Below are 142,858 nucleotides of genomic sequence, written 5' to 3'. Positions count from 1 at the left end.
TGTAAGGACTCAATTTGAATTGAGTGTTGGGTTTTCAGTCCAACAAGCCCAAACAATACATTTATAGAGAGTGGGCTGACAGGCTTAGGTGCTGGCCGTTGATCACCATGCCCAAACTTATTTTTTTAAAAATGGCTAAGTGTTTTCTTACAAATGAGGGAATGCTCCTCGGCCTGTGGCCGAGGAGGCCCTTCTTTTCTCCCTCTCCATTTGGCTTTTCTAGCTCTTCTTTTATAGTTTTAATCTTCCTATCTTTTGCTTCCATCTGTTGATTGCCTATTCGCCTTTTTCTCTGGTCGTCCATCCCATCAGAGGCTTTATCGATACTCAAGCGGCTCACTCTGACCAACGTTATCCTGCCAAGGGGTTACCTCTCCATTAATGCGGCCAGGGGGGGTTAGTTGAGTGCATTAAATGCGAGAGTGACAGCTTGCTTTGGGGTTAGCCACTCTCTGAAATCACTCTTGTCAGGCCGAGGACAAGGTGTCCTCGGCGTGGATTCAAGAGAATAGGCTTCCCCCCTTCTCCTCAGAAATAGCTTGCGCTCCTCGGCATGGGCCTTGGGCCTGCTGTATGACGGACTGAGGCTATCAGGCCCACGGACCCCACAATATATATTTGAGAAATGCTATGTCTACAACATTTTTACAACATTTTTACAACAAATCCTAAGTGGCAGGTTGTTACTTGTTATTATTATTGGGGCAAAAAAGTAATCTTACTATTAGTTTCAAATTTGAACCAATAATAACTAACCACCTATGATTTGTTGTAAAAATGTTGTAAAATTGTTGTAGACGTAGCATCTCTCTATATATTTTATTATTTGTTTAGAATTTGTAAAAAATATGCAACTTAATTACATTAGAATTTGTTTAGAAATATCAAATGTAATTTAATCGTATTTTGTTTAGTTCTGGGTTGTTTAATTTATTCAATATAATAGTGAGTTATATATAATTGGTTTTAGCTAATATGCAATAACAAATAAATTAAAAAATATATTATAATGAGAGTTTTTTCAAAAACTTACATGGTCTCATAGGAAAGAGTAATTGACCAAATTAAAAATCAAAGACTTATAAAAAGACAAATTGTATATACTAATAATATACACATTATAACGATGATATGGAAATATTTAGGCTATTTCAAAAACTTACATGGCTACATGAGAAAGAGTCAAATAAAAATAATTATTTTTCATTTTATATGTATTCTATATATATAGGGTAAGGTTTCAAGTTATACTAGCGATCAGTGTAACTCAAAAAATGAACATGTCATCAGAGATTCTAATGCATTATAAAACCAATACTAAAGAAAAGAAATATATTTGGATTCTTGCACACTTTTGCTGCAGCAGTAAAAGTTATTTCAAAGTTCAAATTCTATGCTCAACTCTCATGCATCGAATATTTTTCATTTGACAAAAAAAAAAAAAAAAAAAAATTGTTTAAGCAGTGCTACGTAAAGTTCTACTCAAGTCAATTTTCCTAATATTTGGTGTATGCTGTATGTATGACCCACTCCGACTGCAGACTTAACATTCACAATATGAGAGGATAAATTCTCCCGCGTTGTATTATTTTCTTCTTGCTTGGCTAATATTTTGAGGGACAAAATTTTTCTTCTCAATTAATTTGAAAAAATCTCCTCCACTTTATTACGTGACAACTCATAAAACCGTTTACTTAAGAGTGGCTTGATGCATTTAGGAGTCTTAAGCAAAAACTGATTTGAAGTTTTATATATATATATATATATTTAAATATGAATTTTTTTGGGAAAAAAAAATTAATATTACTTAAATTCTATTATCTTGTTTTAGAAGCAAAATTACTAATTAACAACATAGAATTTAATTTCTTCAGAAAATCTATAGACACAAAAAAAAAAATTGACAACTTTTCATAGCTGTTAATATAACAGATCAGTAATAGTAAGTAAAAAAGTAATGTTAGTGGTAGACTTAGATAAAAACTTATAAAAATTTGCTAACTTAATTGTTGTGAAAAATATGTGAAATTTTTTGTGTATTGCTCTTTTTCTTTGTGAAAAGTGTTATATTCATTATATTTTCATAACAAATTCTAAGTATTAATTTATTATTGGTTCTAACTTGAAACTACTATTGAAATTACTTTTTGGCCCACGAATAATATCCAGTAACCATCTATCACTTAGGATTTGTTGTGAAAAATGTTGTCGACATAGCATTTTTCCCTTTCTTTTTTCTTGTTTTTTATTTGATAAAAAATATTATTTTATTTATTAGCTACTATTTGGATTTAATTAATACTATTATAATAAAAGAAACTACTCTATTGGTTAAAATTTGCAGGTCTTTTTCTACTTGAGGCATTAGGCAACCACCTCATTCGCTTTTATAGTAGAGTTGGCCCCTTCGTTAACTTATATTATTCAAACAAATTGCATGTCTCATAAAAGTACACAACAATAGTTTTATCAATTGCCACACAATGAATTGGAAAAATCTTCCTTCAAATTAGTTTAGAGATAAACATTTTTCTATTTTGAAAATGGGTGTAATAAGAGGCACTATGCACAGTGAGCATGCATGGATGATTTGTCCTATCTACAAATTTGGCAATTTTTTTTGAGTAATGTTAAAGAAATTTTTTTCACAATTTTTAGCAGATGTGCTGACAAGGTTTGTTGTAATAAGAGAAAAACCGCTTTCACTTATGTTCACCATTAACATCACTTTTATTATGCACTAATCACAACATGCCATGTCAAAAATTATGAACAAAAAAATAAGATAAATATTGTGTCAACAAAGTTATCAAATTACTTTTTAATGCTTGTGTCTCCAGCACAGCAAGTATAATACTTTTCTGTTTTTCTTTTCTTTTCTTTTTTACCTTGTGTTATTATTATTATTATTATTATTATTTTCTGTGTTTTACCTTGGGACTTGGGTTATGGAAGATAAATTTTCCTTAATCATTATATAAAGTGTAACGTTACAATCGCAATTTTTTATTTTTTCAAAACTTTGAAATGACAAATTATTATTAATTTTTATATGAACTTATTACTTACGTTATTTTGATTTTTTTTTTTTTATCATAGAGAAAAAAAATTGTGAAAAAAGTTGTCAATAGAGTTTTTGTTATATAATACTAATCACCTTTTTTTTTTTTTTTTTTGTTATTTAATACGATCTCTGGAGACTATCACTTTTTGTTTTGAGAAAAAAAAATAAAAAATACAAATTTACGTTATCTAACAGTTTTACCAAAGGATACAGTTTTAGGGATGATATGTAGAAATTATAAATAGAAATGAAATTGTAGGGGGTTTAGCAACTATTACATCATTTAAAAAGAAAAAAGAAAAAAAAGGTTGGAAGGACCCCCTATAATGTTAAAATCAAATTTATGAAGTCAAAGAAAAGAGGAAAAGGAAAAACTTAAAGCATGCAAACGTTTATAAGGGGTATCTTGATATTGCACCACTTGCCCATGATATGATCCTCACGGCAATCCAATTAGGCCATTGAAGTAGTAGCTGATGCTGTACCTCTCAATAGGCCCATCGTCACAATTTGGAACAAGCACATGCAGAGTATGCAAAATGATATATATCATCCACGACATCATTTTGTACAATTATCCTTGCTCATGACATAACTGTAAAGTAGCAAATGATATGAACTTCATGGCAATCCAATTAGGGCCATTGAAGTTGTTGCTGACGCTGTACCACTCACAAGGCCCATCGTCCCAATTTCAAACAGTCGCATAAATCAGCCCAAACTCTATCAAAAAGAAGAAACTGAAGAAAGTGTTCATTTGTTACCGTATATGATTGTGTGTGTGCATGGTAGGTCTTATGATTATGCAATGGCCTTTTTCCTATTCATTAATTTGTACAAAGTTGACGTGCAAGGTGTGTAAACAACAGGTTTTACAATAACTCCGTATTGAATCTAAAAATCTTGCTCCGAACTCACTCTCTCTCATCCCAATTGTCTATATAAAGCTTACTCCCACGAAAAAAATTCAACACCAGCAAAAAAATCAAAAAAAAAAAAAAAGGCACCCAATTTCACTAGTCTCTCTCTCTCTCTCTCTCTCTCTCCAATTAATTAATGGCTAGTTCAACTTCTATTCTTCCAAATACATCTATACCACTAGATGACCAGTGCTCCAACTACCAGCTGAACCAAAAAGATCAAGCCTCCTCCATAGTCGAATCATCTTTGGTACAACCAAACACACCACCGCTACTACCCCCATCAGACTGGGGCTCGACCCAGTTCATGACAGCTGATTCAGTACATCAGCCACAACAAAACCTTTCAACTCCACCACCACCAAACCATGGGTCATTCCATATCCCCATGGCTGAACCAAATGTGGCACAACCCCAAAACAACGTCCCGGCTGATCAGTACTACATCGTGCATGTTAATGACCCATCTACTTTGTCACACCAAAACTCATCAATCCCACCACCAAACCAAGACTTTAACAGCCAGCAGAGCCAGACTATTTCCATTGTAATACCCCCATCATCTGATCAGCCTAGCCCATCATTCACCATAAACCCCCAGCAGAACCAAAATCCTGCCTCCACAACAGTACCACCAAATTGGCGCTCGACCCAGTACATAAATACTGGACCATATCTGCCGCAACAACCAAATAACCTTGGCTTATGCCAGTACTCCACAGCTGAACTAAATTTGGTACAGCCAAATCCATCTTTGCCCCCCCAAAACCATGCCCCCTGGTCCCGTCCGTGCATCTTGCATATTGATCCATCAAATTTGCCACCAACAAGCCAGCAGGACAGCTCTAACACCCAGCAATCTGTAATAGCTGAAGCATCTGAACCAACATCATACAGCTTAAACCCACCATCTCCTTGCATCTTTATGGTTTCGGCACCCCAACCAACCAATGGCAACACCTACACACCACCATCTTCATTATCCACACCACTTCTAAAACATGGCTCAAATCCCATGAGTGGATCATGTCATAGTGATCAAGCACCACCACAACCATGTCCATCACCTCCACCACCTCCATCATCACCACCACCACCACCACTGGCACAACCAAGCCAGAACTCAAACCCCACCAATATTATTTCACCCCAAGAAACCCAAGCGTTTGATCCACAAAATATATCAAAACCTGCACAAACACTACAACAATTCCCTAGCCCACGCAAAAAAAACGTGGCAAACACAGCAGCCAACTTGGCAAACCTTTTACCAACAGGCACAGTCCTTGTATTTCAAGCACTAACACCTTCTCTTGCAAACAGTGTTGGGAAATGCCAAGGGTTCAACAAGTACCTCATCGGAATGGTCATTGTGTTTTGTGCTGCCACTTGTTTCCTCTCTTCCTTCACTGATAGCTTCGTGGTTGGCGACAAACTATACTATGGTTTTGCCACTTTCAAAAACTTTTGGGTCCTCAACAACGTATACGACTGTAACAACCCAGATGAAAATGTAAAGATCGAGGAATACCGTAAGAAGTATAAAATCCGAGGCGTAGACTATGTTCATGCATTTGGTTCACTGATTGTGTTCTTGATCTTTGCTTTTAGCAGTTCGGACGTGCTTCATTGTTTCTTTCCCCACGGTGGTGAAAATCAGTACTCAATGGTGTTATATTTGCCATTAGTGGCTGGAGTTTTATCGAGCTTCTTGTTCTCCATTTGTCCCACTGAACGTAAAGGGTTTGGCTACGCAGATTCTAACGCCGTACGGCGTTAATAATGGTGCATGTCACATTCTTTTTTCCCACTCAAGGTCTACAATATTGTATTATGAATAAAAATTTTTGCTCTCATGTCTACAATACTGCAATTAATACAACAGAGTCAAACATGAGACAAATAATTTTTATTTATATCAGTATATTTCGTACGTACTCAATTTAGCGGGCTGCATGGTGAATTTTTTTTTTTTTTTTTTTAAATGTTTCAAAATGTTACTATTAGTTTGTACGTTGAATATTGATGTACATAAAATAAGAGTATTGTTGTGAAAATTATAAATACTCTCTGGAGACTAACACATTTGTAGAGGAGAATGAAACATTTCCGGTATGAATAATTATTAATTAGTAAAGATTTACTACACCGGTATATATAATACAGATATATATGATTTTATTTATAAACTTAAAATATATACATATATGTGTGCATTTATGAATTATGTATTCAACAATACTACAAACACAATATATTTCACAATTTTTAAAGTAGCATATTGTAATTATTACAACATAACTGTCATTATGACTATAATTATCTTTGCTTGTATTGTACGAGTCCAAATCTTCTGTCCCACTTTTCCTGCTCCACTCTATACTCCACCAATAAATACTTACCACATGTTCATCTAATTAATTAAATATTATCATTATTGACTTATTAATCCTACAGTTATTAATTAATAGTATTACGTGGCAAATATTTATTGGTGGAGTATAGAGTGGAGCAGGAAAAGTGGGACAGAAGATTTGGACTCGTATTGTACACTAGTTACATTTTGTCTTATCAGCTGTTGCGAAAAATGTTAAAAAAAAAAAAAAAAAAAAAAAAAAAAAAAAAAAAAAAAAAAAAAAAAAAAAAAAAAAAGAGGGCCTAACCTAATATGTTGATCCGATAGAAGGTTTACATTTTATTAATCATAATATGATTGTGATAATTTAATCAGTTGTGATCCAAATATGCAAGCACATGCCAATCCATGTTTAAAATAAATAACAAAGAGGCATATATAGATCAATTTTCAGCTGGACAGAGGGGGGGGTGGGGGGCATTTTTTTTAAACAATAAGTTTCAGGATATAAAAGTTTTACCATTTTTTTTTTCCATAACTGTTTGTTGCACAATGTTGCAATTAATAGATAATGAAAAGGTACTATAAAAAATTTTAAAATTTAAATCAAGTATTTTTTTTTATAAGACATTGAATCATGTATTTTATAAACATAATATGTGTACTACAAAGTATATATTTATAAACTTACAAAAATCAAGAAAATAAAAAAATAAAATTTGTGTAAATATTAAAAAAAAAAAATTCGATATCTATAAGACATCTTAAATCAACGATATTTAAGTACTACACAAATAAAAGATATTAAAAATAAAATTCAAAATTTATGTATCTCTATTTAAATTGCAATTAATAAAGTATAAGGGACTAGCTAAAAAGAAACATTTGTTTATTTTCCTTTCTTACTTGAGATAATTCTTAAGATAACTATGGTAATTAGAGTTTAATGAATTTTCAAAAATTAAATTAAGGAATAGATATATACAATTGAGTAATGTTATAGGCACAAATTATTTTATAACATTTTTACAAACTATTGATATGATAAATTCTTACTAGTTCTAATCTGGACCATCATTAATATTACATTTTTATTTACTAATAATTATTTGATAAATGCTAAGCTATATCAGCAGTTTGTAAAAATATTGTAAAATAATTTGTGTATGTAGCATTACTCTATACAATTTATCACTAATGAGATTTTGACTTTATTCGGATAACTATAAATAGCCTTGTACTTTCTTATAGACTATATACTTAAAAAACAATAAATTGATATTTTATACATATACTTAATATTTTTTTAATTTATAAATAAGTTTTAAAAAATTGGGCCTAATAGAGCTTTGTTACTGGATGGGTTCATATGAAAGTGAAATTACTTTAATCATAACTTAGCAATTTAATAGGTTGTGAAATTAATTATATCTACTAATTTTTTCTCGAAAAAGAAAATGTATCAATAACATTATTCTTTAAATAAATAATTAATTAGTGGGGAACAAAGCTAGTTAATCAAAATCGGAGAGTAACCAAAGAGGAAGAGTTAAAATAATTATACGAACTCATTATGGTTATGTTGAAAAACATTATTCTTATTCTTGATGGAAAAAAAAAGGTAAAAAAGAATTCTTATTCTTATCACCATTAAGAATAAGAATGATGATTTTTGTTTTGGCTAAATCAGAATAATTTAGATTGTCGAGCACTGTGTCTTGCATGTTTAGTTATAATTTAAAGGTAATAACAGACTAATAGGAGCTTATTCTCCACACAAACAAAGAGGTGGTGTCCCATAAAACACCATCTAGAATTCCAGGACAAGGACAGATGGAAGCTTTCTTCTTTGCTGTTTTTTGATAATCACGTTTCATTCTAGCTCAATGGAGATTAATGCAGATTCTACAATTAATCTGCACCATATGCATGCGTGTTTTATGAGAGGTGGATGGAAATTATTGATATAACTTTAAGGTGGCAAATTATATGATCCTCATGTATACCAATCCAATTAGGCCATTGAAGGCGTTGCTGACTCTGTGCCTCTATAAAGGCCCATCGTCACAAATTTTTATTTTTTTGAGAATCACAATTTGAAACAAGCACGAGTATATGCATATATAATTGATCATTCGAAACTCTATCAAAAAGAAGAAGAAGAAAGTGCCCTCTCTCTCTCTCTCTCTCTCTCTCTCTCTCATTGTCGATATAAAGCTTCCTCCCACATCAAAAATTCAACACCAGTCCAAATCTCAAATTTTCTCTATCTAGTCTCTACATTAATGGCTGGTTCAACTTCTGTTCCACCAAATACATCTACACAACTAGATCATGTCCATTGCTCCAACCCGCACCAGCTGAACCAAAAAGACCAAGCCTCCTCCACAGTCGAATCATATTTGGTACAACCAAGCACACCATCACCACCGCCACCATCAAACTCGGCCCCAAACCAGTTACATTTGCCACAACAAAACCTATCAACACTACCACCACCACCACCAAACCTAGGATTTGCTGAGCACATTATACCTCAAGCATCTGAACCAAGCTCACCAATACCATCATCATTAGGCAGAAACCACAACCAGGTCAACCATAATGATCCAACCTCCACAGCACTACAACCAAATTGGGGCTCGACCCAGCCCATAACTGGACCATATCATCTACAACCAAGCCCTGTTTCATTCCAGAACCCCAGGGCTGAACCAAATTTGGCAATCCAAAACCATGTCCCTTGGTCCCTTCAGTGGATCTTGCGGATTGATCCATCAAATTTGTTACCACAAATCCAGGACTTTAACAACCAGCAAAGTCCAGCTGCTATTTCTGCTGTAAAAGTTCAACCATCTGAACCAATAACATACAACTTAAACCCTCCAGCCATCTTCGTGGTTTCATCAAACTCACAACAAAACATATCAGCACCACCACCAAGCCAAAGCTCAAATCCCACCAATGTTCCGAACCAAGAAAACACAGTGTCTGAACCATCAAACACATCAAAACCTGCACTACCACAAGGTCCACAACAACAAACATATGGTAACTCACAGAAAAGAAACATGGCAAACAAAGCAGCCAACTTGGCAAACCTGTTACCTACAGGCACAGTCCTCCTATTTCAAGCACTAACACCCTCTCTTGCAAACAGTACTGGGAAATGCCAATATTTCAACAAGTACCTCATCGGATCCCTTATTATCATTTGTGCTGCCACTTGTTTCCTCTCTTCCTTCACTGATAGCTTCATGGTTGATAACAAACTATTCTTTGGTTTTGCCACATTCAAAGACTTTTGGGTCCTCAACTACGACAGTGTTACCAGTCAAGATGTAGAAACTAAAGTCCGGGAAAACACGAAGAAGCACAAAATCATACCCAAAGACTATGTTCATGCATTTGGTTCACTGCTTGTGTTCTTGATCTTTGCTTTTAGCAGTTCGGACGTGCTACATTGCTTCTTTCCAGACGGTGGTGAAAATCGGTACTCAATGGTGTTATATTTGCCATTAGTGTCTGGAGTTTTGTCCAGCTTCTTGTTTTCCCTTTTCCCAACTCAACGTAAAGGGTTTGGGTACGGAGACACCATTCCCGTGCCCCATTATTAAAAGTCCAGCACCAAAAACTTTTTTACCATTTCTTGTTGCAATTATGATGTGATAATGTGTAATTTGTGAAAAATAAATAGTAAATTCATGTGTAAGTGATGGTTAATCACTTGCAATTTGTCAGTTGTAATAAAAAAATTATAGAATAATTTAAAATCCTAAAACTATCCAATATTAAAATTACATGTATTTTATATATATATATATATGTCATTTTTTTTTCCACTCATGGTGACAATACTTTTATGCACTAAATTTGATATGATGTTAACTTGTGACAAGTTTTGGACACATCCAGCATCCAATCGGGTTGAGTGTGAGCAGGTGTTTTGGACTCAATTAGAGAACTACTTGGTGATGGTTTTTATTTTTTATTTTTTATTTTTTATTTTTTATTTTTTTAATGTTTCAAGATCTAATTATAAGATTGCAAGTTCAATCCATTAGTTAGAACATTCTTGGTTTACATTGTACTAGCAATGTAAAGTTTGTATTGTGTACAATCTTAAACAGTTTTTGTAAATATGTGTACAATATAATACACATTTGTTATATCTATAATGTAAGATTTACATTAATAATATTATATAAAATCATAATTAACCATAATAATTATTATAAATGAAATGAGTGTGTTCAAATTTATAAATACTTCTAGTTTTTTTTTTTTTTAAAGAAACTGTTTTAAGAAAATTTTTATTTATAACTTGATAATTACAAGGAGAATGGATATTTGAACCTTAAAGGTTATATATATACTAGCCTCATTACATGCGCAAATCGAGTGTCATAATTTTATTTTATTTTTTTAAATTTGGATAAGTTTGTTTTAAAGATATGGATTAGTAGAAAAGTGTCCTATTTTGTAGGCATTTTAAGTGGAGTTGGAGATATATTATTACAAAGCCATGGCAATGAGACTTTTTTCTTTTTCTTTTTCTTTTTTTTTTTTTTTTTTTTTTTTTTTTTTTTTTTTTTTTTTATTTGAGTGTTGTAACATTACTTAAAGTTATATATATATATATATATATAGGAAGGTGCTGCAGAAAAATTGATTTTTGAAGCCTAATAATCAAAGTATGTATAGATCTAAATTGTTCAAACAAATCTATGAAGCATATAATGGTAGGCAATCTTCGAATTTCATTTGAGTTACTGAAGTAAAGTGATTTGATTTTTTATTAGTGATTTAAATCTTCACTTATATCTGTACAGGTAAATTGTATTACACATATGAGGTAAAGAACAGAATCCTTATTTCCTAGTAAAAGTAAGCATTGAAATATTTGTAATTTTCACTCAGTTATCCATCATATAAGAGATGCTTAAACTATTAAATGGTCTAAACTGCCCCCCAAAAAAAAAAAATCATAATTTTTATTTAAAAAATGAGTGTGATCCCACCAAGTTTGATGAGGCACTGTACTATCATACATATAGAAGTTTCGTTAGAAAGGTACAAGGAAACAGTTGAAGTTCTGTTGGACTAGGCCAGTGGCATGATGCCTGGGGGGTGTTAATCTAATAAAGGTACCCATAACATCCCCCACAACCCTCTCCAAAAAACCAAAAAAGAAGGGGGAGGAAATGTATTTATAGCATCAGAAGCACTTGTGGCAAGATGAACAGGTAAACGTTAACCCCAAAGCATGTTGACAGAGTTAAAAAGAGCTTACATCTACTCTGTTACAGACTGTGTTGTAATTTGGTACCACCTGTCTAGCTGATTGATGCAACAATGGGCATTATGAGAAAGTTCCTGACAAAGCAACATGAAATAGAAAAAGAAAACAAAAGGATTGAAATGTAAACTTTTAGGAGTATGAGTTTCTGGGTTCAATAGACCCAAGAAAGACCAAATAATGCAGGGTAAGATCTTTAAAATAAAGGTTATGACTACTAGAGCAGTAGTGTTCATTGTACTGTAATGATTGTCCTGTACATGGCACTATGGCTAGACTTTTAAAGAGTACTTTTGTACTTTTCCTTTTATTTCAGCTGAGGTGCACGATTAATTAGATTTAATTAGGGGCTACAGTTTTAAGTTACTGGGGTTCTTGGGTTCAATCCTGTTATAAATAGAGGTTATGATAACTTTAAAAGACATCTTGACTTTTATTTATCAATTAAAATTTAACTATTAGCCCAAAATTTTTTTAAAGGACTTATGGTTCACTTGATTAAGCACTCAAGGAAAGGTTTTCCCTTTATTCCCTCTAAGAAACTTAGGTTTTGATGGACAATTGAAGTATACCCTAGTCTCATAGCATTCTTAGTTGCGTTAGTTGCTATTAGAGCCAAAGACAATCCATCCTTGCATGAAGATCAAAAAAGTTGGAAGAGATTGAACTCCAATTGAAGTGGTTATCTAAGCGGATTGACAAGTTGTAGGCTTAAATGGTGATTTAGGAGGGGACTGCAAACTCTTGCATATACCAAGAGGTGGTCTTGAGGATTACATATATATAGAATATCCGATACAAGGTGAAATGGAGGGTGAAAAACTTCAAAGAATTTGTTCCATTTACTCTAACAATGATAATTTGGTTAAGGTGAGTATTTCCGTTTCATTACATAATAAAGAAATTGTTCAAGAGAGTGACATAAACCTAGTGTTAGATACAGGACCTAAGAGTAGTGTTCGAACAGGGAAGTTTTACACACACATTTTCGTTGGACAACACCAGTGATGTTTGATGGAAGTCAATGATGATGAAATTTAGTAATTTACTAATATAACATTATATGATGCGTCTAGCAATATAAGGAAGAGGTGATATATGATGGTCAAATCTAGAAGAGATAAAGATGGTGCTGGTCCAAATTTTGGAAGAAAGCAACTTGAAATCAAATTAACTGTTTTTTTTTTTTCTTTGGGGCAAGTGCTTGAAATTCAAATTTAGTTTTTCTTTCAGCACAGACTGTCCACAAAGTGAAACTAAAAAGAGAAACAATGTCTTAATTTTTCTGGAAAAGAAGTATGATGTTCTTTTCGCATTATATCAATAAATGTTACTTACTAATCAAAAAATAGGAAAGTCTCAACTAGAAGAATCTTAACAGAGTGTCTCACCACTTAAAACAAAGCATAATATGTTGAATTTTGTTAATCAAATGAAAAATGTTTTGTCCACAACACTTTCACAACAAATCTTAAGTAACAAGTTGTTACTAGTTCTAATTTGAACCCCTTTTAGCCCACCAGTAATAATCGGTCACCTACTATTTATTGTGAATTGTTAAGAAAATATTGTGAACATAGCATTTCTTTATTCAAATATGGGTTTTTTTTGGGTTAAAGTTAGAGAGTTAAATGCTCCAGCTACTTGTGCCTTATGTTTTCTACAGAATACCTTTTCAACACAGGTTTTTAATCTCCCATATTTGGTGAGGTTTGACATGAGAAATGGCTTAGAAATGTGCTAACAGATATTAACTATCATAAGAGAAGTGCTAGTACACAACATATCCATACTATAATGGTTAGTGAAGTCAAGTGTTACTGACATGATAAGGGCAGACAAAGCAAGAGGCTTTGTGGGCAGTTCCTGATGAGACAAGGAGAGAAGCGTGATGGCGACACACATTGTGAAAGGCACGAATGTTTCCCTTTTCATCTCTACAAACCAAAAACTCTACATCACCCAATCTGCCAGTGAAAAAGTCACCTGGGTCCTTTATGTGTTCAATGCATCCTACGGCCTGCCAGCCCCTGTAGAAGACACGCTCCAGTTCGACTTGGAAAAACGAAGGGTCAGTGTACCATGAGCTGGGTGGTGTCACAGCCTTTTCTACTGGAACCTTTGGGTTGAACTCATGGACCAATTTTCCAGCATCAGAGTTGCGGAGGAGATACTGACACACAGTCACAGAGGGAATGGATTTGCGTTTGCGTTTGTGTTTGTTGGAGTGGGTTTTATCATTGGGGGGCTTTGTGGATTGTAGAAGGAAATGGGGGTTCTTGGCTTTCAGGATCATCATCATCGAGTAATCAGCCCCGTTGGAGAAGCCCTGGGAAGAATACAAATCATATATACCATACAACCAGCAGGCGAAAAAAGTTTTCATTTTCAGGCCCGTTTATAGTTTACCCACTATAATACCCCTCAATGGAGTGTTAATTACAATTTACACCCATCAATTTGCACACATGTCCGCAGAAACCCGATAATTTGAACTAAAATCGTCTGTACCTACATGATTTCAAATTTTCAAGACGATTTCAATTCAAATTTACCTAGTGTACAAACATGTGTGGAGATGGCAATGGGGGCGGGGATCTAAGGATGAGGTCATTGCTCTTCCCTGCATGATTTTGTTCTACTCCATCCCACCTGTGACTGCTTGAGGAATTATTTTTAGGGTGGTTACTAAAAAATTTAAATTATTACAATTTTTTTCTTATACTATTTTTTAAACAACATTTTTACAATAAATCTTATGCAAAAAGCTATTATTTGTGGGTAAAAAAATAATATAGTATTTGGCCGAAATTAGAATCAGTAACAGGCTTACTACATTAGATTTGTTGTAAAATTATTGTGAAAATTTGTGAATATAGTAGCGCTACTTTTATTTTTGTTAAACCCAAATTTTTGTAATTCTCAAGTCAGTGCGTTCAAAATTTTTATTAAGATAATCACAATAGGTTAGTTTAGCATATAATACACATACATTATTTTGCAAGTCAGGGTGGTCCTGTGACCACCCTAACTTGCATGTAGAGCTGCCACTAATCCCCACCTCGTATGATGCGAAAAATTTTCTTACCCCATCGCTGCCCGTAGGGCCCTGTGAAGCCCACCGCACCCTGCAAAACTCTACTTCTTATTAATTTGGCCACAACTATTACAATTGTTTTTAATAAAATCTGTTTCGTTAATAAAAATATAGTTGAAATTACAAATAAATTTATCCTATCAAATCAAACTAATTTTTAGCAAAATTGAATAATATTATTAAAGTATTTAACAAGACAATATCACAACAAAGAAAAATTTCATAATACAAAATCAATGATTTAATAGTATATAAATTTGTTTNAAAAAGAAAAATTTCATAATACAAAATCAATGATTTAATAGTATATAAATTTGTTTATAATAAAAACAAAAGAAAATGTTAAAATTGGTACCTTATTTCCAACCTTGCTAGAGAAAAAAAAAAAAAAAAACAAAAAACAAAAAGCCTTGTTGGGTAGAATAAAATAAGCTGATGATATGTTTGTTTAAATAGTAGGATTTTAAGGTATGAAAAATTTACAATTTAACCCTTATCAATGAGGGGTGATGATGGGATGGGTGGGGCGGGACGAGGATGGGATGAGTCTAAAAAGTCTAAACTCATCACTGTCCTGTGGTGCGGAGATAAAATCACGCCCCATTTCTGTCCCACCACCTTTGCGGAGCAAGGAAAACCAATGTGGGGCGAAGCGCCGTGGGACGGGGCAAAATTGGCATCCCTATGCATGTGTGCATACCCATCAATGTAACCATAACATTTTTTTTTTTTTTTACATTTTCTTCTTACTAATTTTTTTTATTATACATTTTTAAGTATGGAATTGCTTTCATTTTGGTCCCTTAAGTTTGATATTTTCATTTTGGTTCAAAAAGTTTGATTTTATATTCAAAATGCCTTTTTGTCTATCTCTAGAGTCAAAGTTGTCACTTAGAGACTGTTTTGGTTTGGGCAAAGAAACGAAAAAATTGCAATATCGATAAATACTAGGGTACCAATTCTTTAGAAACCAATATTTTATTTCAAACCACTCAGTTTCTCTTCTCTCTCTCTCTTCCCACAATAAACACCATCCTCATCACTCTTGCTTGTTGGAATCCTAAACCAAAAGCGTGATAAAAGTTTTTCTCTATATACAAATCCATATATAGATATTCGACTTGGATTAAGTATATCATTCTCTCACAGGAAACGAAAACAACCCAACATTATAAAACTTTAACTAATTTATCCACATGGGTTTCTTTGAAAAACAAAAATCCAACTTAACTAAGCCATATATGGCTTTTTGACTTGGATTAAGCATGTCATTCCCTCACATTAGCTGAAGTGATTTCCAGAAGCCAAACACTACAAGTGCAACTAACAATGGCTGATCAAGGTATGTTATAAACAGGGGTGGATGGAGGGAGGGCTAGGCTGCTAGGGGCATGGCCCCCTTGACTCTCCAAAAATTTCTCTCCCCTCTTCTATTTTTGGTAAAAATAAAATAAAATAAATTTATACATAAATCAATCTATCCATCTATAATCAATACATACATACATACATAATTATATATATATATATATAAGTAAAGACCCCACGTGGGAGAATATGAGATTCTGCCAAGTGACCTATTCTTTGCAAAGAGAATCGAAATATTCTCAAGTGTCATATTAGAGATAAGAACAAATTAAATATTGATTTTTTTTTTTTTTTTTCATTTGGTTCAATGTTTCTAGAATTTTTTTAAAAAAAAAAAAAAAAAAAAAAAAAAAAAACCACATCACAAAAATAAGCTACATCAAATACTGAACAATCTTAATAAGCTGGCATTGTTTTTAATTAATTATTGAATCTATCAAATATGGTGTTTGAATTGAATGGTTGATAAACACTAAGCATTGTTTGGATCTGAGTTCATGATCACTCCATTGTTGTCGCTAGAATCACTTCTTCTTTTTTAATAATTGCTGCTAGAGCCACTTATGTACTAAAAGCAAGATACCACACAAAGAAAAAGGCAATGAAAAAGTATTTGCATTTATAAAATTGCTTACAGCTAATATATGCTTTATTTCCTTGGTACTTTTAATCATATTGTAAGTTCCTCCTACGTCAAGATTATTGGTATATATATTGAAGTACTGTCTTCAAATATAACACTTAATTCAATAAGTTTAATTTTATAAATTTGAGTCCAATTATGTTATATATATTAATCATTTATTTTTATTATTATTATTCAATATGAGATTTTACTCACACATATATACTACTCAATAATAACAAATATGTAAATTGTATCGCTGCAATGTTTTTTTTTTTTTTGGGGGGACGTATATACACATGACTTCCTTTAGCTTATTTGACCTATATACACAAACTAGTAATAGATCCGTACAATTTGCTAGACAATTTAAAATTATATAAAATTAAAAATATTTCCTTAATATCATTAAAATAGATAATACAATTTAAATAAAATAATACTATAAATTATATATATGGTGGAATTGTATAATATCAATTTTTTAACACTTAAAATATGTTAAATGATTTAAATAATCTAAAAAAACTATGAATTGTCTTTTAATTGCATTTTTTTAAATATAATTTTAGAAGCAATATATTAAATTTGTGGGAAATCTGGAAATAGAACAACTCTTGGGGAAAATTATTTTAAATATACTTTGAATATATCAATATTGAGCCACGACAAAAGCATATATCATATGACATGCAACACCCACGGTAGGCTACATATATGATGTATGCATGCATGTAATACTCAACTTTTATTATATTATATTACATAATCATAATTAATTAATGACAAAAACTATAAATGTTGACGAGTATACGAATAGATATTACTATTTCTCATTTTTAGAATTCTCCCTCCCTCATGTCTTCTGTTTATATTATTTCAAAAAATATTCTTTTTTTTTTCCCTTTTTAATTAGACTGATTTTTTATACTTGAAATAGAGTGGTTATAGGATTACAACGTTTTTTTTGCCGCAAATTTGGCATGAAAAATTATAATTAATTGCCAATTATTTTCACATAATCCCCCCTTTTTTTGTTCTCCGTTGCTTGCTGTTTGACACGATATAGTTGTGGCCGAAAGAATTGTCTCCATTTTCTCCTTGAAATATTTGCATAGAAGCTTGTCACCATCTTACGAGCCCAAGGGTTCTTTTTTGGGTGAGCCCAAGAAGATATATTTGGATTCCAAGTTTAGGTCCACATTGTTAAGTTTGTCAAGACAAATGTCCCCAACCCAAAACCAGAAAGAGTAGATAAAACAAGGTGTGTGTAAACCAAGACCATATACATTTGACCATGACTTTAAATAGTAGTGAGGCACTAGAGGCTGGGATGAATGAACAAATTTTCTCCCGAAAGTAGTTTGGTGAAACTTTTCAAACTCTTTACGTATCAATTTTTTTTTTTTTTTTTGTGAATTTTAAAAATTTTACTGTTGGATTTTATGTTTCTTATGTTCTTAATATGTATATTAAATTCATTAAAATAAAATGTTATTTACTATTCGATCAATAAATTTGTTTTTTTTTTTACACAATTTTATATTACAAAAACTTGAAATTTTAATATTTATTTGATGACAAAGCAATTGATCTTCGATTATCTTGAAATTTTGCAATTATGTAGAATATAATAAGAACATGCAATTCAATGATTAATCTTTCAAAATTCACGCTCAATATAAAAATACGTGAGAAGTTTAAAGAGTCTCTTAAAGTGGACCAAGTTTCTTTCCTCAAATTTTAAAAAAAAAAAAAAATGTAGAATAAAAAGTGTCTTTGCTTTTGACAGGTGGCACCACTTTTCACACAACACGTTGTTGATTCTCGTGAGGATAAGATGTGCATTGGTGGTGGCCTAAACCAAATCGGAAAATATATGCAAAATCAACGTGCTCGATCTGCTCCCTTTATTACATTGTTTTTGATATGGTTGCCGATGGAGACTGTTCAACCCAACCTTGAGCACACTTTCATGGAAAAATCATGTGGGCTATTATCTACCACTCCAACCACTAAAGAGTCTCTACAACTTTTTTGTTGCCATGCCATCCCATGATTTTCAAAATCTTGATTTCGTCTCACATGACATAGACAAGCACATATATATTCTGTCGGTACAAGATTCCAACCTCAAATATTGAATCCCATGCATTGAATGGGCTATTATCATTATTGGTACCATTAAGAAATGAAATCTCATTTTAGAAAAAATAATTGACGTCATGTGCTAATTAAATTAATCTAGATATAATAATATTATAAACTGTAAAAGTAATAAGAGCTTGAGTTTCAACCATGTGATGTGTTTCTTGAAAGGGTAGTTATTTTCTTTCTCCTCAAGATTCTATATTAATATTAATTTCACGTAATCAATTATTATTATTATTATTTTACATTTTTTCAGAGCTTTAAAGGAAACTTTCTATTTTTAGAACCTGATAGTTTATAACATGTGTGCATCTAAATTGATGTTCATAATCTAGAAGAGATGCTAGCTAAACTATCATATATTGTGCCGAATCAACAATTTATCTTGATCGAAAAAGAAGGGAAACTATTTATGGAGAATTCAACAATTCTAGAAATGATAGCCATATTTGCATTATATCTCAAACTGATAAATCAAGTTGTAATCAAGATTCCTCTTAATTACTTATAATCTACATAGTAAATACTAGATGTGATGACTCAACACACATCCACACAATAAACATTCATTCAATCCACATAATTTTGGGTATTACAATCAAGAATATAAAAGGAAAAATAGAAGGAAAATTGTGCACTTAAATTAGCCAAAATAATCAATTAATTAATTATGACTTCATGGAAACAATACATTCTTAATATCAATTAAATATCACATTGTTTTTCACAATTTTATGTTTTATGATTTTTTTTTCTCATCTAAATGAAACGAAATATATATAATTGAAACTAGTTCCCAATTTTTTTTTTTTAATATATATACAAGATAGAAATTCTACTGCCCAATTTAAATGTATATATGTGTAAAACTTCCTTTTGGAGGCTCGAACTCCGACTTTTGCCCTCCACACCCCACAAGTACTTATACTTATGGAGTGACTGTCGCAAAAAAGTGTGTGATGACATAAAACACCAATGAGTTTTATACTCTATGTTAAATGTAATGATATTATATACCATAAAATATTTATTGCACACGTGTTACATAAAACACTACCTATAAATTATTTCAAAATAAAATTATAGCCTATATGTTTGTGCATCGTGTAAAACATCAATTGTTAGTCAATAAAATACAGAGTAATGATATAAAACATCAATGAGTTTTCTTCAAAAACTAATTTTTTTATTATGTTCTGGCTCACCAAAATGCAGCCACATCATGTAGTTGTTAATAATTTATAAAGCAAAGAATTTAAACATCAATGAGTATGTTAATATGTCATTGCTCACTGAAATGTAGGCAGGCCCACAAAGTCAAGAAATTATACTGTCTTTTGGTGAACCACGTCATTTGTCTACCATTCTACCAAAAAAACTCTTATTTGTTTAAAATTGCTAAGTCAGTAATCAGTTTCTGTTTAAAAAAAATTTCTAACTCAACGATTTTAAACAAGTATAAGTCTTTTAGTGGAAGAGGACCACGTCACTTGTCCATCATGTAGGCCTTATAATTTCTCCACAAAGTCATATCATGCATATTGGACATATATAATCCATCCTACCTCTCAAAGGTATAATCAAAGAGTATAAATCAATTAAAAAGATGAAATTTCATATCACCCATTGGTCCCTAGCTATCAGGGTTGTCTCCTTAACCTCCTTAATTTGTACGGGTCCTAGTCAATCATACAACAACTATATCTTGATTGATTATTGCTTCCTATTATTGCAAAGTAAAAAGTACCTTATACAACAGTTGTATATAGCACTCTCACTCATTGTGGATTTTACATCCATATAAGAATGAGACAGTATTATCTTTTAATTACATAACAAAATCTTAGTCTCAAAAACTTAGAGTTGGCCACATATTTATTTTTCTCATTCTCTTTTATCTAAAATCATACACTGTGTAGTTAACTTTGTCAAGTGAAAACCTCCGACTATTGACAATTTTAAAACGAATTACGATGGGGCGATTTTGAAGAAACTAAAGAAGCTGGGATTGGGGTGATAGTTCATAATAAAAATGGTGAAGTTCTAGCAGCTTTATCTAAGAGAATTTCCCTACCCTTATTAGTGGAAGTACTAGAAGCTCTAATAGCACAAATGGCTGTTCAGTTTATTGTTGAACTAGGCATCCTCTAATCAGATTTTGCAGGAGACTCAAAGGTGGTATACAAAGCCATCATAGCAGGTGATCCTCCATTGTCAGCCATTGGTCATATCGTTAAAGACATTGTGTCTATTGCGAGTTTTCTAAGAATTCATTCCTTCTCTCACACTAGGAGGCAAGGTAATTCTATAACCTATGCTTTAGCTAAGAGAACTAGATTGTCTTTTCCTTTATTAGTCCGGATGAAATCTATTTCACAAAATATATTATGTTTTGTTGTTTGTAATATTCCAATTACTTGAATAATATTGCTCGTTCTTTTACCTCACTAAAAACAAAAAAAAACTCTAGAAAGGATCTAATACTGTTTTGGTAATATCCTTAACATTTATTAATTAATCTTCAATTACACTAATTGGTAAAATCTCTTATACATGTATAAAGAAAGTAACAAATAAAACCAATATGACCACCGCGCACTCTTGATGAGATGGTCACTCTATTAGTATATAAGTGCTTATAGGGTATGGGGGTAAATGTTAGGATTTAAGTTTTCAAGAGAGAATTTTACACACATATACACTTAGATTATGTTATAGTAGAATTTCTTTCTTGTAAAAAAATAAAAAACAAAAAAAACACACACACACACACCAATATGAAAGCAAATGACAGTAATCATTCCTTTTGTTATAACATCCAATTTTTACAGTTAGCAGGGCATACTTATGACAAGAAACCACCGACGATTATTGGACATCATATCAATCTAATGGCATAATCAACTGAAAGCTATGAACTTTGTCACTTAAGGACCAAACATTGACATACACTGGATGGCTGTCACTATAAAATCACATCAAACTTTAATCAATCGTCCACTATCTAATGCTTATCTAATCCAAATAATTCATCATGAACTTCACAACAGTAGAACTGGGTAGATATGCTCAAATATACACAAAAATCTGACGAGTCATGTGTAAATCAATATACAAAAATTTTAAGTCCATATACAAAGCCGGTACGTAGGAGAGAGTATGTGAATAAGACAAGTCTTGGGGATTAGCAAATTACTTTTCCCCCTCACGTTCTTTAGAGCATACGTGGTTTGTGTAACGGTCATATGCCAATTTTGGTTGATATGTAGTTGTGTGGCTAACATATGAGAGATATTCCCTTTATAGAATAATCCAAGGATATCCTTCGCACTCAACAAAATATCAAAACCAAAGTGGCCCCCACTTCTCAAATTATAAGTCGTAAAATAGTCCATGTGGGTAATTTTTAGGTTTTTCAAGAGTAAAATAAATGATATTTCTTCATTACACATTTATGATGTGAATCACTTATTAAATACATGGTAGAGTCTATCGTAAATATGAAAAAAGTGAGCACTATTTCATTATACTCTAAGAGTACTTAAGAATTTTCCGCCAATGGATCAAAAGGTTTTGTTCTTTGAGGATTCTTTATATTTAAATTCCAATCATTTTAGGAAACCAAGAAGTTTCAAAATATAATTTGTTCATTTTGGATATGGAAATATCTAAATTGATTATTTTAGATTTAATTCTTGTATTTTAAATAGTTTGATGAAGTATGATTTATTGATATGTACTATTTTTTTTTTGAAGAAATTTTTTTTTTTTTTGAGAAGTATTTGAGGAAGTTAATTGATGAAATTAAGGGCTTATAAATATAATTTTGAAATGATTAAATATATAATGTTATTTTAAATTTATAACAAAAAATTTTTTGTTTGAGTAAAACTATAAACCTAAATCTTACACAATCTATTATTGAAATTCATCATATTAAGAAATTTACCCTAATAATTGTTCTTTAATTTCTTTTTTTTAAGCCCTCAAATCCAAATACAGTCTTATGATAAATAAACGTGACAACTACTATATGAACTACTTAATTAAAATAAATAATAAAAAAAATAATTCAAGATTGTCCAGTTACTATAGACCTGGAGTATTTCAAGATTTTCTAAATTCTCATCATTTTAGACTTCAAAGGAAATGAATCTTATCCATTCCAGGATCAAGATTGAGATCTCAAGAATTTAAGGATATACATGCAGAGTATTATATCAATTTTAATTTTAATTGATTCTAAATACTGTGGCAGAGTAAATCTTTAACACTGAATTCAATGAACCCTCCATTTTATAGATAGATACAAATTAGTAGAGCCTTATAGTGAACTTGGTATAAAACATACTACAAATCTAAATGTGTATCCGATAGCCGATATTACATCATTTAAAATTATAAACAGTGTACTACTAACTACATGTGAATTATTTATTCTCGTAAATCAAATTATTCATTTTCTATAAATAAATAAATAAAAATTATAATAAAAAATCAGGCAAGAGTTTCAGCTTGCAAATGATGTCATGCCTAGAATTGAGGACACAGAGAGGATTTCGATCGATGGCTAGACATGCCTGTGTGACACTACTTGCTGCCTGTCTCATATGCTAAGACCATTTAGAAAACTACTTGACATATGGTGGCACACTTGCACACTATAGTCTGTTAAACAGATCAAACACTTGACATATGTATACATATATTTTTTTTTTTTTTGATACTTTCTATTGTTTTCAATGTTGAGGTATAATGCATGATGGTGGCATAGCTAGGTTACACTTTTCGTTATTTTTTTTCTAATGTCTTTTTCCTTTAAGCATCCAAAGCCAATAATCTGACAATAATGATTATAATTTTTTCTTTTGCTAAATAGCCAATCTGACAATAATTCATGCCCTCTTGTTGCCACATTTATCATTATGAGCTATATGGCCTGGACCAGGCGCAACTTGCAAGGTGTTAGATTCCTTTACTTTTTCTTATTATTATTATTATTATTATTATTATTTAATTGTTGAGGGTGTTTTGGTTCGTTGGGAAGCATTGGAGTTTGACCACATATTGTATCAGTAAGGGCATGGTATGTGGTGCAACCGGGAGGTGTTATGGGATCCAAAAAGCTAGTAAAGACAAGATTTCGTGAAGTCTTTTGATAGCTGAAGTTTAGAAGTCTCAAGTACATTGAGTAACTTAGGTTTGGAGGATCTTTGTGTATTCTTATACTTTTAACTTATTTACTAGTGGATCATGTTTAGTTTGGAGGTCACAGAGAGGTTTTTATACAAAGTTTTTTAATTTATCTATTAGATAACACATCGGGAGTTATCTTTGGTTTACATCTTTCTTTCTTTTTTCTTTTTCTTTTTTAACTGATCTTTACATTATTGCATTCAACATTTATGTTTATCCATGCAAATTGAAAATAGTGTGCTTGGTTAATTGTTTAATCACATAAATTTCGCATTAGTTATGATTAGTTTAAAAAATTAACCAAGCCGTAATTAAAATTTAGAAGTCTAAAGTAGCACCTAATAATTAGGCTAGTGCACTTTCAAATGGCGTTCTCATTCTTTTTTGAGGTACTAGTAAGAGTTAGGCTCACTCTACTTTGGTCAACCTATTTCTTAAAAGTTGAAAAATTAATTGTATCAAATGGGCAGCAAAACCCGCTCCTATTTTTTACAAAATCCTATTAGTCAACCTTTATCAAAACGGCCTGATCATTGCCCACAATTTGACTGGCTCTCCAAGATTTCTCTTTAATTTGTTTTTCTTAGATAGTGAAAAGAAGTACTATAAGTTATCAAATAACAATAAGATATAACCCTCATGATGCTATCAAAACCATTTTAACTGTGAAACAAAATTTAGAACTATTATTAACTTAACCATTTTACCTATACGCGTGCATGGCAAACTCCCCATATTAATGCACATCACCAAGCTACACAATTAGCTCCCCAACACACAAATAGAACTATATAGTTATACTAGATAGAGATTACAAAAAAAAAAAAAAAAAAAAAGTAATATTATTAGAATTTGTTTAGTAATTAGTTAATTTAGTTAATTATGTTTAGCCATGAGTGTGGCTCTAAAAAATTAAGAAGAAGAAAAAAATAAAAATAATAATAAAAAAGAGTGGAAGAAAAGGTAGATCCGAGCGATGTCTAAGGCCATCTTTCATGGGACCCGGCACCGTTTCCTCTATCACTCCAGCTCATTTTTCACCACCTTTATGTCTTTGTGGCAATTTCCTTCACCATTCCCATCTCTCTCTTTCTCTCTCTTCCCCCCTATCTTTGGCGTGAGGATGTTATTAATACCCTCATCTCCTTCTCACAACTCTTCTTCAAATAAACACAAACCAAAGAGCAATTCTTTTCCATGACCTTTTTTTTTCTTTCTCTACAACACAACAGAAACACCTCTCCATCTCTTGGTCTTTACAACTATGATGATGAGCCTTTGCAAGAAGAGCGTTCACTCTTTCTTTAACCCCACCACCTCCTTAGACACTACCATGAATGACCCTCACAAACTCTCTTATAATCAATGTCATTCTCAAATTTCTTCTTCTCCTTCTTCTTTTTTATCAGGAGGGTTAGGTTTGATCACTGCAAATGATACCCAACACTCGCCAAACGTTCTTGAATCATCATCAATCAAGGCCTCATCGTCATCACCACCATCATCACCTTGTTCTTCTCCACCTCCTAAGAAAGACCCAAGTGGGAATTCTAGCTTTTTCTTGGATGATATAGGAGATGGCATCGTTGACGGGTTGATGTCTTGCACTGAGAGTCTTGGGTTTGAGAGTTCAGATGAGAGGCGTGTAGAGGTTGATAGGAATGATGATATTAATGGTAATGATGAAGGTGGGGTTTGTAGTAGGAAGATGAGGAGGAGTAGAATGAAGTTTGGTGAAGTTAAGAAGTTTCCTCCACCGCTTTCTTCTTTGAATCACAATGGAACAAGGAGTTTCTTCCTGCGTGCAGTGAGAAAAGATGGCAGGCTTGAGCTCACTGAGGTCAGGCTTGATCGGGCTGAGACTCTCTGTGCTTCTCGCGAAGATGGAAGGTTGAGATTACACCTCATCCAAGATTGCATAGAAGAAGAACAAGAAGAAGAAAATTTAGAACTAGAACAAGAAGAAGAAGAAAAAGAAATGGTAGAAGAAGAAAAAGAAGACGAAGAAGAAGAAGAAAAAATGGTAGAAGGGGTTGAAGAAGATATTGAAGAAGAGAGAGTGGAGGAGTGGAAGTTTCCGGTGAGTGGAGAGGGATTAAGGCGGTGTACTGAGATGGCGAGCCATGATCATCATAATCAATATCATCATCATCACCATCACCATCATCATAGTAATCACCACCACAACTTGAATGTGTGGAGGCAGCATTGTGTGACTACCGGCTGAAGTTAGCATGTTTGTGTGTGTATTGAGGGAGTGTATGTTTGTATTGAGGGAGTGTATGTTTGTGTGTGTCTTTTTTTTTTAGAGCCTGTTGATTTTTTCTGCAATGTGTTACATCTGCCAAATTTAGCAGCTAGAGATGGTTGCATATGATGTGTCCCAGCTCAAATTTTGGTGTGGATACAACAGTAGAGTTTCTGGGGAATGACAGCAAGTGAAAATTAAGCTCTCAATAGCCACCACAAAGGGAAAAAAAAAAAAAAAGAAAGAAGAGAGAGAGAGAGAGAGATTGCCAAATTTAGAAAGTCTCTGTTAGGAGGACATGACACAGTTTCACCTTTTTTTTATCTTTCCAAATCCAAAGCTCATCTTCCTTCAAATAAAGAAAAAATTTGGAACACCCACCATTATCAGAGAATTCACCCAAAATCAATTTCTTTGTAAATTGATTTTTTGTTTAATTGGTATGGGAATAGGATAAGTGCTCTCATAATTTGTGTGCAAGGACTTCCAAGACTGATGCTGAGTAAACAATTAAGTTTGTACTCAAAAAATAAAAGACATATCTTTTGTATTTACATTTTTGTTCATGAATAAATTCCTAGCATGTAAATGGATATGCTTTTGTCTGGTAGTTGAAGTTTTGTTGAATTTGCATCTAAATCCTAATGTATGGCCATGAGATTCATGTGATTTTTGTGGGAAGTTTGGTAGGGTGCATGACTTGGCTTGTGTTGCCCTGATTTTTGTCACAGCAAGTCAGATGAGAGAAGACTTTGAATTTTATCCCAATAATGTGGGTGGACATGTTTTGATAAGATGAGAGCTTGAGTACTTCATGTGATCACTAGTCTACTTAAAAAAGGGACTGAGAGGGACTCTTGAAGTGACATTGAGAAGCTTAATTAGGAGAAGGAAAAGTCTCATGCTAATTTTTAGAGACTTTGGGAGATGAAGTTTTTTACACCATTTAATACTTCAGTACTAATTCCTAATTCCTTCCAAATAATGTTAGGATCATAGATTGTATTGTATTGCTGATGCAAGCTAGAAATTAGTTACTGGTAGTTAGTGCAGTTAGTTGCCAGTTGTAGGTGGTTATGACAGTTAGTTATCAGTTAGAGTAGGATTGATTGAGGAACGTATAAAAAGGGGGCATTGCTGTTGTATTGAGTTAGGCAACAAGAATGAACTCATTCCAGTTTCTCTCTATCTCTCTAATTCTCTAAATCTTCTCTATTTCTTTCTTCTTCTTTGGAGGCCCAACTGACCTCGAATTCAGCTAGAACTCTCTTTGATCTTGACATTTAACATAGAAAGATGGCCATTAAAGTATAAGTTCACTCGCATCAATTAAGGTAAAATGACATAAGGTCAAATTTTTCCAACCAACTTCAAAAATTACCCATATTTTATGTATTTGTTTTGCAAAATGTATTTTTACTACAGTACCTTGAAATGAAGAGAGAAAATTGATAATGATTGTAGTGTGTGAAGAGAGGAAAAAAAATTTAAAATAAAAAAAATTAATATTTTAATGATATAAAAATTAAAATAGATATAATAAGATATGAGTGTTTTGCAAAGTAATTTGGTAAAATGGAATAAAAAATTATTATGCTTAAATAAATAAGGATTTACGATTTGATGTGAATTTTTTCTAAGTAAAGGGGTATTGAAATATCATTACCACCCAGAAGAAAATAAAAAGGAAATTAGAGAGTCTTGGTATACACCTGTTGACTATATATATTGAAAAGTCAGCATAAAGCTCTGACAAAAAATATTTTTTTGGCAAAGTCTAAAAGTGTGTACTTTTGCAGTAGCAGCACTTTTTTAATCTTTTTTTTTTTTTTTTTTTAATTTGAATTCATGGTTTCATACAATAAGCCAAAAAAGAGAATACAGAAGAAAGTCAAGAACCCATTCCATTGATCTCATCCTCTGCAAAAATCTGGAATTGAGGCGATGGCAGTGGAAACTTGAACTCCAAAAAAAAATAATAAAAGACTACCCACGACAAATTGTGACCCTTGGAATTGGCTAAACAAGACACATAGCGGAAATCCTTTCTCCAAAATAAAAATAAATAAATAAAGACACAGGAGAAATCCCAAATAACAAAGAAATCCAAAAACTTTCTAATATGGCAATTATCTCCCAGTAGAACACTGCTTCTATTTACAAAGATAGGCGTTTAAAAAATTGATGTATTAACCTTTAAACACAAATTGGTTCTACCTAAATGCTAATATACTGTTTCTCAAAAAAAAAATGCTAATATATGCTTTTATTTACAAATACGAAGAATAATATTAAGAAGAGTCTAAATTCGGTAAAAATGGAATGTACCATCCAATAAAAGATTGCCATATTAATTTTTACTTAAAACTCAATAGATCCTATCACAAATAATAACATCTCAATAAACTTACAGTTAAGTTGAATTTTCAAATAGGTATTAGAATTGATTGAGTGTGGTTACCTATTCTTTAATATGTAATATGATGATGTGTCATGTTAAGATTGGAGAGATAATACTTGAGTATTACATCACATCTTTATAAAATTTAATCTCTACTAAGAATACTACAAATTTTATTGCAAACCTTCAATATTGATATGCTAATTTTAAAATACAACTTAAAAAACAATTAAAATTAAAAGGTGGTTTATTCATTATGTTATTGATGTGATATTAACCACATTTATAATTGTGACATCAATTTGTAAATATTTTTTAGTAAAATATATTATATCTTCTCTTATTACTTACTGCTATGCCTCGTGTTGCTTACTACATGCAATGTTTTGATATTGTTATCATAACCATAACAACAACAAAATTACATAGCCTGTCAAATTGCAATTTTTTTTCTTAATAAATTTTAATGTTGTGTTATTCTAGGACAACAGTTTCATAGTATTCTCAAATTAGTATACAATCTCAAAATGGATGATAGGTTATTTTAATTGCAGATTATGGTCAACTCATATATAAGTTGATAGTCTAATTTAAGAATGTTATAAACTTTTCTCAAAAAAATAAAAAAATGTTGTAAACAAATTAGTTTACAACTTCTTTTTCTATTTTTTCTTTTTTTATTTTTTATTTTTGGGAGAAACAGTTTACAACCTTAGAGTCTTAGACATGAATGATATGCCATTTTAATTGCAGATTTAGATGTTCTTTTTTCTTTTTTTGAGAGAGTTGAGAAGATCAGATTCAGATGTTCTGAAACATAACTTCCTTCTCACAAAATTTTAAAAAAATGAAGAAGAAGAAGAAAGAAAAAAGAAAACGAAAACATAACTTGGCCATACCAAAAATAAAGTGAAACTGTCGTTTGTACCAAAACCCCAAAAAATGCGTCGACAGCAGGGATCGAACCTGCGCGGGCGAAGCCCAACAGATTTCAAGTCTGTCTCCTTAACCACTCGGACATATCGACGTTGTTGTTATATGTTTTCCTCTTAATTCACTATATAAAAGAGTCAACACTTTTCCCTCTTGGTGGAAAACTAGGCTGCGATTATAATATATGCTCATTAGGTGAATGAATCAAGAAGACTCAAAAAATCATAAAATATTGATCCAACCTGTTACCCAATTTGGATGGTTTACACTCCAAATTTTTTTTTTTTTTTTAAATTATAATTGGAGTAGCTTGTAATAATTTATAGAGTTTAGATTAATTTAGTACATGTTCGACATGAAATTTACTACACGGTCGTATAACATGCACTTAAAATATTTGTGTGTATTGTCAATGTGACATCTATCGTACTATTGTTTGTATGATTGTATGTGTCAAATGGCAATAATAAATGTTGTAGGGTTGTAATGATTCAATGTTGTTCTTCCCAACTTGGGAGAGTAAATGAGTGAAGATGCTCTTCCTGTCTCCTCAAAACTCCCATCACATTCCTAATTACCCATGCATCTTTTTGACTCAGAACACAAATATCTGGTGGGGTTTATGGACAATATGAATATGGAGTACCAAAAGTGGTTTCCATATGTAGACCTTAGGAAGTGAGAAGCATGGGATGGTTTGGGCTTCAAAAGTATGAAAGATGTAAAGATGGCTTTGATTGCTAAACTTTGCTGGCAACTTGCAGCAAATGAGGACAAGAGGTGGGCTCAAGCTTATGCTTTTGAGAATAAGAAATAGATTGCTTCACGCAGGTGTAAAAGGTCCATTCAAATTCTGGAGTATCTAAGCAACTTTAGTAGAAGGGGGCACGCTATGGAATGACTAGGTGTGGGTCAAGCATATGCTAAACAATATTTTGGAGTACTTTTAATGTTAAACCAGCAGGCATTAATGTTAAACCAACGGAGGGTAGGGACAAATTATCAAGGAGTGTGAATGGACTCATTAGTCATTTCTAACAATCATCCTTGGAATTTTGATTTTCTAAGATCAATTGCAAACTCAACATGTCAGTCTAACCAAGATGTGAACTTGATAAATAGGGATTCCAGAGATTTACACGCCGAGTACAACTTTCAGTCAAAAAGGCATGAAATGTCAATGTTACGTTGGGAAAGGAAGATAAAAAAATGTCTGCAGTAACCCACTAGATTACTCAGAACTTTAGGAATGATTCCACAATTTACATTTTGCACTGCTTAGTGTCACAATCTGTACATAGATAGGAGGTGAAACTGTTGTAATCACTATCTGCTAGCATATTTTTGCATTCACTAGCTCTTCTTTGTGCATGCCTCAGTTACTTAGTCTGGGCAATCCACAAAGGAAGAAATCAAAAGATCGTATATTAGTGTCTTCGAGCCAATGTACAAGGCTGCTTATACTTTTCATATGAACCCCACAAATTTTCTCATATGTTAAATCACTCAAAAGTGATATGCTCTTCCTGTGACTGGATCTGAATATACTATCAACAGAATTTGAAAAGTTCAGCTAGATTGGGCCTCAGAAATCACACAACTCTTTTGATAAGTTAGTCATGTTTGGTGTACTCAAGCAGCATGTGTGGTGACCGATAGATTTTCACCAGTGTCCAATATAGGACCTCTTCAACTTCAAGCTCACCCTCTGCTCTTGCGGCATAAATATCCTCACATATGGCCAGCAATCTAGAAAAACAAACATTAATCAAATTTAACCCATAATATATGTATACAAATCATCTTGGAGTTTGTCCATTTTTATATGTCTTGTATTTCAGGAGTATTTAACATTTGCAATTGAAATTATTCTCTCTCTCTCCCTCTGACACTTTATGCTACATGATGGTACAATAGGACATAATGGACACCCAAAGAGCTACTATTGACTATAACAAGTCTGATAAAGTTTTATTGGAACCCAGAAGAACTATATAATTATGAAACTGAAACTTCAAAATATTTTTCGAATGAGATGAGTTACAAATGCACAGCAGATAAAGCTCTCATACCTGTCACAAGATGGAAGGTTCTCGAAAGGAATTCTCATTCTGAGGTCAGAACATTGTAGCCTGATGAAACGGCCAACTGCTAGCACAAAAGTAATATAGAGACCCCAAATGCTGAACTTGCTGAGCGTTTCACCCAGAATGCCCTCTAAAGAAGCATAAAATATAACAAATTAGATGTCAGTGGGTACATTCTCTCTTTATGATTCTGAATCAAACAGAACTATAATGAACACATTCGTTCTGTAGCACTTACGTGGTGTTTCCTCGGATACAATTATGGCCATGGGTCCTGCCAACTCTCCACATCCACTAAAATTTAAAGCATTGATATCATGGAAAGACCACCATTCCGGATTGCCACGATTGAGAACAAGATCCCCACTGACCAGATCTACCTGTATATACATTAAGGTTGTTTGATTGGTATCTAATGCATGAGCTTGCCATAATTTAATCTAACCATCCCACTGAAAATAATCAAGTGAGAAATTTGTTAGATTATTAATGTAACATACCTCCTGTTCAAGAAACCTCACATCACCGGAACCAGTTACCCTGAAGTATCTTGGATAAACATTATATATTGTGAAACTATTTGTGGAACCATTTAGCACCTTCATCACTTCTGATGATCTTGGAAGATCCTGATCTTGTATGGTTAGTCCATACTTCACTACCTCCTTTCCTTTAGGTCTGTCTCTGGTAAATTGCCAAGAAAAGACAATGTCCATACTCCATCTTAGAGATTTGACAAATCTGGCCTGGACAACAGGGGGAACATCCCACAAAGTGCTTGCATCAGCTTGGCAGCAAATTAATTGAATGTCATTCTCATTGTATTCACTAAGATGACCTTGAGGATCCAGATTCTTATGTGCATCAAGCTCATCCCATGAGATCTTTTCACACAAAGTGGTCTCAAACAATTTCAGGCTTCCACTGACTGTCTCTATGTCAATCTGAACACGGGCATCTTTAATAGGATTTGCAATATTTGTAGGGTTACCGCTGCTATACATCTGCCCAAAGAAATATGCTAAGACAATTCAAGCTGGAACCAAAGCATAAAATGAGAGAAATCACATAAAATAAATCAATGAAAAGGAAATCTTTTCATTACCTCCCTTAGACAGAGTCCTCAAGAAACCATCAAGAGGAAAAAAATCAAACAGGATATCTAATAGAATTTATGACATCAAAGTTAGTTTTAGGTAAGAAGTGACATACTACACACCCAAACACACTCAAATTCATACTTAATTTTGTGTGTGTGTGTGTGTGTTTGTGTGTATATATATTTATTTATTTATTTATTTTCTAGAGAGATTCATGAAACATTTTCTTGAACATGCAATTTCTATTTTATATATCCTGAATCTAATCATTTGAATCTCTCAAATGAAAGTAGAAAGAAATTTTTACTTCTAAAGCATTAGATAACTTGCGTGCTAGCGCACCATCTTACAGATCCTGTGATCAGGAGAATTAATAATGTACTATCACTCTGCACTAACCATGATTTCCAATAGAGTACTACCATTTCTTTCTAAAAGAATATATGCTACTTGAATAGATAAAGAGATTGATGGGAGAATATATGTTTTCCAAAGAACTAGGAGGTGAAATTTCTAGGGACAGTGTGTTGTAATCCATAAGTTTCAGAGTTGCTATTAATCAGAAAACAGATGAATGAATGCCAGCAGTGAGATGGAAGCAGACCAACTTTTTTGACTCAGTTATTTTACCAATCATTTAATGGCACGACCAGGGAGGGCAGTACCAACACTTATCACTCTCAGATGCTTCAAAATTTGAAGTTCTTTCAGACAATTCAGATTTACAATCAAGTAAGAGTAGGTGTGTTCCTGCTGTCCAAAAACATTTGCAATATCTTTATAACCACAAAACATTATGCATATAATACAATCCGCATTTAAGATAGGAAACTTTATGATTGAATCAACTTCATTAAATTTCTTCATTGTATTTTTTTCTAACTATTTAGAGATCATCTACATTGCTTGTTACTATATCTTGATGCCTAAGCCATAAAGTTCTTGATTTCATATTCAATTATTGCATAATACATTTTTGAAAATTATACAGAGGCCATTTATTTTGCCAGTATACCTCAGTCATAAGTTTCTTCATAATGTGTCTCTAGCAGTAATAATTTAGAGGTCATTTATATTGCTTGTCACTATATCTTTATTATGTATTCATTCATATTTTATTCAGAGGTCATACATTTCTTCGTAATGTAATTTTCTAATATTAACTATTATTTTTTCACTAATTGTTAACCTTTGCCTTCTTTTTTCACAACACTACTGTGTTACATAATACAGAAGGTGTAGAGTATACTTGTATACATTCTCAGATTCCAACCTTGCCAAAATGAACTTAAAAAATTTGGTCGTGCTGTGAAAATTTGTTATAAGATTCTTACCAACATAGGAGCCCATATAACACACATCAATATGAAGAATAAGCATATTCCATTGCAGAACTTCGTCATTTTGGTTTGCTTTTGTCCTTGTTGGCGTCCAGCTCTGTTCAGATCCACATCACATTTGACAAGAAACAAGCTTGCATAAATGTCCTCCAACTAAGAAGAAAGCCAATATCAGATCCCGATATAAAAAGTTGCACATTACCGTCTATAAGATTATAGGAAACAACAACCAGGGAAGAGCTCTATATCTAGCGTTACTTTTTTATAAGGTAACAGGGATGACTAGAAATTATGTATCACACCGTGTAAAGGTGAGTATAGAAATTATGCATCATATTGTTGTAAAGATACTACCATAATAATAGTTAACTGAACATGCATTCTCCAGCATCATTAAATAGGCAAGACACCTGTGTCTGCCTATATGATTATATGCTTTATTTAGAATATTCTGCATTCTCAGTGGCACTACCTAGTCTCCACATGGGAGAACCTAGGTTTGATTTTATTTTCTTAGAATTAGTATCTGTATTAAGAATCAAAAAAGGAATTTGGTAGGTATTTTTTTTAATTATTATTATTATTATTATTATATCAAGAATTTGGGTAGTTGCAGCATATTCCATCAGTAAATTTGATGGCTGCCAAATAGAAGAGGTTTGTGATAGAGTCAGTTAAATAGAGGAACAGTCAATATGGTTTTGCGATTTTGAGGTCACTTAATTTTCAGAAACTTAGTGTAAGTTTCAAAATGCGTGCATTATAAAGCCCTTGCACATACATGTAGAAGCAGCTAATAATGAGAAAACAATTGCTGGTTAGCTAATTAACTTAAAAGTGGTAATAATCAATTTTTATACTTGGAATTTTGGAATTTTTATTATTATTTGAATTATGTTAATTACTATAATAATATCAATTTTGGTAATATAAGAAGTTAAGAACTACAGCATTTAAAATCTTAAATGCTGTAGAATGAGAATATAAATGAAGCAGGAAAATCTTACACGAAAATGATGATGATAATAGATTAAAACATTGAAAACTGCAATGGACTTACCTTCAGCCAGTCATACATGGTCAAAGATGTAGTCGTGCAAGACCAATCAAGTACACATCGCAATTCATAAAGGAAAGGCAAAGCACGATAAAGCCGAAAACCCAAATAGTTGATTTGAGAAATACTACTTGTCAAAAACTGCCTATATAAAGTGCTTTTATGTGGAATGCCAAATCGGATTTGTATGGCCTGCAGAGCTAGAGAAACAGCCTTTGTGAGATAGATAACACGGAGTGCTAATCTTCCTCCATATGTGTGTGAAGGCTCCATGTGCCAAGCATATTTTGTGACTGAATATGTGCAGAGCACAAGGTTGAAAAGATAAAAAATCACTTTTCCAGTGGCAAATGAACACAGGTAAATAATGCGATCAAGCACAATCAAGAAAAAAATTACCTGCAAGTGGGGCAAACACTTTATCAATTTCAGAAACTATCTTGATATCATAGATCAACTAGACTAATACTGAGTGAAGAAGCCAACTCAACTTGGTCAGGTCAATTCAGGATTCAAGTAATGTAATTTTTTTTCATACTTAATAAGAGTATGAAACACTTGGAAATGAGTCCACTATGCTTTCTTAAACTTCTCAAACCCATCCAAGTTTATTTGGTAAGAATGTGTATTCAAGTTTGTGTCATATAAAAAATACAAGTATATTAGGAACTCATTATATGACATATATTAAAGGTGCATTCCTCCATTTATACTTTGTTGATACAAACATATCATTATGATTGAGGCCAGGAATGCAGAATTTACAAATGATGGTAGTCAAAGGTCAAGATAGCCCATTTCTCAAAATTCTAGAACCAGTCCACACTGTTAGATTAAATTACTAAATTCAACATTTCCTAATAACTTAACCTTTTGGGACAATGGTAATTTATCATGGTATCAAAGTAGGAAAACCTAGGTTTAAAACCTGCCACCACCTTACCTCCCTTTTAAAAAAATTCCCTCGTGTTGGATCCCACTTAATAAGGGTAGTTCAAGCTCACACATGAAGGGAGATTTTTACATTAAATGGTTAAATTCACCATTTTCAAACGGCTTAAACTTTTGGGACAACCAGTAATTGATCTCACACCATTAGTTGTGATGGCTCCAACTTCAACCATGTACCCATTTCAAATTTATGGATTTGTACCTCAAATGCGATGTAAATCACAATAAAGGTTCAATTCAGATGAATGAATTGACAAAAATCTCCGTATTATGATTATGCATTGTTACAAAAATGCATTCAAAGGAAAAGGAGATTTACCATTAAAATAAAGACAAACTCTTTGGGGAATTGATCTTCAAGCTGATAGACTTCAAGGAACTCACTATTGTTTTTTATGACTGATTGGTAGAAAATGGCAACCAAGAAAAAAACAGCCAAATCTGCACAAAATATGTATGCATACAGATCTATCTCCCTTTTGCCTCCACCAATCACTGAAAGTACAGGGTATGGGAACCCTATTCCTTTAAGAATACCGTCGTGTTGAGCTTTCAGAATCTGATTGGCAACATCAGCCGCTGGAGTCAGTGATTTATACCATTCTACTGAGTTAGAATCTGCTGAAGGAGAGGCAAATACAACCTCCAAAACAGCCAATGCTATATTAGCATTTTCTGGACTTTTTTCAATGCTTTGAACATAAACCCTACTCGCTGCATGGAAATGACTTAGGTTCTTCTCCTTGCACTCCCTATCATGCAAGATCTTGATCAAATTGTTCATCCCCGACTCAATCCTTTCAGGCTGAATACCATCCTCAGGCCACAAGATAACTTCCATCAACAACTGCACAAAGTAAGGTGGGGTCTCTGCTCCCTGTGTCAGTGATTCCCAGTATCTGTAGAGCCTTATAATCAACATTTTAATCAGATTTTTTAGAGGTAATAACAGTCTTTGTATTCTCTCCCGGCAACTACAGCTCTTTAAAATTTCTTCCTCATAATGATTTCTTCTCTTATGATAGCTGAATTCAGTGTCTATTGCCCAGTCACTGTCTCTTGCAGCTATGGAAATTTGTAAGAGAGTAAATAAATACACCAGAAAGAGGGCCAGGTTGCTGATTACAAAAGATGACATAATTTTTTGTGCAGGAAATCCTAATTCCTGAAGTATGCTCTCATTTATAGTCAATTCACAGTGTTGAATGATGACTTGATATAAATACTGAAGCAGAATACACACTTCAGTGTATATTAGCATAAGAACCCAGAACATATAACTTGGACCAGTATTTACACAAAGAGCATACAAGAAGAGAGCCACAAGATAAACCATAGAAAGCAAACTAAAATGCCATAAGAATATCAGAACAAAGCAGCAATAGCAAACAACATCATTGTTTGATCGCATTTGGGACCACATATAACGGATGATTATACCAATTTGTGGGCCTGCAGCATCAGACGTGGTACGCTCAATACCTGATTGCACAGAAAATGTTCGGTCCAAATGTTTTTCGTGTTCTATATTCTGATTCTCCACCTCATAATAAACCTCATCCTCAGAAGAATCCTTGTTTATATTTGGTTCTTCCTGTTCTATGTCCAGGATTCTCACAAGATTGTTAACTGCCAGATTACCAAGAGACTGTACTTGAGAAACTCCATCACCAATTAGATGTACGGCTGACATTAGTGGGTTTTCCTTTGCATGGAATTTTGTGTCATTGCTTATTTGCGAATTCAGGAACTCACTGCAAGAAGACTTTTTCTTTAATTCAATAATCTCATGAAAAGAATCCATTGAATGATTCCTGGATTCCTCTGCCAATGGACATCCAGTTCTTCCACTTGTTGGAGATTCAGTCATATCAAAGGAGAATATTGAATCACTGCTCAGATTTAGATTCTGTTTATTATAATCATTTTCCCCTTTGTCTGAGAAACTATTTGCCCTATATAAATCTATCGATGAGCTACATCTCCTTTCAAGGCCTTTACTTTGTGGAGAAGTGTCACAACAGTGTGCAGTGGTGCCCATTTTGTGAAGCCAGATTTGAAGGCTAAGCATCTCTGATTTCATCTTCTCCACTTGCATGTTACGCAGGCACTTCTGCTCTTCATATTTAAGTATGTGTTGCAACTGTGCAGTCTTCCAAGCAGCCTTCTTCTCCTGCTTACGTAAGATGGCACCGTTCTGCTCGGCTTCAAGATATTTTGAAACATAATCAAACTCCTGGGATGAAAACATATATGACTGTAGTGATACCAGCATAAATATGATAATTTCAACAAGTGCAGATCTTGATGTAATTCGAAACCCATAATCGTACTTATGAAAGCCAATCACCTTACTTATGTAACCTATTGTTTTGGATTTTCCCTCACTAAAATACCCCAAAAAAGGAGATTGATAGGCAAGGGAGAGAACAATTAGCACAAAGTTGTACAGTCGCAAGAACTTGAAGATTTTGTTCTTCTTCTTTAGTATTTCAAGCCTCATTCGAGAAAATATCAGAGCAAAAGCAAGGTAGCCAAGGTGAAGAATGTCATATTCAAGGGTTCCTGTGATCAAAATCAAAGCAAGAACCACATCTAGTAAGTGACAGTAACTGTAAAGCCTCAGGTAGTCAAGAATAGTCCACAAGGACTTCGTTTCAAATGAGAGATCACTCAATGAAGCTGCATTTTTTCCCTGAGACATAATTCTCTGGTATGTCTCTGATCCAGTGAGACTGGAAAAATGGTCGGCACGAAGTTTGAAGCAGGAAAACATGAAAACTGCATAATAGCTCATAAGCATTCGAGGATCATCAACAATCATTCCTGCAGAAAGGTTCGATGGTAGATATAGTTGACATCCATTAATAAATGTTTCAATAAAAAGAAAGTTTATAGGATATTCTAAAACCACATAGAAATGATTGGATATACTTCCAATATCCAGGGCAATTGAAAAATAAAAGCTCATAATGAAATGGATTGATATGTTGAAAAAGCAGAAACTCCTTCAAAATAGCCACTATATTAATTTGAGTACAGTATAAATATTTCTTGTCCTTTTGAAGACCCTATAAATATTTCTTGTCCTTTGGAACTTTTGAAGTTTCTTTAACAACTTAAATAAGATAAAAATGTCTCCTATCATTTTATCCACAATATAAAGAAAGCTGAATTGGTTGGGGACTGCGTTTAGAAAGCCATATATATAAAGCAGACAGAGTTACAATTCCTGCTCAACCACACATTTAAACCATTTCTTGGGAGAAGTACCTAGCCAGCACTTTTTGCAGTAGTTGAAATAAACATCAGAGATTCTCCAGCAGTCATTACAAGTCACTTGTGCCTCACTAGGGGCATGTTGCTTCCAAGATGCCAGATTCATCCAGATAGATAAGTACTCAAGAGTGACAACTGAGGCAAATAAGAACACAAATGCAGGCCATAGTTTTCGTACAACATGCCGATGTAAAAGAATACAGGCAGCAAGTGATGCAATATAAAGCAATGAGAAAGCATTCAACACAGCAAAGCTGGCAAGAAGTAATGCAATCATGTTAATTTCAAGACCGAATAGATTAAATATATTCTCCATCCAAAACTTTATAGATATTTTTAAAGTATTCTTCTGCATGTCAAGCCTCTCCTTTCTTAAAAAAAGGATTCTCTTTCTGTTCCACTTGTGTCTATCTTTGGAACTTTCCCAGAAATAAGTATATAGATATTTTCTGGTATTACTGCCTTCAGAGCCGCCATTTTCAGATACAAGACCTGGACCTTGAGATAAGCCAGAGTTAAGAGATGACCATAGGTGTCTTGTTTCTTCTTCTTTCTTTTCAAGCAGGGGGTCAGCATCTCTTGATGGTTTACTTTTTGTGGTACAAGCAATAGTTGAATATGAGACTTCTTCTGCTGCACCAAACAAAGTACAAGGCTCATCCCATTTTCCTCTATTTCCATTATGGCATGGCATCTTGTCCAACCAACAAAATATGTTGTACTGAAATATACATGCAACAATAACCAAAACTTTTCCCCTCAAGCCTGCTTCTAACCCATTGAAACTCGGCTTATACAACTGCAAACCCAGAAGCAGGGACAAATAAGAGTGCTTTTGACCAGGAAACATCTCAGCCTCATCACCCCACATCTGGAAAAGATACTCAATCATCATAAGAAGTCCTGAATAAACTAGAAACAGTTTTGAAGGAATCCGAGAAGATTTTGGTAATGTAGAACAAATCACCAGGCCTAGAAGATACAGAAATCCAAATGCACTTATTGGGGAGAGAGATGCATAAAATAGGGCAAGTAATAGTATCTTTTCACTGTGCCATATCAGTACACGTTTTACAAAACCAAAGGCTCCTATTTCAGGTGCATCATTGTCACCTAATCTGAAATTTTTGCTCTGTCTCCTCTCATAGCTATATAGTTGCAGCACAACCAATACAGCCAGGGGCCCCCAAATTTTATTCAATGTTGAAGCTTCTGGACAATAGCCAAAGGCAGAATTAAAGTCAACCACCTTCGACAACCATGTCTGCAAGCTGAGGAAGACACTCATGCTATAGATGAACACAAACACTATAGCTGCATAAACTTTCAAAGGAAACCAAAGGCGTCTTTTTGTCTTCCCTAAAAGTTGTCTCCCAATCATCCATAGTAGAAGGAAGAACATGTAGCCAAATGAAGTATAATTAGGTGTTGATAGGTACAGATTAAGAAGAATGGTCAAAAAGACAATGTAAGCTCCACACAATTGATAAGTTGAAAGGAACTTCTGCCCCACTGCAGTCAGATATGATGTTATCCTCCTTTCTGAAAGATGAAACATATAAATAATTTTTCTGAGAAAATTGGTGAAATTTCAAATTGTGTTGGCCTAAACTAAAAATATCAACATGATTCAATTTCATAACACGTAGACCACTTGCAACATTATAAATTTGTCACATTATATACAGAAATGATATTTACTACAGACAGTACACTTGACTATATCTAACATAAGATAATTAATAGATCCATTTCAGATATTCCTCCAACAATCCCGTATAAGTCCACTAAAACAAACCATCAGACAAGATTTTTCATTGGAAACAGGGAAAAAAAGGGGCCAAATCTATAGTCATTATCAAAATTCCTATATAAAAGCACGGACTGATGGATGTTGGAAATCAACTCACGATGAAGAATCCTAGCATATCAAGCAGAATGCTTCTGAAAACTGGGACCCACCATTTGAATCTCACTAAAAATACCAATAGCATAGAAGATAGCATGAATTACTTTTGTTCTTTTTTCTTTCTTTCTTTTTTTTTTCTTTTTTTTTTTTTTTTTTTTTTTTGATAGGTAACATGCATATTAAGATTTTATTGAACATATTAAGATTTTTTATCTCCTTTCTAATACATTAATGATTTGTAAAGTGTCCAAAATATACACATTCTTTGAGTTGGTTCACCTTATTTCTGTGGAATCTAGCTGCTGACTGTAGCCATTTATGTATAGATTGGTTCATTATAAATTGGCCATAGAAGTACTTCAAAATATTAAAATGGGGGCAATGTAGAACCAGGTTATTGCATGAGCATCTTTGCAAGGTCAAAATGCTATTTGAATCATCTGCATGTCTCCAAGTTGACATTTTATTTGGTACACTGAAAAAGGTATGGTGCAAATGATTTCTTGGGTACACTTATCATTGTTCAATTGGTATGGGAAGTTCTATTATCTATTATATTTGAGCTTTGATACTTGCACAAATCTTGTGCATTAAGACACAATTTAGTCACTGGTGGTATATGTATGACACTTGGAAGGGAGTGGAGCTCTAGGGCACGTAACTTGACATGTTGACTGTCACATGAATTTGTACCTGGGAATTATGAGACATAGATTTGTGCAAATTGCAGATCTCACTATCCTTTTTCTGTTATGTGCTCATTAAGTTTTCAATTGTTACTTTTGTTCACAGCTATCCTGGATTAGATGTGATATTGCAGAAATGGATATTATCATGTCCGCAGGAGAATGCAGCTTGACTGAGCAGCTTCTGCCCGAAAAGCATTCGTTTTTCATTCGCAAATCAAGGTAATTGGGAATGGTTATATCATTCTAATCTTCATGATTTCATCTCTTTTAATTCAAGGAATTTATTCCTAGTCACACAACTGAATTGCTTTAATTAAGGCTATACTTCTGTAAATTTTGGAGCAGACTATACATTCTTATGGATGATATCTTAGAAGGGAAATAGTTTCTTGTCTCTGAAAACCTCTCTAATTGCATACATGGAACCCTTTCAAGTTAATTTTTTTTAATGTGCTAGATCTTGCCTCAGTTGCAAACTTATATATCTTTTATGGACATAGCTACATGATATTTAACTTGCAGTCTCAATTTTTATTCACCCTTTCTTTATAATCTCCAGCAGATCTGGTCTAAGGCACACCAATGTTTTAACACGAGGAGCAATTTTTCGGACTTTTAGTATCAACTTTTTCACTTATGGTTTTCCGGTAATCTTGCCACGTTAGTTTATTGAATTTTTTTGCCTCTTTTTTACTAACTGATCATTTGATTGCTGATTTTATTATTACATATATTGAACTGTACATGATTTCCTTTGAATGTTTCTGGAACATTTGCAATGCCCGATGGAATAACTGTATTGTACACCCCTATGAACCCATGTACCAACCCAAATTGGGCTGTAGTGAGGTATCAGTAGATCATGTGTCATTGGTAAAATTTACTTGAGACTATGAATATGATTAAAGAAATTTGAGATCATGACCTGTAAACTGAGATTTAACTTTAACAGATCAAGAGTACTTTAGATATTGAAACAAATAAAGAAGCAAACTTGTATGGATATGCAAAAACACACGCGTTCACACCATAAATTGTTCATAATGAACGTTTTTGTCCAAATCACATGCAGTGTGTAAAGTCAATTTGTAAAGCTTCTAATCTGTTGTGCTATTTAATGTCTAGCCACAATATATATTCCTAACTGGGTTGTTTAGCCAATGAGCACTAGCTCAATTGGCAATTAATGCAATGGAGGGTGAGGTTGTCGGTTTAACACCTGTTAGAGTTACTTCTTGTTATAACTTATAAGTAACTCTAACAGGACCCACTGGTCCCGTTCAGTAAGTGCATTGTTGACTTAAAGGAAATCTGTAGATCAAGATTGGTTGGTGGTTGGGACCAAATGTGCAAACTTAAGACTCTTAAGTGGTATAATTCTGTCACTATAAAAAATCTACTGGGAGAGAACACTTGTGGTCATCACTTAGTCTTCAACCAAAAATTGTCTTAAATTTTGAAACTAGGGAACATGAACAACTATCAATGTCAGAGATAGATGGAAAAGCAAAAGATGTAAGTAGTAGGACTATCTATATTATGTAGGTGTTACCCTCCTCAATGCTTCATACTTTGTACTTCATTGAAATTTTACAGGGTCTCCATGAGAGTGTGTTTTTTTTTCTTTTAATATTGAATAGCATCATAATCTGGTTGACTGAAACTCATGTAAATATAAAATATTATACCATCCTCATAAGTAACTTATTTTGTATGGTGAATTTGTATGAGGCTATATTGTCTTGATCTTAGGTTGATTTCTACCTTTAAAACCAAAATACAAGTGTTTAGTCTCCTAAACTTAGTAATATGTCTATTATCTTATTTCCTCTTATGGATTTTACTCTGTCCTTGCTTTCTATATGCTAGTATTATTAATATTTTATGTCTTCTTTACTTTAATGCATTCAGTGTTTCAATGTGGCAGATTTTATTGCTTGCTCTTACATTTTGGAGTTTCCATTTTGCAAGTCTATGTGCGTTTGGATTATTGGCTTATGTTGGCTACATTTTGTATGCCTTCCCTTCCATGTTTCACCTGCACTGGTTAAATGGCTTGCTTCTTGTTTTTGTTCTCTGTTGGGCTGCGAGTACGTATGTCTTCAATTTGGCATTTACAGTCCTTAATAAGAAACTGTGGAAGGTACACTCTTTTATTGGATGCTTGGGGTTCATATTCACATTAATATATGATTTTTTTGGTAAGATCTTCATAACTCTTTCGCAGGACATGGAGATCTGGGAAACTATAGGCTTATGGCATTACCCTATACCAGGATTTTTTCTATTTGCTCAATTTGGTCTTGGTGGTTTTGTTGCTATGTGTAATCTTGTGAACAATTCTGTTTTCCTATACTTGTCTGATGGAAATGGACAATCTTCAAATGAAGATTCTTCTTTTGAAGGTGAGGAATCACATGGTTGGTAAAGTAGGCTACTAACAAAAATTTCATTACACAGAAATTTGATTCTTGGGGCTTATGTAGGTTGTTTTTGTTTTTGTTTTGTTTTTTGTTTTTTTTGTTTTTTTTTTTTTTTTTGTTTTTGTTTTTGTTTTTTTTTTTTTTTTTTTTTAATGAATAATAGAAATTGTATTGAAAAAGGAACCACACAATGCACAAAAAACCTCTCAGTACACTTGAAGTTTACTATGAGAGCAAACTCATCAAGAAAAAGTGCAACTATCAATGAAAGCTAACAAATTAGAAGAAGAGTGGATGGGTAGCGCAGCTATCCACTCATGCAAATCACTAAGGAGGAGCAACTTCAACTTTGTGGAAAGCCTCTCCAAACCTTCAAACGCTCTTCAGTTATACTCCTTCCAAACAGTCATCATAATACGCAAGGGAACTGCGCACCACACATCACAAATACCCTGCCTAACAAATCTCCCTTTCCAGCATGCCAACACATCAAGGACTTGTTGAGGCATTACCCAATGTACCTTGAATAAACAGAGAACAAGGTACCAAAGCTCCCTAGCATAATTGCAGTGGAGGAACAGATGGTCAGCCATCTCCCTGGCCTTCTTACACATGATACATCACTCAATTACATATACCTTATGATGGTGTAGATTATCAATCATGAGAATCTTACCCAGTTCAGCTGTTCTAGTTACAGAGGCGACCTTAAGTGGAACTTTGACCTACCAAGTACTTTTCCAATGAAAATATAGTGTTTTCCTTTAGAAAGAACTCTACTCANAGGCAGGGAAAATATACTTGAAAACCTTATCCCCGCACCACCAATCTAGCCAAAAACAAACATGGGTTCCTTTTCTGACTTGAGATGACACAGACTTGACAAAATGATTCCATCCAAACAAATAAACTTCCATAAATAGAACCCATACCCTCCTCTGACCTCCCTTGAGCACCATCCACCCCAAGCACTACTGTACTTGCACTCCATAACTCTCCTCCAAAGAGCATATTTCTCTGTAGCAAATCGCCAAAACCACTTCACCCAATAAAAGCTAGGTTGAACGGCATCATCTGCCTCAATCCCAAATTTCCCTATAGGATTAGGGTACAAACTGTCCTCCAATTCACAAGATGATATTTATATTCTTCCCCCATTCCTCCCCAAAGAAAGTCCCGCTTCACCTTCTTTATACACCTAGCAATACTATAAGGAAGAGGGAAAAGAGAGAAAGAGAGAGAGAGTAAATTTGTATGCAGACTAGAGAGTACTCTCGAACAGAGCAGGCCTATCCCCCTTAGATAAATAGAGTTGCTTTCAATTTGCAAGCCTTTTCTCCATTTTTTCCAAGACAAGATTCCAAATCTCCCTATATTTAAATCTAGGATTGGCTATTATTCTTCTAAACCCAAGAATAATAGCCAATTCCTCTACCTCAGGAACCAAACCAACAGGTACTAATTCAAACTTTCCCAGTTTTATCCTTGAAAGCAGCACATTCCTAGTGCTAGTGTATTTCCAAGTGTGAGACACATCAAGCATTCATATTTTTAGTGTTCTAGTGATTCTTTTTGTTAAGCTTTCACAGTTGTATCTCTTCTATTTAGTGTTACTCCTATATTGCACTATAAACATTGTAATCATATTTTTAAAAGATTCCTTCTTGGCCTTTCATTTTATTATTGGATAAGTAATTCTCAATTATGTAATTTTCATTCCAATTTTACCATGACTTTATTTTTTTAGAGAAAGAAGAGACTAAAGTATTGATTGTAGCTACAATTGCATGGGGCCTGTGTAAGAGCTCTCGTGCTATAGTGCTGGTGCTGTTGTTTCTTATTTCTGTGAGACCTGGTTTCATCCATGCTGTGTACAGTAAGTCAAATAGTTCACTCCTTTTCTCATTTTTCTGATTAACTTGTATTTACTCATTAATGTGGCACTGAACAAATTGTTCATATGTATAAAGTCTTTTTTGGATAGCATCCAATATATACGAGTATTCTTTTTTTTTTTTTTTTTTTTTTTTTTTTCAGATATTTTTGAAGAAAGGCATCATTCTGTTATCCATATTAGCTAATTTGATATAAAGAATCATACTATGTACTAACTTCTGGCAATTTATGCTTCATTCCTCAGTGATTTTCTTTATGATGCACCTATTGAGCAACAGCATCAGTAGGAAATTACGCCAATCCTTGATTCTTCTATGTGAGGCACATTTTGCGCTGTTATACATTCTTCAGTTTAATCTGATCTCCAAAGTGTTGGAACAGAAAGGATCATTTGCTATGGGAATTATCTCACAATTAGGTAAAAGGTTTGTGTTAAAAGTAGTCTGATTCAACCTGGAAGATACAAGTATGAATATTTTATTCTAAATATCATGCATTTAATATTATTCAGATATGTGGAGTGTTTGTGAATGTGCATATATCAATAATTTTCTTCATACAATTAATCTGTCTTTACATTTTATGAGTTGTTACAGGTCTGCTTAATCATACTAGTTCTGGGGATTTCATGAAGATAGCAGTGCTTGCATGCTTCTGTGCCATTCATAATCATGGGTTAGATATGCTGTTCTCATTTTCAGCCATTGTGCAGAACACTCCTTGCCCTCCAATTGGGTTTGACATCTTGAGAGCTGGTTTGATCAAATCAGTACTATTTTCAGTTCATACTTCAACATCCAGTGAGATGCAGCACAATAACCATTCTCAAGGTAAAACTACATCGAGGATTGACTATATTGTACAATGCTTTCATTTCTTTTTTTCTCCCTTTTATCAATAATTTTTTTTTAGTATGTGCAAGTGTCTCTGGAATTATTCTCAGTCTACACATTCTTAATAAACTGACTTTATGGTCATCTACAAGGATAAAGCATTTTGACCTCTTTTAGAAAATGGAGTCAGAGATGCTGCCTGCAATTATAGGTGTATGATTCTGAGCATCCACTATGTCCCATACCGGATTGAATGAAAAAGTTTCTGCCCCTTTAAATTCTTTTAGATGGTTCTTTGCTATCTCGGGCATCCTTGTCATTATTACTACATTATCATTGTCATCATCTCCATCATAATAGAAAGTCTATTGAAATTTTCTTTAATCTGAAAATTCTACAATAATTTTTTTCCATTCAAGGAACTCACAAAATAAAGTTTTTGGTGCAAATTGGTGAGTAATTGGGCAACCGGGTAGGTTAGACATCTGGGAGTGCTATGTACCATTTTATTTTATGTATGGTGTGTGCTAGCTGATTAGATGAAATTAAGTGCTTAGCTAGGAAAACTTAAATGTAGCAGGATCTATCCAACCATTTAATTTGCACTTATAATTTCAAAGCTGATATGACTCTTTCCTGCCTAGCCCAAAAAAAAAAAAAAAAACTTAATATGCATGTCATAAATTTTACCTTGCTTTCCAGAACCACTTGTAACTAGTAGATTTAAATTGCGAGTTTTAATTTAATTTGCTTTAGGTTGGGAGATACTCAGGGAAAGAATCAACATTAGAAGGAACTAGACATCCCATCATATGGTTCCTCAGAACAAGAACATTTCTGTCAAATGGTTGTGGATGATGTTTCACCATCTTGAGCATTTAATGAGACATCTTGATGATTAAAATTTATTATTCACTTTCCTCCTTCCTATGCATTTTTCTGTAGAATTGGGTTTCATCAAAAACTCCAGGATATATGGCCTAAGGACTATTGGACTGAAGTGTCTGCTTAATGAGTCTATGTATGCTTAATGAGTCTATGTATTTATTATCCATTAGTGCCCTAAAGTCTTCCCTTTGCTGATGTCTCTCAACTATCGAGAAGGAAAACTTGTAAATTTCATTACACCCCAAAAAAAAAGGATAAAGGAAGAAATTACTAATAATTCTTCAAATTTTATTCTAGAAAATAGAGAAAAGATCATTTTGTGAAGGAAACAACATAAGAACCAATTCTTCCAAAAAGCTCAAGCTGTTGAGAAATACCTATCTTACACCAACACCACCTCATGTACAAGCCTTAACTGTAAACACTAAATGAAGAACATGCAAACATAAAAGGAGAAACTGGGGAGAAAGACTAGAATCAAAGACCTCTGATAACATGTTAGGGAACCCATTCTGTCCAAAGCTTAAGTTGATTCAAAACCAGCCCAACAATGTTTTCAAGCTTACACCAACAAGCATATTTGTTAGCATTATGTGGTTAAATGATTAAATTCACCATTTCACATGAGTTTAAGCTTTTGGTAGAATTGGTAATTCAACATGATATTAGAGTAGTAGGTTCTGAGTTTGATCCCTGCCTCCTCCACACCACCTCCCATTTTAAAATCCCACGTGTTGGGCCTCACCTATTAAAAGGTAATTTGAGCCCACACATGAGGGGGAGTGTTAGAATTATGTCATTAAATAATTAAATTTACCATTTCCCAAGAGCTTAAGCTTTTGGGAAAATTGTAATTTAACAATATCCAAGTTCTTACTTTTTACTACTGAAAAACAAAAGTCTTCATAAAAGATCAAAAATAAGAAGAAAAAAAATTTGAGGACCAACTGACAGACTCACAAGACTATGATCACAACATTTAGATTGAGGAAAGCTTATAAGACCACAAAATTGAACATGGTATTCTATTTTTCTCAAGATAAAGAAATGCTAGTTATAAGTTATAACGTAGAAAGAGTGGTCATTTTTTATTTAGGAAATTCAGAACAAATTAGACACGTTTGCATAGAACCCTAATTGACACAAGAAACAAGGAACAAACCGCAACATGAGAACATAATTGTTTCATTTGATAAGTCCATTACCTAGTGATGGTCCAGCCAAAACCTAAGAAAGGTTATTAGCTTCAAAACTTTTGCAAGAAGTGGCCACTCTAAACTCATGTATGATGCATCCCCACTTGACAAACAAGACTATACCATCACACCAGACAATGGCCCCAAACAGAACATAACCTAGTTTATAGATGTGCTAGTAAAACTATGCTCACCATGACATAGAAAAGTAGGAGGGAAAGACCAGAACAAACTTCCGACCACTCTGATTTTGCAGATATTTTGAAGAGCCCAATGAATTCAGCAACCCAAAGAAAGATCTCAGAAAACTCAATGGGAAGTTGATATACATAAAGAAGAATAATGTTCAAGCCTGAATACAATAAAAGATGCCTCCACCACCTTCATTCCAGTATGAAAAAATTTTAATCAGTAAAAAGATTGGCATTTTCTGCTAAGCAGAATGACTAGTAGAAAGACTGACATTTGATGCAAACTATAATGCTTACCGGAAGAGACCTAGAAAATTGCTTGTTAAAGACCAATCAACAAGTCCAATGCTGCTACAAATGAAAAATGGAAAAGAGACCCAAGATGGGTGACTGATTCCCGTGACTAGCTGTATAGCGGGCAACAATAAGCAGCATAAAACCCTGAGATGAGAACCTTCAATGCAGCAAAACAAGAAAATAGTCCAAATTCAACATCCAAATCAAACTTATATTGTAAAAGGGAAATCAATACTCAATTCTAGTGAACTGTGACCCATCACCCAGACCTAATGAGAGAAATTCTACTTCATTGAGCTCAAGTAATCCTAGGTTTGATGCAAATGATAATCATAGACGCTTCACCACCTCAGATGCAGTCAAGCTGCCATCTCCCTGATTGTTGAGAATGGAAGTCAAGTAAAATAGTGTTTACTTGAAGGATGTTAAAATTTTATAACTCATATTTTGTGCAATGGACCATATAAAGGGACTAGGGGAGGGAGAGGGGTAGTTAAGAGCAAACTTTTATGCTTATTGCATTCGTCCTGTTCATGATCTACTAAAATTATCTAAAACACTGAGAAAATTGCAAGACTTACCTTTCTTCCTTTTTGTAAGGAAATAAATTAGTAAATATAATACATCACAACATTCAAATCCACACATAAGCACTCCTGACTTAAAAAAGTTATACTCTTGAAAAAATAGCACCCTTTCAGATCCATAAATAAAAGATAAAGAATAGTAAATTTATAACCAAAAAGAAAGTTATGTAACATAGTCTAAATTAACAAACCTATGCGAACGACAGAAGAATATAGATGCCCCAAACAAGAATCTCTCCATGAATCCAGACCAAATCTACTCCCGTAGATTTCAATTAGAGCAACAGAGGCTGCTAATACTTGTATGACCAAAAAATATATCACAGACAAAGACCTCCAAGAGTGGACTCTGCAAAACATCCCACATCTATGTATAGAGTGACTTTTGACAAAGTAATCATGTATCTTCATGACCAAGTATCTATGAGATGGTAAGGTAAAAAATAAGAAATGGACACATTCTATACCTCATAAAACCAATTATCTTGGCCCACTGAGCATCCTCTATACTCCATTGATCCCCCTCAATAGCCAAAACGACATGAAATATGGCATGTGACAGAATCGCCAATAAGGAAAAATTAACAACAAACCATGAGAACCAGGATTGTCTCTGAAATTGAGAACCTGTTAGATGACAAAACATTAATGACAATTAGAAAATAAGTATTAATTATTAGCCCAAAAATTAATTTAAAAAAATAATAATAAGCAATGACAAAACAGTTGCAAATGTATGGCCATATTTAATTTGGGTCAGGGAAAAGTACATGCAATTAAATCCTAGATCAACCACTCCTATTAACAAAATAGTTGATCCTATCAGTCCATGTGGATAACAATTTTTTAACACTCTTAAAACCAAATAATAATAAAAACTTATCATAAAATGGTTCAATGATCTTTACATCATAATTTAACAGAATAATATAATTAGGGGATAATCAGAAGTTTAATTGTACTCACAACAATAAATTTACCATGTATGTATTTCAAAACTGATAACCCATTAAGTTTTCTCAAAGTAGTTTTCATAGGATTTGAGGATACAAAGACACATTAGGTCTAACACTAAGCTATCATAGTTACAGTCATGACTCGCAACATATCTTTTATTTTCTTTTTTTCTTCTTTTTTCTTTTCCATACAACTTTAAGTGGACAATGGAATCTAAAATTTCCACAACTGCACCCCTCTGCCAAAAACAAGCATGTAGTGTCCAGACAGCGGCCATCCAGATTGAAATAAGGTAGAAATGATAATGATAAACCTTACCTAAATAATTCAAGAAAGATGATCCAGTCAAACTCAAAGGCATCAATAACAGGGAAAAAACGAAATCAAAGGAAAGAAAATTTATCTGGCAAATAGTGTAAGCAGCTTACCAATTTTTGTAGCATTGTATTGGATGAAAAGAAAAGCTAATAAATCAGCTAGGGATATCAAATTCCAATTGAGTGAGGCAGCTGCATGTAGCAGATAAAGAAGTGAATGATAATACAGTTGGTATAGTAGGAAAGAAGTATGCACATAAAGAAAATCACCTAGCGAATGCACAAAATTAAGCATGATATTAGTAAACTCACAAATTGACCTAAATTGAAGATCATAAATAATAGATGATTTTTCTTTATTCTTTTTTCAGACACAGGTTGTTTGAGATCGCCATTAAAATCTTTGAAGATCATTAATAGCATTATTTGAAGGGCATATGCCTAGTGAGGAATATTCCCTCATAACCAAATAAAATGAGGGAGAGAGGGAGTATGCAAGCTAAGGTACCGAGCTCTCTCTAATTGCTCAAGTTTAGCCAAAATGCTCTATATTGTTCTCATGGCGCAAGAGCTCAAAAAAACCAAGAGCCTCTCAGTTTCCTTGTTTTTGTTCAACAAACCCACACCCATGAATCTGCCCAATACACCATCAAGAATGGCTGGGAGCTCAAGAGCTTGACCAATCTACCTCAAAGCTCTCTCCGTATATCCTTTTATGAATACAGCTCTAGAGGCATGAAACCCAATGCTCCCTTTTTTTTTTCTGTTGAGCTAATCCTACTTCCCTACAATCCTTCCTCCTCTTTGTTTTAGGCTCAGTCACACACTTCAATAAAATGGTATGCAGCGTTAACTGAGAAACCCAAACAAGCTTCCTCAATAGGCTTACAATAAAAAAATAAAAAATTAAAAAGAATCCTGATGACCTTGCCTGAGCAGGTTAATGTCTCACTAGAGCAGGACACAAGTGAGCAAAGGGCGAAATCTTTATCTGATGATTTTCATAGAAACAATTTTTTTGAGTAGCTCTAAGACATAATTTTTGGACCAATATTTAAAACTCTATTACAAAATTCATTGTCATGGATATTTGCCAATATAAATCCTAACACAATACAAGATCAACATAGTTTTCTGTGTAGACAACCTCATGTTTCCAAAATGAAAGAGGTGACATACAAACCTTATGAGTTGACTGATACATTGCAAACTCATAAGAAGACTTCACCATTTTCATTTCTTTTGTGGGTAGTGAGAGGCGAGCAAAAGAACTCATTCTAAGCAATCATATAAACTAAAGCCCTATGTAACCTACATTCAAATTCAATGACAAGTATCATCCCTATGATGCTTTATAATAAGTGTCTACAAGTGCCATAAACTTATAATACATTCTACATACTAGATTTCAAAGCCATACATCTATTACCCCTACATCAACAAGATTGTTTAGTGCTTATCTTTTGTTACTTCACCAAGTTACAATTTCCATATGCATAGACAATGTACAATATAAAATTCATCCAGACACAAAAGAAGTTCCTAATTCGACCCATTTACCTACTCATGTATAACAATTAATTGAAACACATATATGCTTTCACATATACTAGCATTTTTAGTTTAAAATACTTCCAAGCTCATACACTTCAAACAATCTAAATGTGACACATCCTTTCTAGATTGAAAGTATATTAGCTGAATAATTCCTTAAGTAATCCACATTGAACTTCCTAAAAAGTTCATTTTTTGGGTAGAAAATTTTCCTAAAAAGTTACAAAACAGCATATTATAAATCACAAAAAATAATTCTTGCAAGGCTAAAAACATTGAATACCTGTCAACAGCAGCATAGGCAGTACGAATCCACTGAGGAACCTTCCCATTACAACCTCTTTCAACAATATGATTTCAGTGTTTTCAGAATCATTTGAATTGTATCATCTCCATCTATAATAATACTACAAATTCATCACTTTTCATTGAGTCTTTGATCGAAATAAACAAACCCCATTTGAGGAAGAATCAAATTAGGCCCAAACAACTTATGATAATGACCTTTTCCATATTAACCTCAATTTTACTGGTTTCTTCGTTCTTTTGCTTGAAGTTCTTCCTGGATTGTTAACAAAGGGAATAACGCATAAAATGGCAAATGGGTTCGTTGAGTTACAATTAACAAACAATATCCATATCGAGAATCAAGAAAATCCTTTTCTTTTACACCAATTTGGTAAGAAAATTGGGGCTTGCCTTGTAGTTGAAGTTAGAAGGAGCATACGAAATTTCAGGTTTAACTAGCCGCGTTCCACGCTTTCTAAGCAAAATCTCAGTTCGTTGCGTTTGATGTAACAAAATGACGCTTTGCTGGGGTATGTTTCCCGAATAAGAGGCAACTGAATGTCATCCACGTATCTAAAAATTAGATCTTGAGTTGTACCATTGGCTTGAAGATGGTCCCACGACATCAATGTAATGATGTAGAGTTGATTAAAGATATATAGTTAGATATTTCATTTGGTAATGTTGTTCTAGTAATATTGTTTGTATTTTTTGAAAATATATTTGAAAGAAAAAGTGTAAAAATATATGTAATATTATTTAAATATTGAAAACTATTATTTAAAATACATTACTAAACAGCCCCATAATTGGGCACTCATTGTTATTGTAAACGCAAAGTTATACACGGTCATACATACAACAAGCCGATTTTAGTTATAATTATAAATTTTCAATTTTAACTTAAAGAAAACACGACATGTCTTGTACACTTGATGTATAACTATCTCCACTCATACTTATTGACGACAACAAGGCAAAGCTTGATTGAATAAGGTGTCTCGTTCTTCTTTCCAAGGTGGAGAAAACTTGTGCAAGGTATGTCATGTTCAAGTGGGTTCGTGATAATTTGTCATCTTTAATGAGGTGGCCTCAACATTAATAAAGTAGATGTGAAATCAAAAGAGGATAGACAGTTATGAGGGTTCTAAGAGAAAGAACTTCTTCTTTTTTAAGAAAAGAGAACATTTTTTTATGAATGGTAATAGAGCATGTAAAATGAATCAATTATATATATATATATATATATAAACACACACACTCATTTGGAGCAAGTACGACAAGCAAAACCCATTCCCACTTGGTAACCTATTTTGGGCCAAAAAAACTTGCATGAGGTGGGAAGTTTTTGCCATCTCTACCATTCCTACTACCTAGGGGAGTTCAATGAGCCAAAAAACCAACTAAATTGTTGTAACTGAATGCCACCATTTGTCAAAGGTAGTACTCTAAATGAATCAATCTATTTATGAATGGACCAAATTCAACTTGAGAAAAATACTTGCTTGTGTTCATTTATTTTGGAAAACAAGCAAATTTCAAATCCAAATTATGTTCAATCGTTAAACAAGTCAAACTCATGCATAATAATATGTTCAAGTAAGACCTTTATGGTGGGCCTTTTTTGCATTGTTGGGCCTCGATCCCTCCTGCTGCACTACGACCCTTGGGTTTGAGGTAAGAGAGTTGGGACTAGTCTAAATGGGGCTACACTTTAAGCTAGTTTGTGCGTAAGTTGAGCCATCCCAATATAGATGCGTTCTAGAAAAAGCATCGCAGGCTGGGCATATGTCATGGCCACGGTAGGAATAACTAGTAAGCATGAATAGTGAGAGGAAAACTTGTCTGCCAAAAAATAGGCTTAGCTTTTTAGCAGAAGCAAACCTAAGAAGGAAGCCAATCTCCAACATGAGTAACCTCAAGGAAGGCTTCTGTTATAGAAGTTATGCACTTTAGAAAAATGACCTAAATGGTTTAATTTTCGATTCTCAATCCCAAAGAGAGTGGGTCTATTCCTGCCACTTGTATCTCTCTAGTTTTTCTGTGCGTTCTTTCTTTCTCTCTATTCTTTCTTTTCTTTCTTTCTACCTCTCCTTCCTTCCATTCCTCTCCCTTTTTTTGTATTGGTTGCACCACTCTCCATTCCTAGAAAAAATTGTTTGTCTTGTTTCTTCCCTCTTTCCGTTTTCACTCCACTCATCCAGATAAGAGTTAAGCTTCCTCATTACCTACCTCTATGTCATGCATCAAGCGGTCCTAGCCGATACTTACCTCTTTTAGGTGAGATGCCATTCCAGCAGGACATCTCTCGCAAAGAAGTTTGAGCGGGAACCCCATAATAGACCCATTTTTCCCTCCACTGCCAAACCACACCCTCTGAAAGCCTTGTCTCGTGGCCCACCTCCCATGTATTGGCTATGTATAAGTAGGTGGTGCCCTGGCCCTTTGTGCATGCTCCACTTCATCTAAATTTGTTTCTTTCTGGCCTTCACACCATTTTGTTACCTCCGTGTTTATTTAATTTTGCTATACGTACTAGTTGATGTTTATCTCTTGTGGCATGAAGGATGTGTGGGCTTTTGGGCTCATATTCTCTGCCTTTTACCCCTTTTTGGACTGAGTGTTTCCTGGACAAAAGCCTTCATCTTCCTACCGAGCCCATGCTTTTCCTTCTCTATGACCATAGGCCTTTTGGCCACTGATCCTACTATATCACTTCATTGTGCCAGCTATAGTTTTACCTCTCTTTTTTATTTCTTGTTATCCCGTGGGCTTGCAGGATGATGCTCTCGCCGTGTCAACCTATTTCTTTATCAATCTTTTACTCAGGGTTTCCTTGGCCCACTTTCCACATCTTTACCTCTTTTGAGTTTTATTGGTCAACATTCTTGCTGTGCCAACTCATTTCACTACTTCATCCATTAGACTTCCTCGACCCATTTACTTCTTCTTTACCTCTTTTATTCCCATAGGCCTCTTGCTAAATTCTTTGGGCTTTCTTGACCTAATTACTACATCTTTACCTCTCATTACTTTTCGGGCTTATTGGCCTCCAAGCCAACCCATTGAGTGTACTAATTCATTTCCTGGGCTTCCCCGGCCCATTTACTTCCTCTTTACCTCTTATTATTCTTATGAGCTTGCTACTTCATTCCTTGGGCTTCCTCGGTCCATTTATTTCTTCTTTACCTCTTTTTATTCTTGTGGGCTTGCTGGCTATCAATCCTGCCATTCCAACCTATTGGGCTTGTTTCCTTATTTCTTTACCGTTTTCTTCTTCTCACCTTCTCCACTGTTGGGCTTCTTCTGCTGTTAGGCCCTTTGTCAAAAATGGGCATCAACAATTTTGAATGTGTGATGCTTGATTTAATTATATATAATACTGTATGTTATGTGTACATATGTACAAAAATATAATTATATAGACTTCATATTAGATGGTGTATGTTTGTAAGAAAATTATAAGATATCAAATTACTATTATTTGTACCATCGTGCACCCTTGGCACGATGGTCACTTTATAAGTTTAAGTGTTTATAGGGTGCAGGGGGGTAAGGGTCGAGGTTCAAGTCTTGAGGAAAGAACTTCATATATATATATATACACTTAGATTAGGTTAAAGTAGAATTTCTATTTTGTATCAAAAGTTACTATTATTTGTGTTTTATTGATAATATAAAAAGTTTATTTCATGGTAAAGTTATATATAATTTGTAACAATACAAGGGTGATGGTCCTAATTTTTTTAAGTTCATAAACAAAAATCATTACATCTAATTAACTCAAACAATATAATTTGAACAATAATTAGTTATTAAGTATTGTTATAGATATGTGAAGAGGTAAAAAAAAAATTAGTTATGATGTTTACTATATATGGAAAAATAATAAATTAATCAAATAGCTCATGAATAGGGTCGAGCTTGATCAACAAGGAAATGAACAAAACTTAAACATGTAATCTCATTTGTTGATGAGCTTGTGCTTGAGCTTGGGTTATGTTCAAATAAGATTAAAGAAACAATCCTAAACTCTTAATACTAGGCTTAACTCACTTACAATCTTAGCTGAAGGTGATCATCAACAGGATTGGCCAAGGTGATCTGTACAAAAAAGGGGAATTTATGATGGTTTGTGTGGCATGCAGTTTTATCATTTCAAAATCGATCAAAACCACATCACATTGAGCCTTATATATAACATATATAATTGTATTTTATATATTAAAAAATAATGAACTTTTTTCTAGCAACGTTGTTTTAGTTTTAAGCCCAACAAAGCCCAATTCATGCACACCTTTGGTCCTTTTTGTTTCTATAAATTACTAATAATTAAATTTTAACATGTTTATATTATAATAATAATAATAATAATAATAATAATAATAATAATTCAATATGTTATATTGTGTATATATATATATGTGTGTGTGTGTGGAAAAATGTCTAAATTTGACTCACCTAAGGAGGTAACTTAGTGGTAAGAAATTCTTGTAAGTTGTAACCTATTATATTTGCAAGTTCGAAGTTGTGGGTTCGAGTGATTGCAAAACCCATTTCACGGGTGCTCGGGTAAACAAAGAAGTTAAATTTTTTATTTTTTTTATAAAAAATAAAAAAAAAAAAAAAAAATAAAAAACCCTTTGAATAGAGAAATGATAACTCTAGTACTCTACTGTCCTCACTCCGAGATAATATTCATCCATTTAGAATTCAACATTTTGATTTGAGTAGCCCCATGGCCCATCTCGTCTCCAATCTCTATTCATTATTTTTGGTGGCTTCTTTTTAATCTCTTTTGGTCTTGATTAGAAGAAGAATGTCTGAGAAGCACGTGCTTTTTTGACAAAAAACATACTAAAAGTTACTGAAGGGTAAAATGACTAAAAGTTACACAGAAACTTTTAGAAAGATTATCTCAAACAAATAACCAAATAGAATGTTATGAACTCCCAAAATTATTGTCTTTGGTGATGTTTTCACTTTTGAAGTCGACACTATTGTCTTCACAGACTGAAAGATTATGCATTATTATTTATTAAGTAAGAAATTCATCACCCTTAAAACAAAAAAACAAAAAAAAAGTAAAAAATTCATTAAAAACAAGAGAACAATCCAAAATACAAGAACTATAATTACCACAATTTCCTTCCTAAGGGCAAAGACACAAATTGGGGATAAAAGAGAGGCTAAAATGGGCATTTGTCCCTAATTCACAAACATTGTGGCAAAATACCCTTATTTTGAAACTATTTAGCACAATGCTCATGTTTTTTAAACTTGATTTTAACAAAATCGAGTTATAAGTAAAAACTCGACATTAGCAATGTTGAGTTCTATGCATATTTTGCCACTTAAATTTTTTTTGAAAATTTAAGTGAAACTCAACATTGCTAATGTCAAGTTTCACTCAAAAATATACATAAAACTCAATTTTGAAGATATTGAGTTCTACACAGAATTCGATTTTGTTAAAATCGAGTTTCAAAAAAAGGACATTTTGCTAAATAGTTTCAAAACAATGACATTTTGCTGCATAGTTTTTAAATTAAGGGCAAATATCATTTTTCCCCCTAAAAATGACAATCATTCCCTTGAAGTTATACAAAATTGCTCATTTAGCAATATTATGGATAACAAAATTAGGCTTCTATGAAAGTATGATATAGAAAGGAGAGTTAAAGATCTCGATTCTAGCATTTTGGCTTCTATAATCAAATTTTCCATACCCCAATGAGATTGAAAATAGTGGTTGTAGTAGAGCAGGGTAATCACTAATCACATTCATCGCATCGCCTTAGCACATCAATAATTTATAACCCAAATCATTAACTTTTCATATTGCTAGTAAAGCAGCCTGAGAGCTTCGGCTCTAAAAGGGATTCCGGATCAAAAAAAAAAAAAGGGATTTGTTCTATTTCTTGCTTTTGTCTTCACCTTATGTATTCCCAAATGAGTTAGTACTTGTTTATCCAAAAAAAAAAAAAATTAGTACTTAGTACTAAGTGAGCATTGTACTTCTTGTTTTATGCATTGTCTTAGCATGTAAAGATGTTGCCTAATTATATAGATAGATCAATGTACTTTCCAACATATTATTTAAAAAAAAAAAGAGCATTTTCCAACATAATTTCAATAAAGTGAGCAAACCTTCTCTGGTACTTTCTTTTGTAAATTTTGAAAACTTACATATGATTAAAAAAAACAGTTTAGCTAAAAAAAAAAAACCGAGCAAAAAATTATGGAATATCTGAGTTTTTTAATAGGTTAGGGGATATCTGAAATTTTTTGAAGCTTATTAAAGCAACGCTAGATTAGCAATATATAAAAGATTACTATTGAATATTTTCCCTAATGCTACTAATAAATTGACAAAATTGTTGTAACTTGTGACTTGTCAAATTCAAATTTTGTTCAGGCCCCATATTTTTTATTGGGCCACATTAAATTGGTAACAAGCCCACACAATGGGTAAGCACGAATCATGAGGGCCCATGAGAAAAGCAAAAGACCAAAGTCAAAGTATTGGCAAGAAAAGCTTTAATGCCTAATTAGGAAAGCCCAATCTATGAAAAGGGCCAACAAACAATAAGCAAAATAGATCAAATACACACAATTCCATAAATAAACACACAATTCCATAAATAAACACACCAAGCAGGGCATCATGTGTAACAGTGTAAGTGACAAATATTAAGTAGCAGTTTTGTTTTCATAAAAGCATATTGTGCAGAACTGTTACAACATAGCCCTACTCATAATTTGACAAATTGTAGCATAACCTAAACAGAAAACCAATAATTAGGATAGATCAAACTGGTGATACGAGAAAAGGCAATACAAGACATGAACTTAATAGAACAATATTTATGAGCCATTATTTTTTTCATTATGCCAGAAATAAAATCATAGAAGTATAAGCCATTATGAACATCAATGAGTTTTTACTCATGAGTCCTATGCAATATTCCCAAGCTTATCCTTTGTTAGAAAAGCCTCTGTTTGTGATGATAAACTTTGCTAGGATGGAAGTGCTAAAGGGCTGTTTGATTCTAAGCATGCCTATAATCTAGCCTTTGCAGAGGAGGAATCTCATCCAATCTTTGAGGGAAAAATGGACGTGGAAGCTTAACACCCTACCAAAAATTCAATTACTCCTCTGGAAGATGCCTACATAATTGCTTACCTGTAAAACCTCCCTTACACCACAGATGACAGAACCTTATCAGAAGACCCTATATGCTAATGCTATCATTGCCCTAGTGAAGCTGAGAGTATTTTGCATGTTCTTAGTGATTGCCCTATAGCTAGAACTTTTTGGATATGAACAGATTCTTTTAGGCCTAATCAGCTCTTGGTTTCAGTTAAATGCTTGTAACCATTCTATGGTCCCCAACAAAGAATACTCCTGGAGCACTCTTTTCCTTTTTGCTATATATAAACTTTGGCTACAGAGAAGCAAGAGTTTTTTCCAGCAAATGGGCATTAGAATCCTCACTAATGTGATCTGGAAAACTCCTCACCAACACTAGCATAAACTAAACACTGATGGTTTTGTACTCGGCTGCCCTGGTCCTGCAGGAGGAGGTAGTCTCACTAGAAATCGCCATGGCCAATGGGTTGAAGGCTTCACTAGAGCTATAGGCTGGGCTAACAGTTTAGAAACTGAATTGTGGGCTATGAGAGATGGTCTTACTCTCTGCATTAATTCAACTTGAAATCCAACCTATATGGAAATAGAGATTGATGCTAGTGCTGTAGCTAGCTTACTCACCAACAATGTAGCCTCTTATGCTGACTATGCACCAATTGTTGATGGTTGCAGGATCTTGATGAACCAAATCCCCCAGAAATAGTTGAACCATTGCTATAGGGAAGCAAACTCGTGCTGGTACTTTTGAAAAAATGGCAGTTTATTTGCAGCATTCTTAGTTACAAAGAGAGATAATACTTAGTTTGAATTGATGATCTCATCCATTACCGCATTCTTAGTTACAAAGAGAGAATGTGTCTTTTTTTTTTTTTTTGATAGATAAATAGAATAATTTTAATATGTGGTGTTGCTTCATAATAATTACTTTTTATCATAAGGCCAAAACACCAATTTGTTTTTTGTGTAAGTGATGTTTGAAGCCAAAATCTCTTGTTTGACGAGAAGAAAAAATGTGTCATTTGATCTCTTTACCATTATTTATGTCAAGTTTATTTCAAGTCTTAACATACATGTACATAGAACTATAGTTGACTTTAGGAAAATATAATAATTAAAGAGAACAGCTATTTTTTTTTTCTACAGTAAGGCTATAAATTGGAGAAAAATCAAAATCCATTGCCCATAATAATAGCACCACCTTGAGACAGAGAGTCAAACCCACACCACAACACCAAATGCTATAGCCTATTTGCATAAATTTTAATTTAACTTACTGCTACAAGCATTTTGATAGTAATGGAGAGTTCAAAGGAGAAAATGCACCCACAACGCAATCCCATCTTTCCGAAGAGAATAATCTTGATACACCATGGTGAGTCTCAAGGCAATTTAGATGCAAAAACCTAAATTGGACGTCGGGGCCCAAATGAAGGAAGTGATCTCCTGTAATGGCACCACATCCAATTGGAAGGTCTACTTCAACGTGTCACCATATCAACGTACCCTATTGGACGGTCTTTCTCAATGAAAAAGGAATGTAGGATTAGGGAACAAGATTTGGGGAATTTTCAAGAGGAGAGGTTGAAGGTGATCAAATTAAGAGGAAAGAATATGGAAGCTTCTTATATTGGTTTCCAGGTGGAGAATCGGTTGCTGATGTTTTTGATTGTGTATCAAGTAAGGACTCTTTTTTTGTTATTTTTTTCTCTTTTCATTTTAATTTGTTTTTATTCAATTTTTTATTATTATTATTATTTTGTTTTGCATTGCTTTGTCAAAAACATCTGTATTTTTGGCATGTTGTGTGTGTTGCTTTTATATGTTTTCTTGTTCAGGTCATTAGCCTGTTATGCTATGCTTGAAAAAAGTAATTGTTTGTTTATGCATAAAACATATTTTGAAATTCCTTTCTTGTTTCAAGAGTTAGAATCAAATGATTAGCCAAAAAAAAAAAAAGGAAAAAGAGTTTAGAATCAGATGAAATTAATAGTTTTGGCTTTTTTAAAAGGTGTTTTCTTTACTTATACAGAAACAAAAGCTAGAGAGAAGCCCAATTCAAATTCGCATAATTTCACCTGTGTCTATTCTAAGAAAAGTACAAATTATGTAACTAAAAAAATGAGTAAAGAATAATAAAACTTCTTTTTTGGGCCAAAGAGAAGAAGCCTATAAATTGGAGGTAATAAAAAACTCATTGCAATTACACTAGCTTCACATAGAGAGTCCTCAAACACCAAAATGCTATAGCCTATTTACATAAATTTTGATGTAGCTTATAGCTACAAACGTTTTGATAGCAAGAGAGATTTCAAAGGAGAAAAAAAAATGCAGGCACACAACAATCCTCCTATCTTACCAAAGAGAATAATCTTGTTGCGCCATGGTGAGTCCCAAGGCAATTTAGATGCAAAAACCTACACCACCATCCCAGATAACAAAATCCCTTTAACTGAAAAAGGCCTGGCCCAAGCCTGGAGTGCTGGGGTCCAAATCAGGGATGTGATCTCCTGCAACAACACCACATCTAATTGGAAGGTCTATTTCTATGTATCACCCTATCAACGTGCCCTATCCACGTTACGAGAGATCGGGCTGTCATTCTCAAGGAAGGAAATAATTTGTGTAGATGAGGATTGTAGACTTAGGGAACAAGCTTTTGGGAATTTTCAAGATGAGAAAAAGATGAAGGAGCTTAAAATTAAGAAGGAAGAATATGGGCATTTCTTTTATCGGTTCCCGGATGGAGAATCGATTGCTGATCTTTCTGATCGTGTTTCAGGTACTATCTTTTTCCTTTCCCTTTTAAATTTGTTGATTCAATTTTTATTTTTTTTTTGGTTGCTTTTATCAAACGTTTGTATTTTTGATACGTTGTGTTTCTTGCTTTTATATGTTTCCTTGTTTAGGTCATTAATTAGTTTTTGCTACGTTTGAAAATAGTAATTGCTTGTTCATGCATAAAGAACATTATGGAAATTCCTTTATTGTTTCAAGAGTTAGAATAAAATGAATAGCAACCAAAAAAGAAAAAGAAAAAGAAAGAGTTTGAAGGATAAAGTTTTCCTTCAAATCACTTTAGAATAATCTTTTTTAATATCATTAACTAACAAAAAACCAAGAGAAGAGCGTCTATGCTCATACACGGTCCCAGTAGCATCAAGGTTAATCAAAAGAGATACATCAGCAGGGCGAATGAAAAATAACAAGATCTTGAGGCAGCAAAGCGCTTCTTCTAGCAAGGGCGTCGGCACACTTGTTTGCCTCTCTGTAACAATGTTGTATTCTGGTCCTTAGAATCTTTTGCAAACCTTCTATACAGTCTGCAATGATCACATCATTACCCGAAGGTCTATCACTCCTTTTTGTACCAAATTCACCACAAGCTTGGCATCTAATTCAATTATGACATCAATCAACTTTAGTGCAATGCAAAGGTTAATCCCATTCCAGAGTGCCCATAATTCTGCCGCCACACTAGAGGTATGGCCAATGGCTTGGGCATAGCCACTTACCCATTCCCCATGGGAGTTACGGATGATACCTCCTCCACCAGCCCTACCAAGATTACCCAAAGATGACCCATCTATATTCAATTTGGACCAATAGTCTGGGGGGGATGCCATTGCACCTGGATGACAGATAGAGAGCGTTGGAGCTTTTCGTTCAAGCCAAGGAAAGCAAATTCAAAAGCTTTTGGTAAAGTTTCCACCTTTAAAGATTTTTGGGTTGATGAATCTCTAAATATCACTCTGTTGCATATGAGCCAAAGGCACTTTAGAATAATCTTTTCTAACTTATTAGTGACAACTCATAAAATCGATCCACTTGTACTATTTAGAACAAAGTTTTCTTCTAAATCAGGTTGGAGGAATCTCTTCAAAGCTATTACTTAATGAGTCATAAAACCATTTATATGTATTATTTAAACAAATCACAGGACTCATTAAATAGGTCATGTGATTAAAAATACACATGAATGGTTTTATCAATTATCTTATGGCGGTTGGAAGAATTTCCTCCAAACTAGTTTGGAAGTAAACTTGTTTCTATTATTTAAACATGATATATGACTCATTAAATAAGCTATGTTGCTAAAAGTAAATGTAGATGGTTTTATTAGTCATGATGTAGTGGGTGTGAGGAATTTTTACTCAAAACCAGTTAAGGTGATCTTTGTCCTGAAATGAAACTAATAATTGTTTAATTTACTGGGGATCAGATAATTAAGTATGAAATAGATTTTGTGGAAATGATCATTTGGCATTTTGAAAAGCGTTTTCTTTAGGAGTAATTTTAGTACCACTTTCACATGGACTCACTACTTTTTCTCCACTATTTACAATTTTCCATATGAACGATTGTGGCAAAAATTGTGGTTGTAGAATCTTTGTTTCTTTAGTTCTAGGAAACCAAAAGCTTGAGAGCCATTATCAAATTAGTATAATTTCAATTCTGTATAATAGAAGAAAAGTAATTATGTATCTATTAAGGGGGAAAAAAAACTAAGAACTTACTAAGTAACCGTTCAATTGTGTACCTTAGCAAGATTCAAAATCTTTTGTAGTCTATTTTGTCTCGTATGTGTTTGGGTGAAAATAAAATTTATGGATATGTGTGAAAACTTGGAACTAATAGGCTTCTCTGTTGCCTCAATAGGTTAATAATTTAGCCATTTTATATAGATTTCTCATAAAAAAATAATTAAAAAAAAAAAAAAGACAAACAAAACAAAGACAAAACAAAACTTTTTACAAAGATTTAGAAAGGTAAGTTTAAGCATTAAAGGTACTTCCAAGCCCCCAACATTCTTTGCTATCATTTGACAGTGAAGGATAGGTCTTTTGCTTTATTATTTCTTTTGGTTTTATTTTAACGCGTTGTGTACGTTGCAGATGAGATGAGGTTTATTTTGTTTTTATCCATTATTTTAGAACGTGTTAAATGTGACGAGATTGCACCTAAAATTTTAAGTATTACTAGTATTTTGCCCTTGCAAATGCACGGTTTAATAAAAAAAATTATATATAAATTAAAAAAAAATTGATAATATAATTAAATCTAATAACAAATAAAATAATAAAAATATTTTTTAAAATCAAGTTACATGGAAAATATATATTATGTAAGTTTTTTAATTTTTTTTTTTGCAATTCCTGGGTAGTAGATATAGTTGGAGCCGAATGTCTAATTTATTAGAGCCTAGGTCTCTGAGCTGGTTGTGACTTGTGACCAAGGTGTCACCTTCAGCAGGCCGATCTTATTACACCCAAATCCTCCATCTGGCATGAGATGTCATCATTATAATATTCTTCATTTTAATTTATCTTGGATCTTTGACTTTCATAATCAGTGATTCAATCTTAGTTATTTTAATTTCTTTGCTTAAACTTCAATTGAGTCAATGCGATAAACGACATAGACATAGTAATATAACATTTAAGAAATCTATCTACCCCGGGGGGTACAATTGAACTAGATGGTATATTCAATTGAGAGAGAATGTGCTTGTGTTGACGTAGTTAGACACCTTTTAATTTGGAGGGAGATTTGGATTTTAAATGTATTAATTGGAAATAAGAAGTTCTTTATTTACAATATTTTTACAACAAATCTTAGGTAGATGATTGTTATAGGATTTTAATTTGAATCTACCACTGCAGTTACTTTCTTGCTCACCAGTAATAATCCATAGCAATTTGCTACTTAAAATTTATTATGAAAGTATTGTAAAAATGATGCAGACATAGCATTTCTCTTTGGGAATACTAGAAGATGCCAACCGTTTTTTTTTTTTTTTGGAAAAGAATATACCAACCAGTTAAGTTATAAGATTATTGGCAATATAATAGTATTTTTGCTATATTAGTCTATATAACTATGTAATTGAATTTAATTAGGAAACCAAATTCACCGTACCTAACAAAGTGTACCTAAATTTTGTCATTTAGTAATTTTTATTTAAAAGCCAATAAACTTATAACTCAATTTTGCTCTTTAATTTTTATTTAAAATCCAATAACCTTATAACTATTGCATAGCCTATTTAACTAAAGACATCCAAAATTCATATATCCCTTCTTTACTAAAATATTTTACATAAATAAATAATATATATATATATATATTAAAAAAAATTTATTACTTAAAGTTGGGAACTTTTAAGGTCTTTAAGTTAAGTTTCTAATTCATGTGTATCCAAAAGCTAGTTTTGGATCCTTTTCTTTATCTTTTGTTTTTTTTTTTATATATATAATGATTTTTTTTCTTCCATTTTCAATACAAATCTAATAAACTTAATAATGATATATATATATATATATTCACAAACATCTATATCATGGCAAATACACAACTTTTTTATGTTTTCAATAAAAACATTCATGGTTCAAATAATATCTACTTTGTTGTAAGGTGTAACTATTGAATATATAATAATAATAATAATAATCAATCCAAACCATCGATGACCCTATTAGCAAAAGTCCAAGGCCTAACAAATTCATTAAACTTATCACGAAATGTCCATCTTTTACCAGACCATTTTTTTATGGGATACAAAAATCATATACAATATAATAAAAGTTGGGCTTAGATGTCGTGGTTGCGCAAGTGGCGGCATCGAATCGCATAAATTTTTTTTAGATTTTTAGATTTTAAAAAGAAAACATTTACATAAAAAAAAAAAGAAGTCTAATGCATCTTAAATTGTGGAAAAGTTGACATAGTATAATCTAATTCTTCTTCTTTTTAATTACTCCACTAAAAATAAAAGTATAATGCATCTTAAATTGCAGCAATCGTATACTACACTAAAACAAAGAGGCCTAATGCATCTTCAATTGCAACAACGTAGACTACGCTAAATCAAAATGTCTAATGCACTTTAAATTGCAGCAACCGTATACTACACTAAAAAAAAGAGGCCTAATGCATTTTAAATTGTAGAAACATATACTACACTAAATCAAAAGGTCTAATGCATCTTAAATTGTAGCAACCGTATACTACACTAAAAAAGAAGTCTAACGCATCTTAAATTGCAACAATATCTATAGAATATTTCATATATATATATATATATAATTAAATTACAATTTTACTACTAAGAGCTTTTAGAAATTTAAAACTTGCCATAATTTTTTTAAAATATTTTATAATTTTTTTTTTTGCAAAAAAAAAAATTAAAAAACTTACATAATATATATTTTCCATGTAACTTGATTTTAAAAAATATTTTTATTATTTTATTTGTTATTAGATTTAATTATATTATCAATTTTTTTTTAATTTATATATAATTTTTTTTATTAAACCGTGCATTTGCAAGGGCAAAATACTAGTAATACTTAAAATTTTAGGTGCAATCTCGTCACATTTAACACGTTCTAAAATAATGGATAAAAACAAAATAAACCTCATCTCATCTGCAACGTACACAACGCGTTAAAATAAAACCAAAAGAAATAATAAAGCAAAAGACCTATCCTTCACTGTCAAATGATAGCAAAGAATGTTGGGGGCTTGGAAGTACCTTTAATGCTTAAACTTACCTTTCTAAATCTTTGTAAAAAGTTTTGTTTTGTCTTTGTTTTGTTTGTCTTTTTTTTTTTTTTAATTATTTTTTTATGAGAAATCTATATAAAATGGCTAAATTATTAACCTATTGAGGCAACAGAGAAGCCTATTAGTTCCAAGTTTTCACACATATCCATAAATTTTATTTTCACCCAAACACATACGAGACAAAATAGACTACAAAAGATTTTGAATCTTGCTAAGGTACACAATTGAACGGTTACTTAGTAAGTTCTTAGTTTTTTTTCCCCCTTAATAGATACATAATTACTTTTCTTCTATTATACAGAATTGAAATTATACTAATTTGATAATGGCTCTCAAGCTTTTGGTTTCCTAGAACTAAAGAAACAAAGATTCTACAACCACAATTTTTGCCACAATCGTTCATATGGAAAATTGTAAATAGTGGAGAAAAAGTAGTGAGTCCATGTGAAAGTGGTACTAAAATTACTCCTAAAGAAAACGCTTTTCAAAATGCCAAATGATCATTTCCACAAAATCTATTTCATACTTAATTATCTGATCCCCAGTAAATTAAACAATTATTAGTTTCATTTCAGGACAAAGATCACCTTAACTGGTTTTGAGTAAAAATTCCTCACACCCACTACATCATGACTAATAAAACCATCTACATTTACTTTTAGCAACATAGCTTATTTAATGAGTCATATATCATGTTTAAATAATAGAAACAAGTTTACTTCCAAACTAGTTTGGAGGAAATTCTTCCAACCGCCATAAGATAATTGATAAAACCATTCATGTGTATTTTTAATCACATGACCTATTTAATGAGTCCTGTGATTTGTTTAAATAATACATATAAATGGTTTTATGACTCATTAAGTAATAGCTTTGAAGAGATTCCTCCAACCTGATTTAGAAGAAAACTTTGTTCTAAATAGTACAAGTGGATCGATTTTATGAGTTGTCACTAATAAGTTAGAAAAGATTATTCTAAAGTGCCTTTGGCTCATATGCAACAGAGTGATATTTAGAGATTCATCAACCCAAAAATCTTTAAAGGTGGAAACTTTACCAAAAGCTTTTGAATTTGCTTTCCTTGGCTTGAACGAAAAGCTCCAACGCTCTCTATCTGTCATCCAGGTGCAATGGCATCCCCCCCAGACTATTGGTCCAAATTGAATATAGATGGGTCATCTTTGGGTAATCTTGGTAGGGCTGGTGGAGGAGGTATCATCCGTAACTCCCATGGGGAATGGGTAAGTGGCTATGCCCAAGCCATTGGCCATACCTCTAGTGTGGCGGCAGAATTATGGGCACTCTGGAATGGGATTAACCTTTGCATTGCACTAAAGTTGATTGATGTCATAATTGAATTAGATGCCAAGCTTGTGGTGAATTTGGTACAAAAAGGAGTGATAGACCTTCGGGTAATGATGTGATCATTGCAGACTGTATAGAAGGTTTGCAAAAGATTCTAAGGACCAGAATACAACATTGTTACAGAGAGGCAAACAAGTGTGCCGACGCCCTTGCTAGAAGAAGCGCTTTGCTGCCTCAAGATCTTGTTATTTTTCATTCGCCCTGCTGATGTATCTCTTTTGATTAACCTTGATGCTACTGGGACCGTGTATGAGCATAGACGCTCTTCTCTTGGTTTTTTGTTAGTTAATGATATTAAAAAAGATTATTCTAAAGTGATTTGAAGGAAAACTTTATCCTTCAAACTCTTTCTTTTTCTTTTTCTTTTTTGGTTGCTATTCATTTTATTCTAACTCTTGAAACAATAAAGGAATTTCCATAATGTTCTTTATGCATGAACAAGCAATTACTATTTTCAAACGTAGCAAAAACTAATTAATGACCTAAACAAGGAAACATATAAAAGCAAGAAACACAACGTATCAAAAATACAAACGTTTGATAAAAGCAACCAAAAAAAAAATAAAAATTGAATCAACAAATTTAAAAGGGAAAGGAAAAAGATAGTACCTGAAACACGATCAGAAAGATCAGCAATCGATTCTCCATCCGGGAACCGATAAAAGAAATGCCCATATTCTTCCTTCTTAATTTTAAGCTCCTTCATCTTTTTCTCATCTTGGAAATTCCCAAAAGCTTGTTCCCTAAGTCTACAATCCTCATCTACACAAATTATTTCCTTCCTTGAGAATGACAGCCCGATCTCTCGTAACGTGGATAGGGCACGTTGATAGGGTGATACATAGAAATAGACCTTCCAATTAGANTTCTTTCTCATATAAAGACCTTCTAGTTTTTCCCAAACCTCCTTTGCGGTCTTTGCTTCTAGGATGTTGTGAATGACCTCATCACCTAGGTTTAGACGAATAGCGCTAGCTGCTTTCTCATCCATCTCTACCCATTCTACATCCTTCATCGTTTCCGGTTTCTTCTCCTTCCCAAGCAAGGCCTTATGAACTCCTTGTTGAATTAGGAGATCCTTCATCCGCCTTTGCCAAAGAGAAAAATTTCCCTTACCACAAAACTTCTCTACATCATACTTTGTGCTTAACATCTTTACTGTATTCAAAGGATTGAATCCTAACCTTAGTTCTGATACCACTTGTTGTGCAGATAGCACCCCAGGACTCCAATCAATAACAGTAAATAAGCGGAAATTAAATAACAAGCACGCACAAAGAACACAAGAATTTACGTGGTTCGGCAAACTGCCTACCTCCACGGAGACGACGGAGAAATTTCACTATAAAAAATAGGGAGATACAATAGTGCACAATAACACTCTCAAGAAACCCAAATCCCAATTACACCCTAGCACTCTCTCACAGAAACAATAAGATTAGAAGCTGGCTGCCTCTCTTTTCTCTATTTTTCTCTCATGCGGCTGCTCACTAGGTTAATTGGAATTCTCTAATTCCACGGCTGCTTTACCATCTCATAACCTAATATATATATATATATATATATTAAAGTCGACAACACTAGGACTCCTAATATAACAAGTATTAGGTATTGTGTTGACATGGGCTTGACAATTCAAGCCACACGTTGGGCCCAACGTCAACAGTTATAATCATAAACTATTTTATAATATTTTTATAAATTATTAATGTAGTTAATTTTTATTACTTATCATTTGAATTAACATCACTTTTTTATTTATTAATAAATACACATTATATTAATAATTTATAATAAAAAAAATTATAAAATAATTTATAATTCTAAAACTGTACTAACTCGACATGACATAACACGGTTTTAGACTTTTAGTGCAACTGGACCAATACTTTCCGCTTATATCAGGCGTTGAATTAAACAGCCATTGTAAAAAGAAGTGTGAAATTTGTCAGCTGGGTGAATTGTCTGACAAGAAAAAACGGTAGGTGTAATTGATTTTAAAACACTTTATACAGTAGACACACAGATATTTTTGATGACCACACGCATGACAGATCTATCCTTTATATCTTCTCACGCAGTAATTAACACAACTTGCTCCATCATTAAGTTTTTTTTTAAAAAAAACTGTTATAATAGTGTGAAAACATTAAAAGCCGACTTAGACGCAAAGGAAAGCCTGTATAAATTGACAGAAGAAACACTTTTAAGAAACAGAAACAGAGAAACAAAAATCCTCCAAAACCCAAATACCACATTTTTCGTTTATTCCCACACAAAGCAGTTTAAAAAAAAAATGCATCAAAATCCAAACCATTCAAAATTGTCAGCGCTCCCAAAGCGCATAATCATAATGCGCCACGGCGAGTCCAAGGGCAATTTAGACAATTCGGCCTACAGCACCACCCCGGACCACCAAATGCCGCTCACCGACGTGGGCCTGGCCCAGGCCCAAGACGCCGGGGCCCGGCTCCGCCAACTCATCTCCACCACCTCCTCCACGAACTCGTGGCGCGTGTACTTCTACGTGTCCCCGTACGCCCGCACCCGATCGACGCTCCGGGAGCTGGGTCGGAGCTTCCCGAAGAAACGGATCATAGGGGTCCGAGAAGAGTGTCGGATCCGAGAGCAAGACTTCGGGAACTTCCAGGTGGAAGAGAGGATGAGAGCGATCAAACGAACGCGCGAAAGGTTCGGTCGTTTCTTCTATCGTTTCCCCGAAGGCGAGTCCGCCGCTGACGTCTTCGACCGCGTTTCTAGTACGTCTTTTTTGTTTTCTTTGTTTTTTGTGTGTTCTCTACGCTTTTTTTCAATTGCTTGTGTTCATGTCATGTTTTGTTTTGTTTTGTTGTCTGGGCCCACCTTAAAATGACCCAATTATGTGTTGTTTCGTTGCTATTTTTTATGGGTTTGCTTACTTTGTGTTTTTTTTTTTTTTTTTTTTAACTTTAAGAAAGTTGGCTAGATTTATTTATTACACTTAAAATGTACATAATGTATTGCTAAAAGTAGTAAGTAGGAGGCAAATGTGGAACTTATGGGTTTGCTTTACTTAGGCTAATTATTAGGATTTAGGGTACGGTTAAAAATTTGTTTTTGGCTTTTTGACTTTTGATAAAACTTTTTTTTAAAAATAGTATACTATTGTATGCACTTAGGACACAAGTTAGTAAAATCCAATTATTATTGCACACACAACTTGTTATACACTGCCTTACACACAGTTTGTTCAAATATGACTTCACAATTTTATCTGAAATCTTGTATGCAATTTGTAACTCTCGCAATTTGTAACTCTCACCGCTCTTTTTATATTGGTAAATTAAAAAAAAAAAAAAAAGTTAACCAAAAAGAAATTTATTGGTATCTTGGCTTGGTGGGTTTAAATCCTATCATACATTAGTTCAAGTTAGGTATTGAATTAGATTCTCTCATTTTAAGGTTATACATTGCAAATGCTCTTTGGAGATTGAGGATAGTTGTCCACTAAATTTTTAATTTTGAGACTAATTTAGGCATGAAGGAGGACACTGCAAATTAACATGAACTAGGTTGTTGATTGCGAATTAGGATACGCTTACAAATGCGCTTATAGTTTAAGGTTCATGATTTTAATTAACCCTTGTTCTTTTTGTTATCCTTGTTTTCATTCATTTCTATAGTGTGTGTGTTTTATTTTTGAAAATACCAAGGATCAAACTCAGAAGTATGCCCATCACAACTTGTAATATTTTGGCTAGTAGAGGATTTTTTTTTTTTTAACTAGATAATCCCTCCCTCCAGCTAAGTAGTACATCTGCTTTCATTTATTGATATAAGGACTTTGGAATTATGTATATATATGTGTGTGTATATTATTATTATTATTATTATTTTATATTAGAATTAGTTTGTTTTTGGGGTGTGCTTAAAATGCTATGCGCTAAAATGAATGGAACTTCCACAGTTGCAAATTGAAGAAGCCTTTTAAATATATGAGTCCAATGGACTGATCTATGAGTCCAAAATGGTCGACAAGAATTACTATAAAATGTTAATAAAACAAAAAAGATATGCCAGTATACGGTTAAATATTAAACCTTTACCAAATTATCCAATCTAAATTTTTATTTGAATAAGTTCTAGCTGCATAAACACAAAATTAAGAACTTCTTTATAGACTGCCAGAGACTTGACCACAAACTTTGAATCAGAGTTTGACTTGTTAATTTTGGTTAGTGTGAATAATATAGGACCTAAGTATGCCATAAATGGACCAGTTTAAGCACTTCTGCATTAGGCAATTCTTACTTGGAAGATGAGTTTACCACAGCCGTCGCCTGATTAGATAACAAATTGAGTCAACCTTGTTTGGCCGGCTGCTCTCAGCTCTTGGTGAAAGTTAGCTTGCACAGAACCAAGAATGCATGAATTTTTTGGTTAATGTCTTTTCTGAGTGCTGGCCAGAGGTAGAGGAAAAACCAACCAAGCATTTGTGCTCCGTCTTTTATTATTGTTGTTATTCAAACAATAATCACATTTTAATATTTTTCTAATTTAATCAAGCTGAAATATGATTTGCAGACTCATTCCCTACGTTATTAAAAAAAATTACTGATTTTCGGAGTCATGGTTGCTTATGCATGTTGCTGTTCTGTATCCTATGGTTCCACATGCAGAAAATATGTTTCCCATTCTGTTAGCATATAGTCATAGGTTACACAGTGTATAAGCCATCCACTTTCAGTCACATCAGCAAAATTCACATTACTTGCATGTAGCCATAGTTCACTTAAGCGGTTACAAGTTGTGTGCCTGGATACTTGACATGTCTTGCACTGCAGTGATTTTCTTATTTGGAGGATGTAGCTTTCAAATATGCAATAGAAAATGTTGCAAAAAAATTGTATGAAAAAGTTGAATGATCTTATAACAGAGTAGTGCAAATGCCTTTTGCTTAAAAATATAAGCACCCAATGCCTCTGCGTGGCTTTGCTTTGAGAATTAAGAATAGAATAATATTTTCCAATTTCCCATTGCATACTTAGTTTCTTAGATAAAATTTATCCTCTTAAAAATTTAAGAAGTATCAATATGCTATCATTTCCAAATATCTAGAATCTGCATAATTGAATAAGTTCCCAAAAATTAAAAAAGAAGGAAAAATCGATGATGCGTTGTTTGAAAACTTTGAAGGAAACAATGTTGCTAACTTACTAGGCATGGGGATAAACTGCTTAGCTTGTCAGGGATGAAAAGCCCCTAGATTACCTGGTAACTGGTTCTGGCGGGTGGGGTCAGTTGCCCGTAAGAGTTTGATTAACAGTAAGGATTGTTGTACAGTATGCCCTGTGACGTGCAACTAATCTGAGCGAAGTTCTCCTATGTCATCAAAAAAAAGAAAAAAAGAAAAGAAAAAAAGAATGTTGCTAACTTACTATGCATACTGTATAGCACTTTTAGTTCCATTGGAGAATTAGGGTCTCTGAACTATAATAATTATATGAAATTACATTGCAAGTGCAGTATTCAATTTCTTATGTTGGAATTACTGTTTGCTTGTGCACATGTGCTATTGGTACTAGACAATTAGACATTGCTCTAGCTGGCCTGAATTCGATGCTTTCGAAGTGAGCAAAGTAGCAGCCACAAAATCCAACCTAACTTGAAATCCTTTAGTGGGATGTTCTGTGGGGGATTTTCATGTTTTGGATTATTATTCCAGTAAAATAGAAATGCCATTCATGTCGTATGCAGTAAATTGCAATACAAGAATTTGCATTGTGTGGTATATTGGGTGGTTAGTTGGAAGTATATATTCTTGAATGGAGGAATTATTTTCAAAATTTTGTGTCATTGAAATGCAGAATTGAAGAGGGAATTTGAATCTTACAGGTTTTCTTGAATCACTGTGGAGGGACATAGACATGAAAAGGCTTCACCATGACCCTTCCCACGACTTGAATTTTATAATCGTCTCACATGGGCTAACCGCACGGGTCTTCCTCATGAAGTGGTTCAAGTGGACGGTTGAGCAATTTGAGCACCTAAACAATCTTGGGAACTGTGAATTCCGAGTGATAGAATTAGGAAATGGTGGAGAATACAGCTTAGCAATCCATCACACAGAGGAGGAAATGCAAGAATGGGGACTTGACAAAGATATGATAGCTGACCAAAAATGGCGAGCCAATGCCCACAGGGGTGAATGGAATGGAAATTGTCCCTGGTATCTTAATGCTTTCTTTGACCATCTAGATGACTCAGATGACAATGAAGACAGTGACGACGAAGCCCCAAGTGATTCTTCTAGTATATGTGCATAGGTTGTCCAGAACTTGAATTGGAAGTTCTTTTGATTTACTTGACTGTGTTTTGTGCATAGTGTTCTTCAAACATTGGAATCGGAAAATTGACATTGATTTGGCTGTCAAGCCATGGTGTAAAAATCAAAATTTATTCTATCAATTTGAGAGTTGGGAAGAAGAAAATCAGTTCAAAACTCTAAATAATTGTTGTGATATTGGCTTCCTAGTTACAGATTGACCAAAAGCAAAGACACATCCATGGATATTTTGACATACAACCATTCAAGTTCAATTGTAGTGTCTTTTTCAATAAACTGGTGCTTCTGAATGTGTAAAAATCTGCTAAATTTATCCTACACTGCTAGGTAATGTAAAAAATATAAAGCATTGCATCGGCTCTTACAAAAATTCATGTCTATTTTAACATAAGAACTTTTTTTTTTCCCCTATATTACACAACCACTTTTTAAAAACACTTACATTAGATTATCTATTTTACTTTTTACTTTATTTAAATAATACTTTTTTATTTAGTTTAAATGAATCTGATGAGAGCAGGAGGTGAGAGAAAAAAAAATTAAAATAATGAAATACAAAACTACAATAACAATGCCTATTTTTTGAGATGGTGACAACTTGGTTTTGTATTTTTTTTATTTATTTATTTTTTGATATGGTGAGAACTTGCAAGTTAGACACCTTTTTTGACATGGAATGCAGGCTTTTAAATGATAGTATCAATGATGAAACAAGCAAATACAAAAGATGCAAACAGGCCTAGTTTGCATTATGTTGGCATTACTTTCTTTAAATTTTTGGACAGAAAATTACACTTCAATTGGTTAGATGCAAACAAGCTAAGTAATGAGCTATCCATGTTGGAAGGTTGTTGCCAACAAGTCATGCTAGAAAGAGTGAGGAGAGGTGTTAGAATTATGTGTTTAAATGATTAAATTTACAATTTTTCATGAGCTTAAGCTTTTGGGAGAATTGTAATTTAAAATATCCAATTTCTTACTTCTTAATACTGGAAAATAAAAGCTTTCGTAAAAGATCAAAAATAAGAAAAAAAAATTGAGGGCCAATTGACAGACTCATAAGATTATAATCACAAGATTTAGATTGAAGAAAACTTTAATAAGACCACAAAATTGAACATGGTATTCTAATTTTTCTCAAGATAAATTATATGCTAGTTATAACCTGGAAAGAGTGGTCATTTTTTTTTAGGGAATTCAGAACAAATTTGACACATTTGCATAGAACCCTAATAAGGAACAAACTGCAACATGAGAACACAATTGTTTCATTTGATAAGGTCATTACCTTGTGATGGTCCAGCCGAAACCTAGAAAGGCTATTAGCTTTGGAACTTTTGCAAGAAGTGGCCACTCTAAACTCATGTATGATGCATCCCCACTTGACAACCAAGACTATACCATCATACCAGACAATGGCCCCAAACAAAACATAACCTAGTTTATAGATGTAATAATAAAACTAAGCTCACCATGACATAGAAATGTAGGAGGGAAAGACCAGAACAAACTTCCGACCACTCTGATTTTGCAGATATTTTAAAGAGCCCAGTGAATTCAGCAACCCAAAGAAAGATCTCAGAAAACTCAATGGGAAGTTGATATACATAAAGAAGGATGATGTTCAAGCCTGCATACAACAAAAGATGCCTCCACCACCTTCATTCCAGTATGGAAAAATTTAAATCAGTAAAAAGATTGGCATTTTCTGCTAAGTAGAATGACTAGTAGAAAGATCGACATTTGATGTAAACTATAATGCTTACCCGAAGAGACCTACTTTTTAAAGACCAATCAACAAGTCCAATGCTGCTACAAATGAGAAATGGAAAAGAGATCCAAGATGGGTGACTGATTCGTGTGACTAGCTGTACAGAGTGCAACAATAAGCAGCATAAAACCCTGAGATGAGAACCTTCAATGCAGCAAAGCGAGAAAATAGTCCAAATTCAACATCCAATTCATACATATATTGTAAAAGGGAAATCAATACTCAATTCTAGTCAAGTGTGACCCATCACCCAGACCTAATGAGAGAAATTCTACTTCATTGAATTCAAGTGATCCTAGGATTGATGCAATTTAAATCATAGATGCTTCACCAGCCCAAATGTTTAACCAATCTACCTCAAAGTTCTCTCCGTATATCCTTTTTATGAATACGGCTCTAGAGGCATTAAACCCAGTGCTCCCTTTGTTTTCTTTTCTATTGAGCTCAACTAAATGGAATGCAGCATTGACTGAGAAACCCAAACAAGCTTCTAATTCGACCCATTTACCTACTCAAGTATAACATTTCATTGAAACACATATATGCTTTCACATATACTAGCATTATTAAAGTATCACTAGCAAATTCATCAAATTTTTGTACTATTTGAAGAATGAACAGTAACTTTTATCTTATCTACCAATTTTTTCAAATACACTTTCCAACAGATTCTTTATCTTATTCTCTATCTTATTTAAATATTATTTTTTCATTCATTATTTATTCTTTTTTTAACAACTACACATCTTTCAACATTTTTTTATTCAACACCTGATTATTATAATTAAAAAAAACATTTGAAGAATGAACAGTAGCCCATTAGACTTGATGAGCTACAGTTCATGAGCCGAAAATTTTTTTGGGTATAAAGAATCTATTAGAGTGGCTTTTTTTGTCTCATTCTCTATTATGGAGAATATTTTACCTTTAGCTGCGCTATTGGAGATGCTCTTAGTTTAAAAAACTACCAAGTTCATACACTTCAAACAATCTTAACATGACACTTCCTTCCTAGATTGAAAGTACATTTAGCTGAGTAATTCCTAAAGCAATCCATATTGAACTTCCTAAAAAATTACAAATCAGCATATTGTAAATCACAAAAAATAATTCTTGTTAGACTAAAAACATTGAATACCTGTCAACAGCAGCATAGGCAGTACGAATTCACTGAGGAACCTTCCCATTACAACCTCTTTCAACAATAAGATTTCAGAATCATTTGAATTGCATCATCTCCATCTATGATAATACTACAAATTCATCACTTTTCATTGAGTCTATGATCAAAATAAACAAAACCCATTTGAGGAAGAACCAAATTAGGCCCAAACAGCTTATGATAATGACCTTTTCCATATTAACCTCAATTTTACTGGTTTCTTCATTATTTTGCTTGAGGTTCTTCCTGGTTTGTTAATAAAAGGCAATAACACATAAAATGGCAAATGGGTTCGTTGAGTTACAATTAACAACAATATCCATATCAAGAACCAATAAAATCCTTTTCTTTTACACCAATTTGGGAACATAACCCAGAAATTAGAATTAAATTGGGGCTTGCCTTGTGAAAGAAGTTAGAAGGAGCATATGGTTGATTTAAGTGGGAATCAGATTGGAGCTTTTTGGGGTTGAATTTGAGCTGGATAGAAGATGAGACACCCTTATCCGATCTCGCTTCACCTCGTTGTCATGCCTAAGTATAAGGGTGATAGTTATATAGCCTGGGTTTGGATACAGCTTAAAGCTGCGGCGCGTTTTGGTTTCACGTTTTCTCCTTTTTTTTTTTTTTTTTTTTTTCCTGCCGCAATGGTTGACTTTGGGGGACAAAAGTTACTGTGCGTATACTGTGCGTGCACTGTTCACGCAGTGTTCACATAATATTTAATATTAAAAGTGGGTCCCACAACACTATTCACACATTTAAAAATTATTTTGCTACAGTGTTTTCAGCAACAATCAGTTTTTATCAACTTTCAGCAACAATAAGTGCTATCCAAACGGACCCATACTGTACGAACACACCCTTGAAATTGTGTTTTTATCAAATAAAAATTGTGATTTTACAATTATAACCTAAATTGGTTGTCCTCTGCATGGCGGTGTATAACAAACTGTGTTTAACAATAGTTAAGTATATACTTTAAACAATTCTACATTATTACATTGATTTGGTGGGACCCTTTCAAGCCAATGGTACAACTCTGGTAATAATTTTTAAATACGTTGGTGACAATTCATTTGCCTTTTATTCAGGAAACATACCCCAGCAAAAAAAGGTTGAGCTTGTTAACAAGGAAATAAACCAAGTTTAAACATGTAATATAGTTTTTTGATGAGCTTGAACTTGAGTTTGACTTATGTTTGAAATAAAATTAAAGAAATAATCCTAAACTTTTAATCCTTAGCTTAACTCATTTACAATCTTATCCGGAAGTGGTCATCAATAAGATCGACCAAGGTGATTGGTATGAAAGAGGGGAATCAACGGTGGTTGGTGTGGCATGTAGGTTTGGCATTTCAAAATCAATCAAAATCACATCACATTGAGCCTTATAAATAGCATATATAATTGTATTTTATATATTAAAAAATAATGAACTTTTACAAATGATGTTGTTTTAATTGCCAATAAAACCCAATCCATGCACACCTTTGGTCCTTTTTGTTTACATAAATTACTAATCATTAAATTCCCATATGTTTTTTTTAATAAAATAATTTAGTATGTTATATTGTGTATATGTGTGGAAGAATGTATAAATTTGACTCACCCAGGGAGGTAGCCTAGTAATAAGAAGTCCTTGTGACTTATAACATTTGCAAGTCTGAAGTTATGGGTTCGAGTAATGGCAAGCCCTAGTGCCCAAGTGATTCCACAACATAATGCAATGCAGTGGTTTAAGTGGTGCACAGTGACTAACGAGTCCTTTTGTTTCTTCCATTAAAAAAAAAAAACTTTGAATTATGAAATAATAACTCTATTGTCCTCACTCCGAGATAATATTCATCCATTTAGAATTTAACATTTGAGTAGCCATCTCTAATCATTAATTTTGGTGGCTAATTTCTAATCTTTTTTGGGCTTAGCTTGAACAAGAATGTCTGAGAAGCACGTGCTTACCAATTAGCAAGTACTCAATCACATTTCATTAGCACGAGGAAGTAAGAATAAGGTCAAATGTAAAAAAGGAAAAAATTTCAACCTATTACAAGCAAACACATCATATTACCAAGTTCAAAAAGTACAACTAATTACAAAGTGCCACGTGCTAGTATTGGGTTCTATTGTCACTATTCAAAGACCAACAAAAATTTGTCAAGTGTCATTGAAAGTTTGAAACAAAAAATTAAAAAGCAAGCAAGAGCCAATCACACATTGACACATGTTAGTAGTGACATAAGTAATTCAATTGAATGCTGACACGTGTCATCTTGAAAATTAAGACATTTCGGCCAATCAAATGATGCCTCATGTCTTGGAGAAAAAAGTCTTAAAGCTCCATTCAGATTGTGACATGTGTCACTAATTAGATTTTGCCACATCTCACTCAACCACCTCCAAACTCCTATAAATGGAAGCCTTCCTAAGGTATTTGTTTCTACACCAAGACACACACACCAAGGCATCAAGGAAGATATCCACATCACAAGCATCATCAAGAAGTACAGAAGTTTTGCTAGAATCAAGCCTTAAGGTCTCAAAGAACTTCATAAATTTTTATTTTTTTTTGAAAAATCTTAAATTTTTCTTGATGCTTGGAGTTTGCAACTAATTTCTTGTATCATTTGCAATCTTGACAAAAATTGGGCTAGGAGCCTAGGTCACTATTATTCATATAGACAAAACTTAAGTATAGTATCTTAAGTGCTATTTTTTATATTCATTTTTAAGATTCAACTATATGGCTATTTAATTAAAAAATACATTTTCATTTCATGAGTCCACATGGCATTTTAAAATGGGAATTTAAGGAATAACATATAAGTATTATACCTAAGTTTGGCTGATAGTAGCTTAATTTTACATATTTATATCATTATTAGAAAGTATTATCATAATTATTTTGAGTTAATTCATGCATTTTATAGTTGATTTTGGAATAATGCTAAATAATCAATTTTGTGCTTAATTGAATTTTAATGCGTGAATTTGTCTTTTGTAGGATAATGAAATTAAATAACTGGATTTGTGCAAAGAAGAAAGCTAACGGACTTTAATTTTACAAAGGCCATGATGAAATCAAAGAAGGCCAACCCAATTAAATTCAAGTCTAATTGGAGCAAGGAATCAAAGGAAATTTGCATCAAATCCAAGTCCAATTTGGATTAGGATTCCAGCCTGCGTACCAGTTAGTATTTGGAGCATAACTTTCAGCTCAGATGTCCAATTGAGATGATTCAAGTTGTCTGGAAAGCTAACTTAAAGAGCTACAACTTTGTAGTTTATCAAAATTCCTAATTCTGAATTTAAATGGGCCAAAAACGTCGGTTAAGTGAAGCTTAAAAACTTGGGATTTTCTCCAAACGGGAATTCAACTTGTAATAGGATTCCTTAACCTATTTAAAGGCTCTTTAGGGCAAAATTCATAGGAGAGCTGTTGTAGAAAGGTTTTCTTAAAGTTTCTTTACAATTTTTAGAGTTTTATTTGTGTTATGACTTGCTAGAACCCTTGTTAAGGCAAGAGGTGAAACCCAACCGTTTATTGGTATGTTCTTAACAATTATTTATTGGTTTTAATGATTATGTTTTTATGTTTTTAATTGTTTTACTTACCTAGAAAAGTGTTTGGTTTTGTATAATCCTTTGATTTATCGTAGACTCCGGGCACGTTAAATGTTTAGTATTCTCTGCGAACTAATTCACTAGTTTTGTTTTGCCTAAAATCAATCAACTACATTAAACTACCTTAGACAATTACTTCTTGAGTTTTTATTGTTAAATCATCTAACTAAGATCATCCTTCATATGAATTTTAGTTGAGTTATAAAATAAATATTATTAAGACTACCAATAGATGTGTTGTGTATCGATCCCTAAACCTTAACGCCTTAATATATTGTTATTTTCTCTTAATTTAAATTAACTTTACTAAACCATAAAAAATCTCTTCAATTAAACTTTATTATTTTAGTTTTATTCTCTTGTGGTTTGCTAATCAATTCCATTTTTCCTGTGGATTCGAACTCGAACTTACCAAGTTATTACTTTGCGATAACCCTACACTTGGGAGCATTATTTAAGTCGTAGTACTGGTTATATTCATATAACCAAACTATTTTTTTTTTATTATAATAAAAATCACAAAAAGCAAAGAAAGAAGCAATAATAGTTCGTGTAAGCTTTATATACATGACACATACATAAAAGAAGAAGAGCAGGTGCTAGTTGGCTTCTACACATATAAAGACAAAACAAAACTTCTTTACAAAGATTTAGAAAGATGAGTTTAAAGGTACTTCCAAGTTCTAACATTCTTTGCCATCATTGATAGTGAAGGAGAGAGATTAGATTTTTAACGCGTTGTGTACTGTGCAGATGGGGATTTTTTTTTTTTTTATCCATTATTTTAAGAAGAGTTGAAAGGGACGAGATTGCACATAAATTAAGTAATTACGAGATAAAAAATTGTTTTTGTATCCCATAAAAAAGGGGCTAGCAAGATGGGCCTTTGTGACTAGTTTAATGAATCTGTTATTAGGCATTGGACTTTTCCTAATAGGGTTGTAAATGGTTTGATTTTGTCCCAATTCTATAGTTACAAGGGGAAGGGCGATTTAAACTTTGGATTATTCCGTTAGAAACACAAGGAGATGTTAACTAGTTGAGCGATAAGACTCTTAACTTATTCTTTTTTATTTTGTTTATGCATTTGAATTTTCAACTTATATGCAAAAATAAAATAAAGAAAAGGAAAATCCTTCTTGGTTGAATTGAACCAAAGATCCCACATAGTGTGTATGCCATGGCCCATGGTATAGATATTGTGTGAACATATATCATAATTAATTAAGTTTTATTATTTTTGTATTGAGCATGTAAGAAACAAAATCGATTAAAAAAAAAAAAAATCCAAAACTAGCTTTTGGATACACATAAATAGTAACTTAAATTAAAGACTATAAAAGTCCCCCAACTTTAAGTAATAATTTTTTTTCTTCTAAAAAAAAAATTAGTAGGGAAGAGAGATATGAGCCTTGGATGTCTCAGTTGAACAGGCTATGCAATCAAGTTATAAGGTTATTGGCTTTCAAATAAAACTTAAAAGGGCAAAATTGAGTTATATAGTTATTATCTTTTAAATAAAAATTAAATGGAAAAATTTAGATACAACTATTTAGATATTATAAATTTGGTTTTTAATTAAATTCAATTACATATTTATATTGAATAATATTGCAAAAATAGTATTATATTGTCAAAAAANTTTATAATAAAAATTAAATGGAAAAATTTAGATACAACTATTTAGATATTATAAATTTGGTTTTTAATTAAATTCAATTACATATTTATATTGAATAATATTGCAAAAATAGTATTATATTGTCAAAAACCTTGTAACTTAACTAGTTGACATCTTCTAGTATTTCTAAATTAGACATTTAGAATTCAAATCCCTCTCCCCATTGAATTACTAAATAAAAAAAAGTTTCACTCAAAATTAAAAGCTGTTTAACTATACCATCATCTATTGACTTCACATTCCTCCACCTTCCTCCAACACAAGCACATTCTCTCTCAATTGCATGTGGAATCTAGTTCAGTTGTACCCTCTGGGGTATATAGATTTGTTAAATGTTTTATTACTATGTCTATGTCGTTTATGGCATTGACTTAATTGAAGTTTATATGTTAAGCAAAGAAATTAAAATTTAAGTGAGTAATTAAATCATTGATTATGAAATTCAAAGATCTAAGATAAATTAAACCAAAAAATATTATCATGATGACGTCTCATGCCAGAAGGCTCTAATAAAATTAGACATTCGTATCTAATTATATCTACTAGCCAAGAAATATGGAAGGCTTTGACCTCAGCAAGTTAGTTCAACATCTTTAACCAGAAAAAATGGACCTTGTTGAAGAGAGCCAAAAAAAAAAAAAAACCTAAATTTTGTAAAATTATTCTTATATTATATTTTGCTGTTACATTCTTATTTGTGAGAGAAAAGTATAATACATCAGGTGTACAAAATATTTTTCTGAAGTTTTTCTTAGGACCCATCCTTACATAAAAGAGAAGTGTACGTAACACATCAAAGGTACGTACAAAATTAGTTTGACAAAAGCAAGGAAGATTTCTTTTCTCAATGGGCATGGAATCTTTTAACTTTTCTTAGAATTTTGAAGGTTTTTTTTTTTTTTTTTTTTAATCTGTTTTCCTGCTTGAGATGTTGGAAACTCTTTCACGCGTACATATGCGTTCACGTTGCTTTGAATATGATGCTTAAAAAAGAAATTAAAAAAAAAAATGTTAATGAATGCCTTAAGGACATTGAATTAGAAACTATTTTAAAAATATTTTTATAAAAAATGATAAAGTAATTAATAGTGTTGACAATATTTTATATTTTTCATAAAAATAATGTCAAAACTTTCATAATATAATTAATTAATAACTACACTAAAAATCCGTTAACTTGATCTATAAAAGAAACTTGAGAAATAGAACATATTAGTCTAGTCTCCTGCCAAAAAAGTACTACCATTCAAGCCAACAATACTATTACTTGTTAAATTCGGGGCAATGGATAAGGCCAGAGTGCTCATATCATATCATCGTAGCCATCAAAGAAGCATTCGCTTGGAGAAACTTTTTGTTTATTTAAGAAAAATGTCACACTTTTTTTGGGTCATTTAGGTCTTATATAAAAAATCTTAGAAGAATTGAACATGGGCCACCCTTATATCACTTTTTTTTTTTTTTAATACTAGGCTAAGAAATCTACAAAACAGCCCCCATCTTAACACAATAGTAAAACATTCAATAGAATTTCTACCCAAAAAAAAAAAAAAAAAAATCACTGAATAGAAAAGAAAAGATAAATAAAGAGAAAGATAGCTAACATGAAAGATTTAAATGACACTTATTTATAAACCAAAAGAGAAGTAATATTTCATATTTTAAAAAAAGTCACAAAAAAAGAGAAGTAATATTTTTGAGAAATGCTATATCCACAACATTTTCACAATAAATCATAGATGACAAGTTGTTATTGTTAGGGCAAAAAAGTAATTTTAGTAGTAAATTTAAATTTGAACTAATAATAACTAATCACATGTGATTTGTTGTGAAAAATGTTATAAAAATATTGTGAACGTAGAATTTTTCAATATTTTTAGGATAGATGTCTCTCGCCCCCTCACCAAACCCAAAAAAAAAAAAAAAATCTATCAAGATCAATTTTGAATAAAATGAGGAAGTTGAATTTTTGTTTTTTATTTTTTTGTAACAACAATTCTCCTAATAAAAAAAAGAACAAGTTAGGTTAGATTTTTCACATTATTTATAACATGGGTGACGATTGTGATTGGGCTAAAATAATTTTTCACATAACCTTTGTACGAGCATACTATTGACATACTCTTCTCCACATATTACTCTTGATTTACACTATTAGAAAAACAATAAGTTTAAAAACATAATAAATTTCTTAATATTTGTCACAAGTGTCGATAGAGCATATTGTGATTATTGATAATGTGCAAATTTATTGACTAGGCGGTACATGTCTGACTAGGTAGTTTACACAGTAGACAGATCTTCGATGACCAAAAATTTTCAGGCAACAATAACCATCCGAGAGAAGAGAAGTTACAGAAATCTATCCATATATCTGACCTCACAACTTCCACAAAGTAATTAACACAACTAGCTTCATCATCAAGTTTTGAAAAACAAAAATTCTAAAATTGCAATTTAAATTAATCACAACTTTTATCAAAATTGTTTGTAGCGTAAACAGCAAATGATGAAGAAAATGTAATAAGTTTATATGAAAGTAATTAGCAATTAATAACAACGTACAATGTAAAATACTTGTAACAAAAATTTTAGCAATTTATTGTATTACTAAAATTATTCAAAAATTTTTTTTTTGGATAAGAACTGGAATTACTCAATTAAAAAGCTGTTATAGCGGTGAACATTTTTTTTTTTTTTTTTGATAGGGTAGTGTTAAAGATTAAAAGCAAATTAGAAAACCTATATATAAATTGAGGGGTCCGGCTAATGGACCTATTAGGATACAGATACGTGTCCAATCTTGAACATGTGTCCGCATTACAACGTGTCTAGTGGCATTGATCACTGGACACAAGCTCGAACCTAAATTGAGAGAATCACACTTCTAAGAAACAAAAATCCTCCAAAACCCAATTACCACATTTTTCTCACACTTGGATTTTGGATGCACTTCAAAAAAAAAAAAAAAAATGCATCCAAAACCAAACCTGGCAAACCATTCAACATTGTCAGTGCTCCCAAAGCGCATAATCATAATGCGACACGGTGAGTCGAGGGGCAATTTGGACTATTCAGCCTACACCACCATCCCGGACCACCAAATCCCGCTCACCGACGTGGGCCTGGCCCAGGCCCAAGACGCGGGGTCCCGACTCCGCCACCTCATCTCCACAGCCTCCTACACGGACTCGTGGCGCGTGCACTTCTACGTGTCCCCATACGCCCGCGCCCAATCGACGCTGAGAGAACTGGGTCGGAGCTTCACGAAGAAACGGATCATAGGGGTCCGAGAAGAGTGTCGGATCCGAGAGCAAGACTTCGGGAACTTCCAGGTGGAAGAGAGGATGAGAGCGATCAAACGAACACGCCAGAGGTTCGGTCGTTTCTTCTATCGTTTCCCTGAAGGCGAGTCCGCTGCTGACGTCTTCGACCGCGTTTCTAGTACGTCTTCTCTTCTGTTTTCTTTTGTTTTGTGTATACGCTTTTATTTATTTATTTTATTTTATAGAAAGACGCATGTTTTGCTAACGAACGAGCACGCGAACATGAGAAAAACTAACATTACGTAACTCATGGCATTCAGCTAAAGGTGCATGAATCTTTTTTTGCTCAACCCAGCAATAAACCTAACCGCAGCATCCACATTGATCTTATATAGAGGTTCCATTGGAGGGAACCAATTCACATCCAGATGTGGAGAAGCCTTATAATGCTTACACCATTGAATCAAAGACGGGCCAGCCTTCCTCGGTTTCCCATGGCGAACCTCATTTCTATTAGTCCATGACAATGGTAACAGCTAAACCCGTGTCTTCCATCTCCCACTGTGCATCCATTAGAATATATCATAAGAAACCAAAAAAGTTCCGGAAAGGAACGGCTGACAAAAGAGAGAAGAGAGTTGAAGAACCTCCACATTCCTCACAAGTGCTATTTATTTACCAATACAGGTCTACGTACAAGATTATCTTTTGTTGGCAAAGTGCATAATCTTATGAGGGATTTGGATTTTCCATATTCTCTTCCAAAACAGACGCATACAACTCTCATCAGAACTAAAGCCCATCTCCCTGTTAGTCTCAAAATCCAAAGCCACCTTATAAGCACTTCTAACCGTGAAAAAACCATTTGAAGTTTCCTCCCAAACCTGCTTAACACTTGTTCATATTGCTATCCTTGTTTTCATTCATTTCTGTAATGTGTGCGCGCTTTGTTTTTGAAAATGCCAAGGATCAAACTACAAAGTATGCCCATCACAACTTCAATACAATGGACTGATCTATGAGTCCAAAATGGTGGACAAGAAGTACTATAAAATGTTAATAAAACAAAAAAGATTGGCCGGTATACGGTTAAATATTAAGCCTTCTACCAAATTATCCAATCTAAATTTTTATTTGAATAAGTTCTAGCTACAGAAACACACAATTAAGAACTTCTTTATAGACTGCCAGAGACTTTCCCTCAAACTTTGAATCAGAGTTTGGCTGGTTAATTATTAGGTTCTCCGAACTATAATAGTTATATGAAATTACATTGCAAGTGCAGTATTCAATTTCTCATGTTGGAATTACTGTTTGCTTGTGCACATGTACTATTGGTACTAGACAATTAGACGTAGCTTTAACTGGCCTGAATTTGATGCTACCCAAGTGAGCAAAGTAGCTGCTACAAAATCCGACCTTTTTCTCAAAAAAAGAAAAAGAAAAAAAGAAAACCGACCTAACTTGAAATACTTTAGGGAATGTTCTTTGAGGGATTTTCTTGTTTTGAATTATTATTCCAGTAAAATGGAAATGCCATTCATGTCCTATGCAGTAAATTGCAATACAAGAATTTGTATTGGGTGGTATATAGGGGGGTGGGGGTGGTTGTTGAGCCCTGTCAGTTAGTTGGAAGTATATTCCTGAAAGGAGGAATTATTTTCAAATTTTGTGCCATTGAAATGTGGAATTGAAGTGGGAATTTGAATCTTACAGGTTTTCTTGAATCACTGTGGAGGGACATAGACATGAACAGGCTTCACCATGACCCTTCCCATGACTTGACTCTTATAATCGTCTCACATGGGCTAACCTCACAGGTCTTCCTCATGAAGTGGTTCAAGTGGACTGTTGAGCAATTTGAGCGCCTTAAAAAAAAAAAAAAAAAATGCATCCAAAACCAAACCTGGCAAACCATTCAACATTGTCAGTGCTCCCAAAGCGCATAATCATAATGCGACACGGTGAGTCGAGGGGCAATTTGGACTATTCAGCCTACACCACCATCCCGGACCACCAAATCCCGCTCACCGACGTGGGCCTGGCCCAGGCCCAAGACGCGGGGTCCCGACTCCGCCACCTCATCTCCACAGCCTCCTACACGGACTCGTGGCGCGTGCACTTCTACGTGTCCCCATACGCCCGCGCCCAATCGACGCTGAGAGAACTGGGTCGGAGCTTCACGAAGAAACGGATCATAGGGGTCCGAGAAGAGTGTCGGATCCGAGAGCAAGACTTCGGGAACTTCCAGGTGGAAGAGAGGATGAGAGCGATCAAACGAACACGCCAGAGGTTCGGTCGTTTCTTCTATCGTTTCCCTGAAGGCGAGTCCGCTGCTGACGTCTTCGACCGCGTTTCTAGTACGTCTTCTCTTCTGTTTTCTTTTGTTTTGTGTATACGCTTTTATTTATTTATTTTATTTTATAGAAAGACGCATGTTTTGCTAACGAACGAGCACGCGAACATGAGAAAAACTAACATTACGTAACTCATGGCATTCAGCTAAAGGTGCATGAATCTTTTTTTGCTCAACCCAGCAATAAACCTAACCGCAGCATCCACATTGATCTTATATAGAGGTTCCATTGGAGGGAACCAATTCACATCCAGATGTGGAGAAGCCTTATAATGCTTACACCATTGAATCAAAGACGGGCCAGCCTTCCTCGGTTTCCCATGGCGAACCTCATTTCTATTAGTCCATGACAATGGTAACAGCTAAACCCGTGTCTTCCATCTCCCACTGTGCATCCATTAGAATATATCATAAGAAACCAAAAAAGTTCCGGAAAGGAACGGCTGACAAAAGAGAGAAGAGAGTTGAAGAACCTCCACATTCCTCACAAGTGCTATTTATTTACCAATACAGGTCTACGTACAAGATTATCTTTTGTTGGCAAAGTGCATAATCTTATGAGGGATTTGGATTTTCCATATTCTCTTCCAAAACAGACGCATACAACTCTCATCAGAACTAAAGCCCATCTCCCTGTTAGTCTCAAAATCCAAAGCCACCTTATAAGCACTTCTAACCGTGAAAAAACCATTTGAAGTTTCCTCCCAAACCTGCTTAACACTTGTTCATATTGCTATCCTTGTTTTCATTCATTTCTGTAATGTGTGCGCGCTTTGTTTTTGAAAATGCCAAGGATCAAACTACAAAGTATGCCCATCACAACTTCAATACAATGGACTGATCTATGAGTCCAAAATGGTGGACAAGAAGTACTATAAAATGTTAATAAAACAAAAAAGATTGGCCGGTATACGGTTAAATATTAAGCCTTCTACCAAATTATCCAATCTAAATTTTTATTTGAATAAGTTCTAGCTACAGAAACACACAATTAAGAACTTCTTTATAGACTGCCAGAGACTTTCCCTCAAACTTTGAATCAGAGTTTGGCTGGTTAATTATTAGGTTCTCCGAACTATAATAGTTATATGAAATTACATTGCAAGTGCAGTATTCAATTTCTCATGTTGGAATTACTGTTTGCTTGTGCACATGTACTATTGGTACTAGACAATTAGACGTAGCTTTAACTGGCCTGAATTTGATGCTACCCAAGTGAGCAAAGTAGCTGCTACAAAATCCGACCTTTTTCTCAAAAAAGAAAAAAGAAAAAAAGAAAACCGACCTAACTTGAAATACTTTAGGGAATGTTCTTTGAGGGATTTTCTTGTTTTGAATTATTATTCCAGTAAAATGGAAATGCCATTCATGTCCTATGCAGTAAATTGCAATACAAGAATTTGTATTGGGTGGTATATAGGGGGGTGGGGGTGGTTGTTGAGCCCTGTCAGTTAGTTGGAAGTATATTCCTGAAAGGAGGAATTATTTTCAAATTTTGTGCCATTGAAATGTGGAATTGAAGTGGGAATTTGAATCTTACAGGTTTTCTTGAATCACTGTGGAGGGACATAGACATGAACAGGCTTCACCATGACCCTTCCCATGACTTGACTCTTATAATCGTCTCACATGGGCTAACCTCACAGGTCTTCCTCATGAAGTGGTTCAAGTGGACTGTTGAGCAATTTGAGCGCCTAAACAATCTTGAGAACTGTGAATTCCGAGTGATGGAATTAGGAGATGGTGGAGAATACAGCTTAGCAATCCATCACACAGAGGAGGAAATGCGTGAATGGGGACTTGATGCAGATATGATAGCTGACCAAAAATGGAGAATCAATGCCCATAGGGGTGAATTGAATGGAAATTGTCCCTGGTATCTTGATGCTTTCTTTGACCATCTAGATGACTCGGATGACAATGAAGACAGTGTGGACGAATCCCCAAGTGATTCTTCTAGTGTATGTGAACTCTGAAGAATTGTTGTGATATTGGCTTCCTTGTTACAGATTGAACAAAATCAAAGACCACATTCATGGATATTTTGACATACAAAAATTCAAGTTCAATTGTAGCGTCTTTTTCAATAAACTGGTGCTTCTGAACGTGTAAAAATCTGCTATATTTATCCTACATTGCTAGGTGAAGTAAAAAATATAGTGCGGCATTGCATCAACTTGTATAAAAATTTCTGTCTATTTTAACAAAAAAACCTATTTTTTCTTCTATTTTACATAACTATTTTTTGAAAACATCTATATTAAATTATTTATTTTACATTATATTTTATTTAAATAATCATTATTTATTTATTTATTAGGAATATGATGAGAACATGAAGTGAGAGAAAAAAAAATTAAAATAATAAAATGCAAAGCTACAGTAAGTGACTTTACAAATTTACACATCTTTAACTTAATTGACATGGGTAATTTTGGATCTTGAATATGTAAAATTGAATTGTTATTTTATTTTTCATTTTTGAATGCATTTTGTGCTTGACAGAGAATATTTTGCTTTTTACTTATAAAGATTTTGTTTTGTTGTGTTTTTTTGTTTTTTTTTTTTTTTGAGAAGATGAGAACTTGCACGTTAGACACCTTTTTTGACATGGAATGTGACATTTGAATCATTGAATGCAGACTTTTAAATGATAGCATCAATGATCAAACAAGCAAATACAAAAGATGCAAAAAAGCCTAGTTTGCACCATGTTGGCATTACTTTCTTTGCATTTTTGGATAGAAAATTACACTTCAATTGATCAGATGCAAACAAGCCGAGTAATTACTGAGCTATCCAAATTGGAAGTTGTTGCCAACAAGTCAAGCTAAGTTATTGCCTTTGAAACGTATTTCCTAATTTGCACCCATCACATTAGTGTTCTTATTCTAGTTTAAATGGAAAGTTAATGTTAACTAGGTGATAGTTAGCCTAAAAAACCATCAATAAGTTCTAATAGTTGATTCAGATAATAATTTAGGTGTCATGTCACCTAAATTATTATCTGAATCAACTATTACTTGAATGACATATGAATCTTTGATATCTTGTGCACTATGCCTGGTACTATTGTACTGACATCTTGTGGACAATGCCTGGAACTTTAACAAAAAATTGTTTGGAGTTTCTGTCAAGTTTAAAATAGGATTAAAATATAAGTCCGTTTAATTTGTAATTAGAACAAATAATTGTGAATTTTTTTTATAATGAATAAAGTATGAGTACTGAGAATTGTTGGGCTGCGTAAGCTAAAAAAAAAAAAAAAAAAAAAAAAAAATTTATAATAAATAAAGAAAGAGAATTGAGAATAGTCAGGCTGTATAAGCTGCAAAAATGAACTAGATTTTGAAAATAAATATGTTGAACACTAATATTAGTTTCCCAAAAATGGATTATCATTTAAAAGCAATCCAAGTCTCGCATAAGTAAAATTCTGATTTTTTCTTAAGCATATCCAAATGAAAAACATGAGCTGAATTAGTAATTGAGTTTCAATTAAACTCTATAAAGCCAAAAGATATAGTTATCTATTTTTCGTGATATGATATTAATTTATTTTTATGATATGTTTTAGCCAAGTTTTCACACCATGTGCATTCCATTTTGTATATCCAAATGAAAACATGAGCTGAATTAGTAATTGAGTTTCAATTAAACTCTATAAAGAAAAAAGATATAGTTATCTATTTTTCGTGATATGATATTAATTTATTTTTATGATATGTTTTAGCCAAGTTTTCACACCATGTGCATTTTGTTATTAGTTTCCCCCATTATTTTAATAAATTTTCGTATTCTATTTTATAGACAAAATAGAAAGATAATTTATTAGTTTTTTCAAATATTTCAATAATTTTCCTTTCAAAAATGGTACACATTCACTTAGGCCCAACGCTTATAAACTGAAAGTGGGAGGCGTCTCTCCCTAATGTGGGATTGAGTAAATCCGTGAGGGTCTTCACCCAAAACGGACAATACCTTCTAAGGGAGAGGGTCGTCCCTCCACAACTAATATAATGAAATAAATGTATTTATCCTATTATTAATCTCAAATTAAAAAAAATTTATATAAATTTTTTATAAAAAATATTCATATAAAATGCATCACATTTATCTAAAACAATATTCAATATTGCAATTTAGTATAACCACGAGACTAAATCGACACATCATTGAAAATGTTAAGAATCAAATTGACACAATTAAAAAGTTAAGGACCAATTTTGTAATTTACCTTATATATATATATATATATTGATTAATTTTGAAAGGACTTAAATTAGGTCCAGTGTTCAGTTGCATCGACCCATCTAGATGATGACACATGTTATAATTGGACACGACCTGTGAACCCAACACGACACGACACAAAATTAGTAGGTTATAGGTTGAGGCTTAATAGATTCGTGTCATATTCAGGTTGACAAGACTAACTCATTTAATAAACAGGTTGAGTTATTGTTCAACCCAAAGAACCTATTGGACCCATCTGACTCGTTTAATTAAATGACATTTTATCAATATACCTTTCAAACCTTAGGTATATAAACTTATAAATTGTTATGATTTTACTTTCTTTGACATATTGTAATTGATTATTTGTGATATTGAGATATGCTTTAGTTTTGAATGATTATTTGTAATGCATTTACTCGTTAGTTTTGAATTTTAAATTAAAAAAAAAAAATTTTCAAAAGAAGGTGAGCGTGCTCTGCTGCTAAATAAGCCATATATTCCCCTTACTACTGTGAAGCTTTTAGAAGAAAAAAAAAGATTTAAAATTTGAAGAATGCTCAAATTAGAAAGAAGATACCCATTTCAATTTTCAAGATGACTGTAACACAATCATTGAAGTACTGGGTGTGTCTTCTAAAAAGTGTCTGACTGTATGTTTTAGCAAAAATAAAGAAGACCCCAAATCAGGTATCAGATACCCATTTCAAGTCTCGGGTCAAAGACTCAGAATTTTACTATAAAAATTCAATGATTGAAAGCACTTTTTTTAACTTGAACTAGAATTTTTATGCGTGTGAAACTGTGAAAGGTACTCTCTTTCTTTGTTTTTCAGGGTAAATAAAGGTGACCCAGATCCCGAAAAAGTGTAAAGATTGGATTTTTCTTGGATTTGCAAAATGCAGGTTGAATTTTAGAGACAGAGGGTAAGAGAGGTAATGTTTTGAAAACAAATCCTTTTTAAGATTTGCATTAGCCAATAATGGAAGGCAGTCTATGTAGACATAGAAATTAGGCAAAACTTCAGCGGATTATGAACTGCATAATTATTGGTTCTTAAAATTCTATCGGAAAGATAAAATTTTACCACAATCACAGTTCTTAAAATTCTATCGGAAATCTCAATTAAGCGATACACATTTCATTTAATGAATCAAATTTTATCACATTATCAATATTTAACAACAAAAGGCTAGTTCCCCCCAACCCCAACCCCACCACACCCCCTCCCGCCCCCAAAAAAAAAAAAAAAAGGCTAGTTTTTTTTTTTTTTTTTTTTTTTTTTTTTTTTTTTTTTTTTAATTTGAAGTCATGAAGATAGGTTTTTTTTTGGATAAAATTTGAAGTGAAGATAGTTATAAAATAATAAACGTTTGTGGGCTGTTTAATATCAAAGTGAGAAATGGTTAGAGGCGTAGCCAGAAATTTTTGTTTGAGGGGGGCCAACTTATAATACTAATTTATTAGGTTATATAAACTTTCATAAATATGCACAAACACATATATTTATACACACATATAATTCAGTATCTTTCACAGTGTATCTTTAAAATTTTCATTTTAAATATTATTTGAGGGGGCCAACTTATAATACTAATTTATTAGGTTATACAAACTTTCATAAATATGCACAAACACATACATTTATACACACATATAATTCAGTATCTTTCATTGTGAATCCTTAAAATTTTCATTTTTAATATAAGTTACCAAATTGTAGAGGTGGCAGTTCGTGTTTTCGTGTCGGGTTCTTGTCGTGTCAACTTATGAATATCTAACATATACACTAACTCAACATGTTTTTAAACGAGTCAAGATTCCTCGACCATAACACGACTCATTTATTAAACAGATTAGTCTTGTCGACTTATTTATTAGATTTTATCAAATGAAGAAAAAAATATGAAAAACAAANTGTAGAGGCTTAGTAAATTATTAACAAACCTACCAGTCAAATAGTCAACCATATTCCTTATTCTAAACTTGTAAACCATAGCAGAAACAACAATATAGCCATTCCAAATATATCTGGATGCCTAATTTGACTCCTAGCTTAATCATGTCAAAACAGTCATACAAATTATACATTTTCCTCAAGCATCCTGCTCTTCAAAATTGTATAATCTTGATTTACACTTACATACTTCAATAAATTAATAGCAAATCAGTTTGAGTGGAGCTACTTTTCCACATTCAAATAGAGAAGAGACAAATATCAAAGTAACAAAAATGTTGAGAATTAATTGATCATTAAATGCTAACCCAAATATGAGTGATATACATAATGCTTTCCCATCCAGTTGATGTGGCTTATTCCTCACCATTACAATCAAAAACAAAACAAGCATCATTTCTACTCTCATAACTTACAAACAATGCTATAGTAATTTTCCAAAGTTGGAACATAATTTCAATAAAGTAGACAGACCTAAATTTCCAAACTGACCAATGTTTCTATACTATCAGAAAATTTTGAATGGTCTCTGCTGAAAACTGAACCTCACCTAAAGATATGGAGTGGAAATTGTCTAAAGAGCAATCACAAACGCGGCATGGAGGACATGAAGAAGTATCAATGGTTGAATTCTCCTTAAAGAGATATGGTCCAACCATGCACCAAAACAAACTACAAAATGAGCAAATCAACACCACCTTCAAAAGAAGGTGAGCGTGCTCTGCTGCTAAATAAGCCATATATTCCCCTTACTACTGTGAAGCTTTTAGAAGAAAAAAAAAGATTTAAAATTTGAAGAATGCTCAAATTAGAAAGAAGATACCCATTTCAATTTTCAAGATGACTGTAACACAATCATTGAAGTACTGGGTGTGTCTTCTAAAAAGTGTTGACTGTATGTTTTAGCAAAAATAAAGAAGACCCCAAATCAGGTATCAGATACCCATTTCAAGTCTCGGGTCAAAGACTCAGAATTTTACTATAAAAATTCAATGATTGAAAGCACTTTTTTTAACTTGAACTAGAATTTTTATGCGTGTGAAACTGTGAAAGGTACTCTCTTTCTTTGTTTTTCAGGGTAAATAAAGGTGACCCAGATCCCGAAAAAGTGTAAAGATTGGATTTTTCTTGGATTTGCAAAATGCAGGTTGAATTTTAGAGACAGAGGGTAAGAGAGGTAATGTTTTGAAAACAAATCCTTTTTAAGATTTGCATTAGCCGGAAAATTCTATCGGAAAGATAAAATTTCTCACAATCACAGTTCTAAATTCTATCGAAATTCTAATCGGAAATCTCAATTAAGCGATACACATTTCATTTAATGAATCAAATTTTATCACATTATCAATATTTAACAACAAAAGGCTAGTTCCCCCCAACCCCAACCCCACCCCCCCCCCCCCCAAAAAAAAAAAAAGGCTAGTTTTTTTTTTTTTTTTTTTTTTTTTTTTAATTTGAAGTCATAAGATAAATATAATTTGTTAATAATTTACTAAGCCTCTACATTTATTCTGTGTCTATCTTTGAGCTTTTCTGATATTTGTTATATTTCGATGTCACTTCTTTTAATGCACTGGTTTGTTCTTTATCTTCTTGCAGATGTTCTCAACAGCTCATTTTCAGGTCAGTTCATGTGTCTTGCTTCTGTTTTTGTTGTTAATTTTTATTGGTAGCTCAGTATTGGGATGGGATCATGTGGATCTGGCAGTTGGAACCACTAAAACTTGTAAACACTTCAGCTTTGTATCTAGTGGGAGAATAATTCAGTGCTTTCGAGGTGCTGATGAACTTATTTCTAGAAAGAAATGAAATAGTAATGTGATTTACTGCAGATTTAAAATGAAGGGCAATTAGAAACTGTATATAGCTAGAGATTTTAATTGAATCTATATATATTAAAAAAAAAATGGAAAAAAGGAAAAAAAAAAAAAAGGAGTACATTTAGCTAGAGACTGTAATTAAGAGCTGTCTGTATTTGCTTCTTTTTTGGCAGTCTGAAGCTTTGTGTAGAAAATTTTTTAAGCATCCAAAGATTTAAAATTTTCTGATACATTAATGTTTATTTATTTATAAATTGTTCTAAAAAAAACAGATAAAATTTAATTTAAAGGCTTTTAATTTTTTTTTTTTTTGTTGGGAAAAGTAATGATTTAAACCTTTATTAGTTTTTTTACCATATTAAACTCCGTAAACCAGCAGTCTTCTGGAAAGCAATGCACACCTGAGATATGGTTAATTAATCCTTCATTTGAAATTGGGGTCAAATGGTGGAAATTTAAGAACAATTTGTAAAAAGCTTGGTTTTCTGCTATTGATATTCAGATGGAATGTTTAGTTGCTTAAGAACTCAACTTGTTTTCTTTGAAATGTCATTATAGAGTTTATGATCTATGATTGGAAAACTGAATTTTGTAAGGAGATCCCTAGCCTGAGAAATTGTGGTTTTCCGTGAAACTTAAGGAGGTCAATTGCAAGAGATTAACTGGAACCTGAAAAGACAAGTTTTACTTGAAAAAATGGATAAAGCATGAAAAAAAAAATGCCTTCTGTAACCTCAGATGAATTTGCAACATTCAAACATGACTATGTAGCAAGTTTTCTTCTGTATATTGTTTGTTCATAATATTCTTTATGTGCAGACTGTGATAAAAATAATCCCGAGATGAATAAGGAATTGAAGAAGGATTTAGTAGATTTACTGTCAGAGGAGCTAAATTTACAGAAAGATGTTGCTAACGAAACTATTGCACACACCAAGGTTTTAATACTTGATGCTACAAAAACCTTGTCACACTATCAAAAGGAGGCAGAAAAGTGCAATGTTGGAATGGAAACTTGTGAAGAAGGAAGGGAAAAGGCTGAAAGAGAACTCATAGAGGAGCGCAAGCTTTCTGCATTGTGGGAGAAACGAGCTCGTAAACATGGCTGGAATGACAGTAGAAAAGTGCAATGCCGGAATTGAAACTTGAGAAGAGAGGAAAGGGCTGAAAGAGAACTAATAGAGGAGCGCAAGCTTTCTGCATTGTGGGAGAAACGAGCTCGTTATCATGGGTGGAAAGGCAACAGAATAATACGTTCATGATTTTGGTTATCATATTATTCTTTCTAACGTTGATGTTAGGCTTTTTGATTGTGACATTTTATGTTTATGGTTAGGCTTTTAATTTTGATATAGCTTGTACACTAATCCTTAGAGGTCTTCTTGTGAATATAGGTACGCTTGACAGAATTTACTTTTCAATTGGTCTATCTATTGAGAATGAAAGAAAGGAAAGCAATTTAGTGATAAGGGATTTGTTTTGTGGATTTTAGTATTTAGAGCTTCTCGGATCTATTTGATGTTAACCAAATCTCTTGTTTGGGTGGAGGTGGAGGAATTGGTTTGGGAAGCATTCAATGGACATTTGGAATCGTCTTCTGTTATGCCTGAAGTAAATATTGTGGAGGGAATGAAATATTTGCACTTTTAAAGATATGGAAAGATCAAATCCCTAGTTGGAATCATTGTTGATTGGTCTCAAGGGTGGGGTCTTTCACATAAGAGCTCCAGTTTAGATTTCATAGAATCACTTAAGTTTTGAGCATATATTTCTTTTGGGTTACTTTGTGATCACATTATATATAGTCAGCCAAAAAAAAGAGATTTTAGAATTCATATAATTTGACATCTATTTTTGCTCTTGTTGATGATGAGCTAAGGTGCATAGTGTTCACCATGATAAGAGAGTGGCAAGTTTCTTTGGGCCGTGAGGGAAGGTTTAATGCTAGCTTGGACTCTAGGCTTTCGGAACCTTTGGCAAGTTTCAGTTAAGCACCATCTACATAGAACCAAACAAATGTGGTGATTGGTGATATATTAGCATCTATGGGAAATCTACCTATGCAGGTTCATTACTTACTTTGGACTTGTACTCCTTTTATGTATTTTTGGGGCTGATCTGATATTTTGAAATTGTTTTCTTTATAACATTATCCTTATTAATAATATTTACTGGAGCTTAGATAGAATTTAACATGTTTAACTTAACTGAAGCAGCTAAAAAAAATACAGCATTAAGAAATCAGGAAATTCTTGTGTGCCTCCAATCCTACTTGGATATACGTCGAGTATCAAATTAATGGGGTTAATTTTAGCCCTCATTAGGGATGAAAAATATATGCATATATATCAATTCTCTAGCTAACTGAAATGACCTCCAGTACAATATTGACAACTTTGATCCTACTCCTATGTAATAATATGGTACACTAACGTTTGTGTTGGAAATTAAGCTTACCGGTTTCAAATATAAAGCCAGGCACTCACAGCCAACTTTTAAGTAATGGATGACCATTTTGACCATTAACATTACTATGACATTTCTGGATTATGAAAATTTTGATAATGCTGACCATTTTTTTTAATAAACCTCTGAGAAAAACCCCACTCAAAAAATATAGAAAAGTAAAAAATAAAAATAAAAAGCTGCTGAGTATGAAGACTCCTAACTGAAGCTATACATTATACATCCTTAGTTTCTTACAGAAATTTTCATTCCAGAATTCATAAAACCCATGAAATCTAGGAAAGAATACAATGTAAATTTCCAAAAGCTCAAAGCTATTTGTATCAAGAGCAAAACAGAATGCTCTTCCAAGAATTTCTGGTTAGCTCTTTATCGTTGAAGGTGTGCCAAACTGTTGACATGATACAAAGAGGAACAACCCCCAAATCTCACCCTTCTCACTACAACAAACTCTCCATTTCCGATGAGGCAACTATATCTAGTTATCTACCACCTTTTGAGACATCACATTTTGAGGCATCATGTTAGTAAATGTCTGTGTGCTGTCCATGTCCTCGTCTTTGCAACATACACATGTAAATGTGTACAAATGAGAGTTCTGTCAGCAAACAATGAGAATCTATACATATTAAAGAAACTGAATTTAGCTTACAGGACAGATGTATAATGAGCAACACAAACATCATCAAAAGTTCAAATCCTCCCTCCCCCAACAGTTGAGTTATCAAAATAAAAAAATAAAAAAATTATCAACAATGCTTCACAAACTGGCACCATAGATGTTGATGGTCGAAATTGTCTGCAATACAATCTGGGGACCTCTGGCAAGTAGGTGTCAATATTGCAATCCTACAGAGAAGACATTTATGACTTATTAAAGACTTCTAAGCATTATATCATATCACAAGTCTCCTCAAGGAAGAGACATAAATGAAAAGAAAGCTAATTATAATTCCAGATAGATTATCAGTGCATCATGCATGTACTGAGTACAAACTGAAGCAGCCACAGCATGGAGTGTAAGTGCAGATTTAGTAACAGCCAAATATCGCATTTTTATGCTATGACTGAGACGATCCATTATGAATACAATCATAAATATAAGGACAAAAAACACTATACATATCAGGTAATATTGGCTATCAAAATGAATTAAAACTCTAGCAATTTCTTTATTATCAAACAAATTGAGTACATCCACTGCTGCATTTACTGTCTATCATCCTACAATAAAATTTTTCTTTTTATCATGAATAATAGTAACTTATTTAAGTTGATAAAAAAAAATAAGTAACTTACTTTAGAAACAGTTATAGCTAGGAGACCAATAGTATTTGTTTGAAGACCAAAACTGGTGTAAATTTAACTTATTCACAATCCTTTTGTCCTCATCAGGGCTCACAATTCACAAGGTTGGCTCTTAATTTGTATTAGGAGTGTAGTATATGAAGTTTTGCAGCTAGCAGACATATATTAAATTCTTTGGACATCTTATTATAGCACTTGTTCACAATAAATACCTTAGCATATCATATTGGATGTGGATCAATCAAGATCAAATTAAAAATTCATATTACGGCGTACCTTTGGCTGGTTTTGCAGTCATCTCCTACTCCTCTGTTTTTGACTTTCCCATCATGCTTGTTGAACGGTGGAATCTTTTTGCCAGAGGTCTTGGAGCCCTTGTTTTTCGGTCAAATCCTCTCACACAAATAAACCCTGCAAATCAGTGATTAATTATATTTCAGAAAGTTCTTAATTTCAAATGGTATCATTAGACAAAAAGTACACATTTTAATTCCTTCTCTTTAGTTAGTTTTTATTTTTATCTTCTAGTCTTCTTTCTTTCTTTGAAAGAACTTCATACGTTTTTAGCTACAATATGAAAGAATATATAGTAGATGCATATTTGCAATTTTAATTTTCTTGGTAGTCTCTTTGAGTAATTTATTAAACTTCTTTTATAATAGCTGTCTTTGGTGCTCATCCACACTTCCAAAGTTACTTAGTTTTTTATTTTCTTTTTCTTTTTCTTTAAGTTAGGTATTTGGTGTATGCATATAGATGTTATTTTTTTCTTTTTCTTTTTCTTTTTCTTTTTTTCATAACTAAATAATTACTTAAAAATGTCCAGGGGTGCCAGTATATCCAAGTCCCCCACTGCAACCAAAAAAAGGGAATAAAACTTGAATAGAAAAGAAAAAGAAAGGTGCATTGTACTGATATAACATATATTGAAGTGAATGAATTAGAGAGAACCTTGTAAAAATATTATTAAACTCTTGGTTATGTGTTTAAAACATATGCAAATATAAATCTATACTATTTGGAGAACCTTTAACAGAACCCATTTCATTGTAGGCATGGAAAGGTTCATACCATTGACGAGATTATTTTTATTTCTACAATGGGTAGGGGAGACTTGGGCTAGCTAATTATTGTGGATACAATAAGTTACTGTTCCAAACCAAATAAAAACATGGAAAACTTATTGGATTATATGTCAGTTTTGGCCTCTCGTGTTGACATTTAACTATGGAGGGACTGTTGTAATAGACAATGGGATCAGCTCCTTAAAACTCACTCTTCTAACTTTCATACTTCAAAAAACAGAACAAAATCCAGCTAGGTGAAGCAGCAGCTCCTGAGAGGAAAATACTTTGACAAAAAATTGATATGACAGAGTTCCAATCTCTCCTTGTGCCTAAAGCTTTTTTTAAAAAAGATATCACCAAATCTAAACCTATCTACTAACATCCCAAGTGTGTTTTCTGTTGAACTCCCCACATGACAATTGGTTGCACAAAATGGACCAACGACCCCAACAAAAAAAGAAAATCAAAATTTTAACTAAAAAGCTAAAAGATCTAGAAACCAAAATGAGACAAATAGCTCAAAACAGACTGCTAAGTGGCTTCGGAACAATATCAAGTCTCTCTCTCAAAAAATTAAAAAAAAAAGACAATAAAGTGCACAAAGATTTACTATCAAGATCTACTATTATGAGTTCAAAGGCTGATCAAGCTAATCTTACTTATATTTAAAAAAAAAAAAAAAAAAATAATTTGCAACATTCAAACATGACTATGTAGCAAGTTTTCTTCTGTATATTGTTTGTTCATAATATTCTTTATGTGCAGACTGTGATAAAAATAATCCCGAGATGAATAAGGAATTGAAGAAGGATTTAGTAGATTTACTGTCAGAGGAGCTAAATTTACAGAAAGATGTTGCTAACGAAACTATTGCACACACCAAGGTTTTAATACTTGATGCTACAAAAACCTTGTCACACTATCAAAAGGAGGCAGAAAAGTGCAATGTTGGAATGGAAACTTGTGAAGAAGGAAGGGAAAAGGCTGAAAGAGAACTCATAGAGGAGCGCAAGCTTTCTGCATTGTGGGAGAAACGAGCTCGTAAACATGGCTGGAATGACAGTAGAAAAGTGCAATGCCGGAATTGAAACTTGAGAAGAGAGGAAAGGGCTGAAAGAGAACTAATAGAGGAGCGCAAGCTTTCTGCATTGTGGGAGAAACGAGCTCGTTATCATGGGTGGAAAGGCAACAGAATAATACGTTCATGATTTTGGTTATCATATTATTCTTTCTAACGTTGATGTTAGGCTTTTTGATTGTGACATTTTATGTTTATGGTTAGGCTTTTAATTTTGATATAGCTTGTACACTAATCCTTAGAGGTCTTCTTGTGAATATAGGTACGCTTGACAGAATTTACTTTTCAATTGGTCTATCTATTGAGAATGAAAGAAAGGAAAGCAATTTAGTGATAAGGGATTTGTTTTGTGGATTTTAGTATTTAGAGCTTCTCGGATCTATTTGATGTTAACCAAATCTCTTGTTTGGGTGGAGGTGGAGGAATTGGTTTGGGAAGCATTCAATGGACATTTGGAATCGTCTTCTGTTATGCCTGATGTAAATATTGTGGAGGGAATGAAATATTTGCACTTTTAAAGATATGGAAAGATCAAATCCCTAGTTGGAATCATTGTTGATTGGTCTCAAGGGTGGGGTCTTTCACATAAGAGCTCCAGTTTAGATTTCATAGAATCACTTAAGTTTTGAGCATATATTTCTTTTGGGTTACTTTGTGATCACATTATATATAGTCAGCCAAAAAAAAGAGATTTTAGAATTCATATAATTTGACATCTATTTTTGCTCTTGTTGATGATGAGCTAAGGTGCATAGTGTTCACCATGATAAGAGAGTGGCAAGTTTCTTTGGGCCGTGAGGGAAGGTTTAATGCTAGCTTGGACTCTAGGCTTTCGGAACCTTTGGCAAGTTTCAGTTAAGCACCATCTACATAGAACCAAACAAATGTGGTGATTGGTGATATATTAGCATCTATGGGAAATCTACCTATGCAGGTTCATTACTTACTTTGGACTTGTACTCCTTTTATGTATTTTTGGGGCTGATCTGATATTTTGAAATTGTTTTCTTTATAACATTATCCTTATTAATAATATTTACTGGAGCTTAGATAGAATTTAACATGTTTAACTTAACTGAAGCAGCTAAAAAAAATACAGCATTAAGAAATCAGGAAATTCTTGTGTGCCTCCAATCCTACTTGTATATACGTCGAGTATCAAATTAATGGGGTTAATTTTAGCCCTCATTAGGGATGAAAAATATATGCATATATATCAATTCTCTAGCTAACTGAAATGACCTCCAGTACAATATTGACAACTTTGATCCTACTCCTATGTAATAATATGGTACACTAACGTTTGTGTTGGAAATTAAGCTTACCGGTTTCAAATATAAAGCCAGGCACTCACAGCCAACTTTTAAGTAATGGATGACCATTTTGACCATTAACATTACTATGACATTTCTGGATTATGAAAATTTTGATAATGCTGACCATTTTTTTTAATAAACCTCTGAGAAAAACCCCACTCAAAAAATATAGAAAAGTAAAAAATAAAAATAAAAAGCTGCTGAGTATGAAGACTCCTAACTGAAGCTATACATTATACATCCTTAGTTTCTTACAGAAATTTTCATTCCAGAATTCATAAAACCCATGAAATCTAGGAAAGAATACAATGTAAATTTCCAAAAGCTCAAAGCTATTTGTATCAAGAGCAAAACAGAATGCTCTTCCAAGAATTTCTGGTTAGCTCTTTATCGTTGAAGGTGTGCCAAACTGTTGACATGATACAAAGAGGAACAACCCCCAAATCTCACCCTTCTCACTACAACAAACTCTCCATTTCCGATGAGGCAACTATATCTAGTTATCTACCACCTTTTGAGACATCACATTTTGAGGCATCATGTTAGTAAATGTCTGTGTGCTGTCCATGTCCTCGTCTTTGCAACATACACATGTAAATGTGTACAAATGAGAGTTCTGTCAGCAAACAATGAGAATCTATACATATTAAAGAAACTGAATTTAGCTTACAGGACAGATGTATAATGAGCAACACAAACATCATCAAAAGTTCAAATCCTCCCTCCCCCAACAGTTGAGTTATCAAAATAAAAAAATAAAAAAATTATCAACAATGCTTCACAAACTGGCACCATAGATGTTGATGGTCGAAATTGTCTGCAATACAATCTGGGGACCTCTGGCAAGTAGGTGTCAATATTGCAATCCTACAGAGAAGACATTTATGACTTATTAAAGACTTCTAAGCATTATATCATATCACAAGTCTCCTCAAGGAAGAGACATAAATGAAAAGAAAGCTAATTATAATTCCAGATAGATTATCAGTGCATCATGCATGTACTGAGTACAAACTGAAGCAGCCACAGCATGGAGTGTAAGTGCAGATTTAGTAACAGCCAAATATCGCATTTTTATGCTATGACTGAGACGATCCATTATGAATACAATCATAAATATAAGGACAAAAAACACTATACATATCAGGTAATATTGGCTATCAAAATGAATTAAAACTCTAGCAATTTCTTTATTATCAAACAAATTGAGTACATCCACTGCTGCATTTACTGTCTATCATCCTACAATAAAATTTTTCTTTTTATCATGAATAATAGTAACTTATTTAAGTTGATAAAAAAAAATAAGTAACTTACTTTAGAAACAGTTATAGCTAGGAGACCAATAGTATTTGTTTGAAGACCAAAACTGGTGTAAATTTAACTTATTCACAATCCTTTTGTCCTCATCAGGGCTCACAATTCACAAGGTTGGCTCTTAATTTGTATTAGGAGTGTAGTATATGAAGTTTTGCAGCTAGCAGACATATATTAAATTCTTTGGACATCTTATTATAGCACTTGTTCACAATAAATACCTTAGCATATCATATTGGATGTGGATCAATCAAGATCAAATTAAAAATTCATATTACGGCGTACCTTTGGCTGGTTTTGCAGTCATCTCCTACTCCTCTGTTTTTGACTTTCCCATCATGCTTGTTGAACGGTGGAATCTTTTTGCCAGAGGTCTTGGAGCCCTTGTTTTTCGGTCAAATCCTCTCACACAAATAAACCCTGCAAATCAGTGATTAATTATATTTCAGAAAGTTCTTAATTTCAAATGGTATCATTAGACAAAAAGTACACATTTTAATTCCTTCTCTTTAGTTAGTTTTTATTTTTATCTTCTAGTCTTCTTTCTTTCTTTGAAAGAACTTCATACGTTTTTAGCTACAATATGAAAGAATATATAGTAGATGCATATTTGCAATTTTAATTTTCTTTGTAGTCTCTTTGAGTAATTTATTAAACTTCTTTTATAATAGCTGTCTTTGGTGCTCATCCACACTTCCAAAGTTACTTAGTTTTTTATTTTCTTTTTCTTTTTCTTTAAGTTAGGTATTTGGTGTATGCATATAGATGTTATTTTTTTCTTTTTCTTTTTCTTTTTCTTTTTTTCATAACTAAATAATTACTTAAAAATGTCCAGGGGTGCCAGTATATCCAAGTCCCCCACTGCAACCAAAAAAAGGGAATAAAACTTGAATAGAAAAGAAAAAGAAAGGTGCATTGTACTGATATAACATATATTGAAGTGAATGAATTAGAGAGAACCTTGTAAAAATATTATTAAACTCTTGGTTATGTGTTTAAAACATATGCAAATATAAATCTATACTATTTGGAGAACCTTTAACAGAACCCATTTCATTGTAGGCATGGAAAGGTTCATACCATTGACGAGATTATTTTTATTTCTACAATGGGTAGGGGAGACTTGGGCTAGCTAATTATTGTGGATACAATAAGTTACTGTTCCAAACCAAATAAAAACATGGAAAACTTATTGGATTATATGTCAGTTTTGGCCTCTCGTGTTGACATTTAACTATGGAGGGACTGTTGTAATAGACAATGGGATCAGCTCCTTAAAACTCACTCTTCTAACTTTCATACTTCAAAAAACAGAACAAAATCCAGCTAGGTGAAGCAGCAGCTCCTGAGAGGAAAATACTTTGACAAAAAATTGATATGACAGAGTTCCAATCTCTCCTTGTGCCTAAAGCTTTTTTTAAAAAAGATATCACCAAATCTAAACCTATCTACTAACATCCCAAGTGTGTTTTCTGTTGAACTCCCCACATGACAATTGGTTGCACAAAATGGACCAACGACCCCAACAAAAAAAGAAAATCAAAATTTTAACTAAAAAGCTAAAAGATCTAGAAACCAAAATGAGACAAATAGCTCAAAACAGACTGCTAAGTGGCTTCGGAACAATATCAAGTCTCTCTCTCAAAAAATTAAAAAAAAAAGACAATAAAGTGCACAAAGATTTACTATCAAGATCTACTATTATGAGTTCAAAGGCTGATCAAGCTAATCTTACTTATATTTAAAAAAAAAAAAAAAAAAAAGGCTGATTAAGCTTATCCAGATTCATAAATTTTGTTGCTATTCGTGACTGATATGGGCTCCTATTGTGTCTTTAGTGAAACATATTTCCTTAAGTCAAATACGTGTATATGGGATACTAGCCTCATTTGCAAGCATGTCATAATTTTTGTACGCAGTATACTTTTCAGTCAGTTTTTTTTTTTTTTTTTCCTTTACTATTTGGACCTTGCTTTATTTATTTATTTATTTATTTTTATCTACAATTCTCATAGTTTTTCAGTTAATTTCCATTACTATTTGGACCTTGCTTATGAGTCAAACAATTTCAATAGTGCTTTGAATCACAGTTATGCATATTGAGGGGCATAGTTTCTTTCCAGATGTGTAGCATTTCATAAATTCTGTAATTTCTTTGTTATCTTGAAAGCTATTAGCTAATATTAAAATTGAAGCAGCCTTTGATCACTGAGTCATACCTCTGATAAAGCAAGTCCGAATTTCATCTATTGATAAACCTGTTTATACCCCCAAAAAAAAAAGGAATGTGTGAGACATTTATTTGACTTTATATTATTGAGCTCAATTTTTGTAATGCTTGTTTACCTCTAAGTATTGTTGTTGCTGAAGTTGCAAAGTATGCAGTTCGCCTTTCTAGATGCCATATCAATTCCCTAGGAACATTTATTGGGTTTTGGCTTGATTCATCATCGGCAAATACCTGCAAGAGGTTTTTCAGCTTGATCTAGAATGCTCATAATCTTATAAGATGGAAAACACTAAGGAAGCAAAGAGTTTTTGAATAATTTCACCTCATTAACTTGAAAGTATGTTCCATTCAGTGGAAAGCTCCCTCTCATTGCCGTTTGACAGGGTATCTGTTGGATTGGTTTATTGGTCATATCTTACCAATAATAGTCAACCATATATAATTGTAGCTATGGAAATTAGGATTTGTGCATGGCTTAGGATTTTTACTTACCAAAATTGTTCCGCGAATTGTGTTGGAGTTCTGTTCTCGAATACTGTTGCAAGAAAAGCATGTTTTCTCATTGCAGAGTTCTCCATCCTGGGAATTGCATCTTTTCTTCGGTGGTTCAAATGAATTGGCAGTTTCACCTGATATGAAACATTGTTGCTAGTCAGTTTTTTTTTTTTTTTTTCCTTTACTATTTGGACCTTGCTTTATTTATTTATTTATTTATTTTTATCTACAATTCTCATAGTTTTTCAGTTAATTTCCATTACTATTTGGACCTTGCTTATGAGTCAAACAATTTCAATAGTGCTTTGAATCACAGTTATGCATATTGAGGGGCATAGTTTCTTTCCAGATGTGTAGCATTTCATAAATTCTGTAATTTCTTTGTTATCTTGAAAGCTATTAGCTAATATTAAAATTGAAGCAGCCTTTGATCACTGAGTCATACCTCTGATAAAGCAAGTCCGAATTTCATCTATTGATAAACCTGTTTATACCCCCAAAAAAAAAAGGAATGTGTGAGACATTTATTTGACTTTATATTATTGAGCTCAATTTTTGTAATGCTTGTTTACCTCTAAGTATTGTTGTTGCTGAAGTTGCAAAGTATGCAGTTCGCCTTTCTAGATGCCATATCAATTCCCTAGGAACATTTATTGGGTTTTGGCTTGATTCATCATCGGCAAATACCTGCAAGAGGTTTTTCAGCTTGATCTAGAATGCTCATAATCTTATAAGATGGAAAACACTAAGGAAGCAAAGAGTTTTTGAATAATTTCACCTCATTAACTTGAAAGTATGTTCCATTCAGTGGAAAGCTCCCTCTCATTGCCGTTTGACAGGGTATCTGTTGGATTGGTTTATTGGTCATATCTTACCAATAATAGTCAACCATATATAATTGTAGCTATGGAAATTAGGATTTGTGCATGGCTTAGGATTTTTACTTACCAAAATTGTTCCGCGAATTGTGTTGGAGTTCTGTTCTCGAATACTGTTGCAAGAAAAGCATGTTTTCTCATTGCAGAGTTCTCCATCCTGGGAATTGCATCTTTTCTTCGGTGGTTCAAATGAATTGGCAGTTTCACCTGATATGAAACATTGTTGCAACTAATTTAATTAACATGCATATGGAATTATGACATATTACATCTTGAGAAAGTCATTAGTGTCTCCTGAATTTTGACTTGCAGATCTTTCAATGTAGACAAATGGAAACATGTTATTTGAGGCCATTAACCACTACTTTGTTTTCAAAAAAAATAAAAAATAAAAAATAAAAAAAGAAAGAGAGAAAAATTAAGCATGAGTATCATGTATTGTGTATGTCATATAGGTGAAATGTTTGATTGGTCAGTGCAGTACGGTATTGCTTTCTCTATGTTATCTTGTACCTGGTGTCCATATGGCAAGAAGGTATGGGCATGGATCATCATTTGCTCGTCTATCGAGCTGTAAAATCATAGAAAAGAAGGTTAATTACATAGATGCCAATACTAGCTCTTGCAAAGTAGAAGGTGAGCTAACTTACTCCTTCAAGAAGTGGATGAAAATCTGGAATTACATAGCTGGAAAAAAATAGAAATTAGTCAGCATGTTTCATCCATTGTTATAATATTTTTTTTGATAAGTATCATCAATTGCTATAATATGGTAATCAATTATTCATCAACAAGAAAATATAATAAATGTACCAAATTCTCAGCCTAGCTTTTGCAAACTGAAATCAAAATTAGCATGTTTAGGAGTAAAAATTTATTGGATAGTTGCTTCTTCAACATTTTTCTCATAGGGCCTCTTCATACTCTATTACGCAATTAAGGTGCACAAATTTATCTCATGGGATGAGATAAAGTTGGAGTCAACAACATCAATGAAGAAAGATAATCAATTCTAAAAGGTTCATGAAATACCTTATTTCAGATTGACAATTTCATCTCACTCCCAAAATCGCCACAATTATAGAGATTAGATCACTTAGAAAAATACTATGAAGAACATATACCTATTTGGAATTTCAAATGATAAATTACCACTTACCCCCCAAAACTTAAGCTAGTGAATTTAATCATTTAACCATGATTTTAACACTAGAAAAAGTTTGACTTCAAACATGTTTGAAGCTATCTTTTTCCAACTATCCATGTGTAATTTCAATCACATGACTTTGTTAATGAGTCATATGATTTGTTTAAATAATACATGAATAGTTTTATAAATCGTCATTGTAATGGGTAGGAAAAGATAGCTCCAAACATGTTTAGAGCCAACTTTTGTTCTTCAAACACCTCCCCCCTACATGCAGGCCCAGATTTTCTCTTAATAAATGGGGCCTAACATGTTGTTGTTTTTTTTTTTTTTTTTTAAATGTGAGGTAGTGTGGAGATAGAGTTCAAACTCAAGATCACCTAATCTCAAGATAAATTACCATCTGTCCCAAAAACTTAAGTTGTTAGGAAATTGTGAAATTAATCATTTATCCATGATTCTAACTTCCATAGACAATGTGACTATCACAGTTTCAATGTAACCTCACCTAATAAGTAGCGGGGTTTCATTGGTTTTGACTTTATTTGACAATCCAATTGATGTCATTAGATTGACGCATTCCCAATTCATACATATCTAAATTTGGACCATGAGCTAGGACAAGGTGCAGAGTTTATATTTTCTTTATTTGTTGTATGATAATGTGAACATGAAGATATCTACTTACACTTGGTGCTCTGTCCTTAAGCGGCTAACATTCTTCAGTTTGGGCATGCGGATGAAAGCAGCTTCTGCAGTTAAAGCAACTAAAGCTCTTGACATGGTATTCTCATCCAGATTCTGATGTGCTGTGAACTTTTTACCACTGAGGTTGATTGTAAGAATTTCATCAGGATCATCCTGAGAGAAATCTTCAATGTCCCTTTCTGTTAATTCAATATATTCAGGCTCTGGTGATGTTGGTTCTTCAATGATAGGTGTACATTCAGGCTCTGGTGATGCTGGCTCTTCAATGATAGGTCCACAGTTCTTGGTTTGATTCTCTGATGCTTGAAGTTGGTTGGGCTCAAGAAGTAGCGATGTTGGGTTGGTAGCTGGATTACAGTTTTCTGCTGTACTGGGAACCATTGAAGTTGCTATACTTTTCTCTGCTGGTGCTGGTAGGGCACGCCTCGCACTGCATATGGTACATTAGATGTGATTCATAAATATTCCATCTATATATGTAAGTGAGTGAATTTAGAGAGAAACTATTGCAACTCTCTGCATGTGCAAATGTAGCAGTCAAACCCTGTCTCCTGAGGAATCTAATGGATGTAAAGGTAGGAAAATATTAATGATTTGACCATCCCAAATTCAATTATTATTTCTTTAATTTAAAACCTAAGAACACCTTTAATCCAAGTATCATTTTTAATGTTCATATCATAGATATCTTGCATGAGCATGTTAAGATCTTATTCTTGATTCATGGAATATTATATTTATGGCTAAGATCATCCAGGTGACTTATTCAACACCCAATGATCTCTTTCTTTTAGCTTTACATATTTCTATGTAGATATGCATCACAGTTTAATTTTGAAATGTTGAGAAGTAAATGTGTTCAGACCTTGCAAATGCGCTCGCGAAGTGTTTGCATTCTCCCTTCATTGGACAAGCAATGCAATTCGGTTTTCTCTTTGTGCAGAAAACCTGTAAGAATTTTGAAGCATGTGGTCACCAATTCGCATCTTGTTAAAAAATCCAAAGCGAGGAAATCATTATGATGCTTTAGTGACTTATTTGAAGAAGAGTACAATAATATACCTTTCCAAAGGTTATCAGTTGATAATGTAGTTCATACCTGTAACAAATGATATATCATGTAATTTTTTTGGTTAATTCACAGATATTATGCTGTTATATAGAAATTTGGTATATATTTGAAATACAAAGAGATCATTGTTTAGAGAGAAGTTGAGAATTACAATGTTGGTTGATCAAGGTTACACAGTCGTGGCCATAGATATTTCTGAATGGTATCCATAAGAGGGTACCTATGCCCAAAAAAAAAAAAAAAAATCAAAAGTTTTATCTTGAATGAAAATATTAATGGTGCAGCTCTTCCGTATATGCCACTTACTGTTCTAGAAGATGTATTTGGAGTTCTTCAGGCAATGGTTGGAGGGGGACCCATCCTAGACGCACTGCTATCCGACCAACATTTGTATCCACCTTATTAAAAAGAGAATTTTATTTTGTGTCCACTCAAACTTTATTTAGAAGACAAATAATCAGTATATTCAATGGAATACTTACTGGGAAGGCAATATTCTGAAGTGCTAAAAGTCGCACACACTCCACACTTTTCAACCCCAGTCCATTTACTTCCAAAAGGTATTTCCTATAGAATACATGATGTAGATTATCACATTTCAAATTCAATACAATTAATATCAGATTATAGTGATGATCTAAAGATTTTATTAAATGTTTCCACAAGATAGAATCCTATGAAATGGATTGGAACATCATTGTGGGCTTACTTTGCTAAATCAGGTGGCACATGTCTTAACCATTCAAGGTCGATGCTTTTATGTAGTGTAACCACTCTGTTAAGGAAGTCCTGCAAAAGTACGCAATTATAACTATCATGAAAAAGATTTCACATATGATGAATACCTTGAGGTCTCATTGCTAAATTTAGTATTCTTAATATAAACTTTTTCAATACCTTAATTCGTCCCGCAATAATGTTTTGCTGGCCACGATCTTTGATGGCTGTGGCAATCTTGCTATTTTCTGCACATCTAACCGCCTCCCAGTCCACAGAATCCATGTGATTGCTGCTTCTTGGTTCAGTAGTGGAATAGGTTCTCCTTAGTTCATCCCAATCAATTTCTTCTTCCTTTTCAACCTTTTTATTCTTCACTCTACGAGTAGTTGTCTTTGTCTCCTCAAACGCCATGCCAGAAGAAGATTTTTCTTTTGAGTTTGTATTTTTCCCTTTTCTCCTTTTCTTATTCAAGGAATTGGCATCACTGGTTGGCTGCATCCTTCCTACCATTTCATCAACCAAGCTTTCAAGCTCATTAGCAGCTATCTTTTCTGTTTGAAAGTTTGTTCTTCCTCCTTCATGACAATTTTTAGTATGTGGACCTTTTTCTATCCCACAATCACCTTGTAAGTTGCACCCTGGGAGAAAAAAAGGCTTATCAAATGTATATGATACAACTTCAGTTGCTTCTTGAGTTTTTGATGGCATCTTCTGCTGAACTACAACTTCAGGGCAGGAATCTTCCATAGGTGTCGGGTTTTTACCCATGTGGTCTACACTCCCGGTCTTGCAGTCCTCCAAGATTTTCAAATGATCCACTTCTACATTTGAAGGGAAAAAGGAAATTTCAGATGCATTGGCACCTTGGCTAAGTGCCAAGTCATTTATTCTGTCACATAAGTTTATAATTTCATCATCCATTCCTCTTGGTTCTGTATATTCATTTTCAGTGTTCTCATTACTTGACAATATATTGCTTTTGTTACTACATGATTTCTGCAGTAAGGTGGTTTTTTCAGACTGTAGAGGCTCTGAAAAATCCTTGGAACTTCCCATGCTAAAGGGTGTATATATCGTTCCAAGATCTGGTATGGATCCACAGGAATTTGACAGCTGGCTTCCATCAGTGGTTTGCACTCTAAAAGAGTCTTCAGATTTACAAGGTGCATCTGCATCTTTGACAGGCCCCTTGTCTTGAGTTCCTTCCAAGTTTGCCCCATCTGCCCTGGCAGCCAAGAACTCGGCTCCATTATCCAATCCATAACTCATATCAAGTTCAGTTTTTGAGACAAACAGCTCATTACCTTCTGAATCAAATGCGGGCGCAACATATTCTATACTATCAACTTTCAGCAGATTTTCATTGCTTGCTTTCTGGTCACTTGATGGGAACTTTGAGGCAAGTGAAATGTAGGCAGAACTGTAGAAAACAGAAGTTAAAATAGTATCCTTCTACTACTTATTAAATTGTATCAATTTGTATGAAAAATAATCTTTTTATTTTACCTTGAAAGGTGGTCTGACACATTCTGTGTTAAAAAAACTCCAACCACAGAGTCCACAACTGAACCTTTCCATGGTTTGAAACGTCTATCCCCTGTAGAATTTATGACTATTAGTCCATTTTTATATCAATTCATATACTGATTCATTTTATTTTCTTTTACAATAATAGTGAAGGATTTTACAGAACACTTCATTCTTTACTCTCTTTTTCTTGTATCAGTCTATCAGAATTAATCAGAATGAGACAGAAAAAGCAAAGATGAGAAAATCTCTTCCTGATCAAATTGGTTGCTTCCGTAGTGAAGAAAAATCATTAAGTGCTTATTTAGACTTTAAGTTAAATACTTTCATTTAAAAGTGGATGTTGTTCTTGCTGTAGGATCAAACACTACCAGTGTACCACTAATTTGTTCAGGCCACTGACTACTGTGCATCTAAAGAAAGACGGTGTTTTGTATGAGTGGTCAAAGGGTGAGATACATTAATTATTGATGTATGCCAAATTTGTTGTGTCATGAACAGCACTGCATTGGTGAGTGCCTATTTATCAAATCTTTTATTACCCTTTCAATGTGTGTCCATCACTGCAGCAACAACAAGAGTGATGGTCTTTTTTTGGAAAAAAAAAAAAAAAAAATGGCTCTTGTATTATGTTTCAAATCCCACCCCATCCAAAAAAAAAAAAAATTCAAGAATGTCACAAATGCATTAACTACTCCTCTCCCTAAGTATTAAACTTCATATGACATAGTTATCCTCTTAGGGAATTTCAAGTATCTGACCGGTTGAGGATAACAAAAAGTAGCAAGAACGTACCTTGGATTTGATGCATGCGGGAAACAAATGCATCAACCCGTCCACGGAACACATTCCTTTCTTCATTCCACCATTTCTCCTTTTCCTCATCTGCTTTTGTTTCACCATCACTAGAACTGTTATCCATTAACTGCTTCCAAACTCTCATTGTCTCTGGATCAAGGTCAACTTTAACAAGTTGTTGCCGTTTTTTGGTAGGCTCAAATGGCCCTTGATAGGGAACTAGTGTGCCATGTATGTTGGTAGGATCATGTGCATTATGGCCTTGCTCCTGGTAGGGAACTAGAGTATTGTGCCTGCTGTTAGGACCATGTGCTCTCTGCTCTTGCATTAAAATTAGGGCTTGTCCATCGCTACTGATACACTTTGGTTCCAAAACGTGGGCATCACTTCTTTCTTCCTGCGGAGCTGCATCAACTAAACAATATAAGCTGCTGTAAATGTTTCAATATATAGGAACTAATATAAAGTAACTTGAGCTTCTTAAACAAAGAACTTTCTACTAAAGGGAAGTACCTTTTGATTTGGTAGGGAGCAAGAAATGCTCATGCTCCAATGGGCTTTTCTCACTTTTGTTAATATTAAACCCCAAATTTACAGGAAAGGGTCCCATCTCAAGATGCATTGCCATTACACTCCTTTCCTGGTCATAAGCATCCCTAGTTGAGATAGTGCTATGCCTTCTGTTAGGGTTATGTGCAATTTTTTCTTGTTCCTCAAAGGGAATTAGTGTTTGAGGCCCATTATTAGGACCATATGCATTTTGGTCTTGCACCAGGAGATGAGTTTGTCCATTACCGACAAGCACAAAATTTTCAATAAGGGACTTGATGCTTTTTTCTTGTGTATCTGCATCAAATGAATTATAGAAAATGTTATTATTACTTGCATGGTTAGGAATTAATATGTAGGAACATGTACTACTTTAGAAGAAAATTAGATTCTGGAAAATAGAAGTACCTCTTGATTTTGAACCGAGCCGAAAATCCTCATGTTCTCGTGGGTTTGCCCTAGTTTCATTGTGACAACATAAATTTACATAGGAGGGCTCCATCTCAGTCCACATAGCATTTCCAACAAAAGAAGGTCCCCTCTCGGTCCATGTTACAGTCCTTTCCAGATTGCTGTCAAACAAAGCATCACTGGTTAGGCTTCCATCACTTTTACTATAATGAAACTCTGAACTGTCACCAGTACACATCTCTGCTACAGTCCCTTCATGGTTGTCACCAAATAATAAAGCATCATTAGCTAGGCTTCCTTCAGATTTTGCATCATGAAACTCTGAATTGACAAAAACATCATTGCAAGTTTCAGGTTCGCAGGAAATATCAATTTCTTGTTCTTGCCTATCACTACCAAGTATTTTATGTGTGGATAACTGAGTATGATTATAGACATGAAATGCAGACAAGTTAGAAACGTTCCTCCTTCTTTGAGTAAGCCCCTTGGATCTCTTTTTTGTTCCAATTTTATATGGACATATAATTAAGTCATCAAAGCTATGCCTACGAATGCGTGTGTCGGACCTCCTTTTTGTTGTCTTAACTTTGGGTTGGCACAATGTATCTTTAGTTTTGAAACTTATATCATTCATGGCTGTCATGGATTGCATTTGAATAATGAATTTGGCTGGGATTTCTGACCAAAAATCACTGTATGTCTTCCTTCTTTGTCCCTGCCTGGTCCTTCTTTTCTTCCACATCTTAGGAAAAACTGGACCCAGTTTTCTGCTATTGATATAACACTTATTTAATTGGAATTTCCTTTTGTAAACATACATGCCATTGTGTTGACAACCAGTATGATTTGTTCCTTGGTTACAACATTCTAACACTGGCTTCTCTGCTTCAGTGGTAACTAATTCTCTATGATTCCTGTTTTCATGAAAAGAAGCAGCACTCTCAATTTTGCCACTATAGTTTTGGAGTTGATGTTGAGAAGCAAGTAAAGAAATGTTTTCTTCTTCCAAGTGGTTTTCCAAATCAAAACTTGAACTCAATCTGCATGAATTTTGAGGTTGAAGATGGGAAGTGGCTCTTGCCATGGCGCTGTCATCTTGGGACTGATTCTCTAAGTCAAAACTCAAAGCCCGCTTGCATGTCTTCATGACAGAATAATTTTCCTCTCCAATGACCTTATCTGAAGTGACAACCAAATTACTAGCCTTGCTTTTCCTCACATATTTCCTCCTCTTCAGCACTGTTTTCTCTGAAGAAGCATGTTCTGGAGTTTCAGGCTTTGGAGCCTTGAGTTTTGGAGTCCTTTTGGGTTTGTCCTTTTTTGCAACCACATCTACAGAGGTAGTAACCATAGCACGCTTTGGAGTTGCAGGTTCTGGTGTCATAGGTTTTGGAGTCCCTTCTCCAACCACATCTTCAGAGGTATTAACCATCACATCAGAGGGAGTATCCAAGTTTTTGAGGCTGCTTTTCCTTACATATTTCCTCTTCTTCAACATATTTGTATCCGAAGAAGTGCACTTTGGAGTTGTAGGTTCTGGCATCTTAGGTTTAGGAGTCCTTTTGGGTTTGCCTTCACATACCACTTTGGGCCAATATTTCTTTTTTTTGGGTCTCTGTTGTGGCCTTTTGTTCAAGTCTATGCCATTTTGCAGACTTTCATTCACATTCTGTTTCTCTGATTGATATGAAAAAGTGGAATTCGAGCCATTGATGGGCTGAGAGTCATCTGCATTCAGAAATACAATATCATATATGTCTAATATTTACTTTAGATCAAATCTCATAGTATCAGTTAAATGAAAAAAGATAGAGCCATTTGACACTACATCAGCCCTTATTCTTGATACTGATTTAAAATCAGTGTCAAGCAACAACTAGGGCTAATGGCAACATTCACTTTCTATTTTGATCAATGATGCCAAATTTAGCTACAAGGGCTTTCCTCCACTAAGATTTATATATTTTTCATCAATCATATACTAACAAAATCTATCAGTCACAGATTAGAAAAAAAAAATTTCTTTGATTTTTTTTTTTTTCCAGTGATTGATGACCTCATTCTAGCAAGCACAGACACAAACAAGAATTAAAAACACTAACTATGATGCTGATACTAATAAAATCCAACGGAAAATTTATAACTCACATTGAAGTACATGAGTTTCTGGGCTGTTAGAATTGTTCCAATTGCTTAAGCCAGGCGAGAGGTCATGCTCTACGTGCAAAGAAGTGTGGGCAGCAGGCTCTTCTGCTTCTGCTTGTCTTTCACTATCAGATTGTGAAACAAGAACAAAACTATTGGATATTGACTCAATTACAGGCTCCATTACTGCATGTTCAGATGACTGAGAGGCTGGAGCTACATCTAGTAAACTCAAGATGTCCGTAGAAAGGATATTAGCCAATGGTACATCCCAAGCATCAGGATCTTTGTTAGACTCTCTAGAGTGCAAAAAGTCTAAGCCTTTAGCTGCTCCACCAGCACATTCACTTGTATTCTCCATTACTTCTTCACAGTCACAAGCACTTTTGTTCAAGTCTATCATTCCCAAAAAACCAAACTCTGTGCATTCCATACCATTAGAATTATGTTCCTCACCCTTTGTAGTCAATGCCACATTCACATCACACACACCCTTGTTTTCATCCAAGGAAGAACTCAAAGACACCACACTAGAAGCCTGGGAACTGTTTAGCAATTGCCTTCTAACAAAGACATTCTGCAGCTTTGCAGGGGTCGCTGGAAACCAGGAGATCTGTGACTGAACATCTTCTTCCATTGCATAGTCAGAATCAATAACTTTTGCTTTACCCGGGTAATTATCTTCTAAAGACATTCTTTGTTAAACCTAAAACCCTAAGAACCACAACCCATCCAAGTGTTACAAGTTACCAAAAAAAAAAAATTGTTGCAAAACATCAGAGAAGGAGAATAAGCTGTTTTGGAGAGAAACTTATGTAAGAATAATAGAAGTCAAAGAACAATGAGGAAAAAACTAAAATATATATTAGTTTCAGTTATAACATAATAAAATCTATAATAGTAGTAATAAGAACAATAACAAAGAAATAAAACAATCTAAAATCACAAAAAGAGAGAAGTTATCCACCAAAAACCTTGCTGCAGTCTTGGATATCTGTTTTGCCACATCAAGCATAAGCTGAAAATAAGAAAAATAAATTACCAGACATAGTCAACATCAGAGAGATTATTCTACTAAACGAAACTGAAAACTAAAAAGTTATTATTTTTATTATTTTGGCAAAGAATGGGCATCTCAGAGGGCAGGCCTCCCTTTGTGAACCTCTAAATAGGGTGAATGCTGATTGAGTCTCAAATCTCTGCTACAGTGGCAGCAAATGGCATTTTAATTGTTCAGAGATATTTGTTCAAAAAATTTATGATATATTTCAACTCATCAAAACTAATACTAAGTTTGATTGGATTGTATAAAAGATATTCCATTTTGTGTTTGGACACACTTAGATTGAATTGATTATCGTATTTTATGTTTTTTGTTAAGAAAAAAAAAATCTAACAAAAACATACATCAAACCAGTAGAGGGTTTCAACACAAGTGGCATTCAACAGCAACTACAAGGGATTTACCCCAATAGGGTTTTTTAGTCTCCAAATTCTATTTTTCGTCCTCAGTAACTATTTCTCACAAAATCTACCTATGAGAATATTGTGCTTGCAGCCAATGCACATAATATCCTAATTTACAATGATTTCGGGGTGATTACTCCTATCTAGGTCGTACCTTGCTAGTATTCTATGCTTATGAAGAAGAATTTGACTTTTGCACCTAAAGAGCCAGCAAACTAACTATACTCAATTTAGGAAACTGCTATATCTCTACACAATTCTAAAATACTTAGCACACAACAACTATATTCTGCCACATTCGACAAAATTAAGTACTGGCAATTTTATACAAGTTGTGAGATCAAAACTTCATTAGGCTTGGAATCATTTCCCACAACAAAATGTTACTTTTACTGCACCTAATTTTGGAAACACTCATAATCTTCATGATAAGATCTATCAACTCAAACCACGGTCCCATAATACTGGCAATTCTGCCACATTCGACAAAATTAAATAGTGGCAATTTTATACAAGTTGTGAGATCAAAACTTCATTAGGCTTGGAATCGTTTGATTCGTTTTCCACAACAAAATGTTACTTTTACTGCACCTAATTTCGGAAACACTCATAATCTTCATGATAGGATCTATCAACTCAAACCATGGTCCCATAATAATTTCCATACTAAATCCTAAGTAGCACAGAGACACTTTTGCATGCGTATCCACATTATGACATTATCTTGGTAGTAAAATACTGAAAAAGAATTCCTTTAATTTTATACACACACACACACACACATATATATATATATATGTTGTTATTTATTTTGAAAAGTTATAAATAAACATAAAATATACACATTATTTAATTATAGTATCCCTAACTGAGTCCTGTCCTAATTTTTTAAGAATTGACATATAGCTGTGTCTTGTGTCACGTCATATGTCGTGTAAGTGTCCGTGTCCATGTCCGTGTCCGTGCTTCATAGACCTTAAATATCAACGAATTTTGAGTGCACTACAACTAGAATAATTGAAATTCTCACTAACTAAAATAAATAATGTCTCACTAAAAATATTCATGGAATCCAAAGAAACAAAACCCATTAAAGAAAAACAGAGCCAGAAATTAGAAACCAGCAATTCCTCAAAAAACAAATAAATAAAGTCTGAAACTTTGATTTAAACCTTACAAGTTTGGATTAGGAAGCATTGGCCAATACCTACACCTCCACCTTGTCATTATCAAAATACTAATGCCAATGTAAGTGGCTTTCTTACACGGAGTTTTCTCTCTCAAATGCTTCTCTATTTCTCTCATTTCTATTGCATGGGCTCAAGAAGAAGAAGAAAAAAGTTGGGAATGGCACAAAGGATTCTGATATTATTGCTGTCAGTTCAATTGGTTGAAAACAGAGTGAGAGGGAAAGAGGAGAGGAAGAGAAGGGAATTTGGGAATTTTACTGGTAGTATAAAGGATAATATTGAGACTTCAATGCAATTCTTGAAGAGCGTAATGGTAATTTTAAGGAGGATGCTAAAATCAAGGACAAAAATGGTGATTTCTATTCCAGCTTATACTTTTAAATAGGAAAATTACGCATGATCAAGAATACAACAACTCCCATAAAAGATAAAGTAAAAAAAGAACACAATTAAACAACAATAAAGTTCAGTCTTGTAACTTAATTTATATATTTTAATATTTCTAATAGAAATACTCACAGTTTAAATTTTCTTTTTTCATTGTAACTTGAAGAAAAAAAAAATGACAATAATAATAATATTTAAAGGTTTCTTTAAACACAAAAAAAATAACACAAAAAAAAAAAAAAATCAACAATAATATAAATTAATATTTTTTTTATTTTTTTTATTTTTATAATTTGATTGTTGGCCGAATGGAAATTTGAATCCCGAATATCTTTATTAAAAGGACAAAACTTATGTACAATACTTTAGGTGCTGTTTCTTAGGTTTTCTTTTTAAGATTCTATCATATATTTACTTAATTAAAAAATACACTTCCATCCTATGAAAAAAAAAAAAAAAAAGCCACATAGCAGAATTTTAAGAGGAGAAATTATGGAACAGCACCTAAGTACTGTACCTAAGTCTTGCTCTTATTAAAAACACTAAAAAAATGCAAGGTAAGCTATCAAACTTTTTTTCAACAATATGAGAGTAGTTATGAATTCTTAACAAGTTTATCAAGGTCATTTATATGTTTAGTTGACATTCTAACTTTTTTTGTTTTTTGTTTTTTTTATTTTATTTTATATATTAGTGTTATTATAGGTATTTCACAACTTGTTGTATCAAATCATTCTTCTTAATTGGTGTATTAACTCTCTTTTGCATGTTAAGAAATTTATACTTCAATTGGCTTATTATTATTATTATTATTATTATTATTATTATTATTATTATTTACCACAAATTAAAAAAGTACCGGATTTAAATTTCTTCTCTTCAAACTATCAAATTATAAAAAAATTAAAATAAAAATAAAACTCACTTTTGCAACATAATGTATAAATTAGTGAAAAAAATTGGGTAAAGATTAGATCTAGTACTTTTGCGTATAGATCCCATTATTAGGATTGTGACACATATTTACTTTAGGCCATATATTATGATTTTTAATGGATACAAAAGACAGAAATATTGGACATAAGCCAAATTCCAAAAAAAAAAAAAAAAATTCAATATTGGTTTTAGATAAAACTATTGTTTTTACAAAGTGAAGGGGTAGTTAAATGTAATTTCATATTTTCCTTTAAAAAAATTATAACTATATGATTTATATCATTCAAACAGAACTTAAAATGTTCGGAAAAAAAAATATGTATATCAACCCTTTTTTTTTTATGAGAAAGATGTATAACATTATGGATGAAAAGAAATCCCAAGTACACAAAGATGTATACAATGGACACATAATCAAGTTCTCAAACTATTGATATCAGGCAGAGGAGTAAAAGAAAATGAATTCGAAGCTAGTGAACAATGAAACAAACAAAAAATTAAAGAAAAATGATTTTAAGGTCGAGAATAGTCCTCATAAGCCCTCGAAACTTATAGCTTTTCCTTTCGACAATCTATTTGTTTTTTTTTTTTTTTTTTTTTTTTTTTTTTTAATTAATTTCAAATAAATTATCAAAAATTAATATAGAAAATTCAGAGTCATAAACACTGAACGCAAAGCTGCATTGGCTCAGCTAGCGCGTATACCTCCCATATTATCTTTTATTTCATTAATTAATAATTCTTAATTACTTATTAATTAAAATGCTCCTACAAAAATTAATTAAAAATATTATTAACTATCTAGGAGCCCTCAAATGCTTGTTCACACGCGCCTAATACGCGAGTGAGGGGTGGCCATAGTTGGAGGTCATCTTCAACCTCCAGCAACGCAAAGAATATTACTCAGAAACCCTAGCCGCACACAGATATTCCAAAGCCTATATCTCTCTCAAATTATCTCTGTTTCTCAAAAACTCTCTTTCAATACAATCCTTGTGAAACATACTATAACTTAGAATAAAAAAATAGCATAAAAAGATCAAATTTCAACGAGAAAATCACACTACAAAATCCGTACTCAACACATGCAATCTGAACCTAAAGCATGTGATATCTCATCACACACTCATCCAAACCGGGCGTGGTTTGTCTCATTAGAATCCTTACAATAAAAGGAATCCCTCCATATCGGTTTTATCGCCGGAAACTCACCTGAGAGTCGCCGGCGACAAAAACCATAATCTAAACCTCATGCAAAAAAATAAAAACTTCTGGATACTCTTCCTATGGATGATATTTAGGTATAAAGTAACAAAAAAACTATCTGGGATCTCAAATTTAAAAGAGAAAAAGAAAAAAGAAATAGAAAAAAAAGGAGTATTATAGTTCATACCTGAAATTTTTTTTGTGAGATACTGATCACGTAGCGAAAGAACCACGAACTTTTTCGACGAACCCCACGAGCTTTGAAAACTTGCTCGTGAAGAAAGGGAGTCGTGGAACGATATAGAGATAAGCTTAGAGAGTTCTCAGAGAGAAAGAGAGAAAAGGAGAGGAAGGAGGAAGATAAATAAGTAAAAGTAGAGTTTGTAATTACTAATGTGTGTATGTATTTCAGTATTGTTAGGACTCAACAGTTGTTGCCGACTTTTAATTATGAAGAATCCGATTGGTATAAGTTTGTTTCAGAGTGTGAATTGAAGTGAGTGAATGAGTGAAGTGATTAGTGCTATTATTTTGCTAAGTTTCGTTTTGACTTGGCTGACTAGGTTTAGTTTGGTGGTTTGCAAAAGACTGCTTTATCCTTTTACTAAGTCATCCAATGGGATTTTAATAGGATTCTTTTGTGAAAAAATGTCCAGTAATTCACTTTGGAACAGCGACACTGACATTACATCTCTAAATTTTTATTTTAGAAAATTTAATTCTTAAACTTTAGGGTCAAATTGTTACCTTTGTTTAATCAACCATTAAATAAACTAACACCAATATAGTTAATCAGTTTATTATAGCCAATATCATAAATTATTAATCAAACCCATATAAAGTTAATGATAAATATATACTTAATATAGATTAGAATAAAATTTCTATCTTATATAAAAATAAACAAATAAATCATACCACTCAATAAATCATACCATTGCTAATAAGTAGCTAGCAAGTAATTGTACAAGGCATTAATTTTTTTATTTAATAGGGAATACAAGCCATTGTTAGCCATTGGTAAGCAAGGAGTATTCTCAAAATACTTATATCAACAGCTATAGCAATAGGCATGTGATTGGGTAATATGCTTGCCAATTTGACCACTATTAGTAGATCAAATGATTTCTTTAACTTTTGAATCCCAAACAGGTCGATTTGTCATTAACTTGGTCACATAAAACATCTACCAAATCACAATATGTATTAGGGTATTTGAAAAGAGAATTCATTAAATCCCTTAATTAGCCTAGTTTGTTCATCTTCCTCATCACTTTCTCAAAAAAATAAAATAAAATAAAATAAAATTCATCTTCCTCATCTGGTTCTTTCAACCAGTGGTAGGCAGGACCATGAATGACACAATCAACAACTCAAAAAGCATAGTTTGGACACAAGACCACAAACTCTGGTAATGTTGCAGTTCGATTGAGAGAAAACAACTGATTTGATTTTCTCTCTCCTAGGTTTACCATTTTTTTTTTCCTCTATCTCTCAAGTAGTCAAATAGTTGAAATTGGAATTTGGAGATTTTTTCTCAAGTGAGTAGGACGTTAGTCCATTAAACGGTAGACTAATGAGAAGTTACAATTTGGCACATAGGTTAAGTTTAATTATGAACAAAATTCAGTAAAATAAAAGTCAGGAGTTATAAGTATCACTATCTCAAAGGTCATAGGGTATATGGACATTTTTTTCCAATTCTTTTAGGATCACAACTTTTGTCACCCCTAAGTGACAAATTATGAGTAATTACTTATCATTTTCACATGAATTCAAAAAAATTTCCCCATAATTTACAATCTCTCATATTAGAATTTTGGTACAAAACTTGTGATCGCATCATTTCTCATTTCATTTAATAAATGTGACCTCCTTCACCATATTAAGGGTTTTCTTTCTTTCTTTCTTTTTTTTTTTCTTTTTTTTCTTTTTGGTAGAGGGGGGATTTGAATATGAAATTCCCTCAAGGAGATCCAACAAATGTTACCAAACTACATTACCCCTACCCACCACACCATAGTTATGGTAGTGAAGATTGGCTAGCTAGGACCTAGGAGTTTTGTGTTGCATGTGTTGTCTTATTTTAAAATTATGAATTAGTTCTTGTTGCACAAGAAAGTTTGAGAGTGAGAGAGAGAGAGAGAGAGAGAGAGAGTTGGGGGGATATTTACAAGTGAGAGAGAGAGAGAGAGAGAGAGAGAGAGAGAGAGAGAGAGAGAGAGAGAGAGAGAGTTGGGGGGATATTTACAAGTATTAATAAATAGCAAATCAAAATAGACATTTGCTGATAGAAAATAAATTACCAAACAACCCAATACTATGCTCATCTTTTTCAGACAAAATGACCTGATACTATGCTTTTTGAAAAATTGTTCATTTTTCAAAGAGCATTTTCTAGAAAACTATCTCATTTTCCGATGTTTGATAATGACCTTGAGATTGTTTTCTAGTGTTTGGTATACAATTTTTATTATTATTTATTTCTTGTATAATTTAAAACATGTGTCTTATGTAAACCAGATAATGTAATCAATATAAATAAAAAATAAAAATAAAAAACCAAGAATGAATATGGTTTTCATACTAAAATTTTGACAATATATAGATACAATCAAATTAGTTGTCAAATTCATGATCTCTGCTACTCATCTTACTCATATATATGGACAATAACTAACACACACACACATCAATCATTTGTCTACATATATAAAATTGATAGGGGAATGCATATTCAATAACTACAAATAGTCAAATAGCAATAACTTTTAATTGTCTACTCTTTTTGTTGGTACACTAATTGTCTACTATAGTCAACCACAAGTCTTCAATGTTGCTCTAAATTATGTATTCACATAATATATTTGCATAATATATCATCACTACATAGTTTCTGAATAATGCATTTGCCAACAAATGCAATTCCCCTAAACAATTATCATTCATTATATAACAATATTATTAATTTGTCGTAAATATTGTCCAATGTAAAAGCATTTTAGAGCCATATAGGCACTATATTTAAAATTTTCGTCTTTTACTTCATTCATTCTTTCTTCTTCTTTTTATTTTTTATTTTTTTGCACTTTTATGTGTAGAAAAGAAGTGACTTCTGCCTAGAATCCATCAAACAGAAAATTACTTAGAAAAAGAAGAAAATCAAACTTGAAATTCAAAGCAAAGAATTGAGATTTTGGTAGAGAGGAATGAAATAATTACCGTTGCAAATCGATCTATTCTCCTTTGCAAATCGGAACTATTGATCAATCAGCGAGGGAAAAAAAATCTAATCAAAGGACTGTGTTACAGAGAGAAAGAGAAACATGGAGAGAGAGAGAGAGAAGAGAGACCAGAGTTAGCGACAGTGAGAGTATGAGGGGATAAAAAATAAAAGGAAGAGATAAAAAGTGAGAGAGCTTACCATGAGAGAGAGAAGGTGTCAAAAAATTATGTTTCTTGTGACTACAGACGAAAATAATATTTATAAGAAATGCAGCGTGTGAGAGAGAGATTGTTTTCCTTTTCTTTTTTTTCTTTTTTTTTTAAAAAACAACCTATAGAATATAAGCCTTATTTTTTAATAGAATTCTTTTGTGAAGATGTTCAGTAATCCACTTTGGAACAACGACACTAACATTACATCTCTAAATTTTTATTTTAGCCAATTTAATTCTTAAACTTTAGTACCAAATTGTAAACTCTGTTTAATCAACCGTTAAATGAACTAACATCAATATAGTTAATTAGTTTATTATAGCCAATATCATAAATTATTAATCAAACCCATATAAAGTCAATGATGAATATACACTTAGATTAGGCTAAAATAAAATTTATATCTTATATATAAATAAATAAATAAATCATACCACTCAATAAGCCATACCTCTATTGATAAGCAGCAAGTAATTGTACAAGCCATTAACAATTATTTTTTTTTTAAGGGAATACAAGCCATCTATAGCCTTGTCCACTATTAGTAGATTAAATGATTTCTTTAACTTTTAAATCCCAAACAATTTGATTGCGCATTAACTTGGTTACATAAAACATCTACCAAATCAAAAATATATTAGGGTATTTGAAAAGAAAATTCATTAAATCCCTTAATTAGCCTTGTTTAAGTTCATCTTCCTCGTCTAGTTCTTTCAACCAGTAGCGGTAGGCAAGACCATGAATGACACAATCAACAACTCAAAAAGCATAGTTTGGAAATGAGACCACAAACTCTAGTAATGTTGCAATTTGAATGAGAGAAAACAACTGATTTGATTTTCTCTCTCCTAGGTTTACCATAATTTTTTTTTCCCTCTATCTCTCAAGCAATCAAATAGTTGAAATTGGAATTTGGAGATTTTCTCTCAAGTGAGTAGGACGTTAGTCCATTAAACGGTAGATTGATGAGAAGTGACAATTTGGCACATATGTTTAGTTTAATTATGTACTAAATTTGGTAAAATAAAAGTTTAGGAGTATAAGGATCACTATCTCAAAGGTAATAGCGTATATGGGCATTTTTTTTGCAATTTTTTTAGGATCACAACTTTCGTCACTCCTAAGTGACAAATTATGAGTGACTACCTATCATTTTCACATGAATTTAAAATTTCTCCATAATTTACAATCTCCAATATTATAATTTTGGTACAAAATTTATGTTCACATTATTTTCTCATTTCATTTAATAAATGTGACCTCACCCACCATATAAGGGGTTTCTTTTCTTTTGTCTTTTTAGTACAGGGGAGGATTTGAATATGAAAATCCCTCATGGAGATCCAATAAATGATATCAAACTGCATTGCCCTTACCCACCACACCATAGTTATGGTAATGAAGATTGGCTAGCTAGGACCTAGGAGTTTCGTGTTGCATGTATTGTCTTATTTTAAAATTATGAATTAATTCTTGTCGCACAAGAAAGTTTGAGAGAGAGAGAGAGAGAGAGAGAGAGTTGGGGGGTATTTACATGTATTAATAAATAACAAATCAAAATAGAAATTTGATAGAAAATAAATTACCAAATTATTTAGGATTTATTTAAATAAAGATAAATTCAAAATAGAGATTTGATAAATGAATAAATAAATAAAAACTTAAAAAATTTATTTAGGATTTATTTAGATAAGATAAAATGTAATGTAATAAGAATTCGTTTAGTGTCAGGTTGCTTTGTCTGAAAAGATGATGCTTTTAATTAATTTTTTACATCTCGAAAAACCATTAGCATTAGGTGTTCTAAATGGTAAATATTTAGTATTTAGAACATCAAATATAAAAAATACTACTATACAAGACATTTCAAATGCTATATTAAAGTAGCAAAAAAAAGTTTTGGTTTGTGAATTTTTTTTTTTTTTTGACAACAGTTGATGCTCTTAAAAAACAATATTATTTTGTATTTTGTATTTTGTATTTTGTTTGTCTTTGTCAGTAAATAATTGCATCTTAATGTATTAAGAAATAATGATTTTGTATATTGATCTTGGTTGATAGTTTATTAGTACTGTATGGATATTTATTTAGATTTTTCTCTTCTTCTTATATTTCAGCCCCCTTAGCTTGAAATCCTTGGTCCACCCCCGATTAGAATGATAACAAGGAAAAAAGAAATAAGTTTTCCATATAACCGAATTCTTTGACTTTTGGTTGACCTCTCTACAATTTTCCACATCAGCATTTTTTATTTATATATTTTTTAATTTGATTTAAGACATTTAAGATATATTCAAACGCAAACACATCCTCTCTCATACAATAATCTATTTTGTTTAGGACTATTCCTTCCCTCTTTTTTTAATTCTCCGGTCACTACATCACTATTAGGGTTTTTTAATTATATTTTTACTATGTTCTTTAGGCAAACACCTCCTCTCTCATTTGTTTTTTTTTTTTTTTTACTCTTCCTTCTCCGCTTCTCTAATTCTCTGGTCACTAGATCACTATTAAGATTTTTTAATTATAGTTTTACTATGTTTTTGTTGATAAGAATTGTCAATTTTTTCTATTATGTAGTCATATGTTTTTATTTTCTTTTTTAGTTTTGTTTCAAATAATTTTTAGACACTGAATTTTTTGGTTCTTTACTCTTTCTTTTGGTTTTTTAGAAGTTTTAACATCTAAATTTTGGGCTCATATTTTGCAATATATGAAATTGTCTTGACAAAGTTCAATTGCTATAATCATGGATTATTCTTTTAAGGTAATCTATCTTTCTCTTATATTTTTTATATTAAGTAATCATATGTATTTTTGCTAATTTTTCAACTTTTAAGCCTTTAAGAAGTTTAACAACTTAATTTTTTTTAATTTAATTTTTGCAATATTTAAAACTATCTTGCTGCTTTCAACTGCCAGGCATGGATAATAAGTAATAACCCATCTTTCCCTTATAATTTTGTTTCTATTATGTAGTCATATGTTTCTTTTTTTCCAATAATTTCTAGGCACTGAATCTTTTGATTCTTTGCTCTTTCTTTTGGCTTTATAGAAGTTTTAACATCTAAATTTCGGGTTCATGTTTTGTAATATATGAAATTGTCTTGACAAATTTCAATTGCTATAGTCATACATTATTCTTTTGAGGTAACCTATTTTTCTCTTATATTTTTTCTATCATGTAGTCATATATTTTGCCTTACCGTTTAAATTAATGTGACTTAAGAATTATAAATTACTGTTATTTTTAAAAAATTATTTTTCATATATATGAACTTTTTTTTCTTTTTTCTTTTTTGCATTTTTACTCTATTTTTTATATTGTTTTTTACGTTGCTTGGTCTTGAATCTTGATGAACAAGTTTAGGTTATGTGTTAACCTCCTAAATTTGATCTTTAACTTTTTATTATTTAAGAACCAAAAAGGGTGTTGATATATTTCTTGTGGCATTTTTCTCAATTACATTACTTGAAGGCAAGAGCCCCTTTCTCTTGCCAAGAATAAAAGTGGGAATCATAAATAGATGAGAGGCAAGAAGGTGACAGCCGAGACTATGCAGATAATAGAAACATTTCAAGTGCTTCCTAGATTGGCCATCTTCTATCTCAATTAAAACTTTATGACCTTTCAACTGGTACTTCCTTCTTCTTCTTTTTACATTTATATATTCCACAATCTATTCTTTCTAGTGCATTTATTTGTCTTCATTCTCTATCAAAGTCAATTTATTCATCTTATACAACTTTTTGTTGTTCTTCTACGCGTTAAAATATTATAACTTTTGCCTATAACACTAAATTAGTTTTTCCAATTCTTAATATATATATATATATATATATATATATATATATATGTAGGACTTTATCTCAACCGTTCTTTTCTTCGGACACACAGTAATCCTCAAATAGGGCCCTAGGCCCACTACGTTAGATTGGGCTTTTCCCCCCACAATATATATATATATATATATATATATATATATATTCCAAAATTAGTGCTCTAGATTAATAATACTTTTTGAGTGTTAATGCAAATTTGAGTGTAATTAATTACTATTTTCTATGTAAAAACTTTATAGTTTTTATTTTCTTATTTTTGGGTTTTTTGGTTGCATTTTATATGGCAAGAAAAACCCAGGATTTTGCAAACAAATTGAGCAATGGAGGGATTATATTATATTAAAAAAAATGATTGAGACCTTAATTTTCATTAAAGAAAGGATTCCATTGATAATAGACATGGCATGCCTAACATTATTGGTGTTAGTATTTTTTTACCCTCTTAAATTGTAACTTATTTTTTCAAGTGATCATAACTTTAGGCAAATTTTAAATTTTAAAATTTTTCTTCAACTAATCTATGCATCGCACGGGTTAACAACTAGTTAGATTCTAAATTAGATTCCAATTGTTGTTGAATTTTGTGTCATATGTCCTATTTATGTTTTTTAATTTTGTTCTAAGTGAGTTAATGTTGTGCAAAAGAAGAAGAGTCTAATATAAATAAAACATGAAAACCCAAAAAAAAAAAAAAATAAACTCATGTGTATATAAAAATAAACAAAAAGAAGTGAAACTCATATATATAAATATATATATATATATATATAGCTTAAAATGTGTAACTCTTACNTATTTTTTCAAGTGATCATAACTTTAGGCAAATTTTAAAATTTAAAATTTTTCTTCAACTAATTTATGCATCGCACGGGTTAACAACTAGTTAGATTCTAAATTAGATTCCAATTGTTTTTGAATTTTGTGTCATATGTCCTATTTATGTTTTTTAATTTTGTTCTAAGTGAGTTAATGTTGTGCAAAAGAAGAAGAGTCTAATATAAATAAAACATGAAAAACCCCAAAAAAAAAAAAATAAATAAACTCATGTGTATATAAAAATAAAACAAAAAGAAGAAGTGAAACTCATATATATAAATATATATATATATATATAGCTTAAAAAATGTGTAACTCTTATACTAGGTATAATTTGAATTCATATGTGTATGTGTATAATTGTGATTATTTTTAATTGTACCATGTATATGCATATACTAATGTTATACCCTAGTTTATCACTCATTGCAACAATCAAGAGTTTTGTTAGTTTTATATTAAATGTGACATCACTTTCAATAAAAACTATTTTTTTCCCTCAAAGAAAAAAAACTATTTCTTTTTTAAATATAATAATTCTATAGCATATTGAATCTATAATTTTTAGATTTTTACTTATTTTAAGACAACTGTAGAACTCCCTTGAAAAAAATTAATAAATAAACCTTATCATTTGAAAGAGAACATTATTGCAAAGCTTTTTCAAAAGTTAGCAAAATATAATAATATATTTTAAAATATACCCTTACATATGCATGGAGATAATTTGTCCAAGAAATTTAAAACATTCATCAATGTCTCACAAACCGACAATTAACACACTCCGTTGCCACCTTGATTGGCAGTCCCGTCCTATTTTTTAAAGCTCTCTTGATTTCTTCCATTTTTTTATGGTGTTTTTTGCTACTCAATATTTTGCAAGATGCTAAAAAATTCCCACTTCTTTTTTCTTCCTTAATCTAATCAACATATTTAACAAGCTTGGTCGTTAACAATTAACTTTCAAGAGTAAGATTCTTCTAATTTCAATTTATGTCAACTTATTTTGAAAGATCACTTGATTTCTTTCCATTTTTGTTGGTGTTATTTGCTATGTAATATTTTGAAAGGTGTTAACAAGCTACCCTAGTCAACATATTTAACAAGCTTAATCATTTCATCTTTTTTTTATTTATTGTCAAATTATAATCATAATTGATTTTTTTTTTCTGTCTTCTTTTTTGCCGTTTTAGTAATTGTTGAAACAACTTGTAGACCATCAAGACTAAAATAATAAGGGCCACAGTTATTAGTATTGTACGATACAAATCATATCGTGTACACAAAACTATGTATCATAAGTATTTACAAATCGTTCACACAAAATTATGCATCATAAGTATTTATGAATCATCCTATACATAGTTTAGTATTGTATAAATCGTATCATATACTTGAATCATACATATTATATATACAATACATAAACATGTGAGTTTAAAATGAGTTTTTTATATTAAAATTTGTGGTTTTGTTTGATTTAAACAAGTTGTTAAGAATTTTTTTAACATAAAAGTATTGGGATATATACTTAATTGAATCCAATAAAATAACATGTCCATGATTTTTTTTTCCCCTCTCTTTCTCCTACAAAATTTAGACTACACACTTGATACTTCACTTTCATATTTGAAAATTTCTTTCCTATTCTATGAATAATGTATTAAATGGAAATGTTTTTTTTTTTTTTTTTGGTTATTATTGTTATAAGTCTAAAAAAAGTTTTTTTTTTTTTTTTTAGAAATAATTTCAACATATGATGTTCGTTCTTAATAGTAGGTCTTTATTATCAAACCAAAACACTAACTAATTTTTTAGTATATAGGCCAAGAAGCTAGAATGCCTAGAATTTTTTTTTTTTTTTTTAAGAAGAAATTATTAGAAAAAAGAACAAGAAAAAGATGGTAAATGTTAATGACGACGTTGATGATGAAAATGTCAATAGAGAAATAATTTTGCACGATGATAAATATGATGATAAAATTGACTTGGATAGAGTTGATTAGGCAAGACGATGAAAAAAAAATTATTATCTTGGCTCATATATAATGTATTGTTATTACTTCTAAATTTAATAAACTTAAATATGTATGTTACAAACATGTGTTAATTTGATTTATTTACTTAGTTTTGTTAAATATTATTACTTATGTAATGATTAAATTGATTATTAGCTGAATATATTCAAAATTTATAATTAATATACTTTTTATATATGTATATTTATAATTTATTAAATATTTGTGTTCATGTTACAATACACGATATTAAAAAAAAAAAAAATCAATTCACAATAAATAACATTTTGATACCTATAATAAAGGCATGCTAAAAAAAAAAAAAAGTCATGATACAATTTACATTTCGACAACTATTCGAAACTATGATAAACGCATGCTACCAAGGCATAGTTGTTTTCTTTCACTCTTTTGGACTTTGCCTTAAGATTTAAGATATTTTAGAAATTGCAAATTTTGAGAAGCAATTTCACTGAATTTCGCAAATTGAACTAACATATGCAAAAAACGTGCAATAAATTCAAGTTAAATATTAAAAACAACAGAACTTTCACTACCTCAATTATTTCAATAAAAAATTCCTGAATTTTCTTTGTACCTTATGACAAAAGATGTATTGAAGGACCATCATAGTTTACTGTAATAGGATTACAAAAGGCCTTCTTAAATAATTAGAAAAGCTGGAGCTCCACTTACCCGTATAAACATTGCCAAAATTAAAGGCAAGAGAGTGAGACTGAGAGTCCCATGTTGAGAGAGAGAGAGAGAGAGAGAGAGAGAATGAACTGAGCATTGTCAAAGATCAAGATCATGGAATTTTATGATAAGTGTTGCATGCTAACAAGCGTATAAAATCAATGACAAGTTCTCTTAGTTTATTTGAGTTGAAAACTTATAGGCCAGCTCCATCAAGTCAAATATATACTATCTAAGACTGCAAATCCTGCTGCGACACCACCTTCATCCGATGAAGATATCTTTGTCCGCATCAAGAAACCACACTGGTCATTCATGATCACCTTGTCCTTGTTCCTGCACATTCCAGCCCAAGTCTATTAGTACTTTGCAATCGAGAAATGTGTGAAAATATGCAGCAGGTTGTGGTTGCTTGGTATGTTACAAATAATGGAGGTAAGAAATTTGTTTTGCAAAACGCATTTATACAATATCAAGTGACAGAAACGTGTGCCTTAACAATTCCTATATGCTTTTACTTTTGGGGAGAGGGGGGATGCTTGGGGAAACTTCCATTGCATAACTTGCAAGCTAACGTACCTCAAGTAAGCACCATAGATCCCAAGTTCTGATATGGCATGGTCTTTATGACAAATGCCATCACGCATCAAAAATGTGGGGAAAACAGTTGGGAATATCCTTTGCATTAGAATGTAAGCTGCATTTCCATCGGTCCCTTCCTTCTGCAATCTTTGGAGGGTTTCCCTCACATCAACACCATAGATATTGTTACCTGAAGTAAAATGGGAAAAAAAAAAAAAAAAAAATTAATAGTGTTATTAGTGACAAGCATAGCAAAGTGCAGTTTGGAAAGATATGAGACCTCCGCCTTCTCTTTGGGGTTTCATAACAAACAGCTCAGGCTTTTCAATTGCCTTTTCGACAATATCTGAGTCATCCAAACTCCACAAACCAGCAAAGCATTCCCGCAGTTTGGCAATGTCCTCTTTATTGTCAAGAAACCTGTTCAAAGCAAAGGACCAAAAGCTTAGGGAAATAATAATTGGAGCAAAGATGTTCAGCTATAATTATGAAAAAGTAAGGTATCGATAATTTTCAGAAGTAAAATGCAAAGGGTGAAATATAAGAATATGTTTGGTAACAGTTTTTGTTTTCTATTTTCAAAAACTTTTTTTGGGGAATATATAGAAGAAAAAAAATTTCTTGTATTTTTGAAATAAAAAACATGTTTGGTTAGTTGAAATTTAAAAAAAAAATTGAAAAAAAAATTAGAAAATACTAAAATACGTTGTTACTCATTAAATGAAACAGATTCATTAAATTAAATGCTTTTTTTTCATTGATTTTTGAAAATTAAAAATTGAAAACAACATTTCACATATTTTCAATTTCCTCCACAAACTGAGTTTTGAAAACAGTTTTTGTTTTTTGTCTATTTTGAGTTTCCAAACAAGTTTTTTAGTCCCAAAAATAGAAAATTGTTTTTGAAAACAAAAAATAAGAAGAAAAAACAGTTACCAAACATATCCTAAACGTTTCTATCATTGTTTTAGCTTGTAAACATGTAAAGTACTTCAGATTCTAGTCTCTTGAATAAATTAAGTCCCTCCTCCACATTCAGTAGAGATTAGAAGGCATTTCTTGGGGTTGAAGGTAAGTCACTTAACACTATATATATGCAGTTTCACACGAAAATTATTTGCATTAACCTATTATTAACAATTCTTCTAGCTATCAGTACCAATCTTTTTTGGAGATTGCTTCCAAACACAGAATCCTGCTATACCTCTCAAGTACATTGGGTTTTGCAAGTTCTTGTTGAATCTTCTTGGTTCCTGCTAAATGATAAGATATTGATGGGCACTTGATGGCAGATGACTGCTCCATAAGTAGCCTAGCTCTCCATTCCTACAAATTGAGTAAGAATGAGCATGAAAAAAACCATATCATAGACATCATATCCTGAGCCCAACCCATCTTTTAGCATTGAAGTATCAAAACATATTATTGGCTTGGTATAATGAAATTCCAGCATATGGATATTAGCATTTTATGATTGTGAACCTATTCTTTATTGGTAAAGTCACCTATGCACCTAGTGAGTTTTGAACCCATGACCTCACCTTCTATCAACACTTTTGAGAGGAGAAAGTGCCATTTGAGCCACGAGTCATTGGGTTGTATGGTTGTGAACCATTAGAAATGATTTAGCATGTAACCAGCAGAAAAAGCTCAAAAAGTTAGAAGTCATTGCCAGATTTAGAAATAATCCAAAGCTTTAATGATCTATGTTATCCCCCCACCCCCCAAAAAAGGATAAAAAAGAAATATCTTTGAAAAAGTTGAAGATAACTGCAAGACATTAAGTTTTAACTTAGTAACATTTTCAAATGCCAAGCCTTGTAGTTCAACTGGTTGGCACCTCTTGGTGTTTCCAAGAAAGACATCCAGGGTTCAAATCTCCCCACCCCCAACTATCAAATTATCTACACACACCAAAAAAGAAAAAAATTTACAAAAAGGACATTAAAGAAACTGAACTATATAAATCTAATAATGAAGTTAGGAATAGTTTGGTGCCTTTCCATACAATCTAAATTATAAATCATGGTCACTCAATTAAACAACACTACCCCCCCTCCATCACATATACTGTCATGCACACACTTAAATTTCCAGTAAAATCTCCCACTTATGGATATTAGGAAGGTTTACCATTCACAACTCTGCATGAGCTGATTCTTGAAAAATGATATTGGATATCCGCTCTCATGGTGTACAACCATTCACAGTCAAGTAGTTTTTTCCAGACTTTATAGAAAATATAAAGACGCACAGGATTACCTGGCAGACATTGTCAATCTCAACAATGGCAGGACAGACTTTTAAGTGACATTAAGGACGTAAAGATTGTCCATCAGCACCTAATATTTACTAGAACTACAGAACAAATGTATACATTTTCAAGGAAAAGAAAAGATTCTTCACAGGACAGAAATCTGATTCTGAGCAGCAGGAAAATAAAGCAAAAATGCTTACTGATTCTGAGGGATAATCATTTGGTGCATATCCGGCTCTAAAATAAACAACTGCAATTGTTTTGCCACCCCTGCAAGTGCAAAGATTTTGTATATTAAATTCAGAAATATAACATAGTAAAGCATCAAATCTAGATAAGGAAAAATATTCTGAGTCGTAAGGCTACATACAGAAGAAGTGTTCCATCCGGTAAAAGTTCTCCTTCTGCATCAATTTCTGCCAATGTTTTCCGAATAGTTTTAATGTTATGTGTGTTATAAAGTTAAGGAAGTTAAGTCTTTGCTGACTCTGGAAAAAAGCTTTATTGCCAAAAAATTCTAAATAATAAATAAAAATATATGGCAAATAATTTTCTAGAATAGAGAGAGAGAGAGAGAGAGAGAGAGAGAGAAAAGATGTCAAAAGGTAAACCAGTTTATTATAAAGTGCACAAGATGTTCTTAGCTTTTTATCAATATATAGGTTAAAAAAATACAATAGCTGACAAGTAGTTATGATAAGTATGTACTTTTTACCCATATGCTATCTTAGAAGCACCATAAGTCTTTTTCACATAATGGGAGTGTGTCATAGACACAAAAAGGATATCTTTCATTCAGAATGGCAGAAAGCCAATGTTGATCATACATGTTACGTTCTTCAGCCTGAACCACAAACATAACTACAGCCCTGTATAATTTTATTCACAGTAAAATACATATTAAATCCCCCAGCGAATGCAGCAGCATAAAAGAAGCAGAGAAATCATCTTTTCAAATCTAACCTTGGGTTATTATATTCATTCCAGGCTTTAGCGAATGCCTCCACAAAGTGACTAACAGCCGAGTTGCTAGGAATCCTTTTAGGATCTAATCCAAGGTCTTCACCATGTTGATTAAGTAAGCTTCTGCAGAATGAACAGTTGATGTTGAAATATTTCTTGATCATTCTTTGTTATTACATTTCCCAAATATACATCAGAAGATATACAAAAAACACTAATTATGATCCAAAGGTTAATTTATAAATGATATCTCTAGCAGACCAAAGTGTTAGCATTATGGTCCTAGGGCCAAAAAACAGGGAAACAACTGCAAACTGCTGAAGCAAATTGAAACAGGCAGGACAACAACCATGTCAAGATGGTGCTAACATAAATTTTAAGGTCATATTATGTATGATCAGAATTTTTTTTCCATAAATGAATGGCAAAGACATACTAGATAAGTCACATCGAAAATTCAGTTCTGAAGAGCTTTGTTTCATTATTCTAATTCCCGTTCCATTACTGAAGGCTCAAGAGAATTTTCCTTGCTGAGGTACAGAGATCATTTAATTTGATCAAGATGGACCAGTATATAGTGTCTGCTTCATGGGTCACGGCCTTTTAATGTAAAATAAGGAATCTAGAAAATCTTTGCAGCCACTTCAATGTGAGAAATCAAACTCAGCACACAAAATTTTCCAGAAATTCTCAAAAAAGATTATTCATAAATAAAAAATCTTAAATAAGATTTGAGATACAAATTCCACAAAATACTCAACCTTTGGAGCTCATTGACAAGACAACTGAGGCCAGGGAATGAAGATGAAATTGTATTCAGCTCTATTTGGAGGAGCAATTTTGTTTGTTCATCAAGCATATAATCTGAGCGATGTAAACCCAAGCGTATTTCCTATGTACACAATTAAAAAAAGAATAGTAACTTCCCCGCAACTCAACAATAAAAATTACATACAAGTAAGGGTTGTAGGGAATTACACAAAATACCATAATGATTCTGTTTTATCTTTCATCACTTTTATGAGTAGAGTGTACCCTTCATATAACAAAACATACAAGTAACTACCATTCAAAATTTATTTATTTATTAAAATAAAATCTTTTTTTTTTTTTGAATGATAGGTAAATTACATGTGTCCAATGGGTTTCGAACCCACAAATTCGCCAACCATCCTGATCTTAATGGTAGAAAAGTGCCATTTGAGGTAAATTCATTGGCTATTAAAAGAAAATCTCATTTATGTACCCTTAAACTTTATAAACAAGAATAAAAAAAAAACACTCAAGTAAATGACCAAGTAGCTCTATAAAGATCAAAATAAAGCATCTCACAAGAATTTGAGTCCATATACCCTATCAATGTACACTTACCTCTTTCTTGTTAATCTCTAACATCTTGGAATGAATATCTAAAAGTCTAGACATAAAAGAATCTGCTTTCTTAGTTCTGCAATGTGAAGGATAGAAGAGTAATATCAATTCACAAGTATCTTCAATCTCTTTAACCAATTGAGAGAAAATTGAAATTGAAGAAAAACAGAGGCAAGAAGTAGAAGTTATCAAGCTTAAAGGTAGATAGACAGGAAGCAATGCAGCTGTAAAAGGAATTTTGTGAAATTGACATATATAAGCTTCAAGGAAACACATGTGATAAAGACAAGGACAAGCTAGAGTGGTGGTGAAACTATTTTATTAATATGCCATGCAGATACCAAGGACATAGTAGTGCAAAAAACATTGATGCCAATCATTAGAGGGAGAGAGAGAGAGAGCTTAGAAATTATTGGATGGACAGTAGACAACAACAACAACAAAAAAAGCATTAATCCCACCTTATTGGGATAGTGAGCACAATTGATATGAGCATGTTGACATGGAAGAGTGGCACAGAAAGAAAGTTAATGTTTAAATCTATATATATTTGCAAGAAGTTGATGGTAATCCTCAACAGGAACAAGAAGAAAATGGTAGAGATGCTTCAAACTAAGAACCAACTTAATCAAGTCAGTGATTCAGCAATGGAAACCTAATAGGGTGAAATACTGGAACTTGTTTGGCAATACCCATGCCAAGTGGGTTGGATGATGCTTTGGTCAGTTCAATAAATTAAGCTGTTTGTTAATATTCATGCAATCGCGTACATAATAATAATTGGACCGTGTGTGTGTGTGTAGGAGAGAGAGAGAGAGTATACCTGGACAATGAGTCCTGTAGAAATTTTCCATCCAAACTTACTCGATCAACAAGTTCACTGAATATAGGGGCCAACTCACACGCTTGAGTCCAATGACTTTCTGGGAATGGCACGGGCAATAAGGCAAATGGAGCATGTACCAAGCCTACACCAGGCACTTTTCCTGATCTCTGTAATTTGAGGCACCCAAACATCAAATTCTAGTCTATATTGACAACATAAAGGGCATAATCTCCTACATTGTGTGTCAAGGCCTATACCATCACCCTCCCAAAAGAAAGAAGAAAATCTAACTTAATCTTCTTTGCTAGGCTACCAACAACTTAATATCAATTCCTATCAGAACAATTAAGATGTAGCTCTCTAGCTTTTTATGAAAATTATTATAAACTCAGAATGTGAGCACCATAATATCAGGCTCATACGAAAATCTATACATTTTACATTATGCTTTTGATTCACATGAAACTAAAATGAAGAATACCCGATGTTCAATATATTTAATAAAGAGAGATGTTAAGTTCACAACATTTAACAATATTAATTGTTATAGGTTCAAATTTGCACCTACACCAAATTACTTTTTTGATCAACAGTATCTTTTTTGGCCAACAGTATCAACAAGTAACAAATATTTAATTTAAAATTTGTTGTAAAAATGTTGTGAAAAGAAACTAATATATATATATATATATATAAAAAGTTATAATAGATATGAAACACAGAGGGGCGAACCAATCTAAACAACCAAAAGAAATACCTTAAACGCCACAAAAAGTTAACAAGAAAGAGATTCAAAAGGATCATCCTTTATGTCCACTGACCTGAGCAGACTTGTCACCAACAACAAGGCCATGGAGAGAGCTCCAAACAAGAGAATCATAAACCATCTCCTGAATCAAATCCTGGTCAATCCCATGATAATCAAACACGGGTGGTGGTTTTCTCAAACACCCCTCTTCCTGAGTCTCCACCTCCTCAACTTTCCACACTTCACAGCCAAACCTGAACAAGGAAAAGAGGTCTGTGCCATGGTTTTTATTGGTTTTGCCAAATGGGTATTGAAGATTTTGTTTGTTGGGTACAAAAATGTGTTGAATTTTGATTCAAGATTGGATTTTGATGAGGCTTTGGTGGTGACACTAGGAAAGGAGAAAAGGGTCTGAGAGGAAAAAGTGAGGGAGTGATTGGAGCAAGCGGAATAAGCAGCACCCATGAATTTGCTTTTGGAGTTTTTGTGTTTGTTTTGACCCAAGTTGATTTTGGGCTTACATATACTTTGACTGATTGTGGGGTTGCTGAGATGTACCTGTACCTAATGAAACATTAGAATTTTTTCAATTCACTTTTTTTAGAGAGGCATTTATTATTCGGGGAAAGAGAGATCAAAAAGAATACAAACACAAGAGATTCTCGAATCCTGTAAAAACAATGTCGGAAAAAGTATGAAGGGAAATCTGTTGCAAATTTAATAAGAATATGATTGAGAAACAATAAAGTGAATATAAACTAATATATAGTACGACCTACCACCATGTAAGAGGAATAAATATATATTCATCAAAAGAAAAAAGAAAAAAAAAAAAAAAAAAAAAAGAGCCTCTCTCTTCCAAAAAAAAAAAGAGAGGAAATAAATATATTATATAATATTGATTTATTATTATATTGTTGTAATTAGTTGTATTATGCAATACAATGTAAAGTTTAGTATAATACAATCTCTCTCTCTCTCTCTCTCTCTCTCCCCTAATAAATATGAATTGATAATTTGATAATTATGATAATACAATTTTCTTCTCATTGTGGCATATGCTGTAATGGTTGGGGGCCTGTGCCCTTGCCAAAAAAAAATCCATT

At 32.8% G+C, this 142,858-nt stretch overlaps 11 protein-coding genes, 3 long non-coding RNA genes and 1 other non-coding gene across 18 annotated transcripts; 8 read left to right on the top strand and 7 right to left on the bottom strand.

Moving 5' to 3' along the window:
* Nucleotides 1–4,030: 4,030 nt before the first annotated feature.
* Nucleotides 4,031–5,917, top strand: LOC112020082 (extensin). Its single transcript, XM_024052642.2, has one exon. The coding sequence runs from the start codon at nt 4,121–4,123 to the stop codon at nt 5,762–5,764; it is 1,644 nt and encodes a 547-aa protein (XP_023908410.1). The 5' UTR covers nt 4,031–4,120; the 3' UTR covers nt 5,765–5,917.
* Nucleotides 5,918–11,613: 5,696 nt separating this feature from the next.
* Nucleotides 11,614–14,279, bottom strand: LOC136061298 (choline monooxygenase, chloroplastic). The gene is made up of 2 exons (XM_065766641.1): nt 13,465–14,279; nt 11,614–11,716 (listed from the first exon to the last, which is right to left on the bottom strand). Exons 1-2 carry the CDS (start codon nt 14,023–14,025, stop codon nt 11,636–11,638), a joined length of 642 nt encoding a protein of 213 aa, XP_065622713.1. The 5' UTR covers nt 14,026–14,279; the 3' UTR covers nt 11,614–11,635.
* A 10,865-nt stretch (nt 14,280–25,144) lies between these two features.
* On the top strand, nt 25,145–26,951 carry LOC112020073 (protein FANTASTIC FOUR 3). Its single transcript, XM_024052636.2, has one exon. It carries the CDS (start codon nt 25,341–25,343, stop codon nt 26,301–26,303), a length of 963 nt encoding a protein of 320 aa, XP_023908404.1. The 5' UTR covers nt 25,145–25,340; the 3' UTR covers nt 26,304–26,951.
* A 2,719-nt stretch (nt 26,952–29,670) lies between these two features.
* Nucleotides 29,671–29,752, bottom strand: TRNAS-UGA (transfer RNA serine (anticodon UGA)). Its single transcript has one exon. It is a non-coding gene; the product is annotated as a tRNA-Ser (tRNA).
* Nucleotides 29,753–30,747: 995 nt separating this feature from the next.
* Nucleotides 30,748–54,049, bottom strand: LOC112020090 (piezo-type mechanosensitive ion channel homolog). Its single transcript, XM_065766632.1, has 14 exons — nt 53,493–54,049; nt 51,767–51,847; nt 50,849–51,008; nt 50,573–50,730; nt 49,795–49,951; nt 49,475–49,687; nt 39,467–41,043; nt 36,513–39,019; nt 35,246–35,641; nt 34,180–34,338; nt 32,246–32,749; nt 31,984–32,125; nt 31,731–31,875; nt 30,748–31,407 (listed from the first exon to the last, which is right to left on the bottom strand). Exons 1-14 carry the CDS (start codon nt 53,539–53,541, stop codon nt 31,272–31,274), a joined length of 6,384 nt encoding a protein of 2,127 aa, XP_065622704.1. The 5' UTR covers nt 53,542–54,049; the 3' UTR covers nt 30,748–31,271.
* Nucleotides 42,175–47,858, top strand: LOC136064652 (piezo-type mechanosensitive ion channel homolog). Of its 3 annotated transcripts, none has more exons than XM_065766625.1 (7): nt 42,175–42,289; nt 42,633–42,717; nt 43,998–44,213; nt 44,298–44,475; nt 46,241–46,369; nt 46,634–46,807; nt 46,986–47,858. In XM_065766625.1, exons 1-7 carry the CDS (start codon nt 42,204–42,206, stop codon nt 47,288–47,290), a joined length of 1,173 nt encoding a protein of 390 aa, XP_065622697.1. In that variant the 5' UTR covers nt 42,175–42,203; the 3' UTR covers nt 47,291–47,858. The 3 variants fall into 3 exon arrangements, with proteins under 3 accessions (XP_065622697.1, XP_065622696.1, XP_065622698.1); XM_065766624.1 differs by having other exon boundaries at nt 42,630–42,717; XM_065766626.1 differs by having other exon boundaries at nt 42,630–42,717; nt 46,634–46,814; nt 46,986–47,103.
* An 8,792-nt stretch (nt 54,050–62,841) lies between the features above and the next one.
* LOC112020071 (phosphoglycerate mutase-like protein AT74) lies at nt 62,842–76,060 on the top strand. 2 transcript variants are annotated; one of them, XM_024052635.2, is made up of 2 exons: nt 62,842–63,429; nt 75,453–76,060. In XM_024052635.2, exons 1-2 carry the CDS (start codon nt 62,976–62,978, stop codon nt 75,881–75,883), a joined length of 885 nt encoding a protein of 294 aa, XP_023908403.2. In that variant the 5' UTR covers nt 62,842–62,975; the 3' UTR covers nt 75,884–76,060. The 2 variants fall into 2 exon arrangements, with proteins under 2 accessions (XP_023908403.2, XP_023908402.1); XM_024052634.2 differs by lacking the exon at nt 62,842–63,429 and adding an exon at nt 71,690–72,337.
* Nucleotides 76,061–76,804: 744 nt separating this feature from the next.
* LOC112020072 (uncharacterized) lies at nt 76,805–79,433 on the bottom strand. The gene is made up of 3 exons (XR_002883758.2): nt 78,813–79,433; nt 77,670–77,771; nt 76,805–77,562 (listed from the first exon to the last, which is right to left on the bottom strand). It is a non-coding gene; the product is annotated as an uncharacterized LOC112020072 (long non-coding RNA).
* Nucleotides 79,434–81,284: 1,851 nt separating this feature from the next.
* LOC136064658 (uncharacterized) lies at nt 81,285–82,446 on the top strand. Its single transcript, XR_010626251.1, has 2 exons — nt 81,285–81,372; nt 81,841–82,446. It is a non-coding gene; the product is annotated as an uncharacterized LOC136064658 (long non-coding RNA).
* A 4,548-nt stretch (nt 82,447–86,994) lies between these two features.
* On the top strand, nt 86,995–89,278 carry LOC136064655 (phosphoglycerate mutase-like protein AT74; the record flags this gene model as incomplete). The annotated part of the gene is made up of 2 exons (XM_065766631.1): nt 86,995–87,585; nt 89,124–89,278. Coding segments are annotated over exons 1-2 (627 nt in total), but the record flags the coding sequence as incomplete, so codon positions are not given.
* A 5-nt stretch (nt 89,279–89,283) lies between these two features.
* Nucleotides 89,284–91,922, top strand: LOC112020105 (phosphoglycerate mutase-like protein AT74). Its single transcript, XM_024052667.2, has 2 exons — nt 89,284–89,767; nt 91,306–91,922. The coding sequence occupies exons 1-2, from the start codon at nt 89,296–89,298 to the stop codon at nt 91,737–91,739; spliced, it is 906 nt and encodes a 301-aa protein (XP_023908435.2). The 5' UTR covers nt 89,284–89,295; the 3' UTR covers nt 91,740–91,922.
* A 5,519-nt stretch (nt 91,923–97,441) lies between these two features.
* On the top strand, nt 97,442–99,964 carry LOC112020101 (uncharacterized). Its single transcript, XM_065766627.1, has 2 exons — nt 97,442–97,579; nt 98,596–99,964. Exons 1-2 carry the CDS (start codon nt 97,510–97,512, stop codon nt 98,916–98,918), a joined length of 393 nt encoding a protein of 130 aa, XP_065622699.1. The 5' UTR covers nt 97,442–97,509; the 3' UTR covers nt 98,919–99,964.
* Nucleotides 99,965–100,431: 467 nt separating this feature from the next.
* Nucleotides 100,432–102,048, bottom strand: LOC136064653 (uncharacterized). Its single transcript, XR_010626249.1, has 2 exons — nt 101,827–102,048; nt 100,432–101,091 (listed from the first exon to the last, which is right to left on the bottom strand). It is a non-coding gene; the product is annotated as an uncharacterized LOC136064653 (long non-coding RNA).
* A 3,170-nt stretch (nt 102,049–105,218) lies between these two features.
* On the bottom strand, nt 105,219–122,001 carry LOC112020085 (protein ROS1A). Its single transcript, XM_065766630.1, has 28 exons — nt 121,653–122,001; nt 119,983–120,026; nt 119,012–119,722; nt 116,861–118,591; nt 116,417–116,749; nt 115,901–116,308; nt 115,085–115,175; nt 113,756–114,998; nt 113,568–113,647; nt 113,341–113,425; nt 113,165–113,256; nt 113,010–113,078; nt 112,849–112,885; nt 112,652–112,734; nt 111,767–112,216; nt 110,582–110,618; nt 110,445–110,502; nt 110,002–110,138; nt 109,832–109,897; nt 109,626–109,740; nt 109,499–109,537; nt 109,344–109,456; nt 109,051–109,206; nt 108,881–108,946; nt 108,675–108,789; nt 108,548–108,586; nt 106,614–106,748; nt 105,219–105,878 (listed from the first exon to the last, which is right to left on the bottom strand). The coding sequence occupies exons 3-27, from the start codon at nt 119,700–119,702 to the stop codon at nt 106,639–106,641; spliced, it is 6,444 nt and encodes a 2,147-aa protein (XP_065622702.1). The 5' UTR covers nt 119,703–119,722; nt 119,983–120,026; nt 121,653–122,001; the 3' UTR covers nt 105,219–105,878; nt 106,614–106,638.
* A 13,100-nt stretch (nt 122,002–135,101) lies between these two features.
* On the bottom strand, nt 135,102–142,455 carry LOC112020095 (glutathione synthetase, chloroplastic). The gene is given in 13 exon segments (XM_024052658.2): nt 135,102–135,341; nt 135,585–135,777; nt 135,868–136,007; nt 136,792–136,913; nt 138,045–138,114; nt 138,215–138,295; nt 138,633–138,713; nt 138,808–138,930; nt 139,569–139,699; nt 140,179–140,254; nt 141,002–141,171; nt 141,826–141,983; nt 141,986–142,455. Coding segments are annotated over 13 exon segments (1,701 nt in total). The 5' UTR covers nt 142,218–142,455; the 3' UTR covers nt 135,102–135,217.
* Between the last annotated feature and the right edge of the window lie 403 nt (nt 142,456–142,858).

Source organism: Quercus suber, unplaced genomic scaffold (assembly GCF_002906115.3).
Source record: "Quercus suber isolate HL8 unplaced genomic scaffold, Cork oak 2.0 scaffold_727, whole genome shotgun sequence".
NCBI lineage: Eukaryota > Viridiplantae > Streptophyta > Magnoliopsida > Fagales > Fagaceae > Quercus > Quercus suber.
This window is presented reverse-complemented; position numbering and strand designations above follow the sequence as displayed.

Bases quoted from the DNA above. Each gene is read 5' to 3' on its own strand.
- LOC112020073 (XM_024052636.2), top strand. From the start codon at position 25,341: ATGATGATGAGCCTTTGCAAGAAGAGCGTTCACTCTTTCTTTAACCCC.
- LOC112020085 (XM_065766630.1), bottom strand. From the start codon at position 119,702: ATGTCTTTAGAAGATAATTACCCGGGTAAAGCAAAAGTTATTGATTCT. The intron at 118,592-119,011 runs GTGAGTTATAAA...TTCTGAATGCAG, and splicing joins AGAAACTCATGTACTTCAAT to ATGACTCTCAGCCCATCAAT. The intron at 109,898-110,001 runs GTAAGTAAAAAT...CCAATCCAACAG, and splicing joins CAATTCGCGGAACAATTTTG to ATACCCTGTCAAACGGCAAT.
- LOC136061298 (XM_065766641.1), bottom strand. From the start codon at position 14,025: ATGAAAACTTTTTTCGCCTGCTGGTTGTATGGTATATATGATTTGTAT. The intron at 11,717-13,464 runs GTCAGTAACACT...TTGCTTTGTCAG, and splicing joins GCTTTGTCTGCCCTTATCAT to GAACTTTCTCATAATGCCCA.
- LOC112020101 (XM_065766627.1), top strand. From the start codon at position 97,510: ATGTCACTTCTTTTAATGCACTGGTTTGTTCTTTATCTTCTTGCAGAT. The intron at 97,580-98,595 runs GTCAGTTCATGT...CTTTATGTGCAG, and splicing joins TCTCAACAGCTCATTTTCAG to ACTGTGATAAAAATAATCCC.
- LOC112020071 (XM_024052634.2), top strand. From the start codon at position 71,875: ATGCATCAAAATCCAAACCATTCAAAATTGTCAGCGCTCCCAAAGCGC. The intron at 72,338-75,452 runs GTACGTCTTTTT...TGAATCTTACAG, and splicing joins CGTCTTCGACCGCGTTTCTA to GTTTTCTTGAATCACTGTGG.
- LOC112020105 (XM_024052667.2), top strand. From the start codon at position 89,296: ATGCATCCAAAACCAAACCTGGCAAACCATTCAACATTGTCAGTGCTC. The intron at 89,768-91,305 runs GTACGTCTTCTC...TGAATCTTACAG, and splicing joins CGTCTTCGACCGCGTTTCTA to GTTTTCTTGAATCACTGTGG.
- LOC112020082 (XM_024052642.2), top strand. From the start codon at position 4,121: ATGGCTAGTTCAACTTCTATTCTTCCAAATACATCTATACCACTAGAT.
- LOC136064652 (XM_065766624.1), top strand. From the start codon at position 42,204: ATGGATATTATCATGTCCGCAGGAGAATGCAGCTTGACTGAGCAGCTT. The intron at 42,718-43,997 runs GTAATCTTGCCA...TCAATGTGGCAG, and splicing joins TTTTCACTTATGGTTTTCCG to ATTTTATTGCTTGCTCTTAC. The intron at 44,214-44,297 runs GTACACTCTTTT...ACTCTTTCGCAG, and splicing joins TTAATAAGAAACTGTGGAAG to GACATGGAGATCTGGGAAAC.
- LOC112020090 (XM_065766632.1), bottom strand. From the start codon at position 53,541: ATGGGAAGGTTCCTCAGTGGATTCGTACTGCCTATGCTGCTGTTGACA. The intron at 32,750-34,179 runs GTAAGAATCTTA...TTCTTTGGGCAG, and splicing joins TTATATGGGCTCCTATGTTG to ATGTATAGCAGCGGTAACCC. The intron at 31,876-31,983 runs GTAAGTGCTACA...ATGCTTCTTTAG, and splicing joins TGTATCCGAGGAAACACCAC to AGGGCATTCTGGGTGAAACG.